General features: G+C 40.9%; 3 protein-coding genes and 1 pseudogene across 6 annotated transcripts in view; 1 reads left to right on the plus strand and 3 right to left on the minus strand.

Moving 5' to 3' along the window:
• TMEM64 (transmembrane protein 64) overlaps positions 1-4,001 on the minus strand; it is an 11,516-nt gene extending 7,515 nt beyond the window's left edge. Inside the window, exon 1 of the mRNA XM_057402970.1 lies at positions 3,110-4,001. Coding sequence (XP_057258953.1) covers positions 3,110-3,874 — 765 coding nt within the window. The 5' untranslated portion in view covers positions 3,875-4,001. The remainder of the gene's footprint in view (positions 1-3,109) is intronic.
• On the minus strand, positions 3,972-5,329 carry LOC130595917 (uncharacterized; annotated as a pseudogene).
• Positions 5,330-41,425: 36,096 nt separating this feature from the next.
• NECAB1 (N-terminal EF-hand calcium binding protein 1) lies at positions 41,426-96,221 on the plus strand. Of its 4 annotated transcripts, none has more exons than XM_057402973.1 (13): positions 41,620-41,714; positions 45,535-45,559; positions 51,125-51,233; positions 64,048-64,073; positions 66,361-66,458; positions 79,091-79,227; positions 79,838-79,950; positions 82,090-82,166; positions 88,905-88,958; positions 90,167-90,279; positions 92,263-92,340; positions 93,063-93,154; positions 95,967-96,221. In XM_057402973.1, the coding sequence occupies exons 1-13, from the start codon at positions 41,673-41,675 to the stop codon at positions 95,993-95,995; spliced, it is 993 nt and encodes a 330-aa protein (XP_057258956.1). In that variant the 5' UTR covers positions 41,620-41,672; the 3' UTR covers positions 95,996-96,221. The 4 variants fall into 4 exon arrangements, with proteins under 4 accessions (XP_057258954.1, XP_057258955.1, XP_057258956.1 ...); XM_057402974.1 differs by lacking the exon at positions 41,620-41,714 and adding an exon at positions 41,722-41,775; XM_057402971.1 differs by lacking the exon at positions 45,535-45,559 and having other exon boundaries at positions 41,426-41,714.
• Positions 96,222-99,673: 3,452 nt separating this feature from the next.
• On the minus strand, positions 99,674-109,301 carry CUNH8orf88 (chromosome unknown C8orf88 homolog). The gene is made up of 5 exons (XM_057402979.1): positions 109,208-109,301; positions 108,345-108,421; positions 105,220-105,304; positions 102,444-102,550; positions 99,674-99,955 (listed from the first exon to the last, which is right to left on the minus strand). The coding sequence occupies exons 1-5, from the start codon at positions 109,284-109,286 to the stop codon at positions 99,917-99,919; spliced, it is 387 nt and encodes a 128-aa protein (XP_057258962.1). The 5' UTR covers positions 109,287-109,301; the 3' UTR covers positions 99,674-99,916.
• Between the last annotated feature and the right edge of the window lie 17,860 nt (positions 109,302-127,161).

Below are 127,161 nucleotides of genomic sequence, written 5' to 3' on the forward strand. Positions count from 1 at the left end.
AAAAACAAGACAAAAAATAGCTATCAACTTTTCAAGAAGCAGAGTAAGCAGCCTGCCTGTTCTTGCAAAGCAGGTACCATTTCTTCACATCTGATTTCACGCTGTGCATTTCTGGAACCGGAGATGCTCACTTGGACACTCTAGATTTCTTTTTAGCCAGATTATTTCATACACATGATACTCCTCTCAAAGAGAAGAAGAAATATAAATGCTGATCTAACCTACACCTGGCACTACAAATAATCAGTTTGCACAAACCTCACTCCAGGGACCTACTAGTAGGAAAGAGGTGATAACCTGCATACCAGGGCTCCTTACAGACCTGCCTTCAAAACACTCAAGAGCTGCCAAGGGAAGACGGCTGTGGGTGGGCAAACACTCCAGTAACAGCTATCAGCCCACCCCAGCAACTGAGGCCAACCTGGCACCACAGGAGCAACAATTAAGCAAAACCCACTCAAAGAGAAATATGAACATGCTTTCAGTTAACAAGTTTCTAGGTCTTCATAAAGGCAAGTAAATGCATTACCCCACTGCTCCTACTATCAGCACCTTCCCAAAGAGCAGCAGAATGAACTTAAGAAACAAGACGCTCATGTCTGGCTGGTGAAAGACTAAGGAACCTGTGTTAATTTTCCTCTTGTGCTGTCAGATAATATAATCCCATCACTTGCCAAATGCTAGGAAGCTCTTCCTCCCTACTGTATACTCCCTGGCAATTCAACCTCCTCAATCCCCTCAGCAGGTGGTACACACCACTGAACAAGTGCTTGTGGAAATCCATCAAGTAATCCCAGCCCTGCAGATGACCACTCCCACATCAAGGTTATGTTTTGCCCTGGACTTCATGTGTCACTTCCTCCCTTCCCTCTCATTTAAGCATTCTCAGTATCTCCTGTTTACTTATACACATGCACACAGACCAGACTGCTGGAAAATTAAAGACACATAGGTTTTCTTAAGGCCACTGGTCTCTTCTCCATTATTAAGAGCAATCCTTCTCAAATTCATTGCTAAAGCTGCTAGGACAGGGAATGGATAAATGGTTAGGGCACCCCAAAACCCCTTGCAATTTTAACTTTTCAAATAAATCAGATTTCAAAGAAATTAACAACTTGACCCATGTAGGTAGAATTTTGTATTATATACATAGTTTACACTTGACTAACAGCAAGAAACTGCCCTGAATTCCCAGATTTGCATGCAACATCTTTAATTTTCAGTAATCTAGCAGTTCATATTAAACGTTCTCAGTTAAAATTTAAACACACCGTGCTTTATTTGACTATGCTGTGCAGTAGTAAATCCGGAGTAATAAACATAACCCAAATTAGTTTTAGCAGGCAATATCCAAGTTACTTGGCATATCAAGAATCTGGTTTCATCTCATTTCCTATCTGTTATTTTAACACTGAAACCTTCCCCTTGGAAAGAAAATTATTTAGCTTGCAGTACTGAGAGAATACAAAATGCTGATTTACAGCATCATTTTAATATTGCACTGGCCTGAATACTCTGCTTAATTGTGTTTCCAACCAAATGGTTTGCCATGAAGGAAATCTTTTTAACCCAGTAATTCTCTGGCCAGTTCTCGAGATTCAATACTACTCTACATCTGCTGACTACTTCAAGTGACACCCAGAAGCTGTGAAGAACTGGAGCACATCAGCTCTCCCCACTTTAGGAGGGTCACACTACAGCAGAAGCCTCATCTGCAACACTGGGACCTTGAGCTCTGGCAGGACTCTGCTCCCAGCTGCATGGGTCTAAGCTTCCTCAGTCCTGCAGTAATATAAGAAAATAAATAAAACAGTGGAGTTTCTTCTCAATTACAAGGAAATAGTTAAATGACCTGCTTAAAAAGAAATTATAAATTGCTACAGTTTTCACGGACAGAGACTGCAGCTCTTGAGATGAATGCCTCAGCATACATAGCTTTATACATAGCAACTTTAAATATTTGATGGGGGTGTTAACCCCTAAAAACTGTGCGGATTTTTTCTTAAATAAAAAATTTGGTATTCAGTGATCTATGCATTTCAATCAGATGATTTTGTCAGAATTAAGCAAGCACTTCAGAAGGGTACAGGACCAGGACTGCAGAAGGGGGGAAGGAAAGTGTACTGTAACAAAGTGGCAGACCAAACCACTTTTTTAGAGGGTCTCTTACACTAAAGAACCTATGAGCTCCTGTTAAATGCTTAAAATATTTCACCATCTGGTTTGCTTTCTTTTGATTCCAGAGAGTTAGCAGACACAACTAAGGCGTAACACACAGCCAAAACCAAAACCTTCAAAGGACTCACGAAGAGATGAGGGTCTGAAATTGTCATCATCAGCATGATGGTACTCAAAAAGGGGACCCTCCATACTCTACTTTCTCCTTTAAGATGACCAAAGAGAACAGTAAGATTGTAAGTTTTACATGGCTGCTCTTAAAGAACACACCGTCATTTTAAAGTAGAAAGAAAAGCCAGAATAACCCCCTGTCAAACTCAAAGTTTAAACCAACTTTCAATACCACTGTGGTATACAGTCTCTTTTCAGCTCTGAGGCTACATCTTCCTGCTTTGCCCAAGATATGCGGCCTCTCTGATGTGCACGGACCTACCACGTCATGGATTTGCCAGATGTATGCTACAAACACCACGCAGAGGAGGAATTTTGTCAATTTCTTTCTTTCCAATATAATTACTTTTATTAAGTAGTTCAGACAGATCTGACATGACCACTTAAAAATACAAGTTTTCCTCCCACTCCAATCACTTTGATAACACACACACTTAAAAACTGTTGTGTTCTCCACAGATTTTGCTAACCAGCACATTGGTACTTCTTTCCATCATCAGAATGTAGTCTTGAAACATAGACAGCAGCTCTAACACAATGACACCGAACAAGGCACCTTGAAAACCTGACATCCCTCCACAAGCACAGAAGAGCCACTAGCAAAGGCAGGCAAGGGAATATTACTTTTAATGCTGTTAGAAAAGAAAGAAACCAAGGTTTCTTCCCGGGAAAGAGGGCAACTTCCACCACTGACACTGGTCGCTATGGTGCAAGCCATCCTTCCAGCCAGAGCTTTTTCCTTGGCCACACGGGAACTCACCGCGAAGACAGCATTCTGCAGCCCAAAGGGGATCGGGGTCAGCCGTGCCAGAGCCACCACCTTGAGGCCACTGCCGCCCTCCACGACGCGGACGATGGCACTGAGAGTCTCGCTGCCCTGGATCCTGGCCCTCGCCCAGTGGGCCAACAGCCGCTTGCAGGCCACATGGGCGACAAAAGTGCCCACAAGGACGCCGAGCACCATCAGCCCCATCCCCAGCCAGAAGCCATAGAGGTAGCTGGCGGCCACGTTGAGAAGGATGTAGCCCCAGCCGCAGGGGAAGGACACGATGATGAAGCCCACGGTGAAGAGCAGCACACCTGCCAGGCTGTCCAGGCTCTCGGCCCAGAGCACCAGGTCTCGCAGGTACTGGCGCACCAGGGCCAGCGAGGCGAAGCAGAGGGCTGCCAGAACGCACACGCTGAGGCAGCTCTTGCACCAGCAGGTGCCCAGGAGGCAGCAGGAGCAGCGCCAGCCCCGGGCCTCGGCCAGCCCGGACCCGCCGCCGCCCTCCTCGGGCAGCTGGCAGAGCAGCAGCTCCGCCGGCGGCAGCCCGCCCTGCTCCACGTATGGCCGGAGCAGCAGCCCCTCAGCCCCCGCTGCCTCTGCTGGGACGAAGCCGACAGTACCCCCGCCGCCGCCTCCTGCCGCCGTCCCAGCGGCTCGGGACAGCCAGCGGCCCAGGTCCTGCCGGGCCCCCTGCGCCGCCGCCTGCTTCACGGCCCGGGAAAGCAGCTGCAGCGCCGCGGTCCCCGCGCCCCACATGCCCCCGCCCCGCCGCCCGGCTCTACCGCGGCGGAGCCGCCCAGCCCCGTCGCTTCCCGCCTCCGCAGGCAGCCAGCGGCCGGGGGCGGATGCTCCCTCATCGCCCCGCCATGGCCCGGCTGCCGGCGGCGGAGCCCAGCCGAGGGCCGGGCGGGGGCGGAGAAGCGGCAGCGGGGCGGGCGGAGAGGTGGGGGCCGCGCTTCGCCGCGCGGGCCCGGCAGGCGGACTGTCCGCGGCGGCCTCCGAGCTGCCTCCCCCCTGAGTTAGACAGCAGCGGCAGCGCCGCGCTCTCCGTCCCGGCAGTGGCAGCGGCGGCCCTGGCGGAGCGCGAGTCCCGGGGGGCGGCAGCGGCGGCAGCAGCAGCGGAGCTCCATCTCCCAGCGCTCTGGTCTCCTGCTCTGCGAAACACGCTCTCGGAGCGGCGATGCCGATGTGGCAGCCCGGGCGCCGCTCGCAGCGGAGGGGGAGGAGGTTCCACTCCGGCGGTAACACAGCCCCGCCCCGCTGCGGGGCTCGGCGGCAGCGCCGTGGCCCGCCTCCCGCTCCGCTCCGCCCCGCGCCGGGTGTGCCTGCGCGGGCCTCTCTCCTCGCACCGAAGGAGCGAGGCTGTGGTGGGTTTGGTGGTCCTCTGTCTTGTTCTCGGTAGCCCTCGTTCAGAGCCGCGGGCAGCAGCGAGGAGAGGGACCGGTCTGGGAAGCCGGAGATTATGTCAGAGGAGGGGGTAGCTGAAGCGCTTCTGAGTAGCTGCTCGCATCGCGGTGGGTTGACCCACCCGACGGCTTAGCTCACATGCCTGGAGGCTCAGACACGCTTTCGGACAGTTTGAGCTTGAATTTTGAGCCATTGCTAGAATGAAACAGCCTGAATACGGGAGATTAGTTCACAGGGGCCCTTTCTCTGAAGCTTCGCCGAGGCTCGGCAGCTTCATAGGTGGCTGTTGCTCTGGCGTTACTAATGACAGAAGCTGTATGGTGCAGAAAGGGTTTTGTTTCTTTCACAACACTTAAACGTACCATGCGTTCCAGTGTAGTTACATTCCTCCACTAGGAAATTTGCATGCATATATAAAACAAGTGTGGGAGCTGTAAAGGTTAAAGAGTGATTGGAAAAAAATGAAGAGCATATCTCGGGTATACTACAGATACATTCACTTGACAAAGACACCATTTAGAAATGATATAACCTGAGTAGTCCAACAAAACAGCCTAAGAAAATAACAGATGTCTTTGAGTACCAGAACAGAATAAAACAATCCTGGGAGACACTGTACAACAGGGACCTGCAGATAAGTATCTCCAGCATAATCTGCTTTCTTGCTGTCACTTGTATCCCAGTGTGAGCATTTGATTTTGTGTGTGCTCCTTCCTTACAATGCAAACACAGGGCATACATCCGACAATAATAATATTCTTGTAATAATGCCCCACATTGTGGGTTGTAAAGGGTGGTTGGCATGCTTGTACATTCAGTAAGGCATTTCAGCAAACTGGGGATGGCTGGAAGTTTAGTAGAAAAATGAGACAAAATATTCTGGTTTTATATTAAGAGCGTGTATGTCTTTGATGTGGTTTCAGCTTGTGTGTATTTTTGTTCAGTGCAGTTGCTTTCACCAAATATGAAAAAGCCTGAGTGGAAATGTCTATCAGAGTTCCACACTTTACACTGCCCCTACATTTCTGTATTTAAAGTGTATAACCTTTTTGGAATGAATTGCCTGCTGTTGCTCCTAAAAGCCTCGGGGTTCTGTATTTGTAATCACAAAAAACACACTTGCAAGAGGAACATCATAGTCTATCTAACTGACAGTCCTGAGATTACACTCCAGACTATAAAAACATTTTAACTAGTTAGCTGGTGGACATGCTTTTCTAGTCTCTAAGAGTACTCAGGCTGAAACTTCTTGATCTCATCCATCCCTAAAATATCCCTAGGTTCCCTTAAAAATCTCTAGGTTCCCCTAAAATAGCTAATCCTGGCATTGTACAGATCTCTAGAGCAATAGCTCAGGGAGGAAAAACAACAGGCAGTCAGATTTAGAGTAATACGGAGTAAGAGCTGAAGCATCTTTGGATAAACATCCAAGAGAGGCCACAGGAATTCAGCAGGACTGGGGTGGAGCTGGGAGCCTTTCCCTTACACATAGCAGATACAGCTACAGAGCTGAGAGCAGTGTCAGCTGGCGCCTGTGAGCCTTCCCAATGCGCTCTTACCATCTCAAGGGGAAAAAAAACAACCTCACAACATCCTTGAAAATGTGCCAAATTGGCGCATTGCTGGACAAAATGCTGGACTAAATGGTTCACCTTTCACCCTTATAGTCAGTGATTGATAATATATTCCCGTACTATGTGTGATGCGGTTGCAATAGTTTGATGATATAATCAAGGCAAGATCTGTAAGGAAAAGCATTTATCTTCTCCTAGACCAATCACTACACTTAGAAAAACAGACAAGCTCTTGAGTACATAGCTCCTGGAGAAACATTTTGTGCTCCAAAAGATAGCACTGATTTTTATTTGTTGGCTTTTATTTTTTTTCCTCAGGTAGGTTAGTTGAGTTGATTTAGTGACTAAACTCCAACAAATGTTGTCTAACCTGTTCTGTAAAAAAGCACTTGCTGCCTTGGTTAGCTTCAGAAATTATTTGAAGCAATGGAGATAAAAATTACAGGTCTAGTACATACAGGTTTAAATGGTTATATCAACTAAAACTGCTCCTGAGTTATCTAGTTTCTTATTAAACTCATCTGTCATTTGAACTAATTTCTTACCTCTCTTTATATATAATTTTGGTATTTGCCAATAAACCAATGTAAAACCTGAGAAGCACAGGGTAACAGCCAGAGGACTCTTCTGCTTCAAGAAAAGGCGTTTCTATAGAAAGATGCTCTCATAATAACATAGATTGTTGTGAATATTGAAGAACTTTTGCCATGTGGTGGTTTCTTCCAGGTCTGTGTTGTAGGTCCAGGATATTTCCTTGACCTAGTGTGAGCAAAGCTGAACAACACTATTTTGTGTTTTGAAACACTGCTTCTCCTGTCTCATTTTTTATTTCAAAGAATACTGCATGCGAACACACCCAACTAACTGTGTGGGTCATCTTATTGAAATGAAAGACATGACTCATGTAGGCCCATGCAACTGGTCTGTTAGAAAAAGACTGAAATTTTACGTTAAAATGATTATATAGAACAATGGAAATGACTATATTTGAAAAGTTTTTGAATCAATAGTAGACTTCTGTATATTAAAAGAATGTTGTAACTTTGCCGTGGTAGCCTCAGCAGTAGAAACTAATGTAACAAAAAGAAGGACACAGAATGCCTGGCCTAAGACCTTGTAGTTTAGAACAGGGAAGCTTTGTCTAACTGTGCGTCTTGATAATACAGACGTTCATAATTTTTGTATTGCTTACAAGGAAGCTTTGTCTAGAAATGGAAACCATGTATCTTAAGCAGCAGAAAATTTCATCTGCAATATTGGTAGCTTTGTGAAATCATTGCCACATAAAAGAACAAGCTAAGCGAGGAAGTGAGAACGCTGATATCCACATAATGGTTGGGGCCTGTCCAAAGAACAGAAAGGTGAAAAGAATAAGGGGAGGAAGACTCCTTACTTCATCTGAGGAAGACTCCTTACTTCATCAGCACGACCACCAGAGGGGGCTGCGCAAGCGCAGAAGAGGCTGATGTCGTAATGGACTAATGAAGTAATCCTTGATGCATATGTATTAGTTACGAAATTTTAGTGTATAAATTGCGAACGCGATGTGACGAGGTCGAAGCCAGATTTGGGCACGTGCCCCTGGTTTCCCAGCGCTGCAATAAAGCACCTCATATAACCATTCCGGTGGTTATGTGTCAGTTCTTACGCTAACAGGTCCACACTCCAGGGGTCCTGAAGCAAGAGAGTAGGATACATTGGACCTGTTGGATCAAGTCCAGAGGAGGGCCATGGGAATGATCAGAGGGCTGTAGCACCTCTCCTATGAATACAGGCTAGAGAGTTGGACTCAGCCTGGACAAGACAAGGCTCTGTGGAGTTCTTAGAGCAGTCTTCCACTACCTGTAGGAGGTCTACAAGGAAGATGGAGAGGGACTTTTTACAAGGGCATGTAGGGATAGGTCAGAGTGTAATGGCTTTAGTCTTAAGGAGGATAGATTTAGATAAGATGTAAGAAATTCTTTACTGTGAGGGTGGTGAGGCACTGGCACAGGTTGCCCAGAGAAGTTATGGATGCCTCATCCCTGGAAGTGTTGAAGGCCAGGTTGTACAGGGCATTGAGCAACCTGGTCTAGTTAAAGGTCTCCCTGCCTACAGCAGGACAGGCTGGAACTAGATGACCTTTAAGGTTTCTTCAACCCAAACCTTGCAGTAATTCTGTGATTAAGCCACAAATCAGGAGCCAAAATACTCTGCAAGGTTCTGTAAACCTCCCTTACTCATTTCTGAATTGCTCTTTGAGAGGAAGAAGCAGGACTTTTTCGAGAAGATTATGTTAAAGGCTGTAACTCCAAGGTATTTCTAGATGCTTGTGCTGTTTAATTCTGTCAGCATTAATGTGAAGGTCCTTTGGTGGGAACTGCAACATTGACTGATTTTGTCAGGAGTAACCATTCTTTGGCCACAGCAGGCTGTCACTAGAAGTACTTTCATCTTATCTGCAGCAGTACTCCTTGTCATACATTCCTTTACATCCACATGAAGGAAGGTAAATACACTTTGTTCATGCAGGAAGTATACTTTTTGCTGTTTAACACAGAATGAGTTGCAAGCATTTGGGGGAAGATATTAGCAAGGAGCAAGCCATGACCAGAGAAATTACTCTGGTAGATCATAATAATGGCTGGAGAAATTACTCTGGTAGTGGTGCCAGGGCCTGAGCACCATGATTTGGGTAGTTATTTTAAACATGTGTTAATTCACAGTTTAATCAAAGTGAATGAGAAGTATGCTGAAGGAAAATAATCTATCAGGTAGCTTTATATGAGACTGGTTAAATTCCCAGTGAAAGGTGATAGTTCTGAATTTGCTGTTTCAGAAACAGGAGGTGTAAGAAATGGCACTACTAGCAATTTAGGATTGCTTCAGTGTTTTAATTTTTTGGACAAATATTAATCAAGATGGAGCAAAGCTTGCATTGCTTTCACCCGGAGCTATCTAGATTATAAAAGATCTTTAAATAAAAGATGCAATTGTAAAAAAAAGGACATGTCCTTTATTGAGTCTCAATAAATATATCCATTGAAAAGTACTACAAGTCTTAGGGTGGGAATCCAGACAGTGTTATTTTGCAGCTTGATTCATTAGGTGTCTACATACAGGACTAGAAACTTCATTACTTTCTTTATAGTCGCAGCCTCCCAGATAAGAGCCATACAATCATGCTAAAAACATTGAATTTTATATACTATCATAAATTCGCATAATTCAGAATATGAATGTGTTTATGTTCGTACATGTTTATACATAAAAAATATGGATTAATACATAATTTTACAAGAACCATGTCAAGCACATTTTATTTAAAGCTGTATGTAAGGCATGAACAGAAATTAAATACAATAAGCAATGTGCTGAAATATTTACATTAAAGGGAAGATTCTGAGACAATCTACCATTAGTTATTATACAAATAGTGACACATCTAAAACAAGTCCATTTCGGTAGAACTGAGGATTTATGATGTCTTGCATGATATTCCTTAGAGTTGTCCTAGCCCAGAAACAGCAAATGAGAAACCTTAATCGTCCCTATACATAAGTCAAAAATACAGCTATATATTTGGTATTTCTGCAGCTGCTTAGAACTGTTGCAGTCATGGAAAATTTAAGCTAATTCGTCTTAAAGACTCACATGGGATTCTTCCTTGCAAAAGGATATCCTTAGATTGACAGAAGAAACTTCCGCCAATTTTTCCTTCTATGAAATGACTGCCTTGTTGCCAAAATACCACATTAGTCATGGGTTGTTGGTGTAATGCAGAGTAGGCTAAAGTTTGGAAGTCACAGAGTTGTACATAAGGACTAGACTAGCTTTGCAGACCTTGGAAATTATAAGCTATAGAAGAAAGACCCAGGGAGGCTGTGAATGCTCCATCCCTGGCAGTGTTCACGACCAGGTTGGACGAGGCCTTGGGTGATACGGTTTACTGTGAGGTGTCCCTGCCCATGGCAGGGGGGTTGGAACTTGATGATCTTAAGGTCCTTTCCAACCCTAACTATTCTGTGATTCGATGATTTGATGATTCTAAAAGTGACTAAAAGAAGTGTGACTAAATATATACCATGCTCAGGGCACTTTTTAGTGGCACGGGTTTAGGAAAATGGCAATGTTACCATACCTTTAGTGTCATGTTTTCATCAGTTCCCATGCATCTGTGTCTTTCTAGCAGTATACTTTGATATTCTTCAACAAACTGTCACATTCCTTTTGATACATCAGCAATGCATTTTAGCCGATTCCCTTTGTAAAAGCTGTATCTGTCTCTTTTCATACACATACATATATATATATACTTTTAAAGTTTACTAGACAAAGTTTCAAAGCAAAGAAAAGTAGACTGCATTTTCACTAGTTCCATGGCAAGGGTGTAGTCTTAACAGGTTATGGATTGGAGGTTAGTTTCTCCTAATATTTTTATATCAGTGATTTTTGTAAAAATATTTAAAATTAAAGGTTAACCCAAAATACAAAGGTTCTCTTTTAACACCACAGTAATATTTGACTTTTACTATTAAGCTTTATCAGGCAGCTTTAAGGTTAGCTTCAAGTGAGCACTGAACCACAATATTGTATTTCAGTTTGTGGCTTGGATAAACAAACACATGTTTAAGTTTGCTGGTACAAAGCAGATGACTGATCTCAGTTACAGCAGTCTAAGATCAGAAAAAAGCTCATGGATTTATGTTTTCATGTTGTCTTGATTTATAATTAGCTTTCACATAGCAAAGTTTTAGCAGCCCTTTCCCATCTTGTTATTCCTTTAACTGAGAAACCACAATGTGGTAACTGCTGGCAGGCATTGAACGTAGCAAGTCTTTATGCCTCTGTAGAAGGATAAGGAGGGAATAAATTTCAGCTTCTAAAATCAATGGCAGAACACTTGTCTGACACTATATCAGGCACTGTTTCTGCAACAAAGCTTGAATATATTGGTCTACATGTTTACAATCTTTGTTGTAGCATATCTACTAAATAATATATTTTTCTTAGTTTCCAGCTAGACTAACTGATGAGTTACAAACCTCCTCTAAGGGAACACTCACATTTTACATGAAACACTGGTACAAACATGATTTGAAGCCTAATTTACCTCCCATGCTAATTGTTATGGCCCTAGCACCAGGCAAAAGAGCATCTTAACTAGAATCCCCAAAAGGCAGAGTTATATACGCAGCCTGGCTCTCCTCTGCTGTGTAGTTTAAAGGAGAGGCAGAATATGACTGAGTTTGGAAAACGGTTCACAGTCTTACCTCTTATGTGTTAAGACTGCAAAATGGAAACTCCACTTCTTGCCTGCTTCTTCTAGGCTCTGGTGTCTGCACCGCTGCTCCAGCAGCTGACATGGGGCACAGTGTAGCTGAAAGAACAGCAATTCATTAGGTTTGAAATAAATATTTTGCCAAAGGCTTGGAGTCTCTTTTGAAGTATTCAGTAGTCCTCAGCAAGCTTAGTGTGCCCTCAGGAACTCATATGTTTCACATCAAGAAGCTTAGAGAGAGACACAGAACACAAATAAATAAATGGTCAGATGTGATAGAGAAGGATGACAGGATTTAAAGAATATTACTGTTCTTCGGAAACCACATGAAAAAGGGCTGTGTATTCTTTTCAGTCCCATTTCTATGCTCCCCCAGTAACAAGGGTGCTGTACATATCTTTCAGTACTATTTAAATGGAGTTATACACAAGAAGGTATGAGAAACAGGGTAGAAGTATAGGGTCTGTACATGACTCTGCGCCCATCAGCCCCAGAACCACTCTATCCAAGGCAATATCCATGCACCCCTTTCTGCGCGTGAGGGCAGCTTTTTCCTAACAAGAAGGAGGAACCTCTAATGCTGTAAGAGACAGCCTTGCACACAGTAATTAAGATTAGTGTGTTTGCTAAACATGAAACCCGTGTATAGAACAGATCTCTATAGGGCACGCAGCTTAGGCAAGTAGGAGTCCAGATGCCTGGCAATTTGGACTTTCAAATACAAGCATTCCCAAATTGCACCTCTTGCCAGGTTCAACAGAGTCATAATAGCTGTGTTTAAAAATATTTCAACATGTTGAAACTATTTACTGACTTTGAGAATGACTTAAACTGCTTATACATTGATACCCAAAAGCATGTGTTTAAACTGCAGTTATTTAGTAAACCTGGTTCAAATTGTATTGTTAGATAAAATCAGAGAAAGGTTTGAAAACCTGATCTTGCAAAGACATAGGAACACATGGGTTTTAGTCATGTAAGTAAGTACTTTGGTCTGCCCTCTGTTCCCTTTGTCCTGGATAAAATTGTGCTTTCTGCAACCAATAAAACCCAAAGGAATATTATAAACAGCTGAAAAGTTATACATGTAGACATGTTCAGGCAAAGACATCCACAAAACCTGAAAGCATCAAGAAAGCATTGATAGGCTCTACATCTCAAGTCTTTACCTGGATTTAGAGTTTGTTTGTGAAGGTGGTTGTCTGGGGGTTTGAGCCATCTATACCATTGCTGCTCATTCTTCATTCTAACAGTTTCAATTTCAACAGTTTTCACTGGGCTACAACAATTTTTTAAACTGTCTGGCTCTCCTGTACTTTGCATCCTCAAAACACTATATAAGCACTTTGCGTTGCATTTATTGCCTCTATCTGTCCCTTGAAGCACTTAAAATTACCTTTATAAAATATGTATACATTAAATCCAACACACTGTACACTTGACTAAATCTGCTCTAAACTGCTTTCCAAGTCATCACACCAAAAAGGCAGTCTGCAAACCCAGCTATAACCTTAGAAAATAAACACATCAGCAGCGTATCAGACATCCCAGGAAGATGATCTCAGCCTCAAAATACAGTCTTTCCCTACTATTCCTCCCAGAGTAACAGAACTGATCATGTGAACCACTGCATCATGTCCTAACTTAGGTAGAGAATTTCTTCTTAATTGAAAGAGCAACAAAGCTTTCTCCAGCATTGAACCTGCCCTCTTTATAAAACCTGCATGTAGTGTTTGCTTACTTGTTTACTTCTTGTGATCAGAAGTAAGGCAGAAGGGTAAGTTAGACAGAAAGGGAATTCACTCCAAATCTGGGATTTGAAATCAGTTTGTTCCTATTACACAAATTTAGATTTTTGTGAGTTTTCTCTCTTAAAAAATTTAGAGGATCATACACTTTTAAAAAGTAAGTTTGTGCAACAGAAGTTCCCAAAATTTTCTTCATGCTTTTCACAGTTTCCTTAACACATTCTGAAATCATTCTTTCAATGTTTGCATTCCTTCATGAAATAACATGGTATGTTGATATACAAACACCTGATCTATCCTTAGGAAAATGTTAGCTTTCATAATTCTGTACAGTCCCAGTGCTAACAATTAACATCTACCTTTATTCCCTGTTTCTAGTCAAGAATGGTAGGAGGTTCACCTCTGTTATCCTTCCTTCTCTGCCTCCTTTCTGGCATTCTGCTACAGCCATGGAGTAGCAGGCATATAGTATTTCTTCAAGCAGTTGCACCAGCTACTTCAGGCATGCGTATCTCTTCAAATTAACTTCTCTGTGTCCTTTAGCAGCTGTTGCTGCTTTATCACTTTACTGGTAGATGGGCAGCAGGCACCAGTCCTGAGCCAGGACCAGCCGACATGCCATTCCATCCTTACAGCACCACTGCTGTTGAATTCCTTACTGGAAACTGGATACCTTAAGCAGCTATGTTTCCTCATTACAATCTATTTCTATTCTTCTTTATGTGTGTTATTAATATTTGTCAATAAGCCAGGACTAATTTTATACCAAAGCAGATACTGAAGAGCTATTATGTAGACATGTATGTATGATTTTTAATGACTTCTGAGTGCAACTCAACACCACTCCAGCATAAAATTTGCCTTAATTTGAAGTTATTCCTGGTTTTCTTCTTTATGCATTTAGGTGTTCCAGATTAATCTCACCTCTAGCAAGACAAAAAGTTTTGCTATGAAATAGATACATTTTAAAGTGTAAAGTCTACTTCACCTCCTCTAAAATGCACAAAAATTTCCACTAAATAATTATTTGTAAAGGAAAAAAATCATTAACAAAAACCATTAAAATACATTTGTTACTGATTTTGATATTAATAACTTGAGTAAATAGTTACAGTGTGTGATGCTAACATTATCCTTCAGTACAAAAAGCAGACCAGCTTACACTGCTAAACCCAATATATGTACTTTCATAGAATCGTACAATCATAGAATGGTCTGGGTTGGAAGGGACCTTAGAGATCATCTAGTTCCAACTGCCCTGCCATGGGCAGGGACACATTCCACAAGACTAGATAGTCATGATATTCACGATATTCTTAAACACACTATATGCTATTTGCTAATTATGGCTTGGGTAAGATCATGGCATGCTCTATTATGAGCCTCTCCATTCTACAATAGTTATTGCAGTCCTAAGCAAAAGGCTGTAGTGCCTTTTTTCTTGACCTGTTAAGTTATAGACTTTTTCTGTAACACATACCTTGGTCTACAGTGCCAAAAGAGAACTGATGGATTCCTGCACAAGCCTTTACTTCCTCACAAAGCAGATGTTGTAAGCAGTCTCCTAGATCACCTTCGTCAATTGTATCATACACACTCCAGTAATGAGAGAGACATACATTACCTCTAGTCTGAATTCACGGACAAACTGTACTTGCTGTCCCTGTACTTGCTGTACCTGTACTAACTTCAGGAGCACTGACGTCAAATGTGCAGACACCCCAAACTGTGAAGACCAGTTCAATATAGTTAATAGAATTTATTTTGCTAATTATAAGAAAAATTGTGTAACTAATGCAAACGACTTGTCTAGCTTACACACGATTAATGTGCTAGTAGAGGTTGACAAGTGCAGAGGAGGATCACGTCTTTCTTATTTGCATCTGTGCCATTAAAAAGTTTTTATTTGGCTTTTCTTTCTATGTTTTGTTTTGCAGTAGCTATTGGTATTTTTTCTGTAGTTTTTATTTTATCTTTCTATCTTGCATGGAGATAGAAATCAAGCCTCATGAAGCAGTTCCTTAAATCAGAAGACTGAAGAAAAATGGATGTGAGGTGTTGAGCTTCTGTTGAGAGCAGAGATCTAGTATCTTGGGTCCGTATAAGACCTCCAGTCTTCATGATTTCACCCTCTTGATTTCTAGTTGCCCCTTCCTTAAAAATTTGTCATGCACTTTAAAATTTCATCCCTTCAGACACTTTATGTTACTTCAAAATCCACTAGTCCTCCACTTGCATGTTTGGCCAAAACTCGCAGGGCAAAAAGCAGACTACATTTCTTAGGCAATACCTGTGGAGGTTGCTTCAGAATTAAGACAACTGATCATAAACTCAGTGTGTAGTGATAAAGTCAATCCCAGTAGCTTCCCAAGAGCTGCAAGAAGCTTTTTAAAAAGTTACCTTTTAGACATACCAAATACAGGAATAACTCATTGCACTGGCATTTGAAATCCACGAAGCATTTTGTTTCTTTTTTAATGTCTTAATTTTTGATTAGCATTCACTTAGCTAAGTTTGAGCAGTCCTTTCTTATTTTTGTTGTTATTCCTTTATCTCAGAAACTACAAATGGAGTCCATCAAAGGTAATCAAGTTGTTCAGGCATGATTTTCCCTTGCTAAATCCATGCTGACTGCTCCAAATCATCTTCTTTTCCTTCATGTTCTCAGAAGACTTTTTCTGCTCTATCTTTTAGATGACATGCAGAAAATATTTAATCAGAGTATACTTTTATTGCTACTACACATTTCTCACCACATATTTTAGGGTACAGACTGTGCTGTGTGTAAACTTTCACACCATGTGTCTGAATCCGTGGGCCACACTGAAAGAGGCTAAAGAAGAATGGCCAGGTAGAAGGAGAAGGTTACGGGCCATGTCACTTGTCTCCCATCCCTCCTTGCCACTCCACCTTTTCCAGTAAGCCCTACATGCAGGGAATTGTGCTGTCATCCAAACTAGTTCTGTAAACAGATAGCAAACTGGAGGAGGGAGATTAATAAAAACCCTACATAACTATTTACATAGCTGAGGATTTGATCTGATTCAACAGAGCATTACAATAGCTCTAGGACAAGTTATCCTCCATAACACCAGAGGTTTTCCATAAGCAGAAGAGCAGGGAAACAGAAGCAGTCAGCCCTACCTAGTCTTCAGTGTAAGGGAAGGCTGCTTCAACAACAGAGGCAGTAGAGTAGTTGAAACTCTGCTGCAACTCTTTACAAGGTTTCTAGTTACGAATAATTATTTAGGATTTCCTCCACGGAGTTCATTTTAAAGAGAACTGGAGATTAAAGGCCTCTTGTAACCTGTCACACTTAAAAGCATTCCAGCTTCTCAGATGTGCTGCTCAAGGGACCTCTTTCTATTTTATTGGTATCCATGCTAGGAAAATAAGCAACAGCCAAGTCAGAAAAAGGTTGGCTTTTATTACTGAACTACAGCAATTTGCTGTTGCTAACCTCATTGGGAAATTGCAAGGAGCTGAAGATAAGTGGATGAGCTGATTCACTGGGGAGTATGATTGATGGTGGGAAAATAACGAGGAGTCCCAGGGAAGAAGAGAAACTTCAGCAAAACATGAGTTTTAAAGGGAAACATTCTATTTTTCCCTTTTTTTTCTTTTTCTTTTTTTTAAGTAAAAGCACCCACCACTGTCACAATGTACTTTGATCTGCCTAATTTTGAGGTTATTTTCAAAGTGCAGAAGGCCCTTCTTCCTGTGTGAAAGCGAAAAGGCTGTGCTTGCCAACCCTGGAAACAGGTGTGGGATTCACAATTCACACAGATCTCCTAAGAAAGCAGATTCTCATATGTAGCCTGTATTTCCTTCCGACAGTGTAAAACCAGCTGGTTTTAAGTTGTTTGTTAAGAAGAGTCTAAACCACATCATCTTTGATTGAAGAAAGTGGATGTATGCCACCCATGTATGACTGACCAATAAACTGCTCTCCCCCATGCCAGCATTTAGATCAGAGCAAAGCACATGTAAAAAGCCCCAAAATATTTCCCCACCTGTTTCCTACCCTTGCAGAGACTGTAACAGTCTCTGTGGTTTGGAAGCAAAACCAAAGTGGGAAGCTGTGATTTGAAAGCAGCACAACATGAGGGTAATGTTCAGTGTGGCAACAGGGTCTGCTGTGCCTGCAGTCCTGCAGAAGAGCAAAAATGTTGCCCAGTTGTAAGGAGACACTTGCAGATAAGCACATCTTTGGCAAAGATTATCACTTTGTGTTCTGGAATAGCATCTCTGCTTTACTGTGAGTGGAAAGCAGGAAAATCGGGTCAACTGAGGGGACAAACTACAGGGCCAAGGGATTTCTTCTTTCTTAGAGTTCAAGCAAGTCATAAACATAGCAAGAGATGATGAAGACACTTCATACCAAGATCTTAGAGAGGGGAGGACAAGCATGTGTGTTAGAAGAAAGCCACACTGGAGGGAAGCCAACCAGCCAGTATCTAGCAGGTCTTTGTTTTCAGGGGAACTCAGGAAATGGGTGAGCTTTGTGGTTCTTCCTCACTGCTGATGTGTACAGGCAGTACCACGTGAAGTCCTACCCTTTAAAGTACAGATTACCACACAAACATGATTCTCCATTTTCAGGTTTTTTTTGAATTAAATTTAAACATACATTGTACTAGCACAACTAGGGTTACTACAGCAGCAGTTGCTTTATTTCCTGTATTTCTGCAACAATGCAATTTAAAGACTGAGCCTGACTTTGAGACAGAAAAGCCTCCCGTGAAGGAAATAATCTCATCAGCCTTCTGAACTGAACTATTAGTCCTGTTGCAGTGCAGAGCAGACTGTAAAATTGCTACTGTCACACCAAGATGACTTAAACTTATTGCTGAGCCTTATGCCTTCTCAAGGGACTGCCACACAGGAGCTCTCTTGGAGGGTTTTTCAGAAGTTACACGTCTTGGATGCTGCAAGTCCCTTGGCAACACCGCTGTCAACAAATACACACAAAATCACCTGATGGTGTACACAAAACTCCCTACCATGACAGCAGGATCTAACACTGAAATATACACCCTGAGATGTAGAGACAACTTTTCTTGTAAAATGTGGCTGGAGGCTGCAAGGCTGCTTTAGCAATCATGTAAGAGAGCCTGTACGCTCACGAAGCTCTAGAAAAGGGGAGTAATTAAAAGGATTATGCCAGTGCTTATTTCAGACATCGCTTTTCAGCCTATGTAACCAAAAATAAAGAAAACAAGGACTGTGTCATCATTAAGACATCAATTAAGTAATGAGGCTAAAAATAAAACAGAAAATTGTTTGTGTAGTTTTACTTCCTGAGCTTTCATTCACCAGCTGACACAGGCCAGCTCCTGGGTTAAAAACTGGACAAAAATTAAAAGATAAATTTGAAGACCATCTCCTTGGCAGCTCTCATGTATTCAGCACGCAGCAAGACTCCTTTAAAAATGTTAAAAGTGAGTCGATCTGAAGATGCCACATATCTTTTAGGAGAGGTTCGAAGTGAAACTAATCTGCCTGAAGCCGTTCTGACCCCGCAATAATGTATACTGTCTGTCCATATTTAATGCTCAGAATATCAGCATGCCAATCAGATTTTCCCAGAAATCTTGTTAGTAATCTTTACCTTTTATAATAAAGTCTTGGCTTTAGCTTCTTGTATACAATATGAGCCTAGGATCCTGTCAAGAACTTGTCCTCTGTGGATCTTCTGCAGCCCAGCAATGTGGGTTCTTCGGAAACAACATAAAAAAAAAAAAGTCCTTTGAGATTTCCTTTAGCATGTGAGGAGGAGAGGGAAAATGTTAATAACTATATAGAAAAGTATAAATTTACAGATTAAAGTGCCTTGCATGTAATCAACTCTGCGCCAGTTTCAGGCATGCGATCGGATGCAGCAGGTGGACATACACTAACACTTCTTTCTGTGGATGGAGCTCAATCACTCCCTGAATTAGGCCAGGATCCCTCTTGGGAAAAGCCCCAGGAATTAGCAGCTCTAATTGCATTATCCAGAGAAATTTGGGGCATGGTGAGCAGAGACAGCCATGAACGAGACCTTGATACAAACCCTTAGTCTCTTGCCCATCTCTAGACACTTTTTAGAAAGTTTACCCTTTCTAAGAATCTATAATTTAGTAGAGTTATAAATTTGTATAGGCTATGTAGCTTTATACAGCCAGCTTTTGTGCTGGGAACCGAAGAAAAAGGAAATAGGAATACTGAGAGTTTGAGAGCCTGAGAAAAACAGCAGTGTCGATACAGCCCATCCAATGAAAGACATGCTTGGGTTTTACTTACATTCTGTTGCCATTTGTGTTTAAAATAATCTCATTAGTTCGGGTTATTCAGTACCTGGAATGTCTTTTTCCCTGCTTGCCAAAAATAAATTATTAAGCCTTATTCTTTGTGATAGAGGACATTGGAAAGGGAAGCTATGGGGGAAAAGACAGGAAAGTAGATTGGGAGAAATACTCAGAATACTCAGCGATGTGTTTGTAAGCAGTTTGACGTACACCTGAAGCCTACAAGAGACCAGAATTTCTGTCCCAGCTGGAAATGGTGGGCAGAACAGGTCTCACAGCAGTGCTAAACAGTAAGGACACCTGAACCCTTGTCGTGTCCTTAGCAAGGGAGAAAGTTAATATTTCTGTAATTTTGCTGCAGATTAAGTATGAAATTCTAAGTGAAACAGAGTATCTTGATGCTGTTTTCCTTCTCACAGAAGATGTTTCCATGCATAGTTCTGTTCATATTTACTTCTATGCCAACAAAAGTGCATCAAATGCCTTTCCACTGCTGCTTTTTTTCTCAGAACTGCTGCCAAACCATACAATCATTTTGTTTTTTAATTCAGTGTTTACAGAGAGTTTGAGAGTTTATAAACTGTAGTTCCTGTGATACACACACAAAAGCAAAGGAAAGAGAGGAATAAAAATCTCTTGCCTGCTTTGATGGCAAAATTGTTTGTACAAGGATATATAAATTCTTTTATTCTTTTAAGTTATAACAGCTGCCAAATTCATCCTCTGCTAAACTCCAGTATTTCAAAAATGCAGTGACTTAACTGCAGGGGATTTTGCTGATGAATTGGAGTCCCATCTCTCTAGCTCTGAAGCTGGCTTTTCCACAGCAGGGTTTGCAGACCATTTTGTATCCAGGTGTAGAGGTTTTCCCAGCCCCAACCTCAGCCCCCATCTGGTGATCCTTCCTCATATTCTCTTCCTTATCTGAGCAAGAACCACTTTCATCCTTCAAGCTGGAGATGTTAATTTGTACTAATTAGATTAAGATAGAAGTTGTAGTTACACAAAGGACTTGCCAGTGGAATCTGGCAAAAGAAGAGGGAAGGAAAAGGAAGAAAGAGAAGAAAGTTTATTTGTGGAAACCACTTCATTAGTAGCTGCTATTTCTGAAGTAGAAAACCAAGCAAAAACTTGAATTTAATCCCCAAAAGGCCTGACTGAAACCAGTACAGCTGCCAAATATTAGGCCATCTTGGGAAATGGTTTCACTAAGCAGTATTCTCTCCATTATACTGTTGTTTTCTCATGTGGGATACTCAGTAAAGTGTGCAAAAGGAAAGGGTCCCTGAGTGAAGGAGAGAAGAAGTCCCCAACAAAAGGGAGAACATAGCTACTAATACTAGTAAATACTGTATAATATAATAATCACTTGAATGAATAATCAGTTACCACCGTGATAATTAAAAGGTAATTGTCTAAACTGATGGCTGTAATGTAAATGGAGATGTGCTAACACAACTGGAATTTGTGCAAGTATCATCAGAGACTAATCAAACCCTTCTTCTCTATAGGCTTGCTTGAATTTGCTTATTTTGGAAACAAAGCAAAGCTTTAACCTCATTTGTTAAAACTGTATAGGCAGCAGAACTAGCCAGTATTTCACTCTATCTCATGACCTTTTAATGAAGTTCCCAGAATCAGCAGATTTCCAGGTGCAGAAGCTTTAACTGGTGAAAATACAAGGGACACAAGTGACTTGTGGGTTGCAAAATTAACAGTGAAATAACTATCTCTGATGTATGTCTGAGTGCTGTATTCCAGTGGTAGATATTTGCCAGTTTACACCAGTACGTTTCTGTGAGATGTCCTGATGGTCCCCAGCGTTAAAATTAAGACAACACAGTCATGTTCGGACATCATGTGCAACAGTACAGATCTAGATTAACATCAGTATTGAATTTACATCAACAAGAGAATGAGAGATCAAGAGGACTTGGCTTTTTCTGGAAAGATCCAGAACAAAAAAAATGTTAATATTACCTTTCCCACAAGATTTTACATTGGCAGAAGAGGGGAAGAATGTGGTCACTAGTACACCAGCCTTACAATTAGTTTCTCAACTTTATTATTGTCTCCACTGAGACTCTCAAAATCCTTTTGCTATAACATCATCCCAATTATTTTCAGCTGCTCAGCAATCAGAATTTTATATGAAAATTCTGACTCTCTGAAGGTTGTGCTCATTCTGAATGGGAACAAAAGCACCTTCTTATAGTTCCTTCAAACAGAAGTTTCTGGAAGAGATGCTGTTTCAGGAAATTTGAAAAGCATTACCCTAAGATAATTAACTAGTAAAGAGCTTTGCATTTCAAACATGACAATTTGTTCCGAAAAGGATCAAAATTAATTGCACTAACATTGTTAAAATGCTTTTCAATTCTTTTCATCATGGAATTTCACGAAAGGCAATGCAGTTTTCAAGATAGTTCAGCTCTTAATGAAGCTTCATTTCCTAAAAGATAAATTTTCATACAGTCAATTTCTTTCCTTTTTAATTTTACCCTTTGTTTTCTGTACTCTGTTCATCTGACACTCAGTTACACAAATGTTGACACTTGTACCACCATCAGGACCCCTTTTTCTAGGTATGAGTCTCTTACTCCATCTGCCAGTACGAAAGTGTATTACAACACAGACATTACAGCTCTATGTATATGGCATTTTATAATTTGAAAGTTGCCTAAGGGTTAATATTAGTTCCAAACTATAACACTAAAGGCTGTAAACAAAGTTTTGTATGTTGGAAGTGACTGTTAGATTAACATCAGTATTGAATTTACAGTCTGACCTCAGACTGTTAGACTGAGGTCTTCTGCTTTTTAAGAGGTGATCAGAGTGCAAAGGGTAGATTAGGAAAAGGAGCTTAACTAAAAAATTAGAAGGCAGGAATAAGGCTTGAATTTGCAAAATACACAGACAATATCTCAATTAACAGGGAAAAGCTTTCCAAAGAATGGCTGTACTTGAAGCACAGTGAAAAAATTAATTGGTTCTCTTGAGGTTAATAGGGAATTAAAGAGAGGATAGAGTCGCATTGCAGACCTGTTGTATAATTTCCTTGTCTGCTTTTACAAATGAAGTGGATGGAGTTTTGCTTTACTGGGCATCCATTTTCCCAAAGACAGGGAAAAGAACTAAGAAACAATGCTCAGCTATAGCTGCAGGCAGGATGCAGCAGGGCCAAACAAAGTCAAAGCAAAAAATGTGTGGATGGGAAACTGTCAGAGGTAACTGTGGACAAATATTTGCCAGGCTGATTTTGGTAGATTTGAATCCAACATCTGTTCTGAAGGACAGGAAAAAAAAACCAAGTGTGAAACAAATGCCAACAATCAAGGCTTATTTGGCAGAGATTATGGGTATTTATTACTGGGCACACATATGGAAATCTGACCTTTGGCAAGAAGATATGATTAGACAGAGTACGCACACTTCAGACACTGTGGCTTTCCCACTGAAGGAGGACACTCGAAGCAGCAGTCGCTGAAGTACACTGGGGTTATAAAATGGAGACCAAAATATTCTGTGCACATGTCACGTAGCAAATGACGTATGTTGTCCTTGGGAGGAGGAGAGGGTGCACAACTTCTTTGAAGCTCTGGCACCTCATCTTTGCCCTTTATTCAGATAGTCCAGAGTTAGAAGATGAGTAATTCCCAGGCTCCCATGGACATTAGATATGTTCTTTTACTAAAGGCCACTTTAGTGGCTTAAAAATGTCTTATAATTTGTTTTCTTTTCAAGTGAGATCAACCTTATAATCACTTATGTTTACTGTTCAACTGCCAGTACATTCCTCATTGTTGACAATATAAAGCCACAAGGTAAATCTTAGCTGTTAGTTAAGGCTATGCTGATGACCCCAGCATAAGAAGGACATGGAACTATTGGAGCAAGTCCAGAGGAGGGCCATGATACGGGGGTTGGAGCACCTCCCATACAAAGACAGACTAAGAAAACTGGGGCTGTTCAGCCTGGAGAAGGCTGCATGGAGAACTCATAGCAGCCTTCCAGTATCTTAAGGGGGCCTACAAGGATGCCAGAGAGGGATTCTTCATCAGGGACTGTAATGATAGGTCAAGGGTAATGGTTTCAAACTTAAGCAGGGAAGTTTAGGTTGGATATGAGGAAGAAATTCTTTACTGTGAAAATGGTGAGACACTGGAACAGGTTGCCCAAGGAAGGTGTGAATGCTCCATCCTTGGCAGTGTTCAAGCACAGGTTTGACAGAGCCTTGGTCTAGTGTTAGATGTCCCTGCCCATGGCAGGGGGGTTGGAACCAGATGACCTTAAGGTCCTTTCCAATCCAAACCATTATTCGATTCTACAATTCTATGACTCTGCAATAAATGGTCATTTTATTGCCTCATGCAAGAATCAAGAACAGCACAGGCTGTTTTATTGTGAGCTACAAAACATGAGAGGATAGTTTACAAAACTTATCTGCCAGCTATCCTTATATTCAGTGTAGATGTTCCTCTGGTGCATGCCACCTCCCAGATAGACTCCTGTTTTCCGCGTGTCTGTTGAGCCGGAAGGCAAGGATGGTCAGGACCAGGATGGCCCATACAGTGCAAAGCAAGAAGGTCTGTGTGAAGGAAGCTGGCATGGGGATTAACATAATTGCAGAGGCAGCTAAAGGGAGAAACTCCTTTGGATGAAGGCCTTGGGGCTGTGAGGACTTTGTCTGTTATAGATAAAAGAAGCATCATCTGGGATCCTACAAACGTTAAAAAAAAAATGAAAATAAAAGGGCAAAACCACAGCTGTCATACATCTCCGTAAACTTTCTTATCTACACAAGGGGTTCAGACATGAAATCCCCTCTCAGTCAAGAAATGGGAATTGTCTAAGAATATCCACATTGACAAATCAAGTGCTGAGTAAAGACAGATGTAGAAAGGATTAAATCTGGCATTTTTTTTGCACTTGTTTGTGCATTGTATCCACCACAGACTTTCTTATATTCACTGGAATTAAAGCTCCCTTCTTGTAATCTTCTATGATATTCAGTCACATTCTACCTTGAAAAACAGGATCAGAAGCCAACAGCTTTCAGTTATTAGAGATGATCCAGTTAAACACAAAGTGCTATGAAGGAGAGAGAAGCATCCAACAGACCGTGCCAACTTCTGCAACAGTGCACATGTTTGTCTTGATATGGCCAATAGGAAAGCGTTCTCTGTGTAAGCGCTTACCCTGCTTTAATATGTGGTTTGTGGAAATTGATAGCCCATTATAATCCATTAGTAAGTATCTTAGGTCATCATCCTGTTAACTGCTTTCATGCTTTGATCAACTGCACAACAAATACTACTAACTTGTTAACTCCCAAATTCATACCTGTAAGGAAGGTTTAGTGTGGGCAATGCTCTTTGTGCAGGTGGAGTTTGTACATAAATATTTAACCTGTTCACATCTTCTCAATTGTAGAAATTCAAATGCAAAATGGAGGAAAAGAAAAGAATGTGAAGTTGGGAACCAGATGTGACTGTTAAACCTCTTTCCAGGAAGCATAGCTTTCTAAAGACTAAAAATTGCTGAATGTCATGCAGAGGGGAATAGAAGACAAGCTTGGCACAGCTTTAAATCTCTTGTTTTAATGACTTGGTAGGTAAGATTCAGAATTTCTAATGTGTTCAGTTTCAGAAACTCACTAGGAGTGACAAAGCCAATAAAACAAAGAAGTGATGTTCAAGCCACCTTGATGTTTCATCTGATTAAAATTCTGATTTTTGTTTGCAGATAAGCTCAAAATGAGATAAAATTAATACAGGCACCATGTTTATACTTCAGAATATAAATTAGAGAGTTATAAACTGTGTCCTAAAAATGTAACATAAATTTCCTGTTCCTTTTACATTTTAAGGGAGAGTGATCTGGGTATTTGTCAATGTCATTTTAATGTTTCACAATATTTGTCAAATGCATTATTCACAAGCATGTTCAGTGATTTACTTGTTTAGTTCTGAGCAAACACTTTCATGTGGAAAGCTGGAAATTCAAATATTATTCTATTCAACCAACTGTGGCTGAGAGACAGAAGAAGGCACGTTTGCTGAAAATATCCTATTCTAGCACTTTAATAAGGAAAGACTGGAGAAAGTTCCCTAAAGCTCTTGACTAGACAGTAATAGGCTGCAGTGTAAAAACCAAAATCTAAATTAGAAGAGGAGCATTGTCTCATGGCAGAGCTCAGACCGGAGACCAGAGCATGCCTGCAGCCTCAGTCTTTTTGCTTGAAAGCTGAAAACAGTTTGGGTTTTGTATGCTTTATACATCAGAATTGCAACAGATGAGAAGAGTAAAATAACAGAGCTCTGAGAGTTAATACAAGAGCAGACTATTTAAAATAAAAACCTGAGAGCCATGTGCTATTCAGAGCCTTATTAGCAGGGCCAGTTGGAGGCAGAGCATTTGCTTCTGTGACCAGAGGGCAGCCCATGGCTGTGCCCAAGGAGCCCCACTCGGGCATGCAGAGCCCTAGTTCTAGACCCTTTGGGATATTTTTGCTCTGGCTTCACCAGTGCAGTCTATGGCAGATTTGAGCACAGCATTTCCTCAGGCTGTAGCCTGTGCTGTACCTGATCCATAGATTAATGGAGTTCAGCAAGCCCAGCTGTTAATCTGCTGCTTTTCAGGAACATGATATATATATATTTATTTATACTCACATTGATTGTGAATGTATAAGTAAATGTGAAGGGAACGAAAGGAAACCATTAAAGTAGAAATAAAAATGAGACTCGTGGGAACTCTGATGTCTAATTACAAACACTGTGCATCTATTATAATTTTAGCCCAGAGAGGTTAATAGAAAATGAGATCAAAGGCAGCATGTGTTTACCAATGGTAGATCATGCCAGATTAAGCATCTTTGATGTGCTGAGAGCTCTGAATAGGAAATGCAGATCTCATCTATCTGAACTTCAGGAAAACATTTAATGTGCTGCCACTTGGGACCATATCTGTTAGATGGATGATAAAGGAACTCATAAAAGAACCATAAAAGTTCATGAGGTTTGGAACAAGGTAGATGACAATCTGATCCTGTTGAAAGGAAAATAACTATACTGCAAGGAGGTCAGTAGTGAAGATCCTTGTGGATTTGTGGTGGGTTTGGTCATCTTCTGTAACAGCACTTATACTGTTCCTCCACTCCTCCTCCCAGCCCCATATTTTCCTGGGGATTTGCTTATCAGATGCTTCAGGGCTGCTCAGCAAACAAATGTGATGCTGCCCTGGACTCTGAGCTGTGTCACCCAGCCAGTGGGAACCTGTGTCGCAAGTCCCTGCCCTTCCTCCTGGAGAAATCCTCACCTGGGCTACAAGCATTTGCTCCAGGGAGGGCGTTCATGCCCAGCAAGTTCAGGAATGGTGATGCTTCCCACATCCCTTGAGTATGGAAACTTGCAGAAGAGTTCTGCAGGGCCACACAAACACCACAAAACCTTCTAGACTCATGTCTATAAGTTGATAGCATTGCCAGGTCACCCTTCAACTAGTAAAGAAAATAGGTTCCAGTGTTGGGTGGAAGCAAATGATGAACACAAAAAGATAGCTTTCATTGGTAACCATGAAATGTTTATAATTGAAATTACAGATGTAACAAAGCAGGCAACTGCAGTATCATTCAGGAGGAACAAGACCTTAGGGCGTGGAGTCACAGCAGTGTGATGATGAGCTTCCATCAAATATGTTGTAAGGCTATGCCCTTTGGACCTTGATGAGATTTGTGTTATAGACTGGGAGTTCGTCCTTTGGGCAGATGATGGATCAAGGGTTTCTTTTCAAAGAAGCAAAGGTACTTGGAAAGCATAATCTGAGCTACTTCTAGCAAAGAAGGAGGAAATATCTAATGACATTTTCCTTGTGAGCTCTTTCTCAAAGATGGCATAAACCCCTTGTCCTTTACTTTGAAAAAGAGAAGCAAAGGTGAACAAGTGCAGAAAAGGCAAACCTGACAAGGGAAATCACAGCTTCTCTTAATAAGAGAAACCCTAATGTATTTGCTTAGTTAGTCTAGCAAAATCAAGGCCGAAAGAAGAAGCAATTATTCTCTGTAAACCTGTCAAGGCCAAACCTCAGTGAAGAAAAGGGACTTTTTAGCTGGCACAGCAAGACATGGGAATAAACTGGCCATGAATATGTTTTGGCTGGAAAAAAGGAAAAAAAAAAAATAACTGCAAGGGAGCAGGGTTGTTTCCCAGTAGAAGGAATAAAATAAAAACATGCAATTTTAGGACAGAAGCCAATCAGCATATGGAAGTGCCACCTTGAACACTGCCATCCTGCAGCAAGAAAAAGAAACAATAAGAAACCATAAGGCATTTTTAATTTGCAGCTGGACATAGGAAGCCCAAGGGATACCAAACTGTATGGCAGTGTCCTGGGTTCAGCAGTAGCAGTCATGTTTTTCCTTTGTGTTAACTGGTGCAGTGCTGTGTTTTGACTTCTAGCTTGAGAACAGTGTTGGTGAAGCCGATGTTTTCGGTTGTTGCTAAGTGATGTTTACCCTGACCAAGGACTCTGTGAGGCTCATGCTCTGCCAGGGAGGAGGGGAAGCTGTGAGGAAGCAGAGACGGGGCGCCTGACCCAGGCTAGCCGGGGAGGTATTCCATACCACAGCACGTCATGGCCGGGGTGGGGGGTAACTGGGAGTTACCCGGAAGGACAGGGGCTTCCGGGTGGAACTCGCTTTCTTGGCCGGTGGTATCGTATTCTCTTCCCTTGTTATTTTCCCTTCTCATTGTTTTAGCTGATAGTAGCGGTGGTGATTTGTTGCTGGACTGTTCTTGTCTCAACCCGTAGGAGTTGCACTCTCTCGATCCTCCTCCCCGTTCCTCCGGGAGCGGGGAAGGGGAGAGCCCCGATGCGGGGGGGGGGGGGGGGGGGGGAGACGGACACGGACCTCTATTGTTGTCAGCTCGGCATCACTCACTGGGAGTGAGTGAACAAGTTACCTGACTGGGTTTAAACCACGACAGTTCTTTTTGGCGCCCAACGTGGGGCACGAGGGGTTGAGATAAGAACAGATCTGACTGGATTGATAGTCACTCGTCACAATGCTGATTTATTGGCTCTCAAGGGTGTTCCTCTTGATCTCACAGTTTCAGTATATCATATCTTACTTCCATCCGGTATTTGCTGTATTAGTGTTTTTCAAGCGTGGGGCTTGGGCTAAGGTTTTTATCCCATTGTACTTTATGGTAATGACTTGTAATACAATAGAATCATTGATCATGAAACTGATCTGGCTTATGTTCCCTGTGTGGTCTCCACCTTTATACTTTGGGAGGTATATGATGGAGGTGCTTAGCAATTACACATCTTTTTTCTCCTCCTCAGGTGCTCAACCTGTGAAGGAGACGTCCTTTTACCCTCCTAGTCGTCCCCCCAGACCATTTACATTTGAGAGTTTTGAATTTTTTGAATGGCCTTTTAATGCTGTTGAGACTTGTTTGCTGATGGTGATGGGAATCACCATGCTAACACGCATACAGAGTGTGTTTTGCCCACTACTGATTTCAAGAGTTAAGCAGAGTCAGGTTTGGGTCTTGTCTGGAGTCAAACGACGATGTAGGAGGACCGAGAGATTTTCCCTGAGGCTGGACAGCCATGAGTGGCAGGGTGTGTGGGATAGTATGGGCAAGTATCTAGGTCAGTGGGCCCCTCCAGTACTTTGGAATTTCACTGCCGAACAACTGCAAAATCCAGAAGAATTAGTAAAACACTTAAATGAGGTGTGTGGTCATTCTGGCCATATCAGAGATGGACAAATCACGGCAATGTGCTGGGGCTTGGCCTATGCTTACAGGGCCTTGTTCAACACTATCCAGCACCTTCAAAAGGAAAAGAATGTCGGCGAATCTGAGGGCAAAGCGACAGTCGCTACTCAAACTTTGGCTTCAATGAACAGCACAGCTACCCCAGCGGCAAGTACAGCAGCTGCTCAAACTTCAACTGCAACAGACAGTGCGGTTACCCCAGCTCCAAGAACAGCAGCTGCACCAACCCCAGCGACAAGCACAGTTGCTACTCAAACTTTGGCTGCAATGAACTGCGCAGCTACCCCAGTGGCAAGTACAGCAGCTGCTCAAACTTCAACTGCAACAGACAGTGCGGTTACCCCAGCTCCAAGCACAGTAGCTACACCACCCCCAGCAACAAGTACAGTCGCTACTCAAACCACAGTGATAATCACTGCAGCCAAACCAGAGGACCAATTCGTACCAATATCAGTTGCCCCTGTACGCAAGAGAACAAGCAAAAAGGAGGCAAAAAGGGTGAAGCGAGATGAAGAACCAATGAATTCACCACCCGGTCCAGAATCTGATCAGGAGTCATCATCACATGACGAAGAAGAAGAAGAAGAGGTAACTTCTCGACCTCGGACCTCAACCGAGCTGCGGAATATGCGAAAAGATTTTACCCGTCAACCAGGGGAGCACATCATCACCTGGTTACTCTGATGCTGGGACAATGGGGCCGATGGTCACGAACTAGAAGGTACAGAAGCCAAGCAGCTGGGATCACTTGCTAGAGAAGGGGGAATTGACAAAGCAATTGCAAGAGAGAAAAAGTCCCTCAGCCTTTGGAGGAGGCTCTTGGCAGCTGTGAAAGAAAGGTTTCCGTACAAGGACGATGTTACGAGTCGTTCGGCCAAGTGGACTACTATAGACAAAGGCATCCAGTCTCTGAGGGAATCGGCCATCGTAGAGATGCTCTATCACATCAAGCCGAATAACGGGGATACACCTATAGATCCAGATGAAGTTGAATGTACACGACCCATGTGGCGAAAACTTACACGGAATGCACCGTCATCATATGCCCATTCATTGGCAACAGTAACCTGGAATGACATAGTACCACTAACAGTGAATGAAATGGTTCATAAACTCCGAGAGTTCGAAGACAATCTCACTCCTTCCATCATCTCAGCTGTGAAAAAACTGTCCCAGGACCTCGAAAAATTGAGGGACAATCTATCTGATTTATCCAGCTCCTCACATGTACCAACACACGTCTCAGCTATTAACAAAAGGCGTCCTATTGTTCAAGAGAGGAGATACAGGAGGTATACGCCACGGGGTACCCTATGGTTTTACCTGCTGGATCACGGAGAAGACATGACAAAGTGGGATGGAAAACCTACTTCAGCTTTGGAGGAACGGGTGAGTGAACTGAAGAGGGGAGCAAGGGCCAAGACTGATCGTCCCATGAGAGCTACGGCTTCAGTCTCTGGTGAGCAGTTTCCCAGATGGAGTGGAAGAGCTGATTTTACTCCAGCTCCTGTGATAATGAAGAATAATCCCTTTCAACACGATTTAAGTGTCCAATGCTGTGACGACCATTAGAGGGGCCCTGCCTCCAGCCAGGTGGAGGTAGGGGACAATCGGATTTACTGGACTGTGTGGATCAGATGGCCTGGCACATCAGTCCCACAGAAGTATAAGGCTCTAGTAGATACCGGAGCACAGTGTACCCTGATGCCATCAAGCTGTCAAGGGGTGGAACCCATCTATATTTCTGGAGTAACAGGAGGATCCCAAGAGTTGACTGTGCTGGAGGCTGAAATCAGCCTGACTGGGAGGGAATGGCAAAAGCACCCTATTGTGACTGGTCCAGAGGCTCCATGCATTCTCGGCATAGACTACCTCAAGAGAGGGTACTTCAAAGACCCAAAAGGGTACCGGTGGGCTTTTGGTATTGCTGCTTTGGAGACTGAGGAAATTGAGCAGCTGTCCACCTTGCCTGGTCTCTCAGAAGATCCCTCTGCTGTGGGGTTGCTGAAAGTTGAAGAACAACAAGTGCAAATTGCGACCACAACAGTGCACCGGCGGCAATATCGCACCAATCGAGACTCCCTGATTCCCATCCATCAGCTGATCCGTAGACTGGAGAGTCAGGGGGTGATCAGCAGGACCCGCTCACCCTTTAATAGCCCCATATGGCCAGTGCGAAAGTCTAATGGAGAATGGAGACTAACAGTAGACTATCGTGGCCTGAATGAAGTCACACCACCATTGAGTGCTGCCGTACCGGACATGCTAGAACTTCAGTATGAACTAGAGTCAAAGGCAGCCAAGTGGTATGCCACGATTGATATTGCCAATGCATTTTTCTCAATTCCTTTGGCAGCAGAGTGCAGGCCACAGTTTGCTTTTACTTGGAGGGGTGTCCAGTTCACTTGGAACCGACTGCCCCAGGGGTGGAAACACAGCCCTACCATTTGCCATGGACTGATCCAGAATGCACTGGAACAGGGGCAAGCTCCACAACACCTGCAATACATTGATGACATTATTGTGTGGGGTGATACAGCAGAAGAAGTCTTTGAGAAAGGGAGGAAAATAATCCAAATCCTGCTGAAAGCCGGTTTTGCCATAAAACGGAGTAAGGTCAAGGGACCTGCACAGGAGATTCAATTTTTGGGAATAAAATGGCAAGATGGACGTAGACAGATCCCCACAGATGTGATCAACAAGATAACAGCAATGTCTCCACCAACTAATAAGAAAGAAACGCAAGCTTTCTTGGATGCAGTGGGGTTCTGGAGAATGCACATCCCAAATTACAGTTCGATTGTAAGCCCTCTCTATCATGTGACCCGGAAGAAGAATGATTTTAAATGGGGCCCTGAGCAGCAACAAGCCTTTGAGCAAATTAAACGCGAGATAGTTCATGCAGTAGCCCTTGGACCAGTCCGGACCGGACCAGATGTAAAAAATGTGCTGTACACTGCAGCTGGGGAGAACGCTCCTACCTGGAGCCTCTGGCAGAAAGCTCCAGGGGAGACTCGAGGTCGACCCCTCGGCTTTTGGAGTCGGGGATATAAAGGATCTGAGGCCAGCTATACCCCAACTGAGAAAGAGATACTGGCAGCCTATGAAGGGGTTTGAGCTGCTTCGGAAGTGATTGGCACTGAAGCACAGCTCCTCCTGGCACCCCGGCTGCCCGTGCTGGGCTGGATGTTCAAAGGCAGGGTCTCCTCTACACATCATGCAACTGATGCTACATGGAGTAAATGGGCTGCACTAATTGCACAACGAACTCGAATAGGAAATCCCAGTCGTCCAGGCATTCTAGAAGTCATCATGGACTGGCCAGAGGGCAAAGATTTTGGAATGTCACCAAAGGAGGAGGTGGTGCGTGCTGAAGAGGCCCCACCATATAATAAACTGTCAGAAAGTGAAAAGCAGTATGCCTTGTTTACTGATGGCTCTTGCCGTATTGTGGGAAAGCATCGGAGATGGAAGGCAGCTGTATGGAGTCCTGGACGACAAGTTGCGGAAACTGCTGACGGAGAGGGTGAATCGAGTCAATTTGCCGAGGTGAAAGCCATCCAGCTGGCCCTGGACATTGCTGAACGAGAAAAGTGGCCAGTACTTTATCTCTATACTGACTCATGGATGGTGGCAAATGCCCTGTGGGGGTGGTTGAAGCAATGGAAGGAGAGCAACTGGCAACACAGAGGTAAACCCATCTGGGCTGCTGCACTGTGGAAAGATATTGCTGCCAGGGTGCAGAACCTGGTGGTGAAGGTACGTCATGTAGATGCCCATGTACCCAAGAGTCGGGCCACTGAGGAACACCAGAACAACCAACAAGTGGATAAAGCGGCTAAGATTGAAGTGGCTCAGATGGACTTAGATTGGCAACATAAAGGTGAATTGTTTTTGGCCTGGTGGGCCAATGACACTTCAGGCCATCAGGGCAGAGATGCAACATATAGATGGGCCCGTGACCGAGGGGTGGACTTAACAATGGACACTATTGCCCAGGTTATTCATGAGTGTGAAACATGTGCTGCAATTAAACAAGCCAAGCAGTTAAAGCCTCTTTGGTATGGAGGACGATGGTTGAAGTATAAATATGGGGAGGCCTGGCAGATTGACTATATCACACTGCCACCAACCCGCCAAGGCAAGCGCCATGTGCTTACCATGGTGGAAGCAACCACCAGGTGGCTGGAAACATACGCTGTGCCCCATGCCACTGCCCGGAACACCATCCTGGGCCTTGAGAAACAGATTTTGTGGTGACATGGCACCCCAGAGAGAATTGAGTCAGACAATGGGACTCATTTCCAGAATAACCTTATAGATATTTGGACCAAAGAGCATGGCATTGAGTGGGTATATCACATCCCCTACTATGCACCAGCCTCTGGGAAAATTGAACGGTACAATGGGCTGTTAAAAACTACACTGAGAGCAATGGGTGGGGGAACTTTCAAGTATTGGGATACACACTTACCAAGGGCCACCTGGTTGGTCAACACCAGAGGATCTGCCAACAGGGCTGGCCCAGCCCAGTCAGAACTTTTACATATTGTAGAGGGGGACAAAGTTCCCGTGGTGCATATGAAGAATTTGCTGGGGAAGACAGTCTGGGTTATTCCTGCTTCAGGTAAAGGCAAACCCACTCGTGGGATTGCTTTTGCTCAGGCACCTGGATATACTTGGTGGGTAATGTGGGAAGATGGGGAAGTCCGATGTATACCTCAAGGGGATTTGATTTTAGGGGAAAACAGCCAGTGAACTCAATTGTATGCCGTTGCCTGCTGTGTAATGCTTTTATAGCCCATCAACTAGATGGCTCCAGGTCACCAGTGACTGGCCCTGACTTCCCTCCAGCCATCATCCCAACAGAGAATGAACTTTGACCATCATGGACCGAATGGACTCGGCAGCATTATAGGGATTGGTCCATGCGCTAAGAAAATGATTTTTTCCTCTTGGTCTGTATGTATATGGATGTATATATGTGGGAGAGCGTTGGTGTATTGAAAATGTGGGATCTGAGCACGACGTGAATGGTATGGAATAAGGGGTGGATAATGTCCTGGGTTCAGCAGTAGCAGTCATGTTTTTCCTTTGTGTTAACTGGTGCAGTGCTGTGTTTTGACTTCTAGCTTGAGAACAGTGTTGGTGAAGCCGATGTTTTCAGTTGTTGCTAAGTGATGTTTACCCTGACCAAGGACTTTGTGAGGCTCATGCTCTGCCAGGGAGGAGGGGAAGCTGTGAGGAAGCAGAGACGGGGCGCCTGACCCGGGCTAGCCGGGGAGGTATTCCATACCACAGCACGTCATGGCCGGGGTGGGGGGGTAACTGGGAGTTACCCGGAAGGACAGGGGCTTCCGGGTGGAACTCGCTTTCTTGGCCGGTGGTATCGTATTCTCTTCCCTTGTTATTTTCCCTTCTCATTGTTTTAGCTGATAGTAGCGGTGGTGATTTGTTGCTGGACTGTTCTTGTCTCAACCCGTAGGAGTTGCACTCTCTCGATCCTCCTCCCCGTTCCTCCGGGAGCGGGGAAGGGGAGAGCCCCGGTGCGGGATGGGGGGGGGGGGGGGGGGGAGACAGACACGGACCTCTATTCTTTTCAGCTCGGCACCACTCACTGGGAGTGAGTGAACAAGTTACCTGACTGGGTTTAAAACACGACAGGCAGTAAAACCACTTCTCTCAATGCAAGAGACTGCTGTCTAAACACAGGTTAGTAACGCTGGGATTTAGAGGCCAGTCCTACATCAGAACAAGTAGTTTCTTTACTCTGGAGTTGTAAGTGAAACTGGAATCAAATTTACCTAGCCCACGTAGAGCAAAAAGAATGGCAACAAGAAGAGCAACAAGCCCACAATAAGTAATTTCAACCAATGTTCAGATCCACAGTTCAAGCTGAACTGCAACAGCAGAGGGCTGGTTATTGGTGCAAATACTCTGCTTTGGAAAAAATGCAGGACCTCATATAAAAATTTATATACACTTTTGCTATGAATTATTGAGACTCCAGGTAGGACAGCTGTGCATTTTGAAGGTGAAAGACCTCTGGACATTACCTTACCACAATAACAGTCCTTGCTCTTTCTGCCACTGGTCTGTGGGAGGCTGCAGACCTGAAACTTTGGTTTGGGCATGTATGTTTGTGGAGCTTACCAGAGTGGTTGGACTCTGGCTTTGGGGGTGCCATTTGATTCATGTCGCCTTGGCTGGAGCTGAGGACAAGTTGTTACACCTCTGATTAACTTCCAAGCTACAAAGCATTTCAAGATTTGTGCAAACCACAAGATGGCACAGCTGTAGTAGCTATAAAGAACTGCATAAGGCAGCCCAGCAGGAACAGATTAACAATTAAAATTAACATAGTATTTAATACCAATTAGAAATGGGTAAGGAGGAAAAACTGTCATATTCTGGTGAAAAAGATCTTATTTCTAAATGAAGGGCAGTGTTCTCTGAGCCCATAAACAACAGACAATACTGAAATCTTTTCAATAATCAACGGTTATATGTTTACCAAAACAAAATGATTTCAAAGCAGAAAGGACTTCTGAACAAGGAAACCAGTTATGTCTGAGATGTGATAGAATCCTGTAACTTGAGATTCACATTCCAGTCAAATGTTACATGGAATAGCTCTCAGTGATTTTTTTTTTTTTTTAAGCTGGAAAATTCTTTAATACCGACAAACTCTGTCCATCCTACAGACAATGCCATTTGCAACCACTTCCAATTTTTGAATAGCAAAAGAGTTTGAGAACAATCCGTAATCAGATGTCAGATACCAATGACCTTTTGAAAATAGTCTTTTTATGATACAATCCACAAGGCAACAAATGCACCCTGTGAGCCAGTAATGTTAGTCATGTGGATTTATGGGATTCAGATTCACTGCTCTGAATGACTCAGAAAATATGATGGAAATTTATCCCAATCATTACTCTGGCAGCCTATCACAAAGAACTGGACAGTGTAGGTTTATTGTCTCCAGAATATTTGCTTTTATTATCCCCTAAATACTGAGGAGATGATGTGAGGTAAAGAGCAGCCCATATGCGTTAAGGACAATGCAGGGAGGAGGAATTTCATTAAGTTTATGCTGTGGGATTTTTTAATAATATGATTTGTGTAATTCACCAGTGAGTTTTGCCTTTTGTCTTGCAGCTGTTCAGCACCTAACCCAAGAGGGTGATGATCCATGATTTAGATTTCTAGGAGTGTCTGCAACAAAAATATTAACTCTCTATCCATTTATGTACTGCCATGTTTGTTACTTGTCACAAATGACAGGGATTTGGAGAGGTCCTATTATGGTGGAATAATAAAAATCTAAATATAGACTCATCTAAATACTGATATATGTCCATCAAAAATATCTATATCTAGTCATCTGATATATATTCAAAGGTGGGGGGGAAATTATAACTTTATAAGCCAGGTTCTTTTGCAGTAAATCAGAATTCCTGATGAGCATACAAATGAAAAACTGGCCTTTCCAAATTTTCTACCTTTCATCCAGGTAAACTGTTCTCTGACTTGGACAGTGAGGACATTCACAAAAAAAACTGCATTCTTGAAAATCAGATCAGAAAAATTAATTATAAAGTTTTTCATTTTGGCTGACATTCTTCCTTATTTTAACTGAGCAATGCCTGTGTCTGTTCTTGCTCTTTCCTTATATTAATATAACTGAGCACAGAGAGAGACAATCAGTCCCTGAATGCTAAAAATGCCTCTCACAGTGAAACACATACAATGTCTCAGACACCTTCTCAAATCACTGTGCTGTCTGTTATATGTATGTATATGCTTACTTCTGGCCCAGTTGTGAGGCAGAAAGCCTTTAGCATTTTTCTCAAATACTTCTTAATTCAAAACCTGTTACTCATAGGTTGGCATTTGTAGGAGCATACATAGGTATGGAAGAAGAAACTATTTACACACCCCAACAACCCTCATGTACTTGAATAAATTTCCCAGGCTCCTAGGCAATGATTTCTTCAGAACCAGTACAGACCAAGGCCCTTAAGACTGGACTTAGCCTTTTGGTGGAACCTCACTCCCTTCCTTAGCTGTACGGAAAACTGTCCTCCTAGGTTTGACAAATAATTATCAACTCAAGTTTTACAATACAAACAACCTTATGATCCCGCTTCTGGAGGGGAAGGGAGCCAGGGTGTACAGGCTGCTCAGAACCATTGCATTTATCAGAGTCTGACAGGTACGGTGGGCTGGACCTCTTTGAGTTTGGATTAAATGTGAAACTGTTTTTAACCACAGACTAAAAGTAGCATTTTCCTTCTACCTTTTTTCTGGGTATGATGCAAATACAGAAAATGAAAGTGCATCTTTTTTACTGTGCTGTTGCATGTTATGCTTCTGACGCTGTCATGTTTTGATCTTTCCCTTTGTTCCATTTCTCAGATCTCATAAGTAAATATCTGACTTAGCCATCCAGCCACACAGCAAGCTTTTTCTCAACGTGAGCCACAGTCTCTGCTGGATGCCATGTCACAGTCATTTATATTACATACTTGCTTCCAAAACACTCCTGCGGGGCAGCTTGTAAAGAGTGTGCATAGGAGAGTCTGTCTGTGCAGTATATCAATCATCATCACATATCTTATACATTTTACATGTCCCTAAAATGTTGTCCTAAAATATGCCAAATTGAATCTATGTGAAAGAGTGTGTAAAAAAATGTGGGTTACATCCTGCAAGGAACAACTGATACTCCATGTACAGTGATATATATGTAGTTTTCTTAGGCACTCCTCATGCACCACTGTGCGTTACTGACCCACAACAGTTCCATCTTTACTATGTTTATCTTTATAATTATATTTTTCTATCCCAGGAGTATTATGTGTCCCCTACAGACAGAAAGGGTAAAGAGTGACTGAGGTTCATAGCTGCTGGTCTAAAGCCTGCCTTAGATGCCAGGAGATCCCAGCTTTGGCATTTCCCACTGGCTGTGAAGAGGCTGTCAGGAGCACCAAATTATTAACAAAAATTAGGCTTGGGAACATACATGAAAACTGTATTGAATGAGTAGATCTTCATTGATTTTCCCAAACATGCATAAGAGCATGAAAATAAACAAAAACAACAAACTAATGTTCTAGTACAAGCTGTGTGGTTTCCTCCTGCAGGAACTCTTACCAGCATCTCCCCAAATTCCTTACGTGTAATTATGGCTTTACATTACATTTATTTTCCTGGTGATTCAGGAAAGAGCTCCATCCGATACACACAGACTGCATCCAAGTTCACCCACTGATGTACGTCCTGCATCCCAGTTGCCTATGCTGGATTGCCATTGGAGTGTGCTGTGGCTTTCCTTTCCACCAAAGAACAGGTATGGGATCAGAGGGAAAGGAGGGCAGACTAAGGTCTTGCCCCAGGAGGGATCAGGGTGAGAGTAAATTCAGCCCTCAAGCTGGGGACTTTGATGTGATTTTCATACAATGAACTAGACGTAGCCACACACTCCATCTGTAGGTAGCTGACCCAGCATTTTTCCAGACACACCATCAGTCTTTTTCGGATTTAGTACATCTACCCTTGCTGTCACTGGCACAGATGCTGTATGGAAGGGGAGTCACTTCTTCATCCTCACAAACCCATTTGTAGAAACAGGGAGATGTAAAGATACTGGCTCCTCACTTGGGTCAGATTAGTCCATGTGCAAGACACAAGATGGAAACGAAAAGTGGCCTCTAGCATCCTCTGTTGCCACTGATATAACTATCCATGTCCACACACATACTAACTCTGAAATTTATGTTTGTACAGTTTATGATCACAAAAAGTCAAGAAGGAGCTGTTATAGGGAGCAGAACGTGAATACTCAAACTGGTTTGGGGTTGGCCTACAGAGAGCCAGTCCAGGTGGTCAAACCATGACAGAACTTGTTTGAAGAGCTGAAGGCAGATGTTGTATTATGCTGACTCAATTCTTTAGATAGGTACCAATCAACTCCTGTGGTGAAAAAAAGAACCATAAAGCAGATAATTTCCTTACCCAAGGGCAAATAGTACTTTTTACTACAGATCCATGGGGTTCCCAAGGGTATAAGCTGTTCTTCTGCTGGAAAGGTTTTATTTTGACATAAGCATTACATAGTGGTTTTCCTGTCATTTAGAGGCAACACACATAGCTAACCATCATGGAGTGATTTACAAACTTGATTAGACAGTTAGGCAGCTTGCATTTCCTCAGTGGAAAGGAAGTTTCGTCGTCTGTCTCAGCATTGATGGCTCTTGTTGCATAGCCCACTGCACAGCAAGTGTAAAGTAGCTTTTATCACCAGTTTTCATTTGCTGTTTTTTCCCAGATAAAAGGGCAAAGCCAATAAATACTGGCTGGCCACTTCATGTCACATGAGCAAAGATGATAGTGCAGTAGGCTGGTTTCTAAATAAAAGTTTAATGATTTGACAAATGGCAAGGCAAACAGCAGGCACTTTTAGGTTTAATCCTTACCCGCACATGAAACAACTTTCCTTCTTATAACAGATGATAAGCAGCATGGGTCTGCGACCACAGAAGCAAGTTTATCCCCGAGTGCTGGCCTCTGCTATCCTCACCTGGGGATTTCACAGAGCTGTCACCCTCCCGTCAAGACAACAGGTACCATACCTGTACTTCAACATCACAGAAACCTCAGGCCACATTACCTCTCCTGCATCTCACAGCCGCTTGCTCAGAGGCAGAGAGAAATCACTAAAGGAATAAGGAAGCTGGAAAATTCAGACCTTCCATCTGCTTGTGTTGTTAAAATTATTTTAAAGTGGTATAAAAAAGTATCACCACTAAGTGATGCATACACTCTACTCCCAGATTTGTTTGTTTGCTCATCTGCACCTGAAAGCTAAAGTCTCTAAACATGATTACTTGAACTGTGCTTTCAAATTTCTACATCACACAAAGGTGATTTGCAAATTAGTTTTCTTAATAACGGAAATAATGCTTCGTAGTATAATAAAAGGCCTGTGAGTTATTTTTGCTTCTTATGCTTTAATTTTTCCCTGAAAATATCTGGATTGCCCTTTATTTTTATTTTTTTTTTATTGTTTTTCAGGAAGATTTCTCTAGGCATAATAATCACAGTGAATGTTAAGACTAATCGAAGGGGAAAGATACTGGTTCTTCAACCAAAGTCTTTTCATTCCAAGGCAGTAATTAGTCAATAAAGTTAAATATGTAAGGTTTTATTATAACAGTTAATTATAAACCAAGCCCCTCTACAGTCTAAAGAAGCTTTTCCTTATCTCCACTCATCCTCCTGGCTCTTGAGATGACTTTGGAATTTTTCTTCTTTTCTCTCTCTGTAAAGAAATACATTCCCATACTTCCATCCTAAGAATCAGATTAAATGCCTTTCAGTATTATTAAAAAGCAAAAATAGCCTGAGATTATTTTCCATTTCTTTTTCGAGCCATCTTTAAGATGGTAGATAAAAAATTCTCACCCTCTGAAATTCCTCATCTTTCCTTTTGGACAGTTCTCTCTCCTCTCTCAGGTTTTCTTTTGTAACATAGGAAGGGAGGTTAAAGAATCAGTAACACTCATGCACAGTAAGCTATGCCACAGCTGAGGCTTTTCATACATGAAGGTGACATGAAGGTGTTTTAAAGCAGAAACTTCACTCTAACGATTTTTATGTTTTATATAATCTATAGTAATATATGATGATATAATGTATCATATATAACAACACAGTAATGAATAATGTATCATTGCCAGTGGTGCACAGTAGGAGAACAAAGACAAAGCCCCCATTATGTGATGTCCATGTAATAGCCTCCTGGCATATGTCTGAAATAACACAAACAGAAGTTTCCCTCAGGACTGCTTTCTCCCTCACCCCAACATCCTCCTCCTCCCCTGCATTCACCCTGCAGAGCCTGCTCCTGCCCCATCTCACAGCTCCCCATTCGCTCCATCCCCAAAAACACAAGCACTCCCAGGTCCTCCCAGCCCCTGATTTTTGACCAGGCACCTTTATTATATTCAAGGACTGTATTTTCAAGCCCAAGTGCTTTTGTAGAGTGCAGCTGATCATAATGTCTCCATCAGCCATGTGAAGTCCCGTTTCACCCCATCACCTCTCCTCACTACGGAGACCTCAAAGCATGGCCAGTCTTGCTGTTCAAGAAAGATCCACCCCAAGTGAGTGTACTCAAGGGGAAAGCAGCCAAAGTGACGATGAAAACTTGGCCTGACAAAGGCAGGCTCCAAGAACCCAGTGTCTGCCATGGAGAGAGCGCAAGTCTTTCCACGAGCCCACTTCAAAGGCGCAACAAGATGCCTGCGGAGTAGAACAGCACAAACCCTTCCCCGTCTCCCCGCGGGCGAGCGGGAGCAGCAGCGGTCCCTCCCCAGCCTGTTTTGGGTGCTTTTCCAGCGACAGGCGAGGCGGGGCGTGCGGCTCGGCCCTGCCAAAGCCACCAGCCCGACCGGGGGGCGGCGACGGTGGCGGCGGACGGATGGCGGCGGAGCCGGGAGCGGGGCTGCGCATCTTCCGCGATGTGAGTACGCGGCATCCCTCACATGAACTCCTCCTTCCAGCAGTTGGGGGGTGCGTGTCGTGTGTGTCGTATTTTTTTATGGTTTGCTTTTTTTCCCCCCTCCTTTCCTCCCTGGGGTGGGAGGGAGCGAAACACAGCCGAGCAGTGGGTCTTTAGCTTTCCCTTTCTTTTCTCCTTTCCTTTTTCTTTCCCTTTCCCCTTCCCTCTCTCTTTCTCTTTCCCCTTCCCCTTTCCTTTTCCTCTTCCCTTTCCCCTTCCTTTTATTCTCATTTGCTTTCCTCTTTTCCTTCCCCTTCCTTTTTTTTTTTGCTTTCCCTTTTCCTTTTCCCTTTTCCTTTTCCCCTTTCCCTTCCCCTTTTCCATTTCCCTTGTCTTTTCCCTTCCCCTTTTCCCCCCTTTCCTCCCCTTTCCTTTTTCCCTTTCCCCTGTTCTCCTTTTCCCTTTCTCTTTTCCTCTTTCTCCTTCCCTTTTTAATGTTTTTAGCATTTAAAATGATCATGAGGGGAATGAGTTTGCTTCCTCTGGTGGCATGCACGTGGGAGGAGAGCCCATTAGCACTTGGGAGCAGTTAGGAGAGGTGCTGAGTGAAAACACCGTCACATTTCAGAATACATTGCTTGGATTTCTGTTATTTTATTTTTTCTCTGGGCTCTTCACTGAAGCATTGCTCGCGCTGCAGGTGTTTTTCCCAAACTGTGCAGGTTCCCTCCCATCCCATTAGACCTGGATGGATTCGAGGTGCCCAGAGTTGATGTGCCTCTAAGCCCCTCAGCTGTTTGAGGGGTAGCCCAGCAAGGTGCCATCCTACCCCTCAGGGGTGCTGGGCTAGACCATGACCAAGGGCTGGGTGTCTCACAAGATGCAGCTGTGAAGTTTTGGTCTAAATATGCCCAGCTCAGAGCATTTCTTTGCTCTGAGGCAAGTCCTGATAAAAGGCAAACTCCCACCCAAGATTCCAGGGTATCCTCTGCATCTCACCTGTCCTTGGTGAGACCTATGTATCTTCAGACCAGCTCTACTACCAACTTAGATCTACTTAAGACCAACTCTTGTATCAGGGTTAGTCCACAATGTAAGTACTGTATTAAAGGATCCTTCATCTAGCTTCTCTAATGTGCCCACATTAACTTCCCCAACATTTTCCACAAATTATTTCAAGCAGCTCCCATCTGCTCATCTCCCAGTATCTCAAGACTCTGTGAGAAAGCATTTAAATGAGACTATTTGTTCCTTTTTATTTCCATTCAAGTGTATAAGGAAAATGCAGCTTTTTTGAATGCAAATACCACTTGTAAGAGAAACTGGAGAATTAGAGGCATACATAACAAAGACAGAAGAGAAACCAAACTAGCCAGGACTAGCTTGAGCCAACTCCTCAGTTTAACTCAGAACACTGGGTTAGGAAACTGTTCATTGTCAGAATATCTCCTCCCTGGTTTTGTGTCAAAATCACTATCAAGTGTCCAAAAAATTTTAACATCTTCTTAATTAAAAAAAAAATAAGTTTTAAAAAACAAATTATGAAAAATAATTAATTAAAAGTTAAGATAATGATAAATACATAAAAAATAATTAAAATTAATTTCAAAATAAAACCCCAAAATTATTTCTGCAGAAACCCTTGCCACCTTTGACCCATATTTACGGAGCACTTCTGGTTGGTGGTTGGTTGAAAGTCTGCTGCTACAGCTGTCCTAGTCCTGTCCACCGATAAGCCAAGCCAGAACAGCCAGCACTCTTGGTGACATAGAAGTCTTGCACAGGGTGTGGGCTGCATCACCTGGTGTAGCTGTATTACCCATGTGGCTCCACATGGGCCTTTGCTACTCATGGCACAAGTCACTGGTCATCTGTTAATATTGCTCAGGTCCATGCTGGGTATATTTATCTCCCTGCTAAAGCACACCTTGTTCTTTCCCATCAGACACTGTGGGCAGCTCAGCCCAGGCACCTGTGAGGCAAGGAGGAGGGTTTCAGTGCTCCCACTTACATGGGGGCACCTGCTGTTCCCTTTTATTGAGTGTAACTGGGCAGAAGAAAGCTATTAGATCTCAGAAGGAAAGGAGGCTGCTTGCCAATGAGACAGGAGAAAGACCAACAACAGTCCCGTCCCCCCCCCCCCAGAATCCAGGCAAAATTGCCAGGAATGTGGGACTGTGTTTTACCTGTTAAGGATTATAGACAGGTTTTATTTTATTCAAAAAATGCTTTTACTGATCTTTCATTTGCTCTGCATTTAGTCTTTAGTTCTCATTAGGATAAAATTTCCAGTTTAAGAGTAGAAGTTTAAAACCCCTAAACAGTCCAATCTTCATACTGAAAATTGAGCTGCATCTTAGTAAGTTAATTTCATACTTTATGTGCTGTAAACTTGTTCCAGTGCAAAATTCAGCTTAGAGACCGTTAGTGAAGTCCTGGATATGGGTAACAATTCTGTTAGCTCCCCAACAATTTCTTCCCTTGTGTAAACTTGGAGCATTGCCCAGACAACTCCCCATTGAAGTTCAGGCTGAAGTAGTGATGGACTCTACATCCAGAGGCGCAGCAGAGTGACAGTGGATGGCAATTGCACATATCTGAAGTGTCACATGGTGACCCATGCCACAGAAGACCTACCTCATCTGGAGAGCAAAGAAACTGGAGGAGACCCCTATGTTGGTTCCACTCCCTGTGCCTGATCCCTTCTCCTAAGTGTGGACTAATGTCATGGTACCCACAGTGGGACTGCAGCAGGGACTGGCGGGCATGCCAGCGTCTCACCAGCATAAGACAAGGCAGTACACGTGCCTACCATCCTGGGTGGGTTGTTGCTGTGTCCTGCCACCAATGGCAGGGCTGCTTGGAAGGCTTTGCAACCTCTGCTCACAGGGTGCACCCCTTGGCATCCTCCTCTCAGACTTTGCACAAGGGATTGCAGAGTGCCTGCATACTTAAAATGCTTCTCCAGCAGGTGCCATTTACAGTGGGGAGAAAAGGTAGCTTGCACACCGTGAGGGTAAGCTGGGCTCATGCACAGTTTCTGTGGCAGAAGTATTGCAGGGAAGGATCTACAGCAGGCACCCTCATGCTCCTTTGCCTTCCCATCTTATAAATCTCCGTGTTTTCCTTCTCCCCTTGCTTCTGCATCTGGTTTCTACTCGCTATCAGAGAAATCCTCATATCAGCTCCCACACATTTGATCTCACTGCCTCCCACACTCAGTGTGATCCCTTAATGCCATCCGGCTCCTCTCCTGACTTATACCTTTGTTCCCTCCACCCACAAACCCCTGAGTCTTTCTCACCATCTCAGATGCTCAGCACATCCTCCCAGCTCTCATCCTTGCTCTGCTTCTTTAAACCACTTTTCTCAACCTTGAATTGAGTATCATGGTAGCCATACAGTATCAGGTTTTGTGCCTGAACATCACAGAATCATAGAATCATAGAATCATTAGGGTTGGAAAGGACCTTAAGATCATCTAGTTCCAACCCCCCTGCCACGGGCAGGGACACCTCACACTAAATCATATCACCCAAGGCCTCGTCCAGCCTGGTCTTGAACACTGCCAGGGATGGAGCATTCACAACCTCCCTGGGCAGCCTATTCCAGTGCCTCACCACCCTAATAATCATCCTTATAAGCCATGCACAAACTAGAAAATAAAAGCCAGTTCTGATTATGGTCCTGGTTTTCAGTGCACATAGCACAGGAGGAGTTAAGGAAAGCAATGATCTGAGGGAAGGTAGACATCAAACTAAAGTTGCCCACTAAATTGTATTGTGTGCTATTAACCCATTAAATAAAAGAGTGATTCTGTTCTCTCTCTCTTTTTGTTTAGATACTAAGAAGAGCAGACAAGAATGGTAAGACTGTGTCTTCCCCTCTCCCTTTGGAAAAAAAAAAAACATCCATCATCGATTCAGCATTTTAAGTCGTGCTTTAAACATCCTAACGTGAAAACCAGACATCCCTCATGCAATGTATTCTGTTGTGCACTGATCCTCCCTATGAATTTTTCAAGGGCAGATCTGGTGCTTTCACAATTTGTTGTATGTTTTTGATTTGCACTTTGGGTGCACGTGGGTGTTGTCTTAGTGGCATTTGTTCACAAGGTTTGAAATACTTGCTAGTAGCTCCATCTCATGACTTTTTAAGAACACCATAGGCTATATCCAGCAATCAGACTTGTTTCCTACATTTTGCAGTTATGTGTTTGTTTGGCATGTCAGTAGGCAGGATATACCCTTGAGCTCAATACGTAACACAAAAGTTGTGAGTTCATCATCAGAAGTTTTGCCCACGTACCGCACAGTACTGTAAGGCTTCACAGATGCTCCCATGCAGCAGGGAAAGGTCCTTGCTGTAAGGACTACAAGTATAACTACTGGGGTTTTTTGCTGTATACATAGTCATGGTCTGGAATATGACTTTAACTCCCTTCTCCATCTCAGAATTGCTGCACAATTTTGGACAAGTTGCATTTTTGGTTTTGTGCCACATACCCCAGCAGAGAAATGAAGCCACTAGCCTGTTTCTGCATCACACAGACAACGGCATCTGGTATGTTTGAGGCTATGAAGAGCTTCTGTAGCTCTGCAGTTACCATAATAGTATTTATACTTCACTCTGATAACCAGAGTTAGCTCTTACAGGGCAAGAAGAAAACACAAGTTTCCTTGTAATAAAAAGCAGTTACTTAGTACTGTAATACTGAAATACGGGAAGAAGGGGATGTGACTTGTTGAAGAAGCACCGGCCAGACTTTTGTCTTTTCCTGAAAGCATTGAACAATGTTAAACCCACAGCTCAAACAGGTTTAACCCTGACAATCAATCCTCAGAAAACAGGTATAGTGCAGGTTCAATAAAGTGTACTCTCAGGTATCTGAAGGCATATGGACACCATTATGAAAATCAGAATAACTTTCAAGGAAGAACTATTGGACAGTAAGGGGCTACTGTATGGTTTGGTGGTATAACTGAGCCTGTTGAATAGCTGTTTAGTGTTGCTGAGAGGCAGACTCACCTGCACAGCCCACCTCCAGTTGCTATTCCACTCCCAGCTTGTGCAGCAACTGGTACTTCCCACGAGACCATGGCAGGCTCCCTCAGAGAGATCAGGAACCACAAAATCCATCACTGTGAGAGTTTTTTTGGCAGTGTTTTTGTTATTCCCCTCAAACAGCTTGCCAGTGGCTTGCAAGGGCAGTGGTGGTACAAGCTGAATCCCAAGATTCAGCTGAGATGGCAAGGAGAAAAGGGCCCCTGCAGCTTCATGTCCCTGCCCTGAAATTTGAGCTCATGCTCTGTCCCAGCTGTGGTGGATCCACAGCACCTTTGTGGTCAGGAAGACTTGCAGGCCTCACAGGGTTTACCCCACAGCTTATTACTTACACATTGCTATAAAAACTAGGGGAAACAGCTCACACAGTCAGTGGCAAACATGCTTGTACCAGCCCCATACGAAACCACATCAGCTGCCAAGACTTTGGTTGCTGGCATTCGTACCTATATATGTGGATGCTTTACAACATAGTGTTGGGAAAAAAGTGGCTAAGTTCAGCCACTTTAGTTCTCTTAATTTAAGTCCATGAACTTGAAATTGTTTCAGCTCTTATGTGCTTAATTGTGTTTGCTCAACCATCAGTTGCCTGTGGAACTTCCACTTTGCTAATCCAGCACTGCACAGGCTTGTGCCACATTAATGGGGAGGAAGTCTGTTTTAAGGCTGGGAAGTTAAGTCTCTTCTCTGAAACGTTATTGGATATGAGAAGACTTGCCTAACATGTTTACGCTGTTGTCAACACAGATTTTAAGCTTTTGTTAATGACTAGGATACATTTTCAGTGTCACCCTTCTGAGTAATGGGAAAACAAGTATTGGCTTACAGTAACAAATACTATGTTACTGTCCGTGACATGGCCCTATTAAGCTCTCTCATACACTTTTAATAGGACTCTCTCAGAGCTGCCATGCTTTTTCTGTGAGATTAAAACACCCCTCAAAAAAATAGCACCAAAAAACCTTACTATACACTTGCTTGACAGCATCCATCCAAAAAAAGTGAATTAAGCTGATAAATAAGAGTATTATAGGAGATAGCAATTCAGGGACTGTGGAACTTCAGGTTAGCCTTCCACAAGAAAGGCAGACAGTGGTTCTGCAAAGACAATATAAGAGATCAAAAGAGGCAAGAAATCCTGCTGAATTGCTGTTACTTAAAAATACTACAGTGATTTATGACAGCTGGGTTTAATTGAGAAGCTCCTTTATCAGTCCCTGCACTATTTGAAAGAAGCTGTACAAATGTTGTTTCTTTTGTGGTGGTGGCTTCTTTCTTTGGGAGCTCAGGTATGTAAATCATAGACTCATAGAATCGTTAGGGTTGGAAAGGACCTTAAGATCATCAAGTTCCAACCCCCCTGCCATGGGCAGGGACACCTCACACTAAATCATATCACCCAAGGCCTTGTCCAACCTGGTCTTGAGCACTGCCAGGGATGGAGCATTCACAACTTCCCTGGGCAACCCATTCCAGTGCCTCACCAACCTCACAGCAAAGAATTTCTTCCTTATATCTGATCTAAACTTCCCCTGTTTAAGTTTTAACCCGTTACCCCTTGTCCTATCACTACAGTCCCTAGTGAAAAGTCCCTCTCCAGCATCCCTATAGGCCCCCTTCAGATACTGGAAGGCTGCTATGAGGTCTCCGTGCAGCCTTCTCTTCTCCAGGCTGAACAGCCCCAACTTTCTCAGCCTATCTTCATACAGGAGGTGCTCCAGTCCCCTGATCATCCTCATGGCCCTCCTCTGGACTTGTTCCAACAGTTCCATGTCCTTTTTATGTTGAGGGCACCAGAACTGCACACAATACTCCAAGTGAGTTCTCACAAGAGCAGAGTGGAGGGGCAGGATCACCTCCTTAGACCTACTGGTCACGCTCCTTTGGATGCAGCCCAGGATACGGTTGGCTTTCTGGGCTGCGAGTGCACACTGAAGCCAGCTCATGTTTATTTTCTCATTGACTAACACCCCCAAGTCCTTCTCTGCAGGGCTGCTCTGAATCTCTTCTCTACCCAACCTGTAGCTGTGCCTGGGATTGCTCTGACCCAGGTGTAGGACTTTGCACTTGGCATGGTGTCCTGGGTTCAGCAGTGGCAGTCATGTTTAAACTTCATGAGGTTGGCATCAGCCCACCTCACAAGGGTGTCAAGGTCCCTCTGGATGGCATTCCTTCCCTCCAAGGGTATCAACTGAACCACACAGCTTGGTGTCATTGGCAAACTCACTGAGGGCACACTCAATCCCACTGTCCATGTCAGCGACAAAGATGTTGAACAAGACCGGTCCCAACACCGATCCCTGAGGGACACCACTCGTTACTGGTCTCCAGCCGGACATTGAGCCATTGACCACAACTCTTCACATGCAGCCAGCCAGCCAGGTCTTTATCCACCTAGTGGTTCACCTATCAAATTGATGTCTCTCCAATTTAGAGACAAGGATATCATGTGGGACAGTGTCGAATGCTTTACACAGGTCCAGGTAGATGACATCAACTGCTCTACCCCTGTCCATCAGTTCTGTAGCCCCATCATAGAAGGCCACCAAATGGGTCAGGCAGGATTTCCCCTTAGTGAAGCCATGCTGGCTGTCACCAAGCACCTTGTTGTTTTTCATGTGCCTTAGCATGCCTTCCAGAAGAATCTGCTCCAAGATTTTGCCAGGCACAGAGGTGAGACTGACTGGTCTGTAGTTCCGTGGGTCATCCATTTTCCCCTTCTTGAAAATGGAGGTTATATTTCCCTTTTTCCAGTCATCAAATAGGTTCAAACCTCCTTGGGTTTTGACAGCCACAGTCTCAGTGATGTGTCAGTCACTGTTGATAACATTCAAAATGTTATTGAGAATGAACAGCAACGAAGCAAAAGTCAATGTCTGCTCTTGGATGGTAAAATGTAAATAAAATAGCTAAAGTGTCTGACCTGTCTGTTGGCAAATCATTAGTTATTGGATTGATGTAAAGCAAATGATCCTGAATAAGAGAGATAGACAGATGTTTTAGGGTTTGTGTCATACCCAGACTGTTCTATGAATAAAGTCATAATATGTTCCATCTCAGGAAAGTTGCCAAAAAATCACTAGTTTCTTCAGTATGTGTGTAACTTCCATGCAAATCACTAATTCCTAGCAAAGGCTAAAGCTGCAGAGGCAGTTTGATTAAACAATCAATTGTATCTGTATGAATCAAAGGAAGCAGAGCTATGAAAAGAAGCTCATTTCAACAAGCTCAGTGTTTGATATTCCTTCTCCGTAGCCAGTGCTAAACAGCAAATGTACTTAGATTCTCAATTAGGTAGGCACGGCAGTATTGTGCCATCCTTGGTTTTAGCTCTTGTACATCTTGACATTTTATTTTGATCATAATTATGGTTATCTCCAGCTACAATCTGTCTTTCCGTATTGAACATTTCAAAATTTTTTGGTGAAACAGACAGTTAATTTGTACAATTTTCAAACCCCTTGAAGATTACATATGTGAAGCCATACATTCAAGTCAAAGAAATGATGAAATAATAGCAATTAAAAGAGTGAGGAAACCCCTGAGCTCTACTCTTCAAATCTGCATGCTGTAGTATAGCATGTAGTTACAGGATTCAGATACTGCCTGTATAATAGATTCTTCACCACTATAAAATTAGGCCACAATAATTTGTAGATTAGTCTAGCGCTTAGGACATCTTAATCTTACCCTTTACAGTTGTTGAATGCCCTGTGAGGGTTTCAGTATATTACTGAAGGAAGAGGAAGAGACATGTGAACTTAAATTTAGTGCTACCCAAAACAGAGTTATAAGGTGTTAGGCTCTTCGAATTTTCTTTATGCTTCATGAGGCTCAGTCAATTTAAATAAATTATTACTTATCTACCTTTTAACCATTCAAATTTCTTCTAAATAAAAGCAAAAGGTGGATCTTTTGTTTTGGCTTTTGTTTGCTGATTATCGGTCTTGCTTTTAAAACTCACTACATTAGTCAATGATCTTCCATGAAGATGTTAGCACATGGGCAGGGACTGAGTAAGGAAAGCATATGGGAGGATGGGGAGAGGAGACAATGAATGGGATCTGGGCAAAGATAGGACTATATGCATGCATTTGTCAATAAAGACTTACCAACACCAAACTAGCTTTGCCTGAAAGATAAGAAGGAAGAAGAAGAGATACCAGGCAAATTGAGAACTCTGATGCAACAGCTGACACAACAGCACTTAGCATCATGTTCTTCATGTGTCTTGATCAAATATGTAAATTTTCTAGGTTTAGTCTGAAGAGCTAGAGGTTTTAAATAGTTTCCTCTTGTATTGTGTGAAATAAACAAGCAAAACTATAAACAAAACAAAGGCACTTTCCATTTCTTCATTGTTTCAGATGATGGAAAACTCTCCTGTGATGAATTCAAAGCTTACTTTGCTGACGGAATTCTGAGTGGAGAAGAACTACATGAACTTTTTCACACCATTGATACACACAACAATGAGTAAGTGCCCCCTTCTTAAAATTACAGTACTACTCTCTGTACCTGAGAATGGAAAAAAGACATCAGGCTGATTTTAGAAAACAAGTCTGAGAAGAATGCTGCATGAGGGAAGCTAGGCTGTGGCATATGGCTCTAAACTGTACAAGTGACATGTTTCTAAACCTTGTAGAAATACCTGCATGTTCCAATAAATGTGTTTTACGTCCTGAAAACATGGGGTAGAATGCAACAAAGACATAGAAAGAGGTTTCCCAGATAAACAGACAACACAGGAGAAGCAGCAATGTAAAGAAGATGTCCCTCATGATAAGAATAGAAGGCTGTTATTATTTCCCTTGTTTCCCGTAGTTTTATAATTTATCAAAAGTGCTTATGTGCTATAAATTCAAAGCAGAAGATTGCTAAATAAGTAGGTACCATGTACAGAATATGTAAGTGTAACATTTTTATTTCCTCAGGTTTCTTAAAATCAGTGGCAGACTGAGAAACAAATATGATCTTCAGTAAATACAAAGCATTCAGTCTGTCTAATCCTAGCAAAAAGAATAGTGCTTATTAGAACACCATGGGAATTTGTTTAGCAGATTAAGGGCCTCCATGCAAATTTTTAACCCAAACACTCATTTCAGAGCTGTTTCATACAGCTTTGGTCTTCCTCATGTGTACCACATATCTGCATGAAAGTGGTTTTATTTTACCATGATTCCATTTGCCTGCATTTGTCAGGAAGCATCCTGATAAGGGCAGATATCCTAGATGATTATGTAACATTTCTAAGAAAAAATAAAATAAAATAGATGTTCTACATTTCTTTTTCCTTTCCTTTGATTTGCAAAATATCTTTTTTTCATTTGCAAAATATTTTTATTTCTAAACCTTTTTCTCTTTAGCAGAGAATATCTGGATCTGAACAATATGTGGAAAAGTGAGAAAAACATTAGGTTTCTTTTTTGTCTTTGAGATAGGCATACCCGAAGAATAGGTGTGTCTTCATTGAATGCTACAGTGTCCTGGGTTCAGTCGTAACAGCTACTTTTTCTCCTTCTTAGTAGCTGGTGCAGTGCTGTGTTTTCAACTTTAGTCTGAGAACAATACTGATAACACACCAATGTTTTTGGTTGTTGCTAAGTAATGTTGACTCAGATCAAGGACTTTTTCAGTAATATGTATGTAATTACATACAGTTATTAGCTGAGAACAGGTAATGAAACTGGCACACCAGCCATTTGAGATAGAGGTCGTTTGCCAGGAAAAGCCTGGCAAAAAGCAGGGCACAAAAGTCACTGATAATAAGTACTGTGAAGGATGTATTTCAGGGAAATGAACAGGTGGAAGGATGATAAAAAAAAACTTACAAAATTGCATTTTCCAGCCAGAAGAAAGTGTGCTTTGTATTGACTGATTAATATTGGTTATAGGGTAGGACAGGTAATAACACAACTTATAATAAGCTTTTTGAGTTTGGGTTGGTTTTGTTAGTCGTTTTTTTTTATTAAGTCTTTGATAAAAGGGTTAGTGCCTAACTTTGTGGCTGAAAAGTATTCTGCACTGCTTGATCTTCCTCTTTAACAGAGGTAAACAGTCTTTGAAGGCTTTCCCTTAGTACTTTTGAAAGCTTTTGAGAACCCTGTCTTCGGGCAGGCAGCAAGATGGAGCATGTCAAATATCAGTACAATATAAATTTCTTGTTAATATAGCTTTCTAGGAAAAATCACATGAAGCAGATATAATAAGGAGGCAAAAACTTTACTCGCTGGCATTTGCTGAAAAGGGCAGGTTATGTAAAATGTCTCAACCATCTGGTTAAGAAAAGTAGCAAAATGTTCATTGAACCTTGGGAAGTTTTGTAACATAAACATCAGGAGAATCATGTACATATCAAACAATCCCCAAACCACTTATTTTGTGATGGTTTTACTTGCAAATTACCCAAGGGAATGAAATGAAAATCATGGTTTGTGCCTATAAATCTCAAGTAGTTTGTGGGTGGGTTTTGTTAGGGGAGGGCGAGGAATTCTACTCATTTGTGATTCTAGTAGGAGATTTGCACAGACTATTTTGTTTCTCTTACCCAGTTTAAATACAGATTCTGTCAAATTCTGGACAAATCATTTATCTTCTCTGCTTCACTATTTACAAAATGCAGACTGTAGTTCCCTATCCCTGAAATATTTTGTAAGAATTGAGATTACACAATGATTTATGCTACATGTAAATGCTTAGGACAGATGGCTAGGGAAACATGTGATGATCCACTAGATCATTTCTTGGAGCATCTCAAGATTTCGTACTCAGCTTGTCACAATAGCAGACAGGTTGTTTCCACCTGCACTAAGTCTTACAGCTCTGCCAGCATTCAAAACCTCGCTGTCTGCTGTGTGCATGAGTCTTTGTTCTTCAAAGCCTGAAGATAAAAAAGGACAGGTTGCCTTGAGATGATATTGATAGGCCACAAGCTCAATCAGTCTGAGTTTTCAGCTCTGCTGCAGCAATCTTTCAAAAAAATATTCAAAGCATACAAAACTTACACCAGCTTAACACTTTTTGAACTCCATGTTACAAGGGTCCTAATGTCAATCTTGTGGAAGAGAGACTTAGAAGATTATTAACTTTGAAAAAGACCAAGCCAATCTAAGGTAACATACCTGTTACAAAGCATATGGAAACTATGGAAGGCTATGGAAGACTGCTAAAATGCAAAATTACCATTTTCAGTGTTACAGAAGGGGAAATAATAGAGGGTTTAACTTCCCAGTAATTGAGGTTGTGTCTGCCTAACTGACTGTGATCTCTGCACCTTACTGTTTGGTTCAGTGACCATAATCACCAGGAAAAGAGATGAGTAGGAGTTAGTCACCACCACTTGAAGTTTCCAGGTTGAACAGGAGTTCATTATGCCAGGATGAATTTATATTTACAATTTGTCTAGACCCTGAAGTACAGGTTATTCATTTGGGGCAGATCATTGCTTTTACTGAAAATTTGCATTATCTAAGGATCTTTCCTCAGTACAGCATTTGGACATACGTTTTGCAATTTATGAATGTACTTACATGTAGACTACTTTGTGGCTATTTTTTTTTTCTAATTCATAAAATCTACATTACCTTTGCATGAAATCTAAATATTAAATTAGTACCAGTAAAGACATGCCATACAAATGGATTGCCTGATTTTTTTTAACGTCCATTCATTTTTCCTTGTAATACTGCCAGAAACAAATGTATAAGTTAATATATACTGGGTACGATATTGGTTAATAATGATGCTATCACTATGCAGACAACCAAATTAGGTGAAGTACTATGTCCATGCCAAAAGGAAGGGTTTTATTTTTACCCATATTTTAATACTGCTACAATTTTTTCCATTTCTTGAAGGTCTTTTAATATAAAAATTATATTTGTAAGAACCAGCAATCAAAAAGGTAAATTGTAAACAATTACATTTGGGGTGAGGTCTTCCATCCACTGAGACATAAGCCAATATAGTTTATAGGCCAACTAAACATAGAGTTACACAGAAATTTCCTTCATGGGCAGACCAGCTCATACCTGTACACAAGGCCTTAACGTAAGTTGCTGGTTTTTTTAAAAGCCTCCAGTGACCACAAAGAAACAAGAGGACGCTGGACCAAGGGCCATTGTGGTGACCCAGGGAATGCCAGTCTCCTGGTTTTTAATGAAGGCAGGGAGATAATACCGAGATTAATTAATACATTAAATTTTAATATTTTTCACTAAAACAAAAACTTCTGATTATTCAGAGATACTGTGCTTCAAAAGCTACATAAAGAGGAAACAGAACACTTTCATTAGGCCATGCAACTAGCATTCCTGACATCTAAGTAGTACAAGGTAACTGCTTTAGGGAAGCAGCTTTAAACTATTCTTCCTTCAGTGCAGTTTCCAGTATTGTCATTACTTCAAATTGAAGCTGAAAGCCAATTAGGCATTTGACTTCCACTGAAAGTCACTTGTATTTGTGCTTTCCAGGATTTCATGAAACCTTTGGGCAATCCCTATTCAATCACATACCATTAAATAGTATAAAGAAGCTGTTATGGAGAGCCCCATTCAGATGCCCTCACTCTGTCAGTGTAAGAAAAGGCTTTGCATTGAAGCAGCAGTGATTAGGTCTGAGCTGATACAGCCAGGTCTCCAGGTTCTCATTTCCTAGCATGCACTTAGCACTTGGATCTACTGCAGAGCAGTGTCTTGTATTTAAAGACCTTTAAAAATTATAGGCAAGAAATCAAGAGCAGTGTTAAAGGCTTAAGCTTCAACCTAGGGTTGTACAATGATCCTTCACCCCTTATTCATAATGGTTTAAAGGTTTTGCAGACAGCCCAGAAACAAGCACAATAAAAGTATCTGGGCAAGATCTTGAAGGTATCAGAAGGCCAAGATATATCCTGTCAGTGTGTTGAGCAGCAGTCAAGCCCCCACAGTATGACTTAGATCAACATGAGGGCACGGCTGTGAGCAAGAGAAATTGTTCATCTTTGCCTTCTGATTGGACATGCATTTGACATGAGGAAGCAAATGCAGGTGCTGTAAAGGCACCAGAAGTCTTTCCTGGGGCTGAGAGGGAAGGTGACAAAACACAGCTCATGGAGGGCATGGTCTGCAGGTCATGTCTGAAGTAATTTTGAGACTGAAGACCTACATGCTCTGCTGTCTTGGAGCATCCCAGTTATTGACTCCTCTGTCAAAGTGAACATGAAACACTTACTTTGGTTGTGTAGCAATTAGTACTATAATGGCATGAGCATAAATCAATACACACAGCTCAAGCCAAAGGCTATCAGGGACTGATGCTCAAAGCCACCTGAAGACAGAAGTTAGCTAATGATGTTAACTACAAGAAACATTTTATGGTTTCAGAAATTGCAGACTTTTACAAAAGCAATATCCAAGAAGTGTAAGGTAGAGTAGAGTTATCTTGCAACCTTAAGCATTGTGTTTCTTAACATATTCTCCTAAGCACTATTTTTAGGAGCAGATTGGAGCCCAAGATTATTTTACAGATTAAATAGGAAGATTAATAGGAATGTGACTGGGTTTGCTGACTTTCCGTTTGAAAAATATAGAAGACTTTTTTTAGTGTTACTTCCATTGCTTTTTCACTCTCAGCCCTTTTGAATCACTAAATCCGAATGTATACACAAAATCCAAATCTGAAGATCTTTTTCTTCCCATGTTTCCATCTAATCAGGAGCAAAAATCATATTTTCATTGTAAATTTATATTTTTAAATATTTTAATAATGTGTGCATTATTCCTACTAGCTACTTTGTATCTGAAACATTTCTATAAGCTTTCATCTGGTTTCACAATCCAGTGTGTGTGTGTATGTTCAGTGCAGCTATCTGGGGGTTGTAATATTGCTGAAGGAGCTATTTAAACTTCTGATTATTCCAGTCCAGAAAACCCTAACTTGTGGGGTTAGTGTGCTCTAAACAATTAGTAGGTTGCATTACCTGGACATGCCTTTACTGAATGTTAAACAACTTGCATGCAAGACAGGATCACATCACAGTTCAGCTTCAGAGATGAAGTTCTATAGAAATACAGCTGTTTTGTTTACATTTGTTATTCCCTGAAATAGAGAGAAATTATCAGCAGCACAGATCTTTTTATACATGGAGAGAAGTATTCAGGAAAAGTTTGAAATTTGTGGCTTATGGGGTGAATACTTTTATAGCTCATTTCCTTGGTAAATCTGCCCCAGTTTAATTTTAATGTCAGCTCTGATGAGCCTGTGTTTCACCAGAGCAAGAATCCTTGACACAGTTAATGGTTTAGCGAATGGGTTTTAGCAATCATTGCAAATGTAAGCCTCCCTTTTACTCTTATCCTTCTCCCTTCCTTCCCCAACTCATAACTTTCATGGAAATTGTTTTTGAATAACAGCATCCTTAGGGAAAAGTTGTCAGAAGATAATGAGAAGATATGGAAAAATTACAAACTAAAAGACATGCAGACAATCTCAAGGGGATTCAGTCTGCAGCACTGTTGGAGAGATACTGTGACAAAAGCTTCACTGATTACTGACTTGGATGAGTCAGTAGGGAATTAGACTTGGTTTTCTCACTTTTCTCATTGGTAAAACAAAGTTCTCAGCCAGGACCTTAGTTAGAAGGTAAGAGGGATGCTAGAACTGAGGCAGTCCTGAGGCACAGGCAAATTCCCAAAGGTAAGGTCCCATTAAACCTTTGTGTGTGGCACAAGTTTAACTATGTGCAAGCCAGAGGTGAATTTGGTGAGGACCTGACAGCCTCAGCCACTTGCAGTGCTGAGCTTATGCTGGCCATTTGGGAGAGAGCCTGTCATACTGCACATACTGCACATGTAGGGATGGGACTTGGCACTATGGAGACACATCTACACTTGCATGCATATGTGTCAGCAGGGTATCTAAGGCTTCCTCATAGTCAGTGAAGTCACTGGCACCTAAGAAGTAATTTTGCTCACATAGGTTTCAGCACTGATGCCTAGGCATAAGCATTTAAGATGTTCCCACCTGAGACATCAGCCCAAGGTGGACAGGATGACACAGGCAAAGCAGTTGGGACTGCAAAGTGGTGGGAGAAATGCTAGAACATCTGACACAACGCTAGATGCCTATGTTTTATCCAACTACTCAGGCTCCTGACAGCTGGTCTACTGAAAACCTCCCAACATACACTGAGGCTCCTTTGCCTGGCAGGGGATGTTGGACCCAAAGCGCACTTAGGCTATCTGCATTTAGGACTCGGCCCCAAAGTGATTCCACCTTCCTTCCACCTGCCTAGATCTTCATTAGCAGAGTCCTTGTACCTCCTTTAGGCCAAAAGAGGAATGCTGAGATCATGTGCCTGAATAGCAAACTCCAAAAGGATGCCTATTTGATGTCTGAGAGCAAAAGGTTGGTTAGCATTATCCTTACAATGGTGGGAACCCATCCAGCATTAGCCTGCATTAGCACTGAGCACTGAAACTAAAATGGAATGCATGTTATATGACACCACAGTGCTTCCTTCAGCACTCTGGTTGTAAAGATAATAATGACAAATCCTCAGTAGCTTAACAGTAGTCTAGGATAGTAATTATCTGTCCTGGGTTCAGCAGTAGCAGTCATGTTTTTCCTTTGTGTTAACTGGTGCAGTGCTGTGTTTTGACTTCTAGCTTGAGAACAGTGTTGGTGAAGCCGATGTTTTCGGTTGTTGCTAAGTGATGTTTACCCTGACCAAGGACTCTGTGAGGCTCATGCTCTGCCAGGGAGGAGGGGAAGCTGTGAGGAAGCAGAGACGGGGTGCCTGACCCGGGCTAGCCGGGGAGGTATTCCATACCACAGCACGTCATGCCCGGGGTGGGGGGTAACTGGGAGTTACCCGGAAGGACAGGGGCTTCCGGGTGGAACTCGCTTTCTTGGCCGGTGGTATTTTCCCTTCTCATTGTTTTAGCTGATAGTAGCGGTGGTGATTTGTTGCTGGACTGTTCTTGTCTCAACCCGTAGGAGTTGCACTCTCCGGGAGAGGGGAAGGGGAGAGCCCCGGACCTCGATTGTTGTCAGCTCGGCACCACTCACTGGGATTATCTGTGCCTGGGATGGGTTTCTTTTGTTTCAGTTGGAAGGCGTATTTAAATCATGCTATTGCTGATTTATCATGGTTCAATACAAGTACACAGAAAAGAATAATAAACTTATAAGTACAGTGAAGAAAAAAAAGATTTATTAAAAACAGCGTGAGATACAGACAGGCTTTTTAATTAGATGAACTGCAGGTGAGTGAAAATGCTTTTCTAAAAAGGAATTATTGAATGCAAAAAAATTGCATTACTAAAACAATACAGCGAGTAAAATAATACAGTGGGTAAAATAATACAGTGGGTTTTGAGTGTTTTTTTTAAACCAGATTTTTTAGACTGAATAAGAATTTCAGGCGTATGGTGCGGCACTGACATCAGAAAGGCGTGTTTGCTACTGTTTAAGAGACACAATTGCAGCTATTAGTTTTAACTATCACTTTCCAAAACAAAGCTATATAAATCAGTTGGAAATGAAGAACAGAGAAAAAGACAAGAGACTGGTCAGACTGTGAGCTGATTATATAGTTTGATATTTCATGACTGAACAAAACAAGTTCAGTGAGAACGATTTACACAAGTACTGATGCTAACAGATCCTCTGGTCAGAAAGACAAGTTGCAAATAGAGTTGCTTGGAGATTTTCCATATGAATGGTTATTTTTAATGGGAAATTCAGCTTTCTGCAGAAATAAAAATGAGAATCACTTACAGTGGGAAGATCAAACTGTAATGAGGAGTTTCAGTTGCATTGACCTAAATATAGTTGACCTAGAATCAGTTCAGTTCTTCAGAAGATAACACTGGCTTCCAAGCAGTGTGCTCATTGCTTAATGGTAGGTGTAGTCTGAGGGCCTAGTCCCTTCCATAATCTGGGTTTCCTAAAGAACCACAGCAGGTTTGTTGCGTCTATCAACATGTGCATTTCCAAGGAGTTTAATAAACAAAATAAACATTTTGTGTATCAATAAATAATTTTGTATAACAATAAATAAACACAGTTTCAAAAAAAAATCTGGGGACAGAACTAGAATTTGTAACATCAGCTTCTACAGGGTGAAAACTCTGAAATTTGCTCCTTGAGGCAAAAAAAACCCACCATGGTATTGCCTCACATCTCCTCAAAAATCATAGCACTGCAGCCCTTGTACAGCTATCTACAGATTTTATCATGCACTGCAACTTTTAATAGTATCATTAAGATACGTTTAGCAACACAGAGACTGTTACAGCTTGGATGATTAAGGTGACTAGCCAGCTATGTAGTCATCACATTCCTGTGAATCACTGCCTATCAAAGGACTAGTTTGGGGCTTCTATTTCAGATGAATTGTTAGTCAGGAAAAAAAAAAAACTTTATTCTGTTCTGTAGTCCTGCCACACACAAAGTGTGTCACAGCCCAGAGAGCCAAGCTGGTTACTGCCTTTAGAAGCCCAGAAGCTGCACAGCCCAGCGAGCCCTGGGGTTGAAGAGCAGAGGTGGCCTCAGGGCAGCAGCAAGTCTGGTTTCCCAAGGACGAGTCCCAGGAGCTCTGTCCCACTTTTACCTCTTCTTCCTCTTCTCCCTTTTCTAGTCTTGGCGTACATGTCTCATTTTGCTGACTTGAAGTGGGATGGTATGCAGGCTTTCTTGTTGCAAAGAGCTTACATCTTTTTGGCTGATATTGTCCATGCATGTCTATTCAGTTGCACAGTCTAAGTAACATTTAATTCCTTTCAGTCACAAATTATATGCTTCTACTTAACAATAGGAGATACCAGCCTTGAACTTTCCTCCCTGAAACCAAATTTAGCAAAGAGACGTGCAAATGGGACCTGAAAAATAGGGCTGGTTTAAGCCTCTGAAATAAGTCTGTCTTATATCTGAGAATGAAGAGAGACCTGAAGAAGAAAGTGCTATCCTTCTCCAGCTATGATACTCATGGCAATGAATTTCCTAAATTAAGTTAGTTCAGAAAGTCTTTCATATATTGGATTCTTCAATAAAATAGCTTCTTTAGGCACTAGAGTCCATGATTTATATATAATTCCTGTATTGAAGAGATGCCACTGCCTCTTCTTGTGGTCCAGAGAAAATATACAGATCTTCTGCTGGTACCTCTGCCTAGAGGTGCCTTTTCTTCCAGAGAACAGTATGTGTCAGGTCAGTGGATTGGGCTGTGGACTGATGAATTCACACCAGTGGACGGGTGGAATAGCTTTAACCTTCCCTCCTCCCTGGCTGGCCCCAGTTCACACCTGACTGTGGTGGGCAGAACAAGAGCGTGATCACAGCTGCTTTAAACTACTATATTTTGAGCTTCTTCCAGAGGTATCACTAATAGGCACTTCTGCCATGGTTCACTGAAGTGAATTTGCTTAAAGCTTCTGTCACTGAGCAACAGGTACGATCAATGTTGCAACAATCAGGACTGCTCAGTGGAATATTTACAACAGTCCTCTAACAATAGCTCATATTAGGTAGAAGACATTTTTTGACACAAAGCCAGATGTGCAAAATGGCTGCATTTAGTACTCAGGAAGAAAACTGAGAGCACGTTTGAAAAATTATCATGTTGACATGACGTGAATGCATTTGGCTGCACCCTCTGCCTCAGGTGCTTATCATGAATGGAGTGCTGGATGTGAGTCATCCAGCAAATACTGCAAATAACATGTTCAGCATTACCAGATTATAGGTCTAAACAGAAGCATCCTTGGCATACACGCCCATTGAAATGATTAACAGGTGCCAAGTATAAACCTGAGTACTGAGATGCAGAAGCAGCCCTCTGGTGTGCACCTTACTGCTGTACTATTACATATATTTCAGACTTCTTCAGTTGTTTCTGTAGCATACTGCAGGGAGCTCAAAATTGTTTGTATACAGAAAAAGAACTCCTAGGTTTGTTCATGACTCTGTTTAAAGCAGCATGTTATTATTTCTGAGCAAATGAAATAATCAGTGACAAGAAATTATAGTTTCCCTGCATAGATGAGCATCCCTTTCAAACAGAATGTCAAGAACAATGGAGCCTCAGAGGGTGTTTGTAATAGAAAAGGAAATACTATGAGTATGTTAAACTGGCATCCATGCTCTTTATGTCATTTCTGCTTTCTGTCACAGGCTTCTTGAAAGCTGCTGCATAAATCACATTGAATAATAATTTTCTCACTATTCAGGTGCCCATTTCTAACTGAAAATAAATTCAGCAGCTAAATACTTTACCATTTTCGCATGTAGTCCATTTGCAGCTGTGTTGCTCATGTCAATAGGAATAACAGCAATGTTCTCGTGACCTCAACATTGAAAGCCTCTGAACCACTCCCTTACTATATCACTACCACACTGCTGAGGATATTGCAGAAAAACAAGGACCAGAATGGATTTCAATATGAATTTTGAAAAGGGAACATGAATTCAAATTGCTAAGCAGTGTGAAAGGCTGTTTAAAACACAGTTATCAAGCTGTCCATTAAGAGAGAATGCACTAGGGCTGGTGATGTGAAGGGGCAGAAAATGCAGGGACAATGAGAAAGAGCAGACATTATAACAGTGAATTCTGTCATTTAATGTTATTCTGTCACTGCCTTTGACTCAGGCAATTTTCCGCCTTTCAGGGTTTCAGTTTGCCTTCAAAAAGTGAATGTCTGGACTGTTCCAAAAATGACTGTTGAACTGTAGAAGTGGTTGAAGAGACACATTTGATAATGGATGCAGCTGTGATCTTTGGTGAACAGCCTTGAGGAGTCACAGACACTTTTCCCCATCACATACTTTGTTGATCCAAGAGTTAAGTTTCTCAGCTTCAGCACCGTTCTTACAGACCATGAATTATACCTGCCACCAGGGCCCCTGGAAAAATCAGATGCAAGACTCATTTGCAGCCATTCAGCTTGGCCTGTTCAAATGCAGATAAGGTCACCTTCAATTAATAAAAGTTGTAGGAAATTCTCATTTACATAATCAGTTAAAAGTGTTCAGAAGTCTTTATAGCCCTGAGTATGCAAGTTTGTAACAACTCAGGATCATATAATTTCTGTTGGTTTCTCTCCTTCATGAAATAATAGCCAGATGTATGGGAGTTAACATTGTTGAAACTGACTTTAAGATAACACTGTGTCATCATTTTATTAAAAGGTCAATAAAAAAATCCCATTAAAAAGATAAGTGAAAAAACCCTAAGTGCAATAAGCCATTCAGTATTCACCCCTCAGCAAGATTCAAGAAGGATGTTCATGCTTTTAAGTTTCTTTAATAATCAGTTTCTTCTCCTCCTTGGAAGAGAGTCAATGTGCTAACTTTCAGAACCGAACTGTAGGTCAAATGTTTTTTGTTTCAACTGTTAAGGCCTCAAAGAGAAAATACTGCTTAAGAGTTAGAGTTGATCAAGATGAAGTCTTTTTCAAGTGAACAGCTTTAAATTGTATGATACTTTAATGTATTTATGTATTTTAATAATGTTGGCATGGAAATATGGCAATATAGCTATGCTTTTTACATCACTAATTTTGCTGTAGTACTGATTAAATGGTTTTCTATGTCCAGAAATTCTTAGGAACTATGTATGCTGATGGGCTATGTCTGGTTTTATCCTCTGACTGTACTGTCTCTCTAATGGAACCCTATTGCAGAGTGCAGATTGTAAACAGGAGAAAGTTACCAAGTTTTCCCTCATTTAGCACGGAGAATTAAGCTCTCTGAGCCACGCTGTCCAGCACAACAACAGAAAAGGAGTAGGGGCAGAAAGATGGGGGGAGAAAGTCCCCAAACTATTTCTGGTGTTTAGATGGATTTCTGCCAGCACTGGTACCAAGTGTGTAAAGCCTAAAGAGCAATGACTCTGCACCATTATTCACAAAGCCTGGGGGAGGAACCCCAAAGAGGGTTGTTGGTGAGCAGGAAGGTGCCAGTGGGAGCATGCACCCTGGTCTAGTGGAAGGTGCCCCTGCCCATGGGAGGGGGTAGGAACTGGATGATCTTAAGGTCCTTTCCAACCCAAACAAGTCTATGATTGGGAAGGGAGACTGTACCCGCAACCACCTTCAGAAAGGCTGCAGCACAGCTTTTGCCTTCAGCTTAGGACAAGTCTCCCCAGGGCAGAAGAGCAAGGCCAGCAAGAGCCAGGCACTCACATCTCCTGCTACAGCCCAGATAGGGAGGCTGATCCTTGAGTCAGGCTAATCTTTAAGTCCTACTGTTTACCAATCCAACAAAAATAAATTACTAATCTTACTAACCTTCTATACTCTTATCTTTCCAGCAACCTTGACACAGAAGAGCTCTGCGGTAAGTTCCTTTTTGGGCAAGAGTACATAATCTGTGTGTTCTAGAATAATCTATGCCTTTGGCAGCCCTGCGCAAGTGAACGTATCATGTGATACGATTTTTTTTCCCTGTTTAATCTTTGTAGCTCAAATAGAAAATAGTTTCAATTGAAAGAACTCCTGGGAAAATGAAGATGACTTGCAGCCTTTTTACACTCTGTCATCCATTACTTGCAGAAGTTACTTTGAAAATGTTTTTCCTAATCACTACTTCACATTCTCTGAGCTTCAAGATCTGTTCTGATAGACAGATAACTCTTATTTTATTTCCCTTTCATGTGAGATATTTTTTTCTAGTTGGTTTATCACTTTCAGAGGTATGCTTTGGCAATTATGAAAGAGATTGTCATATTAGTAACCCACTGGAAGAAAATTCCTTGTGTCCCTCCAACTTGAGCCAGTGATAACAGCAGTTTGACAAGTTCTATCATCCTTTCCCACAAGGAAAAGAACCCTCTTGCGAGGCCCAGTTACCCATTTCTGTACCACATTCTGAGCTATAATTTCTTACAGCACCTGATTTAGGAGTGCTGTTTGTAGCAGAAAACAATCCACAGAGAATTTCTGCAAGTCCTCCCACAAAACATCCAAAAAAATCCAGTTATGCTTGTTAAAACCAGACTATTTCTGAGGGAAAGATGACAGCCTAATAACTGTTCCATTGGCCAGTGATGTTAAAGACTTATAAAAGCTGAAAATACTGTCAAGTTCAATGCCAGCTCACTTACTCACACACACAGTGACTCAACCCATGACCAAGAACCTACTCAGCCTATGGCTTGTAAATACATGGCAAGCGACTCAAGTGAAGTGACTTGGGCTGTGATGACTTCTGGTTGAACATCTGGCCAAAATTAGATAAAACTGGCCAAGGAAGGCAGGTGGCCTTGTTCCATGAGAGTTTTACTGCTCTTGATGTGCCCCTGGAGGCTTACAGGGCCAGAGAGCTGGGGTTGGGGTTGGGGATGGGGATGTCACCCTGATGGTTGTTCTGTTTTTGTTAAACATGGGCTACTTCAGCTGCCTTTTAAATCTTTCACAGGTTGCTAACTAGGGTGTTTCTCATCTGTGAACCTGGTACTGAGTTTACTGAACACATGTTTAACCTAGTGATTATACAGTTCTTTCTGAGTTACTTGAGTTGTCAGAAATGGAGCTTCATTTCCAGGATGCTAATTCACAATACATTTTTGTTCTAAATAATTTCATTCAATCTTTCAGCAATACCAGGTTATGTTTCAGTGTCTTTGAAACCTTATGTTTCGTGACTCCCTCAAGAAGTTCATGCTGACCTCTAAAAAGCCTCAAAGTATTGCTATTTGTTAATTCAGAAAGATCCCATCTAATGTTGTTCTTCCTATTACTTAGATGAGCTTCTGTTCTTCTGTTACTAAGATGTTGGTTTTTATGCTCTTCCAGGTGATTTGATGTCCAAGTACCTTGTCTAACACAGTCTCTAGCTTTACTGTTTTTCATGTTTTTTCCCCTCTGTGCCTCTCTCTATTGTGTCTCATCACATTGGCCAAATGGGAATTTGAGTCATGATTTCCCACGTTTGCCTCCTCCTCTCATTGTAATGCCTTTGAGTTATGCACCCCAATTTTACATCAGCTCTTTCTGTTAAAATGTCCTTTCCTTTGAGCACCTATGTAAGGATATCCCACAACTTATGTTATTTCCATTATTTTTGTTAAAATCATTTTGCATACATCATACTCGTTGAAAATATCATCACAGTACCTGGGACTAGAAGCTTATCTGGCCAGCTCATGGTCTCTTAATTTCTGACTTGACCCCAGCTCACAGCAGATCCCCCTTGATCATATGTCCTCTAAGGGCTTTTTGAGAATTACTCATTTTTATATGGAGATAATCAGATTAGGTACTTACACGTGAAAACTTTATTTCCTGCTAGTAACTGTAAATTAAACTATTAGACTGGAAATCCAGTTTAGAAAGAAAATGCAGATATTTTGTTGGTCTGTTTCAGCTCTTAAACTGACATTTTAAATTTCTGTCAATTTGGCAACTCATTTATTGAAGGAAAATATTTTTAAACACTGCTTATAATATTTTTAAGTACTCTGGGAATGATTTTGAAGAAAAAAAAATCATCATTTTCATTGTAAATCTTGTTCATTTTATATGTTTAGTTAATAACACCATAACTGAACTCAGACATAATAAAATTGGTATTTCATGAAACATCGATTTTTTGTTAATAGCTGACATGGGTTTTCTTCCTTTAGAATACTTTTCCCAGCACTTAGGAGAGTATGAAAATGTTTTATCAGTCTTGGAAGACTTAAACATAACCATACTGAAAGCAATGGACAAAACAAAGAAAGTGAGTAAAAATTGTGGAATTTTCTTTACATTTTATACTTTGTTTACTTGAATGTGTATCCAGTATTTTCCTTATGTAGGTAAAGTTACTAATTCATATTTAAGTTCTTCCAAATATGAATGTTTGTAGCAAAAGCCCAATAGGAAATGGCTTGTCTAAATGGCTGAGTTTCAAAGCTGTAAAGCTCTGTTTGCAAAGTATTACAGTTTGGATAGAACTACAATTATCTTTGAAAGATATCTGAAGAACATTCTTCAAATTGTACCAAAGGAGGGTTCCATATCCAGATGTGGGTAAACGTCATCAGCATATCAACATCTGGAAACAGCCTGAATTTGAAGAAAATAATTGTGTCGTGTTGACCCTGCCTGGGCACCAGGTGCTCACCAGAGCTGCTCTACCCCTCCCACTACTGTGATAGGGCTGGGGGTGCAGCAAAAGCGAGTTAGCATATTGGGATGTCATGGACAAATGATGCGCTTCACCACCGACACACAAGATGTGATGTAGCTCCTAGCTTAAGTTAACTCCCCAGCATAAACAAGCAGGTCCTCAGAAATGGGTGGTCTAGTTATGAATGGACAGCGGTATGAATCCAGAGCAAGGCCTGGGTTTCCTCTCCCAGTGCAAAATAAAGTTTTGTTACTGCTCTGCCACTGTAGTCACCTGGGCCTTTGAGTAGTCACTGAGTAATGGGAGCATTTGTTACTATCTTCTAAGCCAACATCTAGTTTAAAAATTCATATGTAGGAAAGGGAAAAAAAAACAAACCAGAATTGAAGACTTACACTTTGAGAGCTACAAAGACATGCTGTGTATATGTACAGTGTCTGAGTCTGTTTCCAATGGGCAGGACCAAATTCTCCTGTGAAAAATGAAAAGTAAAAACTTCTGAGACTGAACCTGAACTCCACTCTGCAGAGTGTGGGGCTGATTACAAATTACCAGTCCTCAGGGTTGGTGTGAGGTTTCCATCCCCTCTGACTTTTTGTGGGGTAGAGAAAGCTCAGCACCTCTAACTAGGAGTCTCTGCTAAATTTTCCCAGAGTGCATGCCACTTCAGGTCAGCAGCTCATTCAGTCTTATGTATTTGGAAGGAAGAAGAAGCCACTTGGAATAATGATCATTTCATTTATCCAGCTTAGAGTCTGATAAACAATCACCACTCAGTCCTTCCAATGCAAAGTCTGTGTTCTCCTACTAATTTGAGTTGCCCGTACCCAGTAGATACTGTGCATGAGGGGGGCAGCTGTGGAATTGAAGCCCTAGCAAAAATTTTTCAGCTTCAGTTTCCAAGGAAACCCCAGAGAAGGAAGATGTCAGTTTTGAATGAAAAGCTGAACAGTGGTTTGGCATGTCTGAAAAATTTAATCTATAAACCCACCTTATTCCAGATGCAGACAGAGATACAGATGAAAACCCCATAAAATGTATACCACCCCCCACCACCACCCCCCCCCAAACATTATCACACAAACCCAATATAATCTTCCTCCAAGAGCAACCAGAGTTTGGCTTGGCTATAGATTCCTGGATTTAAATCAAGATCAACCAAATTGTTCCCATCACTCCAAATTATTTCCACATACAGATACTTTTAATCCAACACATTAGCAAATAACTGATTCCTGCAAGGTAATTGCAGGATAATTTCTATGTATTTTATTGCCTTCTGTGGTTTGAAACGGTTGTCAGCACACCTTTATTGCACTGAGCTTTTCTCCATTTTTCCAGTCCTGTGCTATCTGAAAGCAGACATACCAAGTCATCTATGGGAGAAGACATTCCAGTGTGTTAGCAGGTTCAAGAAACTTTCAAACCAGACTTTCTTACACCATTCTAGGGCCTGATCCCTTTTAACCAAACTAAACAGACAGGAAGCCCTTGTGAGGGTAGGAGTGCGTCATGCTCCATTGCTTGATGGGAAAGTCTTAATCTAAAAATGCAGAGAAATAGATATAGCAAGGAACATATTTCAGCACAAAAACCACTGAGTTGCATTGCAAACAACACACTTTGAATACAAAAAACATCTTACCAGAAGATGCTTGGGGAGCTACAGACCTTCCATTTTGCTACTGCTTTCCTCATGTTTCTTTACACAAGGAAGGGAAACACATATCTGAGGATTTTACAAGGGATTTGTGGCATTTGATACTTGATAATTTTTCTCCTGTGTCAAGAGTCTGTGTGAGTTGCTTATACAGGAGTGCCGAGGACAGATTAATCAGTAGTGTCAATTATTTTCTTGTACCTGCCTGATTGATATTTTCCTGGTGAAAGTACAAGCTGGTACAGTTCTATTTATCTCATTTCTTCTTCATCTTATATACAGGAAGCATTACAAATTAGGCTCAGCAAAACTTCACAAGGCATTAGAAGGCTGTTTCTTTAAGCCTTTTTTTCCTGACATGTTTTATAGCAAAACACAGAAGCATATGCAATTAAAATATTTAATCTCTTGGGGCTTTATTATCCAAATAAACATAACATTTTCAGCAAGCTGCATGTTTATTACAATCTGTAGCTTGCAGTCACATATAAATACAATAAAGAGAAACTTTGCAACCCACAGCACAGAAAATCTGTCACTGAGTAATGTTACAAATAGATAAAAATAAACCATTTTTTTTAAGGTGCTTGATATCTTGGTTCTGTTGACTTGTGAATGCTGAAAATCAGAAACTTAGAGACAAAAGAACATGTCTTCCCTTAGGTATCAAGCCATAAAATTGTTGCTATTTATTGCACTTATTCAGTAAGAACAAGTTTTTCTCTATTTCTGGTATTGCTACAGCGTATTGGAAATGCAACCTGCTGGTGGTAGTGGGCTATTCTGTTCTCAGCAAACTAGAAAAAGCTCATTTAATCACTATAAATGTAACTTTTGTATACAGTTAAGTTGACAATACGGAAATATTCAGGGGTTTAATCAAGCATCTAGTGGTATTTTAGAGAATCTGTATTCAAGGATGTCCAACATGTCTGCACAGGCCTGACGAATACACACAGGCCCTCTAGAGACCCAGGGGCAGAATGAGACCCCCATCTGAGGCAGCAGCCGGTAGTGAGGGTCTCTGTAGGGCACAAGACTCAAGTTTAGATACTTGAATAGCTCTGAGGTCTGAAGGGTGTCTGCTCAGAGGAACTGTATCACAAAGGAAGACTTGGTGATGGCTTACCCTGATCTGACAGTGCCTTTTATCAAAGTTGTAACACCCATTTAAAGTTCACATTTTTTCACCAGCTGAAGAGCACTCTCCTCTTCTGCTTTCTGCCTTCCGTTTTGCCAATGGCATGGGTTCATTTTCCAGCCAGGATGTATTCCCATGTGTCCCCACTGACACCTGCACAGTGATGGCTAGCAGCGGAGGCCTGTGCGGAAGCAGGGACCATTTCAGATGATTTTAAACCCCCTGCTCCTGAGGGCAGCTTATACTGCAGTGTTAGTGAAAGTTAACCGCAGCTGGCTGGTGGCAAAGTGACTAGGGGGGTTCCAGGATGGGACATGTTTCCTGCTCCATGATTTCAGTGACTTGGCTTGAGCAGGACTTTCACACATCCAATAGAAAACATTTATGAACAGAAAAAAGAGGAATTCAAATCTAAAGTAAAGGGAACAATGAAATAAGCAAGAAGGACTGTCAGTAGGAAATTGCTTCGCAGGGACTTTCTTCCCTCCTTTGCAGCTATTTAATGAAGGACAGCAAATATGCTGTCTGTGATAGCTGGGGACCACACTTGGTGAACTAGCAAACACCATTTAAGCAGCAGTAACCACAACTGGTTTATACCCAGCGTTTAAATATGAAAAACATAACATTAAGTTTAGGATGGAAATGAAAGATAAATTTTATTCAATAGAGTAATCAAATTCTGGAATATCCTTCTAAGCATTTGGGGGCAAAAAATACCTAACTACTTTTTACTTTTTACATGTTGCTTGCAAAAAGATAGGGCAGTGTGTGGTGTGCGACAGCAAGATGCTGGATTTGGGGACTGACAGAGCATGTCTAATTCTTTGCTGCTATGAAATCAGACATTTTTCTGCTTTGCTCAAAAAAAAAAACCCAGGCTAAGTGAAGTTAATTCAGCCTTATTATTACTGGAAAACTTCTTGAATAATCTAAAAATAGGAGCTAGTCAAAGAGAAGATTACAGGAGCTGAAAGAGTAACACAGGGACATGCAATTTAGTTACTGATGGTGCATTTATAGTAATTATGTAAATAGCTGCACTGTGGAGGGTTGATACCCATTATAAACCAGAATACCAAGATTTTTTAATTGCATATTTGAGTAATAGTAACAGTAGTGATTATGTAAATTATATTGCAAAACAAAATAACTGGAAAAAAGCAGAAAAGCTAGATAAGCATATGTCTACAACAGAGTGCCACAGCTAACATTCTGTTTGAGTAAAAATGGAGCTTCAAATTGTAGTTTTGTTTTCACATAATCTGTGTTAAATTGGCTAGCACCAGATTGGGCATATGAGCAGAATTTATTAACAGTTTTCATAGAATCTAATCTTGTTCTCTTTGAAATTGCACTTTTTACAAATGCACCTTTCACAGAATGAATGTAATGAATAGCTACTGCATCAGAATAACCTAAGGCAAGTATTACTCTATTTATCATGGTTATTAAGTTTCATGCACTGGCTTTGAATTTACTTCATTTGTTCTTTTATGTTTATCACAAAGTTTTTTCAGGTCAGTGTCAATCTAAAATCATTGAATTGTTTAGAGTGAAAAAGACCTTTAAGATCATCAAATCCAACTGTTAACCCAGCACTGCCAACTCCACCACTAAACCTTGTCCCTAAATGCCCCATCTACACATCTTTTAAATACCTCCATGGGTGGTGACTGACCACTTCTGTGGGCAGCCTGTTCCTGTGCTTGACACTCTTTCTGTGAAGAAATTTTCCCTACTATCCAATCTAAACCACACCTGTCCTTGGCAACTTGAGGCTATTTCTTCTTTTCCTATTACTTGTTAACTGGGAAAGAGGCTAACCCCAGCCTCAGTCCATTTCTCCTTTCAGGTAGTTGTAGACAGCAATAAGGTCCCCCCCGAGCCTTCTCTTCTCCAGAGTAAACACTCCTAGTTCCCTCAGTCATTCCTCATCAGACTTCTGCTCCAGACCCTTCAACAGCTTTTGCCCTTCTCTGGACCCGCTCTAACACCTCAATGTCTCCCCCGCAGTGAGGGGCCAGAACTGAACACAGGATGTGAGGTGCAGCCTCACCAGTGCCGAGTAGAGGGGGATGATCACTTACTTAGTCCTGCTGGCTATGCTATTTCTGACACAGGCCAGGATGCCACTGACCTTCTTGGTCTCCTGGGCACAAGCTGGCCCATGTTCAGCGGTGGTCAATAGGCACCCCCAGGTCCTTTTCTGTCGGCAACTTTCCAGCCACTCTTCCCCAAGCCTGGAGTGTTCCACAGCGTTGTTGTGGCCCAAGTGCAGGACCTGGTGCTTTGCCTTGTTGAACGTCATACTGTTGGCCACAGCCCATTGATCTAGCCTGCTCAGATCCTTCTGTAGAGCCTTCCTATCCTTCAGCAGATCAACACGCCTGCTCTCAACTTGGTGTCATCTGCAAAGTTACTGAGGGTGCACTCGATCCCCTCATCCAGATCATTGGCAAAGATACTAAACAGAACTGCCCCAAATACTGAGTCCTGGGAACACCACTTGTGAGAGAAGAATGCTGGTGATAGGGCTAAATATATCACCAGTTGCACCCTGCTAAAGGCAGAGATGACCCTATGAATAAACAGCTAATTTTAGCTAGAGACATTAATAAATGAGGCTTTAGAATTTAATTTCATAGGATTTTCTATCTATGAAATCTATTTAAGATTGTGACTATTAGGGCAAGTCAGGGTTCTCCTTCTAGCTCCTCATCAGAGTAATGAAAATTCTTGGGATCTTCTTTGATCTTTTTCGTGAAGTCTTATACCTACGGTGTGAGAAGGAGGCAATGCTCAAAATTCTGCTAGTAGCAGAGAAGATCTTTTAAGTCAGAACTTAAAAGCAAGCAACCAACCAAAACCAAACCCCTTAATTAAGTTACTATCCATACCTTTAAACATAGAAATGTATAGAATCAACTTCGGAGCAGAAAAAGAAACATTTAACCTAGACATTCTCCTGTCAATACCTATCAAAACCACCACCAACAGCTTTGATGTTTTCCCTTGCAATCCTTACAAACCTCTTCCAGGAGCAATGGCATTACACATATCCCTGCTACCTGCTGATATAAAACACAATTTCTTGTCTCAAGCTGTGTGATGCACTTAACAGCAGTTAAGTACAAGTTTTTTTTTTATCCATGCATGAATTTTGTACATACTATTACTGCAGTAGGAGTATATTACTTCTTCAGTAATCCCAGTAGAGTGATAGACTATGTGGTTTTGATGCATGCTATTACAATTATACATCAATATTCTCCTATAATCACCCATGATTACCTATTTTTTTCCTTGCTTTTACGTTGTCACTGCAAGTGGTTAGTAGAGATTGTCACTGTTCCAATTCTGTAGGCAGAACTGAAACATGCATTTTATTCCAAATAAAATACTTTGATAAACGTAGAAAGTTTCTGCCGCACTCAAAACCTGAAGCTGAATCTATGTAATAGTTTTGCATGCTATGCTTTTTCATTTTTACAATGAGGATGCTGTAAGTCATCACAGTGAGCATCTCTGGATCCAGCTTCTGATGAATTTATGATTTTACTCTTGACTTTACTCTTCTGATACAGTCTGAAGAACTAGATCTTAAGGAATTAAAGACCTTGATCTTAAGGAATTAAATCAAAATACTGTATTTTTTTTATTTTTTTTTCCCATGGGCATATGAAAAATTCACACCAGCATACCAGTTATCCTGACTAATTTCATATCCTCAATTTAAAGTTGTAACGTGTGGCGTTGTCCCACTAATTCAGGATAAACACACAGAGCAGGAGACATCCCATGATCAAGGGAAATTTAAATACATTATTCCTTACTGAGTCTTTGTCAATTATAACTGCTTTTCAGTCACCTTGGGGTTATTTTCTGTAAAGATAAGCATAAATATCTTTTATGAAATTATTTTTATATGACACATAAAATAGGAAACAGAAATTTGCAAAGTAAGAAACAGTAGAATCATAGAATAGTTAGGGTTGGAAAGGACCTTAAGATCATCTAGTTCCAACCCCCCTGCCATGGGCAGGGACACCTTATGCTAAATCATATCACCCAAGGCCTCGTCCAACTGGTCTTGAACACTGCCAGGGATGGAGCATTCACAACCTCCCTGGGCAACCTATTCCAGTGCCTCACCACCCTAACAGGAAAGAATTTCCTTCTTATATCCAATCTAAACTTCCCCTGTTTAAGTTTTAACCCGTTACCCCTTGTCCTATCACTACAGTCCCTAGTGAAAAGTCCCTCTCCAGCATCCCTATAGGCCCCCTTCAGATACTGGAGGCTCCTATGAGGTCTCCACGCAGCCTTCTCTTCTCCAGGCTGAACAGCCACAACTTCCTCAGCCTGTCTTCATACAGGAGGTGCTCCAGTCCCCTGATCATCTTCGTGGCCCTTCTCTGGAGTTGTTCCAACAGTTCCATGTCCTTTTTATGTTGAGGACACCAGAACTGCACACAATACTCCAGGTGAGGTCTCACAAGAGCAGAGTGGAGGGGCAGGATCACCTCCTTCGACCTGCTGGTCACTCTCCTTTTGATGCAGCCCAGGATATGGTTGGCTTTCTGGGCTGCGAGTGCACACTGAAGCTGGCTCATGTTCATTTTCTCATTGACCAACACCCCCAAGTCCTTCTCCACAGGGCTGCTCGGAATCTCTTTTCTGCCCAACCTGTAGCTGTGCCTGGGATTGCTCCGACCCAGGTGTCGGACCTTGCACTTGGCATGGTTAAACTTCATGAGGTTGCCATCAGCCCACCTCACAAGGGTGTTGAGGTCCCTCTGGATGGCTTTCCTTCCCTCCAGCGTATCAACCGAACCACACAGCTTGGTGTAATAACTATTATAAGTAATTTTACAAATAAAGTACAATAAATAAGTTTTAAAGTGCTATATAACATAATCTGCTACACAGTAGAATAGCAATATAAGAAAGAGAGGCCAAGGGGACCAGGTTTGTTCAGCTTGGAGAAGAGGCTGTGGGAAGATGTAATTCTGCTGTCTAAAGGGGAGATACAGTGAAGACAAAACAACATCATCTCTTTCAGGGGTGCACAGCAAAAGCACAAGAGGCAATGTCTGCAGGTTGTGGAAGGGAAGAGACATATGGAAAATTCTTTTTGCGGAGAGATGGAGTAATCTCCATCCTTGGAGATGTTCCAGACTGAGATGGACATCACCCTGGGCAGCCTGCACTAGCTTTGAATTTGGCCCTCCTCTGAAAAGGGGTTTGGAATAGATGACAGCCAGATGTCCTTTCCCACTGTATTTGTGGAACTTTTGCTTAAGCTCCAACCTCTTCTGAGAGTTTTCAGAGTTTTTTGCCCCAACCAACTTTAGTTTGCATGTCCCAAGTCAGCGAACACAGGTATCTCCTTCCTTTCCATCTCAAAGAGCTGGTCGTGCGATAAGTGGATCAGCGTGGTGTCAGGTCACTGGCTGGCATCACGACTTGGGAGGATCAAGAGAGTGACTGAACCTGCGGTGGCCCTGAGATGTGGACTCCTGCGATGTGGATACCTAAGCCCCACCACCTCCATCATTATAAAAGGAGAACCTCTTCTGAACCTTTTAATACAGCTGTAAGCAAGCTTTAAAGACCACAGTGACCTTTTCCACAGAGAATCACCCAATTATGTGTATTTTCAGTTGCATTAATGGAAACTTAAATCTTAGCTGCTTACAAAGGTCACAGTTGTCTCTTGATGAGGAAGATGTGGAAAATTACCCTCATTCACTTACAATCAGTAAAACTAACAAGCAGAGTGATAGGTTAACACAGACTTATCTCATATGGACTACTCAAACTGCTGTGCAGTATAATGTATATGCTAACGAATGGTAATTTGCAGCTAATGAAATTAAAGAGTTCTTTTTTCTAATTTATATATAGACACAATCAGTGGGTCCTGTTATTAATTGGTGGCAGGATACACTAATAATGCAAATGCTGGGCATGCTGATTTTAATATAATATACACTTAATAAATTGATACACATTTTTCTTAATTCAGAAATAACAATGTCTTTCTCCTAATGAAATCTTGTACCATTGTGCCTCTAGTGAAATGCAAATGAAAGCATTTTTCTGTATGAAGTAGAGTAGTGAAATGATAACAAAGCATGTAATTCCTCATTGCTGAGAGCTGGAGTTGAGGTTTAAGTTGAATTGTAATGGTCAGTCCATGACTTAAATTATAATAATGCTGACAATTTATATATGCTGAATAGCTTTTTCCATGACCTTTGAAGAATTTTAGAAGGACAAGTAGACATAGTTGTCTTTCAGTGGGCAGGAGTCAAAGTTGTCCAACATTGCTGTGAGCTCAGATTTGCTGGCTTGGAGCCATTTACTTAAAGAAAAACACTGACTAGCCATTTACCCATTAAAAGAGTTAAGTCTTCTGTATAGAAGAGTTGTAAGCACTACTATTTGGGTAAAATGTACATGAGGAAAAGGTCTTTGATAATTCTAGACTCACAGAGATATGTTAGCATGTTGCATGGCCCATCTTTAGAAAAAAGCTCTGTGTACCTGTAACTATAAGCTGTATTTAAAGATCACAAGGATCTTTTCCATAGGTCTTTTCCAAGTATAGAACTTACGGAACAACAGAACAGGAATAAAAAAAAAAGACTAAATCCTAGTGCAATGCACAAACCTATAGTAGTTCTGATGGGAAAAAAAAACTGAAATATTATTGATTTTGAAGTGCAGGAAATATTTCTAAAGAAGTCAAAAAGCAGCCAGCCTTAGAGAGCAGCAAGTATTACAGAGCTAATGTTTGTATGATCCCCTCCCATCAGCAAGGGCCCACCTGAACAGTAAGCAAAATGAAACAGGATGGATGTACATTTTAAGTTGTAATTCAACATACCAGTATCAGATTTACAATGACTACAAGCAGGAAGCTATATGGAGGTATCTGTAGCACTTGGTTTTTGGATGCCCAGGACTTTGAAACACTTTGATTATTCTAATCTTGTGAGATTGCCTTGGTATTCAAAAATTTACAAGAAGTGGTCGGTTCTGTCATCACTTATTTCCAAGAGTACTGGTGGAAGGTGAAAAATTGTACCATACCCTGGATTTCTTCTGCAGGGTTTGATTTAACTGCCCATACTACACATGTCGTTCTAACATGTTTCAGAGAACCAAAGTTCTTTGAAATTAAGTGATATCTGCCAGGTGCACCAGTTTTAAATCAGTTGCAATAAAGACAATGTAGAAGAAGAAAATAAGCTTTGCTATTGTATAATAAGTTATACTAATCATAAAGGTTGCCATAAATGTTATTTGTAGGACCAGTGTGAGCCTAAGGTATTCATTCAAAAGGTGGACAATCTCCCATGAAAATCTATTTCAAAAAGTATAAATGAGAAATTATTTGTTGGAGAGTGGCTTACACCTGATTCATCTGAAGACAGAAGTAAATATAGAAGTTGCTTCTGGCAACATGTCCTGGGTTCAGCAGTAGCAGTCATGTTGTTTTTTTTTTCCTTTGTGCTAGCTGGTGCAGTGCTGTGTTTTGACTTCCAGCCTGAGAACAGTGTTGGTGAAGTCGATGTTTTCAGTTGTTGCTAAGTGATGTTTACCCTGACCAAGGACTCTGTGAGGCTCATGCTCTGCCAGGGAGGAGGGGAAGCCGGGAGGAAGCAGAGATGGGGCGCCTGACCCGGGCTAGCCGGGGAGGTATTCCATACCACAGCACGTCATGCCCGGGGTGGGGGGTAACTGGGAGTTACCCGGAAGGACAGGGGCTTCCGGGTGGAACTCGCTTTCTTGGCCGGTGGTATCGTATTCTCTTCCCTTGTTATTTTCCCTTATCATTGTTGTAGTTGATAGTAGCGGTGGTGATTTGTTGCTGGACTGTTCTTGTCTCAACCCATGGGAGTTGCACTCTTTCGATCCTCCTCCCCGTTCCTCTGGGAGTGGGGGAGAACCCCGGTGGGGGGGGGACACGGACCTCGATTGTTGTCAGCTCGGCACCACTCACTGGGAGTGAGTGAACAAGTTACCTGACTGGGTTTAAACCATGACACAACATGAATAAGTTCCGATGACTCATGGGTGGTTTAACATCTGAGATCTCTCTAGCAGGAGTCTTCCAACAAGAGCTAAGTTAATAACACATATTGTGAATCGACTGCTCTCACTTGACAGTAAAATGCTTTTAAAGCTATTAACTTAGTCCTTTTATTTCGCATTTAAATTTCAAAACGTCCCACATTTGTGTTCTGATTGCAAACACATACATGCAAAAATTCTAAGAGAAGTCTAAAACTCAAAAAGGCATTTCACATTGAGAAGAACAGGGAAGAGCTTGAAAATACTCATATGCATTGCCAAAAATACTCAAATGGGTTGTCAGCTTGAGTAGGAGGCAACAACATTCAAATGACAGGTTTTCTTTAAAGTGTGGAGATAACAGCCCGTCAATCCATCTTCAAATGTGGTGACCAGAGAAATCTTTCATTCAATGTACCTCATATTTTATGAAACCATTTTAGATAGAATTGTAGCCAAAGGCTTTCAGGATCAGCTGAATGGGATTTCTGCACACATAAGCAGATTTAGGGCATATGAAAAACACACACCAGCATACTTTCATCAGAGAAGGACTCAACAAATTCAGTCAGAGTTAGAGATGGAAGTCCGTTTTCCTTCCCTTTTCCAGATGGGAGCTCTACACAGTAAGCAGAGGCTCTAGGGGCCTATCCTCTCTATTATATTTATTAATGAGAAAAGCACAAAGAAGTTTTTTATATTATGCTAAATATAGGTGCAAACTTTAAGCCAAGCTCCAACTCAAGGAACTTCCGGATGCACTTAGTGTAATTGTGAAATGTATTGATACATGGTTTCAAAAATAATTAAGCAAGTTATAGGAACAAAAATCAGTTAAAGACTCTTAAATTCAGAAGGCAATCTCTCTGGCACAGGCAGTCCTCCAGCCAAACTGCTGGTGGAGTTTTCCGGGGAATATCACTAAGCATGTGCCTTGCTCAAAGACTATTCCCATAATCACTGTCAGAGGCAGGCCAGTGGTCTTGATAAACTTCTTTCACAAGTGTGGAGCTGAATAAAAGCTATTTCTGCAGTTGTCAATCATATCTTGGCTTTTCCACACTTAAGAAGTAATGTGGTACTGCCATCAACTGGAGTTAAGAAATGTAAGAAAAGGGTTTTTTTTCTGGAGGTGGAAATTATGTTGAGACACTCTCTCAGCTTGGGTGGGATCAGCATTTAAACCTGGAAATGTAGAGGTCTTTTGGTCCCAAAATGAAAGTTATGTTGCTTATGTGGTTTGCATGTATAGGCATGAAAACATCCAAGCTGCTTCCTTTCCAAATTAAATCTGAATCTTTCCTCACATATTTCTAACCTAGTAGGCAAATCTTTATTTTTTTACTTTTTTAGGACTATCAGAAAGGTTCTAATTTGGAGCAGTTTGTGACTCGCTTTCTTTTGAAGGAGACACTGAACCAGCTTCAATCCCTCCAGAGCTCCGTGGAGTGTGCCATGGAAACCACAGAGGAACAGACTCGGCAGGAGAGGTGAGCAAACCTCCTGCCCAGCTGCAGTGAAGGGTGTGAGCAGAGGGGTCACCATTTTACATTTCACCATGCAAACTGAAGGAATATAGGAGTAGCAATGGAAAAGTTAGGCTAACTCAGCACTTCAACTACAGCTGTTTTGGAGAAAATGAGTTAGTTCCTACTGCAGATGCCCCAGTCGCTATGTAAAATCATCTTCAGTTATGCTTAACCCAGAGGCAGACTGAATCAAAATCCCATTCACACATTCCTAAACTAAGGGTGCTCACAGTCCCAGAAAAGTATCTGTTCTCCATCCAGTATTAGCTAATTCTCATCAGTTTTCCTTCCTTATTGTCAGATACATGTTACTGTTTATCTTTTCAATCTTTAAGCTGAAGAAGTCAACCTTTAAAGTTCATATTTCACTTTTAGCTGTTCTTGTGACCCCAGTTCCTCTGCAGAGATGTCGCAAAACTCATGTGAATGAGGGACCAGTGTGACTGGTTCATTAGGTCAGGTCAGAACCACATCACAAACACCAGCTTTGAGCTTTCTCTCCCTTAAAGATAGGTTTACAACAGCTTAACCTTCCTCTTTTTACTTTATAAAGTCTCCTGTTTCTGTGCAGACAAGATCCAGCAAAACCAGAAGTGCTTTCAATTCAGTGGCCAGGAAAACACTCAGCTCGAAGGCTGCAGAGGAAAAACAGCCTGTCACCAAACAGCCTCCGTTTTAGCACAGGTATGGCATTTCACATTTTAAAGATATTTAAAACACACATACACACATATACAGAAAAAATATACTAGACAAGATTTGTGTTTGTCTCAGCACTTGGTCTTCCTCCTTACTGCCTGCTACCCATGTGCACAGTAACACTGCATGTGTGTGTGTGTGCTTAACTCTCAAGCCAGCACTTCTTTAGCCTTTGTACTTGTTCAGGTAAAGCCACACTCTGCCTCCTCTACGTATCACACCCAGGGTACATCCCAAGTATTAAGATTTCTTTGTTTGCTCAAAACATAGTCCAGGTGCCACAGGAACTCTCAGCTGAAAAATGAGCAAGGTACTGAATTTGCAGATCAAGAGCATGTGTTGAAAAATCTTCAGTTTCTGATAAATAACCTTTCTTTCTCTAGAGCAATCACTGCTGTACACATTCACACTGTGGGTGATGCCAACAGCTGCTCTTATCATGCACATGTGTTTCCTTGAGTATTTTCTTGAGGCTTTAGCAAAGCAAAATTTTCCAGAGACTTTAGAGAGGCTCAGAGATGCTTGTGCCTTTGTAGAACATTTTCTAGCTTCACCTTTGCTATATATCATATCATTATACAGTTATAAATATGGCTGCAGCAGAGATGGGGAGCTAGGAAGTCTTCTAAAAGGGGCATGTCTTATCCATATAAAGAGACAAGACACAGTGTCTTTAGTCTTTCCTCTGCTGCTAACTTCCATTACTTGGGAGAAAAAGATATGAAAGTTATTATGACAAAACATAATCGATCTTGAATCGGTCAAAATTTGCAGTCACCACAGGCATAAACTGCACATCTCAAACCCAAAATCTCATTCTAGGAGAACCTAGTGGAGGATGGATCAATCCTAATAAAAATATTCCTGCAATTCATCAAGCACCTAGGAATGCTGTTTGGTTGGAAAGGTGGAGAAGGGTCATTAGCTGCAAGGACATCAAGGTAATGTTATTACATTAGCTACAGAGTCCACCACAAGGTTATACCATAATTAGTGGATACATGAAAACCCTAAAGACAGCATATTGCAGATAACTATTAAAAAGCTGAAAACGCCTCAGAGTTTAAGTATGAAAACAGCTGTAGCAGCTAAATGACCCTTCTCTGAATGAAGAAAAGGCCCCTTATTCCCAATGCATACAAGCCATTCTACAATTATCTTAGGAGGCTTCTTCAGGAATCTCTCAATATCAGGATTCCTCAACATGCCATGCCAGAAACCTAGGTCACTTAGCTGCAGATGTACACCCAATTAATTCTTTTCTACTGTTCAGAAGAATGTTGTGCTTTGGTTTGGTTTGTTTTTTTTTGGAAAGAACATTCATACTCTTAACCTTTGAATAATCCTGGAATTCTGCTGGAAACACTGTATCAGGACCCTAAGAACAGCAACAGGCTGACTATGGCAATGTCCTTGCAGACAGGTTCCTACAGCAGCTCTGCTGTCCCTCTGCAGGAGGAAGTAAGATCCTGTCACCAGAGCTGTATTGCCCCTGCCAGGATATTACAGACATTCTTGACTGCCTTTCACTTTCACCGATGCTCTCAGAGGAAAGAGGAACTGCAGTCAAGACACACACATGGTCCATCCATGGGATGTACTTGAAAGGAATCCCAAAGACAGTCTTGCTATGCAGCAGAAGAGCTGACTCCTACTCTTAGAGAAACCTTTATGTAAAGAAGGTGAAGAAATGGCAAACTAAGAAAAATATTAAGATAAAGAAAACCTTAACGCATGCATACACACAGACACCCCTCAGATGATTTATGAATTTTGAGCAGAAGGTACTCAGGTAATGAGCTGGTTACATCTGCAGAGGAGAGTATTTCTTTCTTGAGGTACCAGCATGATTTCAAAAGCACTTGAATATATTAATCTAGAATGTAGTTTTCATTCTGTATTGGATTTCAGTTATATCTTAAAAAGAATGAAAATAATTCATATAGTCAAAATCATGCTTTCCTTTAGTTACACCTAAATGAACATGGAACTAGTTGCAGCACGATCTTCAAGAAGCAAAATAAATTGCCAGCTAAGCCAAACATTTTTATAAAATAAATTAATATGCTGTATTCCAGTATTGAGTAACATTTGATAAATGTTCATTATTTATGTTTTCCAAAGGTTGGATGGAGGAAAATGGCCAGTGGATGACCCAGATAAACAGACTCCAAAACCTGATTGACAGGCTGGAAAAGAAGGTGTGCATTTCTTTTCACCTGTTTGTCTCTCAGTAAAGAAATCCTTAAACCACAACTGCTTTCCATGTCCCAGTCACAGCCTTTCCAATCAGTGAGTGAAACATCACCTAAGAGAGCTAACACCCATTATATCCTTACATTTTTCCTTCCACCTTCTTTCCTGCTTCATCAGAGTATGACATGGTTTTTTTATATGTTTTCCTTTCCCTTTTCCATCATCACAGATCCAGCTGTTCATCAAGAATTGAATAGTCACATTATGACTGGAGGATTCTGTTGTACTTAGTTATGTTTGTTTTGGGGAACATAGGACAAGCCTCTCTTTTTAGGATCTTTTTTTTTTTCCTTTTCCTCTCTAAGCTTTCCCACTAAAGCTTGACATAAAGTTGTGTTTCCTCCTTCCCCACCAGAGAAAACTGATTTATAAAGGTTGGAACACTCTTCATAATGAGTACAGTTCAACCAAAAGCTAATGCAAATCTTACCATCCTGCCTGGGAGGTGGTTGCACCAGGTCCCAGAGCCCAGAGACTGCCTGCAGTTTCCATGCCAAAGCAGAGCCATCTGGGCATCTGACAAATGACCCATCTGATCCAAGGAAACCAGGGCTTCCAGAGCCTTGTAAAAACCTGAGTAACATCTGTCTGTAGAGAAAGTACCTATTTCTTTTCTCTTTCAATGAGATTGAATGCTACCCTAGCTTTTAAAATTTGGGTTATGTCTATGTGTGATGACTTTCTTTTTGGAGAAGAAAGCAGGGTATTAAATAAGGTTTTAAATTCCTGTGTTGTTCTCTACATGAAGTGTCCCTGTTGAAGGACAGACAGCTAATGTTGGATAGATGCTAAGGGATACCTGTATTCAAGGATTTGGGACTCAGGGGATTTCTTCCTCCTGGTCTACTAGAGGCAAGGTTTTAGGCTGAATTGCTCTCAGACCCAGGAGCTGCTCCAGTCCCAGTCGGGCTGATGCTGCTCCTCCATGCAGGTCAGTGCTCGCCAGCAGTGAGGCTGTGCACATACTCCAAAGACACCGGTCAAAGCACAGCAGCACAGGTACCTTCACCAGCACTCTCAGACAGGCATCACTTGCAGAAACAATATGCAACAGCCTGATCCTTCTTCCCAGTTGAGCAGAATGGATGTTCCCCTGTGAACATTATCATGGGCTTTAAGTCTACCTAGTGTTTGTGGCTGTATCCACACCCCTTACCCAGGCACTGCCTCAGACCTTGGGTCCTGGCAGACAAGTGTCTCCTCCTTCTTGCCTGCTAGTCTGGCTTGAGTTCAGTAGCAGATTATACACACAGAAAAAAAGTTAAGTGAGGGATTAGACAAGAAGCCAGAGTAAACGGTGGTGATCCGGCACAGGCCTCAGCAAGATGAACATACTGACCTTTCTCTGCCATTCCTCACTCCCAAATGAACAAACTGCTCCTAATTACTTTTACCCTTTGGTCCCACTTTGGGATCAAAGTTTGGTATTTCAGTTATCTCAGCTTTATAACCGATTAGCTGCATGACTGATGCAGTCACCCCTGGCACTCTTGGCCACGTAAGGCTGCTCTCCGAAAGGCCAGTACTTCCTTTGGTTATCCCTGAGGTCTGACAGTCTCTCGCATCATTTCTCCTTAACCAGCTGTGAAATTTGGTCGTTCCTTGTGGCACTGTCTGTAACTTCTGTCAGCTGCTCACTCTGCTCCTTGCTGTGCTCAGCAGCTCCTCACGGTCTGCTGACTCCAATAAGCCTCTGGCCAGGGCATACCCATCCACCTGCACACAGCAGCTTCCTCCCAGAGGTCATTTCTGTATGAGGAAAGCAATTACACAGCAGTTGCCACATTAATGACATTTTAGTAGCAACTTGTTTTTTTCTGAATAGATCAAAGTTGGATATTGAAATGTCAAAGTCCATCATGAAACGCAACTCCTGCCTTTGGTCCAGCTTTACTCCCAGCTCTGCTTTGGAAACAGCAGCTCCCTGTCCTGCCACAGTTGCCTCCCGACACAGACTGATGCCAAAAGGAGTTCAAGGAAACTTAACATTTCAAAGAATGTGACTGAAAAAAGAGACCTGGCATACAGCACTAATGCACTGCAAGCATTACGGAAAGCAGCCAACCATTTTGTAGTATATAACTTGAGGATGTTTAACAAGGATGTTAGAAAATGATCAAATCTGCTACAGATAAATTCTTCAATAAAATCTTCAACCTCAGCCTGAAAAGGATCTCAGTGCCAAAGGGAAACAGTGGCAGGGCATAGACTTTTAAAACTTCTTAAGGGGACTGGCAAGTTATCCATCTGTATTTCCTACTGGAAAACTACCTGGTGAAGGATTTAGTGTTGTCTAATTCTTCTGCTGTCTTCTGTCAAAGGTGAATTCAGAGTATGGAACTCTGTCTAGAGTATGGAACTCTGTCTGGGGACAGGTGAGCAGTCCACAGAGAGTTTGTGGGTCAGGGTTTAAGGGAATATAGCTATGGGAGACATTACTGTGGGGATCTGTTACAGACCGCCTGATCAAGGAGAACCTGTGGATGAAGCACTCCATAGACAGAAAGGAAAAGCTTCATGCTCGCAGGCCCTTGTTCTCATGGGTGACTTCAACCACCCTGACATCTGTTGGAAGGACGGTACGGCCCGGCACAAGCAATCCAGGAGGTTCCTTGATTGTGCAGAAGACAACTTCCTTCTGCAAGTAATAGAGGAGCCGACAAGGAGAGATGCCATGCTTGACCTCGTGCTCACCAACAGGGAAGGGCTTGTTGGAAATGCGACTCTCCAGGGCAGCCTTGGATGCAGTGATCACGAGATGGTCGAATTCGAGATCCTGAGGACAGTGAGAAGAGCGTGCAGCAAGCTCACTGCCTTGGACTTAAAAAGAGCAGACTTTGGCCTCTTCAGGAACCTGCTTAGGAAGGTTCCATGGGATACAGCCCTAGAGGGCAGAGGGGCCCAAGACTCTTGGTTGATATTCAAGGATCACCTGCTACAAGCTCAGGAGTGTTGCATCCCAACTAGAAGGAAGTGCAGCAGGAGGGCCAGGAGACCTCCTTGGATGGATAAGGAGCTGCTGAGGAAAATTCAAATGAAAAAAGAGGCTTATAATAAGTGGAAGCAAGGACAGGAGGCCTGGGAAGAGTACAAGGATGTTGTCTGGGAAGCTAGGGACCAGGTTAGGAAAGCTAAGGCCCAGTTAGAATTAAACTTAGCTAGAGGTATTAAAGATAACAGGAAGGGATTCTACAAGTACATAGCAAATAAAAAACAGACTAGGGAGAACGTAGGCCCCCTCAGGAAGCTCTCAGGAGAACTGGCTACACAAGATTTGGAGAAGGCTGAGGTTCTGAATGACTTCTTTGACTCGGTCTTCACTGGCAAAGGCTCTGACCAAACCACCCAAGTCTTGGGAGGCAGATACAGGGACTGTGAGAATGAAGACCTTGGGCCCACTGTAGGAGAGGAACTGGTTCGAGACCATCTTAAAAATCTGAATGTGCACAAGTCCATGGGTCCTGATGAGATCCATCCGTGGGTCCTGAAGGAGCTGGCGAATGAAGTTGCAAAGCCACTGGCCATCATATTTGAAAAATCATGGCAGTCAGGTGAAGTTCCCAATGACTGGAAAAAGGGAAATATAACCCCCATTTTCATGAAGGGGAAAATGGATGACCCGGGGAATTACAGACCAGTCAGTCTCACCTCTGTGCCTGGCAAAATCTTGGAGCAGATTTTCCTGGAAGGCATGCTAAGGCACATGAAAAACAACAAGGTGCTTGGTGACAGCCAGCATGGCTTCACTAAGGGGAAATCCTGCCTGACCCATTTGGTGGCCTTCTATGATGGGGCTACAGAACTGATGGACAGAGGTAGAGCAGTTGATGTCATCTACCTGGACTTGTGTAAAGCGTTCGACGCTGTCCCACAGAACATCCTTGTCTCTAAATTGGAGAGACATCAATTTGATGGATGGACCACGCGGTGGATAAAGAACTGGCTGGATGGCCGCATACAAAGAGTTGTGGTCAATGGCTCAATGTCCAGCTGGAGACCAGTAACGAGTGGTGTCCCTCAGGGATCGGTGTTGGGACCCGTCTTGTTTAACATCTTCATTGCTGACATGGACAGTGGGATTGAGTGTGCCCTCAGGAAGTTTGTGGATGACACCAATCTGCGTGGTTCTGTTGATACGCTGGAGGGAAGGAATGCCATCCAGAGGGACCTTGACATGCTTGTGAGGTGGGCTGATGCCAACCTCATGAAGTTTAACCATGCCAAGTGCAAGGTCCTACACCTGGGTCAGAGCAATCCCAGGCACAGCTACAGGTTGGGCAGAGAAGCGATTCAGAGCAGCCCTGTGGAGAAGGACTTGGGGGTGTTGGTCAATGAGAAAATGAACATGAGCCAGCTTCAGTGTGTGCATGCAGCCCAGAAAGCCAACCGTATCCTGGGCCGCATCAAAAGGAGCATGACCAGCAGATCAAAGGAGGTGATCCTGCCCCTCTACTCTGCTCTTGTGAGACCTCACCTGGAGTATTGTGTGCAGTTCTGGTGTCCTCAACATAAAAAGGACATGGAACTGTTGGAACAAGTCCAGAGAAGGGCCACGAGGATGATCAGGGGACTGGAGCACCTCCTGTATGAGGACAGGCTGAGAAAGCTGGGGCTGTTCAGCCTGGAGAAGAGAAGGTTGTGTGGAGACCTCATAGCAGCCTTCCAGTATCTGAAGGGGGCCTATAGGGATGCTGGAGAGCGACTGTTCATTAGAGACTGTAGTGATAGGACAAGGGGTAAGGGCTTAAAACTTAAACAGGGGAGGTTTAGGTTGGATATAAGGAGGAAATTCTTTCCTGTTAGGGTGGTGAGGCACTGGAATGGGTTGCCCAGAGAGGTTGTGAATGCTCCATCCCTGGCAGTGTTCAAGACCAGGTTGGACGAGGCCTTGGGTGATATGATTTAGCGTAAGGTGTCCCTGCCCATAGCAGGGGGGTTGGAACTTGATGATCTTAAGGTCCTTTCCAACCCTAACTATTCTATGATTCTATGATTTAACCATCAATTAGTCTCCTAAGTTGTCTTTTTTTCCCTCAAATAATATCTTTTTATTTTCTATGTTAATATTTTCTAGAAAAAAAATGGAATACTTTTCTTGCTATCTTAGTAGAGACTTTCCAGTACAACTTGAGTCATTCCTGCCCTCTCTTTTTCCATTTGTTTCCCCTAGAAATAAAAGGCACTGTTAGTATAAAAGAGCAACAGGAATATGCATTTTCCATCAGGGTTTTTACCTGAAGTGTCTGCACTGACAAATGAGCTATTAAAAGCTGGGTTTTCTTCCCTCCAATCACATGCCCTTCTATGCACATTCTACAGAAGTAAAGCTATACTGGACGTAGTGTGATTGCAACTTCACTCCTGCCTTGCTCTGCCACCTCCTGCTGGTGTGGGTCCCCTGGTCATTTGGGTTTTACCTGCACACCTCTTCTTGGCTTTTCCATGAGTACAGTATTTGTGCTGGCAAAACACTTGCTCCTTGAGGTTAATCAATCCTCACCCAGTGGGAAGCAGAATGTTTTTATCTTTCTCACACAAGAATTGTGTGCAGTAGGATGTGAAATACCACAAACAAAGAGCGCATCTTGCTCCAGCTGCTTACTGCAAATCAGTCTGCTTTTTGTCAGGCATATGGATATTTTTCAGAATATCCATATGGCACTGGGCTTGAGGGTACTGCATGTGCCTGGCATGTAAATGCTCATTGCATGTGTGTTACTAGACAGTGTTTGCATGAATCACCAATTCATAAAGTGCACATCCAGTCTGTGTGCCAAGCAAGCATACTGCTGCCTCCCAGATGCATCTGTTTGCTGCTGCCCTGCCTGTCCTCAGAAGCAGGTGCAGTAGTTCAGAAACCTGACTTGGAGCAATGATGAAAAACAGTCCCTTGCAACCTTTAACCCCCATAGGGAAGCTTCTCTGCGTAAAGTTTTATGATTGCAGAATGGTAGCTGATGGTTCATTTCAAATGAGGTTGAGGCAACTGGGTTTTTTTAGTCTGGAGAAAAGGAGACTCGGGGGGACCTTATCAGTCTCTACAACAACCTGAAAGGAGGTAATAGTGAGGTGGAGGTCAGTCTTGAGTGATAAGACATCAAGCTGTGCCAGGGGAGGTTTAGACTGGATATTAGGAAAAATCTCTTCACTGAGAGGGTGGTCAGGCATTGGAACAGGCTGCCCAGGGAAGTAGTGGAACCACCGTCCCTGGAAGTGTTCAGAAACTGTGTATATGAGGCCCTTAGTGACATGGTTTAGTGGTGGTCCTGGCAGTGCTGGGGTAATGGTTGGACATGATGATCTTAAAGCTCATTTCCAACCTAGTTGATTCTGTAATTCAAATCACTATCCTTGCTCATCTCCATAGTCCACATGACAACTTCAGAAGGTATCTATCTTACACATTTGTGAACAAGTGGATTTCTTACAAATGAAATATCACCTGATCAGTATTATAAATAAAACTGTACAAACAGCTTAGGTTGGATTTAACCACTGAAGCGTGCAAGATATTGCAAACAATACTTCTATTTGACTTACAGCTAATAAAGAAGTGATTTAATTATAACTTCTGGAGATTAAACAGAATCTAGCTATTGGAATAGTTTGTTTAAAAGGTAAGAGCAGACTACAGATGTAGTATTGCCTTGTATATTTCTATTTTATTTTCAACTGCCTCAAAGGACCTAAAGCTTGAGCCATTTGAAGAGGAGGTTCTGGAAGAAAATGCAAGATCTGTAAGTGCTTTTCAAGATAATGATTTTGACATTTGCTTTTGCATGCCAGGTATTGAAACAACACCACCTGATCTCTTTTGTTGAAAACTAATTTAAAAAATCACCATCCTCACTTTTTCCAACAATAAGGAACCATTTTATTTAGCAGGATACATCATGCAAGAGGTAACAAAAGAATATGTGGGCAAAACTTTTATATTAATTTTTGGATCATTTTCAAAGGATGCAGTAGCCAAAACCTCAACTCACATAAGGGGGAAGAGGTACCATTAATAAGATTTACCAATCTGGCAGCAGTGTTTAAGCAGTGATAGCTTCTCTGCTCCAAATCACCTAATGCTGAATGCATGCTTTAAATCACTGTTGTATGGCCTTCTCCCCTTCCTTCCTCCCTCCCTCCTTTCCAAAACTGCTACAGGAAACCTTATCAGGAAAGATGGAAGATCATCTAGTACTAAGCAATACTCAGTATTGCAACTTACAAAACCAAAATCATAACCAACAATAAACTTACTGTTAAGTAAGATTATGTCCCAAGATCAAGCTCATTTTTTCTGATACACTAGCATTCTTACATTCAAGGCTTTGGACCTAGCAAAATGGGAATCAAATACACATGAAAAAATAACCAGAAGAGGTGATCCATCAAATTCCTTCTTTCATCACAGGAATTCAATTTTTTTTTTTTTAATTATATTATACAATATTGCTAGACAGGAAATCTCTGTTCATCATTTAACATGGGCTACCTTAGGCATCTCATTCAGGTGTGAGTCATAGCTCTAAAAGGTAAAAGACTATAAGAGCACCTCAATGAAAGTAACACTGCATCCAGTGCAGACCGTCAGAATACACTCTTACATCAAACCTCACACCTGGCTGCATCCAGATTCATCCAAGGAAACACGCTGACTTTATTACTGAACATTTCAAAGATCAACATTTGCTTCATATAGTTACTCTCTCATCCAGTGTTCAGACAACTCTTGTTTTCTCTAAAGTGGACACTCATTTGGGTGTTCCCATTCTGTGGCTTACCTTGCCCAGACGTAAAAGCCACATACGAGCATTTATACTTCTCCACTCCAGAGCACTGAAACAGAGACTGCAAACTGTGTTTTTTATTGTTTTATGGTAGACTTTTATGAGTTTAAAGCACAAGGAACTCAAGATGATATGACAGTAACAATATTGTGTTCTTGTATCAGCACATAATGATTGTCCAACGTCAAATGTCTGTGATAGAAGAAGAAATTGAGGAATTCCGGCTTGCTCTGAAGCAGTATGTAGAATCCGCTTCTGCTCAGGGTGGCTGCTTGCAGTAAGTACAACATTATTTTGCTTGGGCTGAAGGAAGGAATGCAGCCTAATTTCTTGAATACCTTTTAAGTGGAGCTGGATTATTTATGAAGAGAGAACTTGTAACGTGTGCTTGTGGCATGTGTGTAAGGCAGAGCTTTTCAAAGACAACTAAAACCACAAAGAAATGTCAAAGTGTATGTGCAGGCTAAGTAGTATGCCAAAATGTCAACATAGACTATCTCAAAGATGCTAGTCTTCTACGGCTTCTCAGCTCTGCAGGTCATCAGTTCATGGCTTCTGCAAGATCCGTAGGCTGACATGCTATATTGGAAAACTCACTTGCCATCCTTCATTTGCGCTCACTTGGCAAGTGAACAACTTACCACCTTGTTTCCCAGTTCTCTGCTTGGAAGCTTTCAGAATCTTTCAGAATCTTCCCTTTAAGCTACAATTTTTAAATTTTCATTCATAATAATGGGAAAAACTAAAAAGATTTTTCAACTAATCAGGGTATTTCTGTTTTGCTCCTTTTAGAATTAAAGAAAACATTAGAGCTGTATTAATAAATTTTAATGACTCAGTAGTGTACTGAATTTCTTAATTGAACATGCTGGAGAAAGATGCTATTTTACACACTACAGAACATTCTGTAAGAAATACTTTCATAATGTGTACACAATACAGGATCTTCCTACATCTTCAAAGGCTTCCAAAGCTGACTGTCACATCCGTAATTTGTGAGCCTTGTGGTTATTTGATTGTCACACTTAGGACTGTATTAGTAGTGTTCACCCAGACCAGAAAAAGTAAAATTAGCCGGAAGAAGAAAAGAGTGACCTATTTGCAGCGGTGAAGCACTGGCACAGGTTGCCCAGAGGAGCTGTGGCTGCCCCATCCCTGGCAGTGTTCAAGGCCAGGCTGGATGCGGCTTTGAGCAGCCTGGTCTAGTGGAAGGTGTCCCTGCCCATGGCAGGTGGGTTGGAACTGGATGAGCTTTAAAGGTCCCTTCCAACCCAAACCATTCTATGATTCTGTGAAAATAAAACTGTCTTCTGGACCAAAAACGGGGAAAAAACAAAGATGAGAAGCTGCCCAGCCCTCCTCCAAAAACGAACATCCAGCAACCCTGTCAGGGGAGAGAGCTTACATGACTTTAGAAGGCAACTTAACAAATGACAGCAAAAAATGATTTTCTTTCCCAGGTTCACCGGCATTTGGTAAGTCTGTAGAGCCACCTACTGGTTGAGTTTTACTGTAGCTGCATATGACTGTTTTTTTCCAACAGTTCTTGGTATTTTTGCTAATTTACAATGTGTTTTCATATACAACAGAAGAAAGACAATAAATCGTACCAATTTTTGCTTCTCACAGAGTGAAATATAATTTGAGTCCAGTTTTTAAGGACATCAGTAGTAAGATCGGCAGCCTCACACTTGGCATTCTGAGAAATACGTATATATACTTTTTACGCTACACATCTAAACATCAGCTTCAGTGGCATCTCTACCCATGGCAGGGGCTTGGAACTAGATGATCTTAAGGTCTTTTCCAACCCTAACCATTCTGTGATTTTGTGATTCTATGATATGCTGTATTGGCCGATTTTCTCTGAACCACAGTTGTTTGATTAATGTTCTGTATTACTGATTAGCAGTTCTTCAGATAAATTACACTTCTGGAGCAATATAAAAAAGGAGTTTCATAAATGGGTTCATCATAAGTGCAGTAAAATAAAATGTTTATTAAAAAAAAAAAAAGCCATGAAGATATTTCAAGACATTTATTAGAAAAAAAAAAAGCTCATAATTTGCAGTGTGTAATCACTTATTTTATTTTTTACATTTCTTATTTGGGTTAGCTTTTGGTTTTTTTAGCTTTTTTTTTTTTTCCCCAAAACCACTGCATTTGGTGCTACTCTTAAGCAGTTTGGAATAAGATATGTATATCCAATAACTTTGCCATGTTTCTTTAAATTTTACAATTTCTACTCTACAATTCTTAGTGTTTCCATACAGAAGCTTCCAAGTGATTCCCGCTTCATTGTTTATGAGTTCTGGGAGAACAGCAATGCCTGGAATAGGTAAGTTTTGGGAGTTTGATTTGATTTGGTTTTGTAATACAGTTTTGAAGATTAGAAAGCAATCACGTAGAAAGACTGAATAAAAATTACTTTAAATACGGCTAAGTGATATCTTGCTAAATATATCACAATACTTCAGAACAATATTTTGGTTGCTAAAGACTTAAATATCCTAACATATGTAAAGAAAAATGTCAGAAAGACAAAGCTAATTTGAATGGAAGTTGTAGTGATTAAATGTCCTACCAGGCAAATTCTAGCCTGCAGAGGCAAACAGCTGAGAAATTGAGACAAAAAGATATTCCTTAAGTAAATTTACTGTTAAAAAAAAAAACAAACCTGTAGACAGAAACCATTCTGAAGGAAGAAGTCTCTTGAAGCTTAGTTGCTTTCCTTTTGAACAAAACCCCAGTTCAAAGTTTTACTTTCACTAAGACTCAATAAAACTAGTAACACATGTCAGCACTACACTGGCTCACAGCCAGTTACCCAGTGCCTCAGAGTGGCAGTTAACCGCACAGAAGTTAACCTGTGTTTAATAAAACATGAAAGCACTTCACAGTTTATCTGGTCTCCTCTCCTACTATCATCATTGCCAAAGTTTTGAAGCACAGTATTTCTGATACAGCATTAATTGTAAAATTTCTAATGCTCATTGAAAAAAAAAAAAAATTGCCCTTTTAAAAAAACCTGATATATTCTTATTTTTTACAATTATTTAGCCACCTTCAAATGAATTACAGCAAGACATTCCAAAGAAGTAATGTGGACTTCTTGGAAACTCCAGAGATCATGACAACAATGCTAGTCCCTGGTAAATACCAATATTTCACATTATTTTGTTTGTTCCATGTGAAGAATCCTGCTATGTTAGTGTGTTCTCTATGCAGAACTACTGCGTAATATCACTCTTAGTCACATCATCTTTGGTGAAGTATGGAGGAGAGAGGAACTCCAAATGTTTTTATTTTAAGCATAGAAATGTAAAGTGCATCAGCAAGAATGAGACTCACAATGCTTCATTTTATACAGTGCAAAGTTATGCTAGCATATACTATTTAAGAAAATACCTAAACAATAGTATTTGTGAATAGTAAAGTAGACCCTGTTTAAGATTTTCAGGCAGAAAAATGCTGATGATTTCATCAACTTGTTACTTACATTGACTGAAGGGATCCTTAATTACTAATAATTTACTAACCTATTAATTACATATGCTTCCTGCTGTGTTTAAAGAAAAAAAGAATTGAAACAGCAAGGTATTAAAATATTATGAATTATTGTTTCTAATACAAACCAATAAGCAGGATGAAGCAAAGCAAGCATCAGTCCCATATTTACACTGGGAGAACAGCAAATTTTTGTTAGGGAACACAAATCTATTACGATGAAACCCTTATTTCCCTATGTCTGAGCACGGAATACATTTAAAATAATAAAATCCCACCTAGCAGGAAAAAAAAAAAAGACAGTATTACATAGTTCTGTACCTGGGGTTTCACCTTGAAAGAAAGCAGCCAACACATTTTCAGACCTCAAGAGCCTGATCTGGACACACAATTATATGCCAGGGATTCCCGCAGTATCAGGAGATTGCATTTAATGAACCAAGAATCTATTAAAATCTTCTGTCTTACTGGGAGACTGCTGGATTTAAGACAAACTCAGCTGAAGGAAACAATGCAGTTTTTTCCCTAACTTCTTGGTGTCCAAGAGCTAAAGTGCACATGACCCAGGAATGTTCCAGGGGTGGTTCACTCACAGCTAAAGTACAATTAATATAAAATGAAATGTAAACATAATTTTTAAATGCCTAAAAAGATATGAGTACCTGAAATTGGACTCCAAATGCTCATTAAAGCATCGACTCTGCCTGCTAAGAGGATTTCAGTCTGCAGCACAGTTGCCATAGTAACAGCATTTCTCACTGTGCACTCCTTGCTGGGGGGGCAGTGGGGAGTATGGCATTCAGTGCTTTTTCTACAGCTCTATAGATTACCTATAATTTAGAAATCTGCTCAAAGGTTTGAAATTTTGTTTCATGGAAAGTACTTCCCATGTCTGATCTATACAAATTGTATTTGAAAGACAGATGATGTAAAAAACAATGGCTGCAATCCTACAAGTATGCTTTATGAAAGAATTTTAGACACTGTAAAGTGGTACCATTGTAAAATAAAAACCCTTCTGCGACTAATACATAGGCTCTATTTTAAAAACAAATTTACTCTAGCTCTGACACATCCCCACCTCTTTACACATCTGGGTAACTAAGAACTGAAAAGCTTCTAATCTGAATCTGATTCAATCAAAGATTACAACTCAAAAGTCTCTACTCCACCAATTAATTAAAATAAATAAATGTGCACTTATGCAGCTAGGAATAAGTCAGGAAGACGAGTCTTCAACAGTGTTAGATCCAGTATCATGCTAAAGCAAATTAATTTACCATTAGTTAACAGGAACCTTAACCTATTATAATCACTCACACATGTCTTAACCAACCAAGTTGCTTCAGGCCAATCTACCAGGGTGGCATGAATCAGTTCATATTCAGTGAGTGCACAGTTTTTATGTAAGATTTGGGCTTTAGGACACTAGAGAACCTTTTGGTGAAGAAAAGCTAGGGGAAAACTGTTGAACACTTACTGACACTATAATCCATGAAATAAACTGTTCAACTGGCTTTTTTTTAATCCAAAATTCATTAATACACTGATGTGTCGGAGACTAGTAGGCTTTCTTAGCACTAACTCAGGTAGATTCTTAAGTATCTTCTCACCATTCTTCAAGAATAACATTTTTCATGAAAATGGCATAAATTGACAAATTTATGGGAATTCACAAAAACAACTGTGTTAATGAATTTAATCCCCAAACTGTGTAGGGCAAAACCTACTGAGCCTAGTACACCCTTCCACTGAGGGAACTGGGCATCTCACATAGAGTCACAATTCCTTTCCTCCCATCCTCTCTCTCCATAAATCTTGCAGTTCCTCTGCAGAACATTCCATTTCCAAAGGCCAGAGGGTAGGGACTCTGGAGAAGTACAGATGTATTTCACTCCAGCTGTGTCTATAATCTGGTGATTACAGATCTTCTTTTACGGGAATGACATTTTACAAGTCTATCTTGCTTTTGGGACAAAACACTCTTAAGCCCTAGAGCTGTGTGAAAAGAACACCAGCACTGAATAATGTCACCAGGAAAGACATTAAAGACATCACAGCCACCCAGGGAACACAGTGCTTGGCTTAAATACTGAGGCACACAGCAGAACAGGAGGGAGGATTTATGTGGTTTGCTCTCTGTGTTCTGAGTGCTTAATTCTATGCAGCTGCACCTATGACATACTGATGCTTCTTTGGATGTTATCAAAAGGACATATAAATTCTTGTGCTGAAGCCATACCCCAACCAATTAAGACTCAACTCTCTTAGTATTTTAAGTATTCTTACCCTGCCTGGAGAGGTTTTGTCCTTGATGGTATGCAGCTTTCAAATAAAGTAGTATTAGCTGTTTCTTTATACATGTTATAGCTATTTTATTTAGGGTATTTATAAGAGGTGGAAAAAGAAATACTGTTTATGTTAACAACTTAATAAATAAATTCCCCTCTCTTTCAGCATCGTGGTGGGTCCTCAATAACAACTAGAAGCTATGGTTCCAACTAATGTTAAAGTTGCATTGTCTTTCATTGCAGTAACATTCATATAGCAGTGTCCAGGTGTGTCTGGTTATGAATTTATGATGTGATACTGTTTCTTATTTTGGATGTGATCTTTTCCATTTTAAAATATGGAAAACTGCACATGTATGACCCTCTTGTGACTACTTCAGTTAACTGATGCATCCTAAAGGCTGAAATAAGACAACTATGCTGTTTACTGTATATATTCAGTGAAAACTGTCACAGAAAAGTTCATCTTGGTTGATATGACTAAATATTTGTGAAAAGTTTTAGTCTTGTGTTAATGAACAGTTGTCAGTCAATGCTGCTGTCTTCTTTTACAGAAGAAACAGGTATGAACATGAACATGCATGAACACAAACACACATTTTCATACATGTCATGCTTCAGAGAAGTTGTTATGTCATTAATTAGGAGAGTAAACAATAGGGACAACTCTCTGTGTTAACACAACTTCACTCATACAGGACATTTTCTGCCTAGCACAGGACAAGGCAGTACCATTTTCTCTTCAGCCTCTAGCCGCCCCCCCCACCACAAGAGGAAACATATCTGTCTGTCAAGCTATTACAGATCCACAGACTTAACATCTCACTACCAATTTGCTTTGAACCCTATATCCTTACCACTCAGAAAATATTTTCATTACATTACTGAATCAAACCCTTTGCCAATGAAGTCAAGGGACCTTAGATTCTCTGCACAAATCTGGGTGTCAGAAAATGACAGGTGCCCATGTTAAAGACAAATTTCATCTGTAAATCTTCTTGCAGTAACTCAGCAAAAGTGAATGCTTTTAATATTGAAGTCCAAAGCTTTTCCAGATTGAGGTGATCCAACTACAGATCTGTTAATTTTAAAAAAGGCACCCAAATAGCCATATTATACTCACAAAATGACATACCAGGGAAAATTTAAAGGTTTCTTGTCTTTAGCAAAGTAAAACTACTCATACTCCTCAAAATCTGGCTGGCTTTTTTACTATCAAAGATGCCACTCTACTGTATGGCATGTTTTCTTTTGTCATTAGTGATCTATAGACAAAGGAAATAGAGTGATATGTGACTCTGCTGTAGGGTAAATCTGTAAGTGAAAACAGACACACTACACTGAGTACACTGAGGTTTATGGCATTTTTCCTTTCCACTGGAAAAGCTGTATTAAAATTATTCTTAAAGAACCTGCTTTAGAATTCCGTATCAGTTAGGTGTTGGGGGAAGGAAAGTCCTAGTAGGCCGTATGTCCTTCTAATAGTTATTCTGCTTTGTATATTTACTAGTAAATATCCTGGTTTCAGCTGAGATAGAGTTATTTCTCTGTGATGGGCATCAATCAGTGGTGGTAAGCAAGTTATTGTGTTTTTTGAATTTTCATTGCTCGTCTTTTTGTTGCTTCCTATTTATTACTATTGTTAATATTGTTACCATTATTATTCCTATTATCACTGCATTTTACTTTAGTTATTAAACTGTTCCTATCTCAACCCACAGGTTTTACATTCTTCTAGTTCTTCTCCCCATCCTGCCTGGGGAGAGAGAAGCAGGGGGGTGAGCAAGTGGCTTTGTGGTACTTAGTTGCTGGCAGGGCTTAAACCATGACAGTAAACACTTTGATGAACCATACACCAGAATACATTTGAGACATTTCACTTAAGAGTTTTAAGAGCTACACAAAGAAATTGCCTTCAACACATACTGCAAGAAAAGATCCATAGGACTCACAAATCTCCCGGGGATTAAAAACCAACCAATCAACCAGCCAATGATTTCAGTTCTTTGTGACATTACTTGTAAACAACATACAAATAATAGAATATACTTGCGACTTTATTTTAACTATGTGCTACTAAACATCAAAAAAAACTCTGAACTGAAACAAGTTTGAGTAGTTCAGGGAAAGAAATCTAGTGTCTGTCAAATGCAACTTGAAAGTTTTCTGCACTTTTACGATTACCAGCCAATACATTCTCATTTAGCTTCCATTATCATTTGTGACAAATGCTAGAAAATTGCCTTCAGTGCCCAGATGATGTTGTTGTGGGTCTGAGTAAGGGTCTCGAGGGCAACTGTATTCATACAAATATCTATTATTGACACTTGTCAACTGAAGGATGCTTTCAGAACATAAACTACAGCTTTCAACTTCACTGTGAAATACTCAACTAATTTAAGGAAGAAAGTACCAAAACAAACTATGCTTTGGTATACCTATTTACCCATATAAAACATGATTAAAATCTGTATTGTTCCTCAGTTTTGTCCATTACTTCCACTTTTCAAAGTCAAAACCACTGTCAATTATTTTCAAAGAACTTCAAGGAATGCAAAACATAGGCAGTTCTCTTGCTCTGATCTGATGTCTCAGTGACATGAACACTGGGATTTGGTGACATGGACAGTGGGATTGAGCGCACCCTCAGTGAGTTTGCCTATGGCACTAAGCTGTCTGGTTTGGTTGATATGCTGGAGGGAAGGAATGCCATCCAGAGGGACCTCAACACGCTTGTGAGGTGGGCTGACACCAACCTTATGAAGTTGAACCATGCCAAGTGCAAGGTCCTACACCTGGGTTGGAGCAATCCCAGGCACAGCTACAGGTTGGGCAGAGAAGAGATTCAGAACAGCCCTGTGGAGAAGGACTTGGGGGTGTTGGTCAATGAGAAAATGAACATGAGCTGGCTTCAGTGTGTGCTCGCAGCCCAGAAAGCCAACTTCCAAAGGAGTGTGCCCTGCAGGTTGAAGGAGGTGATCCTGCCCCTCTACTCTGCTGTCGTGAGACCTCACCTGGAGTGCTCTGTGCAGTTCTGGTGTCCTCAACATAAACAGGACATGGAACTGTTGGAAAAAGTCCAGAGGAGGGCCACAAGGATGATCAGGGGACTGGAGCACCTCCCGTATGAAGACAGGCTGAGAAAGTTCGGGCTCAGCCTGGAGAAGGCCATGGGGAGACCTCATAGAAGCCTTCCAGTATCTGAAGGAGGCCTATAAGGATGCTGGGGAGGGACTCTTCATTAGGGACTGTAGTGACAGGACAAGAGGTAACAGGCTCAAACTTAAACAGGGGAAGTTTAGATTGGATATAAGGAAGAAATTCTTTCCTGTTAGGGTGGTGAGGCACTGGAATGGTCCATCCCAAGGAAGTTGTGAATGGTCCATCCCTGGGGGTTTTCAAGGCCAGGATGAACAGAGCCTTGGGTGACATGGTTTAGTGGGAGGTGTCCCTGCCCATAGCAGGGGGGTTGGAACTTGATGATCTTAAGGTCCTTTCCAATCCAAACTATTCTATGATTTTATGATCCATGATGAGATAGATTTCATGTTTTAGTGAAACTTAGTAGCAAGACACTTTGTAATTTGAAAGAAGGTATGTATGCATAATATACTAAGAATGTACTAACTTGTGTCAAGTTGGAGATTTCAAATTAAGAAAGCAAGCCAGTGAAGTTTCAGGGGGAAAAAATAAGCTAGAGGGGCACATACCCTAAGACACATGAAATTTGACACAGGCAGTATGTGTCATTCCATTATTAGTGCTAACGAAGGGTGGTGGGAGCATGCAAAAAGCCCCAGTCAAGCATTGGTTTAGAATTTATGGTCAGACACTCTACATGGCTACATAAGACAGACAATGCAAGGAAAAAAACCTGCCACAGCAAAATGTAGAATTTTTTATTTTCACTGTAATTGTTATTACCATCTTAGGCTTTACAAATTAAAGGTTTGGCTTTTAACACAGTCAGGCAATTACCGGAAGAAACAGGCTTTTTCGTAAATTTCACTGGGTTCTACTTTCACCTGCAGACATCCAAGTACTTTCAAAACTCTTTAAGATCTACATCACATGTAGCTCCTTCATTGATGGATTTCTCATTGTCCAAACAACCTGTCATTTCTTGCACATGTCAATAAAAGGCCTGCTCTTTTCCTGTAAGACAAATAAACCATCAAATTACTTCCATTCTAAGAGGTCATTTAAATTAAGGGTCTGCTTATAACCCATTTCTACTCCACATACATTTAACAATTTTTTTTGGTTTTGGTTTTGTTCTTCTGTTATGTTTGGGTTTTCAGATTGGTGCAAACAGCTCTACTTTCATTAATCATACAGACTTCACCTGAAATCTTTCTGGGAGACGCTGTCAACACAGAGACTTCAGTTCAAATGCTGAGCTATGTATAGGCAGACCTCACCCCATGTCTCAAAAAAAAAACACTGTCCTTCACTATAAATGCAACCCACAGCCTCCTAATGGCAACCACAGCATCTGCCTTGTACAAGTCCCTCTAGGAAGCCTTCTCCATCTGAAAATACGGCTTTCACTCAACGATGGGCATATACTTCAGCAGCAACTTCAAAAAATCAGAACTAGGGAAAAGTCCTGAGATGGGCAACAACTAGCTGAATAGTCAATGCAGTGGCAAACTGCTGACAACCACCGGCTCCTAAATTCAAGCTCACTGACACTGAGATTTCCAGCAAGGTTCTTATACTTTAACTGAGATCTTGCAACACTCTTGGAAACAATGGTAATTTTTTCCTCTTCCTTGCCAATAAGGAAACTGCTTAGCGAAAAGCAAGCAGGTATATCCATGCAGCCATACAAAATGTATCTTAAGACAGTTCACATCCAAATAGCTTAAATGTTTAATTCATGCTAATATGCTGCCAAACTCCCAAATTACTAAAAATCCAGTATCTACACAAAATTCAACACTGGAATACAAGAGTGGCTGGTTTACCTTATATTAACAACAAAACATTCATTTTAGTCAATTCAGAAATGCAGACTATCACTAACCAAGTTTCTTCTGAAGTATGACTGGCAAGCTGATACTACTACCCTTATATACTAAAGAGAGCAGTATACTTGCAATACCTTTTTCAACACTCTCCAGGATCACACAGAAAATTCTCCACCTTTTGCTGTCTTTTAAAAACAGGATTTTTTTCCTTTAGGTTCCTACTTAACCATCCACACTTTGTGCTTAAGACACCAGTAATAATAGCTAAGTGATACACTTTATGTTACTTTAATTCAATATCCTGACTAATAAAGGTTTCTAATTTACCCATCCCCTTTTGCAGCTGAATAGAATCAGAAAACTCCATTTTTTTCATATGTATGATAAACTAGCATATGCAGAGGAAAAACTTTTAAGAGCAGGCCTCACAGTCAGTTACTCTTTATTTCTAACAACACAACTATATATAACTGAGTCCTACACACATGGATCCCCCAGCCTGAAAACAATCTCTTAAAACACATGCAACCCATCTTGGCTTGCACCAGTTTTTACTATCTTTCTTTCCCTCTATCGAAATTATTTGCAATTTTGCCATGTCACGAGCAATTTTAGAGTTCATTTATCCACTGATTATATTCTGCAGGGATTCTCCTTTACTTACGAACATAACCATGTGAAAATGTATGTATTATTGAAATTTTCCCCCTTGGAAACTCAAGTGACAGGAAGAGGGGAAAAGAAGTTGGGAAATTCACGAGTTGTAACTTCCCTATCTGCAGGCAGGCTTGCAAACAAGTAAAGCTTTCATCTTGAGGACATGTAAAAAGTAAGATCAAGGAAGGCCAATTTCTGTCTTTTATTAGTTTAACTTTTTTTTTTTTTCCCTAAGGATCAGAAGTTTACAACTCTCAAATTGTGGCCAACACAGCAGTGATCCGGACATACTTCTCCAGGATAGGAATCTTACTTCTAGAAGAAATACACCCTTATGGCCTCAAAAGCAGCCTAGTATTTAGCCTGATTTGATATAAAGCTTATACCCAAGAATGTTTTCCCAAACCTGATATGTGGAATGCGAGGCATTAAATTTTTTTCTCTAAGCATACAAAGTCTTTGAGGATTACTTCTTCTTACAGGTTAAGGTGGCACTCCTGGATATCCTTCACATTCATCATTCATTTTTACTCATTTCTTCCCAACAACACAGATCAGGAATGTTAACACAAACTGCGTTAAGCTCATCAGTGGACACTGATGCATGGGCAACTTAAACACTGAAACCAGACTTTCACAAAGCCAGAAATTTATCAAGATTGCTCTCTTTTATTTTCAGAAGACAGACACAGAATTCACACAGACTACTAAAGCTATGTACTGTGATTTCATGGTAGAAAGCTTTTATATGATTCCACATTGATTTTAAATTTGGAATTTCTGGAAAACAATTAAACACCACTTTTCCTTTGTATGGCACTTGCCATGGCAAGATGCCAAATACTGATTGGGGAAATCATGTACAAAAGTAACAGAGCTGAACTGTACAATCTGTCTTTTGACAGTTTTATCAATTTGGCAGGCAAGTCAGAAGAAAAATGTTTCCTATCAAATGGGTTGTCAAAACCTCCATGACTGTTTTACAACTTCAGTTAATAAAAAAATGCACTTACCGGCTTTTCAAGTACAATTGGATGATCAGGAAGAAACTCTGGCTTCTTCTGAGAGAGAGAAACACTTGAAAGTTTCAGAAGGAAATCCCTGCTGTATTTGATCCTTCCTGTCAATACACAAAATTACAACGTTCGATGTTGTTCAAGGCATTAAGGTTCGGAATTCAGAAAACTGATTTATTTCTTCTACAAAGGTGGAAATGCTGCACATAAAACACAAAAATCAGTAGTAAACCCAACAGTAATTTAAGCCTGACCTTGTCTTCGGATAATTTGTAGAAAATTACAGAGAATTTCACTTTATCAAACTGACTTATTTGAAAACTTAGGGCTTTCTTTTGTTTCTCCCTTGTTTAAAAACATATGATGAAGATGACTTCTATGAGGCCTTCAATATAGTCCCCCACAAAACCCTTCTCTCTAAACTGAAAGGTATTGATTTGATGCATTGTTTGGTGTATGAGGAATTGGTCAGATGGTCACATCCAGAGGGCAGTGGTCAATGGCTCTATGTCCAGATGCATACCAGTGATGAGTGGTGTCCCTCAGGGGCCTGTACCGGGACCAGTACTGTTTAATATATTCAACAATGACACAGACAGTAGGATAGAGTGCATCCTCAAGAGAGAACACTAAGCTCAAGTGGTGCAGCTGACATGCCTGAGGGACCTGGACAAGCTTGAGAATTAGGTCCATGTGAACCTTGTAAGGTTTAACATGGCCAAGTGCAAGGTCCTGCATATGGGGTGGGACAAAACCCTGGTATCAATACAGGCTGGGGAATGAAGGGACTGAGAACAACCCTGCCAAGGACTTGGGGTTACTGGTGGATAAAAAAATGGACATGAGACAGCAATGTGCACCCATGGCCCAGAAAGCCAAACATATTCTGGGCTGCATTAAAAAGAAAAGAAGCATGACCAGCAGGTCAAAGGAGGTGATTCTGCCCCTCTTCATGAGACCCCATCTGGAGGTACTGTGTCCAGCTCTGCAGCCATCAGCACTGGAGCAGGAACATTCAGGGTCAGGTTGGACAGGGCCCTGAGCAACCTGGTCTAGTTGAAGATGTCCCTGCTCATTGCAATGAGGTTAGACTTGATGACCTGTAAAGGTCCCTTCCAACTCAAAAGTACTGTATGATTCTGAAAGAAAGCAAGGAAGTGATTGAGATAGCAGCAACAAGCACTTAAGAACTGCAGAGACAGATAACTGAACAGATATGAAATGGAAATTCTTATCTAGAATTTAAGGTACAACTGGAGATAAAAATGGAGTTCCAGTGGAAATCTTACAGTGCAATGGAAGTATCTGTAGACAGCAGCTGAACAACAGGACCTTTGAAGTTGTGCTACAACTTTCCTTAAGGAAAGAATAACGACAATCTACAAACAAACAAAAAGCCTTTGTAAACAAGTGTTGAAAAAAGTTTAACATTATGGACAAATGGGGAGTAGTCTCAACAAGGCATTGCAGAGCACTTAACCACTAAAAAAGACCCAATGTGATGACTTACATGAGACTAGGATCTGATGAGAAGTCATTTAAGATCTTGTAAAACACAACAGTCTCAACACACCACAAGGAGAATCAGTAAAAGATCAGAAACAGATAGAACTTGACAAGCCTGACACCAAACTAGGTCTGAGGAACAGTATTCTATTTACTAAGATCAAGAATAGAAGAAACAAACCTGAGCCTGAAAGGGGTTACATGAAAGACTTAACTTTCAAATTGATCACAACAGTGTAAAATTACTGCTCAAGAACCTGGGTGATGGCAACCTCAGACTGAGGAAAAATAGGAAAGACTCAAAAAAACTGAACAGAATTAGTTCAGTTCTTGAGTACTAAGACCAAACCAAGTCTCCAGAGATTACTTAAGGATTGGAGATTGCAGATGGAGACTTGAGATGCCTGATATGGAAGGTATGAACAGAAGAAACTGTCTCAATGACACTGTCACAGTTCCTGTGACATATTTAAGAATGAAGAATTAGGCAGGAAGCAGTGCAGAGGAGGTCTGTGAGGATGCATTTGGGATCTGGGATTATTCCTTAATGAAAAAAGAGTAAAAGGTTGGCTTGTTTAAACTACCAAACAATGACAAGAACACTGTTATGTTTTCTGAGTACTGAGTGATAGGCAGTACAAAAAGAAAAGCATAAGAACCACCATTTAAGGACAGTGTTGGTAGAAGAACGAACTGTCTAGAACTAATCATAAAAGAAATTTCTAACCATCAGAAAATTAATATTTCAGAAGCACTGTAGTAAGAGTAGGAAAATGAAGCCAAACTGCTAAATTCTTTAATTGGTTCCATGCAATAATCTGCATGCCATGACTGAGCCCTGCAACAGGCTAATAGATGCAACTCAAATCTGTACTGCTCTATACAGAAGCACTTTACACAAAAACAAGATTTTGTGTGAAGATTTTTTTATGCCTTTTTTTTTTTTTTTTTTGTGGTCCCCCCAAAGAAACCCCAAAACAATAAAACAAAATGAAGGAAAAAAGACAGGCACACCCTTATAAGTGAGCAAATCTACTAGTGGAGGTTTCTCACCTCACCTGTGGGTAATTTGTACACTTTCTCTAGAGTGTTATATGAAAAACAGAAATGTTTCATGTAGCTCTCAAACTGTGATACAAAGCCAAACTCTCTAAGCACCAGTTAATCAGAAAAAGTAATACTCATCCTATCCCACATTGCTTTGAAGTTCAGTTGTCTTCTATCCAGAAAATATAACTCTGACACAGATCTTTATGCAGTATTTTACCTTTTTTTGCTTCTGATTCATGCTGGTTTGGTTGACAGGGCATCATAGCTTGAGTTAAAATCTTCACTTCAGTCATTTCAGATAACTAAAATAAGGAAGAAAGAATTAAACATTTTTTGGTATATTTCACAGCATAAAGTTACAAAGTTTGTTTATGTTAAGCACACTAAAACACAGATATATGTTTCTGGGTTTCTTAGTAAAAAATAATAATTGCAGTACAGTTTAATTTGTGCCTGTAGAATGGTTTTTACTCTTGATTACATACAGTAAAGGAATAGTTCAACTACCTACAAAACAGTATAGGTAACCACATTTGAGACAGCAATCTTTTAGACAGAATCTCACAGTGCTATTGTTAGTTTTTAAAAATAACACAATTATCTCCTTTTCTCTGAACTCACCCAGAACACAGCCAGAAGCTGCTACACTTGGGAATAATAAAAAGAGGAAGGACTTTCCATAAAACCAAGAGAGAGATTAGGATTCTCTCATGGAGAAAAAGGTTTCATAAGCATGAAGACCTAACAACCACAGTATAACACCTGAGTTCCTTCCAGCTGCCAAAACCTTGAACTGTTTTGGAAAGTAGGAAAGCTGTTTACTCTCAACAGTTTGACTGAACTCTCAAAATGTCTCCACAGGTTTGGCTGAGGAATTGTAATCTCATTCTGAGACAGATTTAGAATCACAGAATCATAGAATCCTTAGGGTTGGAAAGGACCTTAAGATCATCTAGTTCCAACCCCATGCCATGGGCAGGGACACCTCGCACTAAACCATGCCACCCAAGACTACATCCAGCCTGGCCTTGAACACTGCCAGGGATGGAGTGTTCACAACTTCATTGGGCAACCCATTCCAGTGCTTCACCTGGGAAGAGACAGGGGGAAATGGTGGGGGAGAGCAGAAAGAACTGAAAATTTTGGGAAGCAGCTGCAAAAGCAGAAGAGGTCCTATTATCTGGACAGAGACAGCAGTTAACACCGTAACTGTATCACCAGCTATCATGGTGTGCTAAGAGTAGAAATCGTGAAATGGCAAAATATTTCTAGTATATTATACACCCTGCTCGCACTTCCATTTTTTGTGGTTTAAATTGTTATCTTTTCCTGACTTGTCTAAAGCTGGGGGGAAAAAAAATCTGAAAAAATCTAGGGATTTTGGAGAATGAAGTTAACAGAGAACCATACTGCTAATTCTAACTGCTTTGTGATGCTCAACTAGTCTTCACAAGTCTTAGCTATTTAAAGGTTCCTTCCAAGTGCAAACAAGGATTTAACATACTCTTAAATCCACAAAAAAACATATACATGATAAAGCAGAATGTACAGCAATGTGCCAGTGTCAACACAGCATTTTTACATTTCTTCCTGCACCTTATCATCCTGCCAACTGCTTTATAATATCAAGAGTTCCATTATGTTCAGTTTTAGGTCCAATGCTTAACATTTGAGCAAGCATCACCACTCATAACAGGACTCTTAACACACATTCCTACCTGAAATATATCTACAAAGAATGGAATCCATTTATAAAGAATAACCCAAGAGCAGGGCACATATATCTGAAGCTCAACATCATTTTTAAATGGTAGATTAAGAAGTAGCAATTTAAAGCTGATACTGACTGATGGGAGACTTTTCAAGCATCTCTACCTCAAATAGATCTGAGGTAGTGGACTTAACACTCTCCAGATCTGAAAATTCCTTGCACACCATGAAGTAATAAAATCTATTCTTTGCTTTAAATTATTCAGTTAGGGCACAGCAAGAATTCAGGCTTCACTTTCACTCTGAACACCAGTTTGGCAGAAATTCCCTAGAATCAAAGTTAACATCTTATATACAAGCACTGTCACCGTGCTCATTATTAACAGTAGCTCTTCTCCACTTCCTCTAAGGCTCAAGACTAAAAGTTTCAGACTCAGTAGTTTTAATTCACTGTTCTTTGTACTGAGTTAAATCTAACACTGAACAGCACTCCTGATGTTCCATAATGATGATCCTTTTCTTTCTGGCAGAAGTCTAAGCAGCTTTAAGTGTGCATACTAAATATACCAGAGTAAAGCAGTTTGGAGAATTCAGTTGCCAGATTCTTCAGTTCTTTCACTGCTTTAAGAACCTGGTTTGTGAAGAGTTGGCATTTCTTTTGTTTCTAAAGCCTCCTTTAAACATCTGTAAGTTCATGGCAATTATAATCTGCTTTACTTTTTAAAATCTTCAGCATTCACCATACTTTCCAGAAAGTAACCTGTATTTCCTGTATTAACCTATATTAACTTCACTTTATTCCCTCTTTAATAGATCATCACTACATAAGACTATGACTGGTATAAAAAGTTGTAACAACTTGGTTTTCCTTTAGCCCTACTAAGTGTTATAGCAAAACTTGTTTTTCACTTTACAGTGTGTTTAGTGTTGTGCTTATGTTTTGTAAAAGGTACTATATTGGAGGAGGAGGAACGAAAGGGGATGAGGATAATTAAAGTGTTACGCTTGTAAGATACAGAGCACTATTACTGTCTTGCCAAAAAGGCAGTAAGATTTAAAGTATGTGAAATACAATTACAATTTTGAAGAACAAGTTCTTGAAGTGAAATATATACATTTTTATACATATATTATTCTAGGAATGGGGACATTTCACCATATCAGGAGCCAAAGAGTAAATGAGTAACAACGTACAGCTTTTTCAGATCATCACCGATGCTTTTTGAAACATAATATTCAGCAAGATTAAAAAAAATAAATTAAAATTCTAATGTTATTCTTTACACACAATAAACAAAGACTGTATATGAGTACTTTTAAGTTTTAAACAGCTGTCTTAAATTCAATGAAGACTAAAGAAATGCCACAAAGATTTCTGCAAGACTCTATCTGAATAAGCAATTCATAGAATGCATTTTTCAGATACTAGTGTATACAAGTATCAGGGAAGGGCATTCATGAAACTCATACTTCTTTTTAAAGCTTCTGACTCTGCTAGTTTATAACACCAAGGACACTCCTAGCTCAAAACAGTTTACATTTGATAACATAAGGGAACAGCTGACCTCCAATTCATAACAGTTTAGAACACATTCCATCAACTTTGTAATCTACTGTTTACTCAGTACTCACCCAGTCAACCTTACTCTGCAAACATACTTCAGTGTTTCCAGGTAATTTAGTCTGAAAGTTTAACACAATGGCTGATTCTGGAGAAGACACAGAAAACATTAAAAAAAAAACAAACAAACATTTAAATATACTCCACATCTTTATTTTGTGATAACTGCCACAAGAACATTGCTGAAATCCAACTGCAAAGAGATTATATGGGCATGTAGTCAAAACCTGAAATTTTAAATCACCACAGGACCATTTTCCATTTCTTCCATGAAGTTTAAAGAAAGTAAAAATTTATCATGTTCACATCAGCACTGCTGTTACTTTCTCTGGCCACCAAAGTATTTCTAATTTAACAATAATAGTAGCTGTAATACTTCAATATCTAGATAGCATACACAGGTTTAAAAACAAACCCACACTTGACATAAATACTGCATGATTTTTTTCTAAGGCTTTTGTTTTAAACTTGTATGAAGGCTAGACAAGAACAGTACAGTGCAGTATAGCATGCCTGCAATAAAACCTGAACAATAATCTGTTACATTATAAGTGTTTTATGTTTTCAAAGGAGGAGTCAACTAACCCAAGAAATCCAGATTTAATAGAGAAGCCTGATCCAACTTTCTGAAGCTGGAATTGCAGATGCCTAGCTAGAACACCACCAGAGTTCTGAATAAACCTAATCTAGTTTTAATTCAGACTTTATCACAGAGATGATGCAGTAAACTTCACACACAGCAAGACATTTACGCATGACTGCAGTTTGAACAAAGTCATTAAAAAAAAAAAAAGTCACCTTACATGTCCTTTTGTCTCCTCAAAAGCAACTGCAGCTTTGCCAAAGTGAACCGTATGGTATCCATGCTACTCACCTTGTTTAGAAGACAGATGATGCAGAGGTCGTGCTGCCTGAAAGGATTTACCAATAAACTTTTTAGTTTCCCTTAACATTTTGTACCATGACACTTGTAAAAAACCACCAGAAGTCAATACAGAGCATTCAGTTCCACATGGGGATGCTAAGAAAGAACAGCAGTCTATCTACTACTCATTAATTGCATTTGACAAGAGAATATACTATATTTTAGTATCTGGACAGGAAAAAGAAGAAATTTTATTACATGACAGAATATACTGGATAGAATTTGCATAAGGACAGAATCAGACATACCTTTCATTTTTCCTTCCAACTGAGCTACCCTAGTTTCTTTTTTAAAAGATTTTTTTCTATATGCTTGTCTGTACACTTGGAGAAAGGAGATGGGGACACATGATGGAAATGAAAGTGTTTTCTAACAATTTAATTAACTGGGTTAACTAACACTAGTGTACCTTGTATAGTCTACTGGCTGTAGGAGTTCCATATATATCTACATAAAACTTGCATAACTGGCTTTTAATATCTACTTTAGTAAAATTAATACAGTTTTGCAACTTCCCACTCATTTTAGCTGCTTATAGAAGCACCAAAAACTGCTAAAGTGGTGCTGGGCTGACAGATCTCCCACTATATGTAAACCACTGGTCATAAAATCTTAACTTGTAATATCTATACCTTAATTTTAATCCTACCCCCCTCCAATCTCCTTTGTCAACTGGGAGATTTCACCATTTGAAGGAACTTCAACTTCTTTTAGAGAAAAAGAACAGCAGAAACAACTAACATAATAATGAACGGTACTGAAATTGTGTTTTCTCTAAGAGACTTTACAGGACAAGGGAATAATTGTTATAAAAAAAAAAATCCAAAGTAAACAAACATGACTTCAAGATTTAAAACTGTAGAGATTATTAGCCAGTTCCAGTATGGAACAGGAGAAAAGTTAGGCTATTTAAAACATGATCCATCATCACTCCCTACATTAACCGGTCTTTGCGGGGGGGGGGGGGGGGAATCACTTGATGATTTACTAAATTAAAATCTTTTGAACACCTAACTTTTATAATATTCAAGTAACAACTTTTCAACATAGCCAGTTTGAACCTATTCAGGTCTAGAAACCAACTGTTAAATCTTTACTGTCTGAATTACATCAGTTGAGCAAAAGTCAGGAAAAAAAATTCTGGTTTGATTCCCCAGGTGTGCTACCTTCTCACCTTAAAAATGAAAAACTGAAAGCTGTAGTCAAAAGCAACAATCAAAATTCCTGCAGGTAAATGAACTGAAACTACTGACATGAAAGATTTCATTTTATCCAGATCAGGAATACTTGTTCAAATCATATTATTCAAGATACTAAATTTCCATATAGAGCAATGCATTGGAAGATTAAAAACATCAAATTTTTCTCCATGCCCTGACTGCAACTTATATGTACCCTTTTTAAAAACAGGAGAAACTGTTTAAGAGGCTAGCTTTGACAAGATAGCACACCTCTATTTTTAGTGTTCTCCTTACTATAAAAACAAGATCACTTATGGTGACAGCAAAATGGTGCATTTTGCCCCTTTACCCCAACCCCAAATTTCTATGAGGAGGATTTCTAAGAAACCCCATACTCCAAAAACAAGGAAAAGAAAACAGAGTATGAGAGAGAGTGAATTTTGGGCAGAGGGGAAATAAAAAAACAGCTCTATTTCCTTCTTGAAGCACAAGAGCCTAGAAAAGATCTCATATCACCCAGCCCAACCTTCTTGTATTAATAGTGTTCTATCTAGTATCAAGAAAAGTGGAGAAGAGTTAGTTTTAATAGCTGAGAAATAAACTGTTTCCATAAGAGACTACTACTTCAGAGGTGCCTTCTGCACCCCAAGATCTCCCCCTTACAAAGGCCATACTGCTGCTCAGGAGTTGCTCCAACTGGTGACCTGCCTACTGAGAGGAAGCTCCATGCATTAGCAAACGGGCCTAGCAGGGTTTCTGCATGACCTTTTAGTTTTGAGCATCTGAACAAACTGGACATTCACAGTAGACAGATGATGAGGGCCACCAGAAATGTTCTTTGGAACACTCCTTTCTGAACACATGAATGAGAATTAACACAATTCTTGCGAAAAGCCCCTCAGCGCCCCGCAGGCCCACGAGTAACCAAAACCTGACAATCCCCTCGCCCGAAGAGGCGCAGCGCTGTTCTACCTAGAGCCCTCACCGCAACCACCACCGTTCCCCGTCAGCCGGACAGAAGCCGCCACCATCCCGCGCAGCGGTGCTTACGGGCAAGAGGCGGCGTCCCCTGGCAGGTCACCTCACCGCCTGTCAGCCCCTCACGCCCCCGAAGACTGCCCCAGCCCACCTCAGGCCGACCCCTAGCCCACCTCTGGCTTCCTCCCCAGCTGTCCTCTGTCCGATCCTTAGCCCACCTCTGGCTTCCTCCCCAGCTGTCCTCTGTCCGATCCTTAGCCCACCTCTGGCCTCCTCCCCAGCCGCAAGCAGCGCCTCTGCCCCAGTACCCCGGAGGCGCGGCTCAAGCTTGGCGGCAGCTACCACAGCGGGGACCCAGGAGGGGTGAGGCGCCTGAGGCCGTTTAACGGTCGCGCCGTCAAGCAGGTGGATGGGGGGGGGGCGGGTGTAGCCGAGAGGCTGCCTTGGGCGCCCCTTGGTGTGGCCGTGGCTTCTTGCCGCTACCTGCTGTGTTAGGGAGCGAGTGCACACTTGAAGGCTGCCTTTCGGGTCGCGAAGGGTTTTGTCGGCCATGCCAAGGTGCAGGAAAGGCGGTGTCGCTAGCTCCCTCTTGTGTCAGGACAGAGAGGGACTGGAAATGGTGTCCGTAGATCTACTCCGTCCCACAACGCCTAGTCATGGAATCATAGGATGTTTGGGTTGGAAGCGACCCCCCCGTCATGTCCCCTTCCACTAGAACAGGTTGATCAAAGCTCTGTCCGACCTGGCCTTGAACACTTCCAGGGAGTGAAAATTAAGAGAAAATAAGTGACATCTGAACACAACTGCAAGTCCTAAACAACTAAACTCATCCAGAAAGAAAAGTAAAATCCACAGGCCTGGGAAAGCAGTCAGATGGAGTTGTGAACCAGAAAACAGCACTTGCCAGCCTGCCGGTATCACACCCACCTATTACACGTGTATGAGGGACCACAGAACAGCCACTGGCTTTTGATTTACATAAGTGATGGCATCCTGCATGTTTTGGAAATGAAAATGTATTTTTTCTTACAACATGTAATCACAGTAACAGTGGAAATGCCCTGGTAACTCACAAGGGGGGAGACTAAAATTCCCTGATGTTAATTTGTTAGATTCCAAATGGTCACCTTATTTACATAGTAATGTAAAGTACACATTACTGAAAAGTCCTTACATTTTTTTGTTTGTTTTTTTGTTCTGTTTTCTGTTTGGCTCTGTTTTCTGGTATTTCATAGCACCTGCTACCTCTGACTCCAGAGGTTCAGAGTAGGTGGTTAACATCAAGTATGTAACAATTACATAAATAGCAAGTACTTAAATAACAGGTATTTAATTATTAATATCCAGTGGTAAGATTTACGGACCTGGTTTGTTATATATAAAGACATTTTTTGTTCTAACACCAAGCATCTTGGTTTGTCTTTGTTGCAAGCTCTGATTTTTATTTTTCTTAAGTGTGCAGAGTTAAATACCGTCCTGAAATAAAGGCTATTATACCTAGGAGTCATGCTTCTGTAGTCTTCTCTCATAACACGTCATCTTCCAGTTAATTTCCTGAATTGTCCATCCATGGTGCACCATCACATTCTTTTTGCAAACACTGATGCAGTATATCTGCATGCTTGCAACCCCACTTGCTGCCATTTAAATCTGGTTTGAAGTACTTTCTCCCAAGTTAATTCATTTATACTCAGAAATATATATCATGTTTCTTCTGACCCATTATTTATATTCACAGGACTGTCATGTAAAAGTTACTCCCCTATTCATGGTTACCTATTTATGTTATTTGTGTTAACCCTTTCTCTACATCAGAATCATTACCAGTTAATAATATGTAAGTGCACATAATTGTCTGTTGCTGCTGCAGAGCAGTTACTGGTGGGAAAGTCAGTGGAGCAGCCAAGACAAAGATATGTTTTTTCATGGCGCTGTTGTGTTTTTTGAAAGAAGAGTGTCAGGTGCTACAGACCAGATTTGCACAAGATCAACACAACATTTTTGTGGTTGACATATCAAAATGGTATCACCTAATGTATCCTTCCAGTGTTTTTGCAGATTTAAATATGATAATGATGAAATAAATAGTAAAAAAACTCACTTGTGTATTTCACAAGGGCTGTAGACTAGGCTCTTGGTTTTAACATATATGGGAAGGAGAAGGAGCAGGAGCAGAAATAGGGCAAAAGGAAAGACATGGAGAGTGCCAGATATTTTGAAAGCTTGTTGCTCCTGGACCTGCTGGGAAGCTGGGAATATTAGGGTTGGTAATGGCTAGTTTTTGAGGCACTGACCATCCCAGCAGGAGTAGTTAACACCTCACACGCTGCTGCCCGGGAGTTGGCAAAACCAGCAGTAGCAGTGAGGCCAGCTTTCCAGCAGTCTGGCATAGGCAGAGGGAGCACTGGACCACAGCCATTTTGTAGATCCCAGCAACCTGCTGTCTCAAGCAACTTGGCCTCTGCCTAGAAAGACTCCTGCTTCTGATTGAGGGAAGTGAAAACATACGCTAACGTTTCTTCTGCTTTATCAGTTGTCTCTCAGTTTGCCTGGTGCTTGTAATTAACCTACTGGAAATTTCTACTTTATTTGCTATTGTTTATGTTCATATATTACATGTGTTCTCTCAAGTACCTGATATATACAATATTTAATGTAAAGAGTTAATGACAGGCCTAGCCAAGAAAGATTTATTACATATAACAAAATATAATTATTAGAAGTTTTATTGCCATGTGAACAAAATGTATATATGTAGGAGAAAAACACTGCAAAACCAACTGCTTGATGAATCAGAGAGATTATTTCCTTTGTTTAAATATATTGCTTCTGCTCCTAAAGGCTACAGATTGCAGAAAACCACGCAATCACATTCCTTTTTCTAGATAGGGTTTAGGAAAGCATAGAACATTTAAAAAAGCAGTCTCAATATTGCATGTATAAAAATGAGCAGTTGCACATCTAAATGAGCGTGTAATTGTAATTGCACATGATTTTAGTTTTGTAGTGGATGGCACTTAATAGGAAAGTAATGGCTTTGTGCTGAAATGAAAGGACTCCTGGGTCAGCCTGAGGGCAGACTTGTAGTTGCAAGTTTAAAAAGCCGTTTTTCTGGTGTGATTCGTTATTCAGTTGTACAGTCAAATGTAATCATTCTATTTGCAAGTGTAATTGTAATTTATTTAGCAGTACTTTTTTGGGAGACGCTTTTTTTTTTTAAGGCACTTTCAAAGCAGTTTCATGACATTATTTCCAATGTTACATGCTTTATTAGCCAGTCAACAGAACAAACACCAAGAGACAAGAGCATGTAAATATATATGTGTACACAGAGAGTATTTTTATTGTACATTTGTGAAGTGGCTCCTACAGCTAAACTAGTGACTTGTCCTGAGGCAGCAGCACAGGGGAAGAATGCAAAAGCTTTTTTACCCCCTGGCTGTTCCTGAAGTTGAGCTATGCACTGTATTGGTGCTGTGCCATCAATACATTTAAGAATTCAGGTTCATCATGAGTATTACTCTTGTTCTTTTTGACTGGGGAACTGTTGAATTAAAGTGGGAAACTATTGCTGTATTTACTGATTACCACATGTAAGTATAAAGAGGTTTGTTCAGCATATAATACTATGTACATTAATATATGCAAACATATTTTCTTCACATACAAAACTTTAATTTCTGTAAACTGTCATGCTTCTCTTGGATTAGGATTTTTGTCTTTAAAGTTAGTTTTCTAGGATCGTTAATTTTAACATATTCTCAACATTTTTCTGCAATATTTCTGATTTCTGTGAATGTGGAGAAAAATCTTGACAACATGGATCAAAGGCACCATACAAATACCAAAAAAATCCCCAGATGGTAAATGAAACAAATTTTATAACTAAATATATAAAAGACATCTCAAAATTAAGCATTCATTATCAGGGAGGTGGACAGCCTTGCTCATGTCTCACCACTGAGAGATGGCAGTACTGAATTGCAAAGGTTAATGACCACATCTAAACTGAACAGAGCATTCAGGCTGTGTGACCTGAATATTCCCAGTAGCTGCAGACACCAAACATCAAAATTTCAACTGACCTTATTTTGTAGGCTCTGAAAAGCCACCTACATGTCCTGCTTCCTGAAGGGGATTCCAGAAGCTACTGGCAGGAGGATTAAAAGGCAGAAATGCTGATGGAACCTGTAGGCTCTGTATGTCACAGAGGTTTTTCCTAGGCAGAAGGGTCTGCTCTTACTGCCTGCACCAGCACAGGGGCTGCATGCTTCTCAGAGTTGCCCTTTTGGTTTTGATACACAAAACTGTTCCTCTGTTGAGGGAACTGGAGTGTGGAGGGCTCATCTCATGCAGAGCTTCATTTTGCCATGATTGCCTCGGATAATGGAAAAAGATGCCATGGGACAGTTGATCCGCAGAAAGGAAAATTGCCAGACTGCAACAAACAGCTTGATGAACTAACTCTGTATATGAAGGTGGGTATTAAAAAGTATCAAAATAGCTGCTACTTGCTTATTTCTTTGCATTATCAAAAGCATAAGAGAAAGAAGATAAGAAAGATTTATGGTCTTGCACAAATCAATCAATAGGAATTATCCACATCTAATATTATTCAGAACAACAAAGTTTTATAATCTACGTATACATACACTTATTAGTAGATGATTTTTTTTTTTAACTATATATATTTCTTTTGTATGTTTTTATGTATGCACAGGGACAGACTCTTGCATTTAATAGTTGATAATATCCTGGAAGACCTCAATTTGCTGTGGGAGACTGGAATTCTGAAGTTGTGGCTTAATGAATTTAGTGCAAGTTTTGTACTTTTTTCCTGGGTTTGGCCCAGAATTTCACCAAATATTTGTATAGATTCCTTTCTCTGAATTCTCACCTGTGATACAGCTATCATAGCTGAATTACAAGACCTAAAAATCTTTATATATACTGGAGTTATTCTCTGAATCTGAACATTCAAGAGAAATCAGCTTATGCACCAATAGAATGCAGAATTTTGCCTTCAGGTATTTCAGCCATAGGAACTGGGTTTACTTGTTATGCTGACGGAGATCGTTGTCATAGCTTTTAGTACGAAGAGTATATGTAGCCTCTAATGACTAAGGCACTGCTACCTCCTGTAGATTCAGACTAAAAAATCAGCATGACTCAGCAAATGGCACCAAAACCTGTGCTGATAAATAAAGACACGGTACAATGGGAATAGAACAGCCAGAACCAAGTGTGTGACAGGAAAAAAAAAAACACAAAGCTTGGAATGTGACACAAGGAAACACATATTAGCTGTGCAAAAGAGTAGTGATTATGAAAATTGCACACATTAAAACTATGCATTCATGCTTTTCTGGATGGAGAAAATAATCTGTTTATATCACAGCTGTGGGGAAAGATGGTCATCAGAATTGTTGACAATTTTAGTTTACATGCCAAATAGGAAATATGATTTGAAGATAGTAACACTGTTATGTGTTCAGATGTGTGTATATACATGTAAGGGTAGGAATTACCTAAGTGAAAATTAATCTTTGTAAATAAGTCCATTGTCATGCACCCCAGGAAAGCAAAGTTGCTTTGTCACCCTGAAATAGATTATTGTAAAATTGGAGTGGAAAAACTCTGATCTCATTTAGCTTTTTCTAAATGTGAGGTATGGCTGATTTATAAGGAATCAAAATCAAGTTTCTTACTTATATTGCTACTTAAATTTTAAATTACTTACAAGGGAAAGAGATTAATATTTCTGCAGCTTTTAAGTTTGTATCTATCTTAAGTCAGTTCACTGTTCTGTGTCAGTTCACTGTTCTGGTGGGAGTGTATATCTAATATCTCGTAAAGATGAACCGTCAAGACAGCAGTCAGTATAAACTCAGCGCATATTGATCTTTCTGCATTATGTCATACATCGCCTCTATTTCTGTGTTCTATATGTGTGTCTCAGGGTTTTAAAAGCTTTGTCCAGTAAATGGGCTTTCCAGCCCTTTCTGCCTTCGCACCTCTATGTATACTAAAGGACAGATAACACTTTGTGTAATATCCAGCAGATGTTATAATCATGGAAAAGGACAGGGGAAACTGTTGTACCTCTTTGCAGTTAACACATCCCATTCTGTCTGGAAGCAGGCAGGGGACGAGCCTTAGTCTTGTCCTGAAATAATCTGGAGCATACACCTACCTACGGCAGAGATAATCTCGAATGCAGAAAATAGTTTAGCACTGAAAGTTCTGTCTGTTGACTTAGTGGCATGCCTTTTCTCTGCCAGAAACAGCAGTTTGATAGAGGTAGGTGAATTAACTCCTGTCTGGGCAGGGACTCCTTGCAATAGAAACTAACTGCCAGAAGCAGGAAGGCCCTGGCAAGTGAATTCTTGCACTGGGGTGCACTAAGGGAATATGAATGCATTAAGAGGATTGTCTTGGCATTGCCTACAGGAGATTACCCTGCTAAAAGATGCTAGAAACTGTACAGTTTATGCTCCAGAGCACTCTTCATTTACTCACTCTCAGTTATCTAAGCTTGCCACTCCATTGTAGCAATGGACCCATCACATTTTGGCTGTTTTCATAATAGAGACAGCAGGTTGTTCCATCCAAGAAGATGTTTTTTCTCACCTGCATGCTCTATATTTTATTCTGTCATTTACTGTGTGCTAATTAAACAGTGACAAAGGTAGGGAAAAGCAAAGGTCACCATACAGCAAATGAGAATAAGGAGCTAAACAGAAACAAAAGAATTGCTGCTGTCATTAACCAAACAGAGCATTAATCAAAAAAAGAAAAAACATAGTATCTAGACTCATAGAATCATAGAGTGGTTTGGGTTGGGAAGGACCTTAAAATCATCTCATTCTAACCCCCGGACATAGGCAGGGACAAAAATCCTATTCTGGACCAGAAGCCCTACAACCATGCCAGGAATTAAAATCAGGCTGATTTTTTTGAATACGCAAAGGTCTCTTTTTCAGTATATGAAGTGGAATAAAGAATTTCACTGCCAGCAGAATTAACAGGAGACATCTTTGATGTTCTTGAGAATAAGCACAGAGTGTGGCCTCTTTACTGGCAAAAATTAGAGGATTGTCAATTCATCTTGCTAAAAATAAAAAGGAAACATAAAGAAATCAGATCAAGTTCTCATTTCTCTGTAGGAAATACTATTTGTTAATCACTGAGCATATGTTTACAGAGACTTTTGGTCCCACAAGGTAGTTACAGGTATTCCTTTGTTTTAATATATAAATCTTATTCTTTAGGGCTTTATAAGTATTACATTAATAATATCTCATGGCCTGGAACAAATTTATACCAGTACATCTTCTCTCTCTATTTTATATTATTCTACCATGGCTTATATTACAAGTTTTTAAAAAAGTATTTTGGGATAAATATTTTTACAGGGAGCGTTAACCTAGATTTCATGTTTCTCATACAAGTTTAGTGGAAGACACTTGGAGGGGAAAAAAAAGTCCCTATTTATATAGAATGTAGCAAAAAAAAATGACAGTATTTCTCAAAGGCTGCAACCATAAAAAAGATTTTTAGACAAGTATTTCACTTTTCATGTTTTTAAATACCACTGCGAATTAAAACCAAGTTTTATAAGAAACCTGAAATTTTCTGTGATAGTCTTTTTAATAATATGTTAACTGTACTTTGAACAACAAATATAACCCATTTCCAGATTTGTTTAGCTTTTAATCTACCGTTTTTAATTAAGCACAAAAGCATTTAGGAAGTTGAGATTTTAGAGGGAGTCTTCACATTCTTCACAGACGTCTGTCACTAGATCAGTTCTGATGAGAAATCAACAGGTGAGCTGCTGTGACCCTCTCTCCACCCTAAAAAACTAGGGGTAGACACATGTATTTGGGAAGTTAAACACAGATGTTACTATCCCATACTGATCATTAAGCATGGGCTGCCTTGCCTCAGGAATTTGTTTTCAGTCTGATCTCACTGCTGCAAAGCGACTTACAAGGATTCCAGTGGTATCTGTCTCTTATCAGCAACACCTTTTTTTTGCAGGATAAGTAGAACCTAATTTTTGATGTCTTGAATCCAAGCAAAGTTAGCAATATGGCCGTTGTTAAAACTATTATAAATAGCTGTACTAAACAGAAGAAGTTATGTCACTCTAGTCAAAGAGTGTCAAAGAAATGGTTATATTTGTCAGAGCATATATGCCTTATTGATTTAGGAAAGATTGTAGGCTTAGAAGAATGACAGGGATTCCATAAATAATAATGAAATAGGAAATTTAGGGTTCAATCAGCTCACACCAATGCCTTCCTTCAAGCCAAGTTTAGGATCTGCTGTTAACTTGAAAATACCCTTCAAGCCTTCTAGCTCATCCAGCCTCTGTGCTTACAAGTGTGAAACTAAAAGCAGATAATCCTAGTAGAAAAGTAAATTAAAATTCACAAATATAAACATTTGAATTGTAAATGTTACCGTTTTCCTCTGCCTACTCTTGGTATTAGCAACAGTCCAATACACTTAAAGCCGTATTAAAAGTACATGGGCTGTTTTGGGCGTAACAAGATTATAAATTCTGCTGTGGTAATGCTGCCTTTTCTGTCAGTGCTAGAAGTTCTTGCTCCTGTCACTGTACTGATGGCTGGCTGCTCCTGCAGCCAGGAGACTTCTCTGGTGGAGCGAAGGGCAGTGTCACTCCCAACACAGTATCGTGCTGGCGGTGCGTGACAGGAATATTGCTTTTCCCACAGGCAGTGAAGCATGGCATTGGGCTCTGCACACTCTTGACCTGCACTGTCTTCTTAATGCTAAAAGCATAGGAAAATTCAATAGTTTGGAAAAGCCTGAATTAGAGGAGGCAATAATATTCTTTCTGTAATTCATCAGGTAAGAAACTATGGAAAGCTTTCATTTACTGCCTTCCAAAATGAGATATATCCCAAGCTTTCAGTTAGGATTTCTTAAAAAAAATAAAAAATAATTAAAAAAAAAGAAAAATTGAACAAATTGCACTAGATTTTTGTTTTAAACCAGAAGGGCTGCTAGTTTTGGACTTTTTGATATTTAACAGATAATGTTTTTTGCTTTTTACCTTAAAATAAAGATGAAGGGAAAAAAAGGTTTCTTCTCTCTAGTTTTTCCTTTGCTAATCTGGAAAAAGCATTATTGTTAAGGTTCCTGCCTCAAATGTAATACCAGAACTATACAGTGTCTTAACGACTACACCATTTCTGCTTTTGCAAAGTAAATTATAGTGTATTTGTACATTTGAGGTTTTATTATCAATAACAGCTGCTACGTTATGTTTTCCAAATTTGGAGAGAAAACCCCATTTGTAAGGTTGCGTCTTCTTTTCACTGCTAACAGCCAGAAAGGTATTTATTTGCTGCAAGCCTGCCTGTCCATGAAGTCTGTTGCATATAACCTCTGATACTGGTGACCCTTTAAACAAAATTGGAAGTATTTTGAACAGAAATGGAGATTAAAGTGATTTTTCAGGAAACCTTCAGCATCTGTTCACCAATATGTAAATGAGGCCACTTTAGTGTTTTTCTAATTGGAATAAAATTCATGCATTTGGGGACAGTTCTAGTGATAGGGATGTGTGACAGTAGGCACAAAGCGATGCTGACAGTGATTGAGTGTTTCATCAGCCTTGTCAGGCTGGTAAAGAGGGCTGATGGCATACAAATTTAGAGATTAATGCTTAACAACAGTGAGGAACTCTTTTGTGTGTGTGCAAGCCATATCTCTGAGGAAAGTCTAAACTATTTCATACAAGGATCTGATTGTTTTATTTTGTATTGTGCATGTATTTTTAACAACTTTGTTTAGCTCCATTAGCTTCCTAGTGTCCAGGTTAGACAATCTAAATATAACAACAAATGCAGTAGCTTTGCATGTGACACTTATTTATAATTTAAATGCAGAAATTAAGATTGCTATTGTAGTTCTTTTTCTTAGTTGTTTTGGTCCTTGGGGTTGGCTTTAACTGAAGTTCATATTGGCTCCCCTTTTCCTGGGACATGCAGGATATCCCTGGGTGCTGTTAGGCTAGGGCACTTCTGCCAGGAACTCCAAGGTCCCTAGGTCACATCAGACAGTGCTGGTGGAGGAAACTCTGGGGATCAGAAGTGTGCTCATAATCTCAGAGGGAAATCACAGAATGGCTTGGGTTGGAAGGGACCTGAAAGCTCATCCAGTTCCAACCCCTTGCCATGAGCAGGACACCTCCCAGCAGAGCAGGTTGATCAAAACCCAACCTGGTCTTGAACACTGACAGGGATGAGGCAGCCACAGCTTCTCTGGGCAACCTGTGCCAGTGTCTCACCACTCTCACAGTGAAGAATTTCTTCCTGATAGCTAATCTAAATTAACTCTTTTAGGTTAAAGCCTTGTCCTATCCCTAATGCAGAATTTAATGTTCTTAAGAAATTATTAGGCATTTCTTCCTCACTTTCCATAGTGCAATTTCTTCTACCCTGTACTTTGATCTAACAGATTATTTTCTCTGCCTGTTTCGCATCACTGTCTCCTTTTAGGATGCTTCTTGACACCCTGTGGTTTTTTGGTTTTTCCTTCTGTCATATTGCCCAGTTGCCAATGAAGAAGTCCTTTTCTTTCTTCAGGTATAGGAGATGCAGGAAAGCCATGTGTATTTCCTGCGCCTCCAGAATGAAGGTACCAATTTGACTAGTTCAGAGGAAACAGACACCCAGTATAAAATAGATGTTTTGAGATTTTTAGCTGACTACTACTAGCAAGCATCTACAGAGAACACATAGGTGAAATTTTTCTAAGTCAGCTGCATTTCAGCTCACTTTTGCAGGAGAGTTGGAAACATGCCTGACACAATTCCAACTGATTCTGCCAAACCACTCCAAAGCATAGGGCAGGGATAGCTGGAATTTTCTGACTATATGGTTTTATTCAACCATAAGAAATTAAACTATTTTCCCCTGCTTTCATTCCTGGAACACCAGTACTATTTGAACTAAAAGTGCAGAGAGAATATGCCTGAGATAGACACCTGGGATGGAAAATTTTTATCTAAAAGGTTAATGTTTGACATTATAAGCATCAACAGAAATGAAACAATCAAAGCTCAGAGGATGGAAATGATAGGCTAGTTAAATTTATTTTTTTTAAAGCACTTTTTCTAGTTTGCTGACCTTTCCATCGAAATAACAATAGTGTGCATTTATGTTAAAATGAACATAAATTACTGTTTTCTTACTCCTAAATAAGAAAGGTACACTGACTAGAAATAGCACTGTTGGCTTTTTCAGCCCTCTCTTGCACTGACTGGAGTTAGCTGAGTACTTTGGGATGAGAGAAAAAATAAAGTAATCAGAGAATGCCAGTTTGTCAAACTCAGATTTCTGAAGGGAAAACTCCTGCAGTGATTGCATTTTATGCAGCCAGAAGACCCTTATGAAAGCCTGCTTGCTCTCTGTTGGCTCTTCAGATGGGTGTTTGGGGTTCCTTGCCACACAGCCTGCTCAGGGTGAGGGGCTCCAAGCTTGCAGAGCTTCTTGGGAGGTGTATTATACCTTTCAAATTGGTGTTCAATAGAAATAAATCCTGTATGAAAAATTACTTTCTTCAAGGTGCTTTGTATTTTATCTGTCTGAAATTGATAGAAACTATGTGCAGTGTATTTTAATGGTATCCCTTATATAGGCAAGTATTCAAAGTATTTCAAGTTTTCTCTGAGAAAATGGTAAATAGCATAAGCAGTCGTATCAGTTACAGACAGAAAACTGAAAATATCTGCAGAAAAATATGATAATTACATTACAAAAATACCAAGGACCCAAAATCCTCCAGTAACAGTACATAGACAACATTTTGGAGGTAAATAATCTAAAAAACAAATTCTCTGCCTCTTTCTATTTAGACAACACCACTAGTTTTTTTAAACAAATTGAAAATACAACAGGAAAGCTGTATCATACATGGGTAAAAGACTTCATTAAGTAACAGTGAAAGTTTAATGAAGCTGCTTTGGAAATACCAGAAATTCAGTCTGGTCTTTCTGTGAAGGTAATATGCTGTGTGTCATCTTGCCTGGCCTCATGAGCCTGATAGTAACTTTTTTTCTCACACAGTTTAACTCCAGTCAGTCTTGAAATTTGTATCAACCACATCGTTTTCCCTAAGAAATACTGCAAGAGAAACAAGCAGCATGGCCTCAGCTATGTTTTTCTAACCTCAGCCTCTTTGTCCCTCCCCCAGTTTGTTTTTAAACATTAAGCAACACACTTAAATTTTAGTAAGCTGGAATAGTAACCGTGTCATTACAAATTGATATAAAGCTATGCAAAAGAGCTAGTATTAAATCTATGTTGAAATAAATTGTTGTTTCTCCATTATGAGACACACTGTTATTGGATAAAACAATAATAAACAACTGTCTTCTTGACCCCATACATATCATTAGGATTTATTTTTTAGCTGTTTTTATCTGTTCTTAAACCCATTTGATAATTGTTTTACCAAGTTATTGCAATGACATACAGCTTGTCACCTGGATCAGCAATTTCCAATCCATAATCTGCCATAGCTGTTACTTTTGTTGACAAGATTTAACACGCTTCTTGCTCATAACTGTTAAAAAAGAACCATAAAAATCAATTGAGCGTTGATGTCTTTTTTTTTCTTCCCAAAAGCAGCCAACAGTGAATGCCTACAGACAGAGTACAAAAGCAGAAACAATAATACAGGGATACCTCCCTGGTAGACTTCTCCAGATTCCAGTGAAGTGTAATATGATGAGTTGTTGGCTAATCAGGCTAACAAGTAGCTTTATTGTTCAAAAATAAAAGCCCTTTTGTGGTTAAAGATTTAGGAAACTGAGCCTGGATATTCTCCTCTTGTTGGCTCAAATAACCATAGCAAAATCTTGCAAATAACTTCAATGGCATCAGGTTCCTTCCCCCCCATCTGTTTCATGACCTCCATCATCTTGTTCTTCACATTCATGCAATCTGCTGCTCATCAGCTGTACCAATAAAATCACTGGAAGAAATCTGAATGAAGGAGGCACTTCTAAGGTTATTTTCAAGCAGACTCCCCTCCACCCCCCCCAGTGATGGTGCACATTGTAGCCACTCACACTCCCCTGGGGTACACCTCTGCTGCTGACCACAGTATAGGGATGGACATAAGCAGAAGGCTGAGAAATGGGGACAACTTAATCTAACTACTGAGGCAAATGTGGCTTGTAACTCCATTATAAAGAAAATAAACTTCGGTATGAGGGGAGATAGAGTCCAGCTTTTGAACATTACACATTATATTAAATGTTATTAGAATTTTCTATTGGAAGTGATAGTAATTTCTCCAACACTGATCTATTTCTCCACATCAGATTTTTTGAAAGGGAAAGCTCAGTCCCCAGCATTATAAATCAGAATCACACATCAGAAGGAAAATAAGTAAGCAAGCAGCATGGGTAAATGCGCTTGCTCTCAGTTCCTATCATCTAGGAGTAAAATAAATGAAATAAACTGCACCCTATAAAAATATTAAGTATTTCCAAATAGCTGGCATATATTTCTACCCTGGATTTAGAGAAGGCTGAGGCTCTTAATGACTTCTTTGACTCTGTCTTCACTGGCAAATGCTCTGACCACACCACCCAAGTCTTGGAAGGCAGATGCAGGGACTGTGAGAATGAAGACCCTGGGAGGGGTCAGAGAGGATCTGGTTTGAGACCATCTTAAAAATCTGAACATGCGCAAGTCCACGGGCCCCGATGAAATCCATCCGTGGGTCCCGAAGGAGCTGGCGAATGAAGTTGCGAAGCCGCTGTCCATATCTGAAAAATCATGGCAGTCAGGTGAAGTTCCCAACGGCTGGAAAAAGGGAAATATAACCCACATTTTCAAGAAGGGGAAAATGGATGACCTAGGGAATTACAGACCAGTCAGTCTCACCTCTGTGCCTGGCAAAATCTTGGAGCAGATTCTCCTGGAAGGCATGCTAAGGCACATGAAAAACAACAAGGTGCTTGGTGACAGCCAGCATGGCTTCACTAAGGGGAAATCCTGCCTGACCAATTTGGTGGCTCTTCTATGATTCACTACATCCTCCCAGTTTGACGCTCACTATCTTTGAATAATTTCACCAATGTGTTTCTCAAGCTTGCTTGGAAGAACATTTCACGCATCTTCAGAGAGCATATTGCATTCAGTGCAGAATTACTGTCAGAAAAGGCCGATTATCTAACATGACAAACCATCTCTGCTACTACTCGCCCATTTATTTATTCAAGTCTTTACAGGTAGTTACAGGGAATTTTTTTAGCCCTTGATATTAAGCTCCTGCCCCAGCTTTCCCTGTTTGTAAAGGCATACTCTGTGTGAAAGACTAGGAAAACAGCAGATATTGCTCATCATTCATTTATCAGCAATAACCACTAACGGCATGACAGTTGCTTCAGTATCTTCTCCAAGATGGTATCTTCTCACTTCATGGTGAATTGCTTATCAGGCTGATTCAAAACCTATGCTTCTTTCAACATGCTACTCATGAGATCAAGATCTCCTGATAGTCTAATTTCAGAAACACTACCCTCTAGTCTTTGTTTTTTAAAGACAACAGATCAGCATGTATGATGGGTACAAACAAAACCAGTAACAGACCCAGCAGTAGGCTTGCAATTAAAAAAACCAACAAAACAACAAAAAACCCCAACTGAAAACAAACAAACCACTCCCTCAGTTTAAGGCCTGAAGTGTTTCCTAGACAACACCACTCAGTTTGTAAGAAAACTCTTTTAATGGGAAGGAGAGTAGGGAAGGGGGAAGATAAAACTTGAAAGTGCAGAAGCCTTTCACTGTGAATTCCAATCTACCTCTAACACAAAAATAATACATTGAGGAATAGTCTATTAAAAGTCAGTGGAAGAAACGAGTTCAGTAAAAAGGTCAGTATGCACAGGACAGGATTATTTTATTGTTTTTAACTTAGCTTAGATAAGTTTAGCAGACTGAGATGTAGTTCAACAGAGATCATGACTCTGCAAACAAGCCTGTTTCACAAGTAGCCAGATCCAATTGAGTTTTTTATAGAGATCCTTTCAGATTGTGCCATTAATTTTCTTACATTGTTAAAATGGTTCTTATGTCCCCCAAAATGTTTGAAACGCAGTGACACAATAAATGTAACTTTATAGAAATAACTACATTTCACTTTGCAAAAGGAAATAGTAGCAAGTATCATCCTATTATCCAAACAAAAATACTTTGCCCAGGTATCTTCCCTTCTGCTCAAAAAATTTAAGGAGAAAACATAAGATAGGAAATCAAGTACAGCTTAACACTGGGGAGGGGGGGGCAGGGAGAGGAAGTACAAATTCCTTTGATTCTTTAATATAATATCATGCCTAAGCTCCCCCTGCCCTTGTTTCAAAAGCAGTAGACAACTTTTTGTACAGCTGCAGCCTACTTTATTTCAGGAGGTGGAGGGCAGGCAGCGTTTTGAAATACAAGACACCTGGAAAGAGCATTCAAAGGTTTAAGATGCAAATGACCATAGCAAAGCCCTACAGCAAAAGGATGTAAACAGAATCAGGAAAAGAATAGAGTATGTTACCATATTCCCCTCAATAAGCCACTGACTGAAGAAAACAATCACAAACAGTAGTCTTATCCCTTATTTACTTCCTCATTCTTCCCAAAACATGGGTAGTTTGTTCTTGCTGTCTTGTATTCCTGAGGCTGCCATCTGGCAAAAATGCAGAAC

Source organism: Pezoporus wallicus, unplaced genomic scaffold (assembly GCF_028554395.1).
Source record: "Pezoporus wallicus isolate ANWC-B61680 ecotype Strahan unplaced genomic scaffold, APGP_CSIRO_Pwel_v1 contig_2456, whole genome shotgun sequence".
Taxonomy (NCBI): Eukaryota; Metazoa; Chordata; class Aves; order Psittaciformes; family Psittacidae; genus Pezoporus; species Pezoporus wallicus.

Excerpts from the sequence above, each read along its gene's own strand:
- NECAB1 (XM_057402971.1), top strand. The coding sequence starts at position 41,441 with ATGGAGAGAGCGCAAGTCTTTCCACGAGCCCACTTCAAAGGCGCAACA. Across the intron at positions 41,715-51,124 it reads GGCTGCGCATCTTCCGCGAT|ATGATGGAAAACTCTCCTGT; the intron begins GTGAGTACGCGG and ends TCATTGTTTCAG. Across the intron at positions 64,074-66,360 it reads TGACACAGAAGAGCTCTGCG|AATACTTTTCCCAGCACTTA; the intron begins GTAAGTTCCTTT and ends TTCTTCCTTTAG.
- CUNH8orf88 (XM_057402979.1), bottom strand. The coding sequence starts at position 109,286 with ATGTTAAGGGAAACTAAAAAGTTTATTGGTAAATCCTTTCAGGCAGCA. Across the intron at positions 108,422-109,207 it reads TCATCTGTCTTCTAAACAAG|AATCAGCCATTGTGTTAAAC; the intron begins GTGAGTAGCATG and ends TGTCTTCTCCAG. Across the intron at positions 102,551-105,219 it reads TGAATCAGAAGCAAAAAAAG|GAAGGATCAAATACAGCAGG; the intron begins GTAAAATACTGC and ends GTGTATTGACAG.